Here is a 104,041-nt window from a genome sequence, read left to right on the forward strand (position 1 = left end):
TGCTGGAGGACTAGCCCGGCCAGCTGGGCTCCCAGGAAACGGGGCCCGCCCTCTTTAAGTTAGTTTTGATGGGTAGGATGTTGGTATAGTGACTCAGACTCATTTGGGGCATACCCTGGGCTTTGTTTTCTGGGCAAACTTCCCTGTGATATTGCCCACACAATGGCTCAGTTTCCTAATTCCCTCCCGACTGACAAATGCCCTGAGAACAGAGGCATCTCTGAGTGCCAGGCTCATCTCTTTGTTTAGTGGAAACTTTGAAAAATCCATTTCAATCTTACCCTGACTCGTAAAGCCCTCTATCATTTGGCCTTTGGCTTCTGCTCCCCCAGTCTCTGAACCAGACACCTCATCCTCTGGGCTGACCTTCATACAAGTCTTGTCCTAGAGCTTTGAAAGTACTTTGTTACCTTTGTGCTTGCCTAGAACCCATCCACAAAGTTTGTATTTTTCAAGTCATGACAACAGTTTTTGCAAACAACGTGTTCCTCTGATTATCAGAAACTGCCACTTATCTGTACCCCTTCAGGATCATCACTGTTGTATTATCTATTTCTTATCGTCCTATCATAGGCCTTTGGAAGATATATGCTTCCTCTCATCTGCCATCCTTCTTGGTATAGGAGAGGTCATCACTAAGTATTTGCTTAATGTCCATTTTTAACCTTAGTGAGTGTCAGGTTTACCTTTATTGATCTCAGAGTCCCTTAGATATATTTAGTTTAAAACAATTATATTCTTAATTTGTGAATACATTCAAGCAATTTCCCTCAGAGATAAAGCATTTTATAAAAGAAAGCAAAACCTATTAAGGATGACAAATGACTTACTTTAAAGCAATTTTTTTCAAATTCTCTGGGACAGGAAGGGTAGGGTGTTCTGCTATAACATTTCACACAGATGGTGGTTTGGTTTAGATGTTATGTTTCAAAATTGCTAGTGCCTAAGTTTCTTGAAAAAGCTAGGATAGAAATACAAGCACAATCAGGTTAATTCAACTAACATTTATTAAAAGCTTATGTGGCAACTAAGACCCAACACACCCAAATAAATAAATAAATATTAAAAAAAAAAAGCTTATGTACTGTGTGCCACATGCTGGATACACAAACACAACTGAGACATTATCCCAGTGTAAAGAGTTCCAGATAGAAGACTGGTAGGGGGTAAAGAGGGAAGGACAAAGACGGTAACTTTATAACTACATCTGAACTGGACCTTGCAGGTAGAAAAGCAGAAAATGAACATTCTAGGAACAGCGGAGAACATCAGCAAAGTACAGGTGGTCTTGTGGCACTGTTACTTACGGAACAAGGTGTGTGAAGGGCTGAAGAGCAGCCACGGAACATCGGGACCAGGCAGTGATGTCATAATGACCAGGGGACTGGAGAAAAGGGGAAGAAATTCCAGAGATGGTTTGAACGTAGGCTCAACAGGACGGAAAAATGTCTGAGAGGACTAGTAAATAGTGTTAGATTCTTCATTTTGATAACTAAGTTGGATAGGAATGCAATTAACTATAACAGAAAAAGACATATGGATGGCCAAGAAGCACATGAAAAGATGCTCAACATCACTAATTATGAGAGAAAGGCAGATCAGAACTACAACGAGGTATCACCTCACACCAGTCAGAATGGCCATCATCAAAAAATCTATAAATAATAAATGCTGGAGAGGGTGTGGAGAAAAGGGAACCCTCTTGCACTGTTGGTGGGAATGTAAATTGATACAGCCACTATGGAGAACAGTATGGAGGTTCCTTAAAAAACTAAAAACTGAACTACCATATAACCCAGCAATCCCACTACTGGGCATATACCCTGAGAAAACCATAATTCAGAAAGATACACGCACCCCAATGTTCACTGCAGCACTATTTACAATAGCCAGGTCATGGAAGCAATCCAAATGTCCATCAACAGAGGAATGGATAAAGAAGATGTGGCATACACACACACACATATATACATACATACATACACACAATGGAATATTACTCAGCCATAAAAGGGAACGAAATTGGGTCATTTGTACAGACGTGGATGGACCTAGAGACTGTCATACAGAGTGAAGTAAGCCAGAAAGAGAAAAGCAAATATCATACATTAACGCATATATGTGGAATCTAGAAAAATGGTACGGATGAACCTATTTGCAAAGCAGAAATAGAGACATAGATGTAGAGAACAAACGTGTGGACACCCGCGGGGGAAGAGGGGGTGGGATGAATTGGGAGATTGGGATTGACATATATGCGCCACTGGGTATGAAACAGATAACTAATGGACCTGCTGTAATAGCATGGGGAACTCTACTCGGTGCTCTGTGGTGACCTGGGTGGGACGGGATATGTGTATACATATGGCTGGTTTACTTCGCTGTACAGCAGGAGCTAGCACAACACTGTAAAGCAACTATACCCCAAGAAAAAAAAGTTAAAAAAACCCCACCATATGAAAGATAAAAGAGGGCTTCCCTGGTGGCGCAGTGGTTGAGAGTCCGCCTGCCGATGCAGGGGACACGGGTTCGTGCCCCGGTCCGGGAAGATCCCACATGCCGCGGAGTGGCTGGGCCCGTGAGCCATGGCCGCTGAACCTGTGCGTCTGGAGCCTGTGCTCCGCATCGGGAGAGGCCACAACAGTGAGAGGCCCGCGTACCGCAAAAAAAAAAAAAAAAAAAAAAAAGATAAAAGAAAGAGGCATTTGGGGGGCTGAAAGTGGAGATAAGAAATTTTTCACGTTAAGTTGCCTTTTCTGCAGGATATAGCCAACCACATTAGGGTCTTGCCTGATGATATATATCTACCCACATTAGGTCCTTGATCAACTACACGTATGAGAAGATATTCTCCACCTTACTTCCTTATTTCAGCTTTCCTTATTTGACCCTTTTATTCAGTTCATGTTTAATTTTGCCATGTGTTACGTTAGTATGTAAAGTACTGTGGAATATAGGGAGGGTTTCAACAAAACCACTTACCCACAGTAGCTTAAACCAGTGAAGAAAAGTTATACCTTCTGTCGGAGGTAGAAATTATTTTAAGGATTATAATGAAAGGAGAGAGTGCCATCAAAGTACAAAGAAAGATGAACCCCGCATCTATCTAACCAGCTACTAATCTAGTTGTTTAGGGCTTGCAGAAACAGCTTGTTGGGCTAAGAGAGCTTTACGGTAGTACAGCTGCCCCAGTGAGGAGTACAGCGCTCCTGGGTAAGTAGATCCCCTGTGAAAAGAAAACTTAGAATAGCAGCAGGACATACTGAATCTCTTCCTGCCAGGAATAACTGAGATGTGGAGATATGCCCTTCTGCTTACCTCCTTCTCTCTTCTCATAGCTTCAGGAGTCAGTCATTTATGTAAGCTAGTTGATCTGTTTGTATACTTGGGAAAAGCATGTCCTCATGAATCGTACAACTTGAAGCTCAGGAGCATCAGAGTCATGGTAACTCTGAGCAAGTGCTCCAGTCTCAATTCCATCTTTTCTGAAAATGCCCAGTCTTTTATCAGGACTCAGTTAAAGCATGAAGAACCACTAAAATACACTAGGTTACACTACTAAGCAAAGATCATCTTTAAATAAAAAACCAAGTGGCTTCAGTGACTATCTTCATTCTGTTGTATTCGTTTTGGAAATGAACATGTTACTATTTCCATAATCCTTTCAAGATCACAGTCTTTTATAAAGAGGAACTATTATATAAATTTTCACATTATCATAAACTACAAAAAGGTTTAATATCTATCCAATTTAGCATTGAAGTCTACAGAAAAAGAAATCAATGACAACTGCTTTATTATTAAAAGTTACTGAATTCCATAAAGCACACAATGTAGTTTGTATTCAACTAACAAAAGTTCGATACATGTATTTAAAAATATATAATATATTTATCTGTCAACATTTATATTCTATTTAAAAAGCAGTAGCTTTACATATTGTACAACTTGATTTTATAAAATACATACATCCGCCCTATGCAAATCTTCAAGCATGAGCTTCCATTCCTATTAATAAAATGCACAATCTATATTTCTGAATATTCAGAGAAAAATGGTACCAACTAAAAATAACATATCCATTATGACTTGAACATGCACCTAATTCTTGGCTACTAGATAACTGACCTAATAATCTATTCAAATAACTATGTTCCTGGAGCCTGACAATCAGTTTGCATTATGTAAACAATCTGTGATTAACTACGAAGAGACCTGCATTTCCAGGGTTATCTGACACAATCTACCAAGTTCTTTATTCGTCCTGTTTCAGGTTTTTAATTAGAGAGGCAAGATTATTCAGTAATTTGATGCGTCAGGAAATCTGACAAGTGAAGTCACATCTAACAAGCCACAGCCCAGTGAGTTTTGAAACCGTGCTTTTGCCTTTGAGAAAACAGCTGAGAATTACTGTGGGAGCAAACTTTTCTCAAAACCCTGATGGTGTACGTGCCAAGAAATAGAACAAGAACTATTTCTCCTTTCCCAATCAACTGCGCTCAACTTGCAAAACTCGAGTTCTTTAGGTCTGTGAAGACGTACTGTACTGGCTTCTATTCAGACATTCCTTCCACATATTCAAAATGGCTTCAGATATCACAGTTTTATTAACAACAAACTTTTCATAAGAAAGATATTCATGTAATAATTTTGGAGATTCATCCCCAACCACAGGTCCCAATGCTAACATTTGAGAATTAAAGTCACAATAAACACCTCAATTATCAGGACCATAGTCAGAACCAGAATTTCAACTTGAAGGACAGAGATCTGAGTTTGAAGTACATGTTTAGATTCCACGGGCCTCTAATGATAATGATGTATATAAATCTGTCTTTAATTTATGCTGAGAAAGTAAAAGTCTCCCACAAATTATTATTTTTAAAACATAGCTCCAAGTCTCAAAATGGTTTAGAAACTTAAATGGAAAAACACTTTCACCAAAATAAGTAATTGAATTCATTTGGGCAATAATTAGGCTTTGAGAGAGTCACATCCAAAAAGTAAATGAAATTCCCTCAATATCACTATTTAAGAACTAAGTTACAGCTAACAACAGCTTATTTATCAAGTAGTCAATTATTCAACAAATTTAGCCATCTACTGATGGACTAAGATTAGATATCAGAAATTATTTTATTTGTAGGATAGAATCTTTTTATTAAAATTTTTTTCTGATATAATTTTAATAATCCTCCTTCTCTAGATTTCCTAACCTCAAGAAAGGGAAAGGGAGAGGAAAGGGAAGGAAGGAAAGAAGGGAGGGAAGAGGGGAGAAAATCTGAGAGGTCAGAGGGACACTGAAGACTGATCACTGGTATCTGTGAGGAGGCAGGAAGGAAGAAGAATAAAGGCGGAATAAAAATAAAGACTGTAAAGAGGATTAGGGCCAGGAGGTGCAAATGAAAAGATACCTTGTTCACAGATCTTAATCATGCAAAGGCATTAGCATAACAGAATAGTGCAGTAGCTGATTTTGATAACAATGAATCCTCAGAAAAGACTCATATGGTCAAGCCTCAGCTCTTTTTGAAAATAAACTTATGTACACAATCACAAATCTTAAGCATTCAGCTAAAATATGTACAAAAAACGAAATAAAAGTGAGATTGAGAAATGTAGGCAGCAGTAACCATAAAGGCTTAGAACTAGTGACACTGAATTCTTTATTTAAAAAAAATTTTTCTTAAACACACAGTACCTGCTCTTCTCTTCTATTTTTAGGAAGAAGCTTTAACAAGTTTTTAAATACCTCAATTCTCAAAAACAATAGGCTTTTTAAAAAATAAGAGTTGATTACCAGAAACAAGTAATATGTGGTTACATACCATTTTCATATCATTACTCATTTCAATTCATCTTTGATGCAATCTGGGAACAATTAAGCAGTCGCTAGATACCTGTTTTAGAATCTGAAGAAATGATTATCCACCACAGGAATCTAATGATATATATTTTTGCATATAGTTAAAATTTCTGAAGGGAAAAAGTAGTAAACTATTCTAGTTACTTTATACGAAATATTTATATACCTAGTCAAAACAATAAGTATTAAGATCTTTCTCCAGATGAACTCTATATAAAAGCTATTTTTAGCATTTTCTTCTGGGTTTTTAAAAAAAGCCTTATTTCCCTGCTAGCTAAAAAGGAGGAATTTGTACATTACAAGTAAGTCCTTTAGAGATGAATATTAAATTCCTTAAGAGAACAGCCATAAAATTTATTTTTAAAAATTTATCTTAAAAAACTGAAAACCGTTTCTCTCTTTAAAATCTATGGCATTAATTACCTACTTGACATAATTTTTTTCTTTTTCTTTTTTTTTTTTTGGAAAGGGCACCAAGTTCATGATCTAAACATGCAAAATAAGGAACTGAATGTACTACTGCCGTAACAGAATTTGGCAAACCAGAATGGCCTTAAAATAAATAAATAAATAAATAAAAAAGAAGAGAGTACGTATTGTCCTAAATCTGAAGGTATAATTCTGTAGACCTATGCAGCAGATAGTGCCTCATAGAGGGAATGCAGGGAAGAGGGAAGTACCATGTTCCTATGTACATTTTCTTAGTTATTCTGGCTGACATTCAACAACGCAATACAGAGAAATATTCTTTTTATTATTACAAAGCCGTTAATTGCCCTCTTGAGCAATGACTCAGGTAAACATCTTATGCTTTTGATAATGTAACTTATATTTAAAATTAACTTAATTAAATCTAAGTGCACAGGAGTTTTCAATGATTCCTAAATTCAAGGAAGTAACGCATAAGGTGTTACCAGATTGCAAATTTTGAATGGTCTATATTTCAGGATATTTCATCCTATCTTCTCCTCCTTAAACCATAAAATGTACCAAAATTATTTGGTTTTCCTTTGCTTTCCTCTGTGTCATTTTAATTTATTGTACGGTATCTCTATGTAGAGAGAGAGGTATGTTAAAATACTATTATTTGTATTAAAAAACTCAATTGAGGCTATATATGACCTATTAATCTATACGATAGCATTGTTAACCTTTGACCTGGTATATTAATTCCTTTGGTGAATAAATGTCACAGGTCATTTCTTTATAAAAGGATTTTAGTAAGAGGACCAGCAGTACGGAGAGAGACCCTCACCCCACCCCAGAGAATGATCAAGTGAATCAGTAGTTTAGAGCAGTTACGTAAAATATGAAAAATACATAATTTACAGCTGCAATTTTCATATTAAAAAGCAGTTAAAAACTAAGAGTAGTTCAAAGCATTCCAAAAAACATTTTTTTGTCTTGGTTAAATCGGCCAACTAATAAGACTGATAGAGACTACTGTGAGAATTTGTGTACATCTCTAGTCAAGAACAAAAATGCTTTTAAGTTGAAACACTGGTAGTTGCTAACCAGCAGTATAAACGGTGTCCACAATTTGGTGGCTGGCCATAGTTTAAACTTTTTTTTCAAGTTATTTCTACAGCAGACATATTTTAGAAGTCTACCCACCCCTGAGTTCAACAATTATACTTTTAGAGTGTAAAATTATATGCCCTTAATTAACAACATGTACAAAGCTACAAAATGTCATCTATACAGAGATTAAAAACAATTTTTAAAATATTCTTTGCCAATTATTGATTGGATGGTTTTGCTGGGGTACATATTTCAAACCTTTCAGCCAACTGGCTTTCACTTTTAAGCCCAAATTGATTCATTATATTCACTGCAGGATATGTCAAAAAGAGTGCAACAATAGGCATTAGTAAAAATAACATTGTAGTAGAAACAGATTTTGCATATGTGAAAAGGTAATTTATAAAATACATTAATTGCTTTTTAAAAAGAGAACCTAGTTGCAGTATCTTTAACTTACATGGTACTGAGAGTTGGACCTTTCAAACAATTTTTTTTTCTATAAAAAAATGTTATCTAGCTGTAAGCAGTCTTAAATAACAACAAAACAAAGCAAAACAAAACAAATCCCTCCAGAACAAAACTGTATGGTTGTGTGAAACAAATAAGCAAACATACCATTCTATAGTGTACTTCTGCCTAAATTTTAAAATAAAAATGTCCACACTCTTTTGTTAAAACATTAAGCCTCTGTCAAAAATGTATTTCTTATTTTAGGGTACAGGATTGAAGGACAAGATGATACTTACAAGTAAAGAAAATTTACAAGAAAAAACTTGACAAAAGTTTTTCAATTAAAGTACTGTAACATTCAAACTTGACTTAACATAACAAAAGAAACAAAACTGCAAACAAAAATGTTTATGGATTTTCCAAACACAAATAAATGAAATAGTGTCGAGGCAGCAGGGCTCATGCTGACGGCTAGCGGGAAGTAGCAGAGTGTCATCTGCTGGGGAAAATTGTTAACGTACAAACGACAAGCTCAACTCATGGACTGCAGCAGTTTACTCGTCACTGCCATTTTTCTTACTTCCAAAATAAAGCCCTGATTAAACCATTCATACCCTATATTACTCACACCTTTACTTCAGAGACTGAGGAACTATATACAACAAATGAATTCATTTTCACCATAGGGATAACATATTGTACCTCTCTGCCAATGTCACTTGAAAACTATCCATGTCAAAACAATTTGACAGCAGATATAAACAATTCAATAAATACGCAATGATCTTTCATTACAGTCCTTTAAAGACGCATGTTAATTCATGCTGTTAACCTTAGGTTCACAGTGCATAGAATCCAAATATAAGCAGTTGGGGTGACTTTCAAAGTAATGTTGGATCCCTCACTTTATTTATAATCCCACTCTAACTGATAATGATAAGTTCATTTCATAGGCCCTATCATGCATTAATCATTGGGTGGCAGGAGTTAATGAAAATTTTTCCTGTTACAACGTCCATTGCCGGCAATGAACGTCCCAAAACCGCCAAGGAAGTCATTGTTATTGCACAATACATGAGGACCTGGAACTTTTCCAAAAGCTTAAAAAAATAAAAATAAAAAATGGAATTATATTTGACATTTCCTGACACCTGCATTAATACTGTATGACTAATAAAAGCATGTCAGTTGCCTGGACTGAACCAGCGATCAACATGCGCCCAGAATGCACACGAGTAAAAATGCAGTAAAAGGAAGTAGTCTTCATTGCCTATAGGTCACTTCCAGTCAAAGGTTAAAGTTCAAAGACTGAATGATCAAAGTGCTCATTTTCTCAGTAGGACTATCTTCTGCTAGGAGGATGATAACAGTGGCATCAACAAGTATCATCTTTAAGAAAAGGAGAAAAAAGATAATTAAAATAGTCAAGCATGCATAAGTAAAATCTGCAAGTTAGTCTAATACAGAAATAATTTCAAGTAGCAAGAAGAACATGGTTTACATTTCTGACTTGTCTCCCCCAATCCCTGCAAATAAAAAAGTCCATTTTGTGTTCGAGTATATAGTGACAAGCAAATCAAGCTGTATTCTTTCAGGGAAATGGTAGTTTACACAAATCTTAAAATGGTATTATCAGTATGTTAGTTCTATTTCAAATAATAAATTGATATATGTTAGCACATGATTTACCAATCATAAGAGAATTCTTTTACGGGCAACAATTTATAACTGTAATGAGACAGGAAGTAAACTCCTGACCAACACTGTTATGCTACTTAACACAGAATAATACAAGTTACGTCACTGAAAGAAGGAACTTCACATATGAGCTACAATCTCTAAATCAATCAGTAGTAAATGTTATTAATTTCTCTTCAGAAAATAAATTTTTCAGCAAGTATACATATACACGCAAAGGAGGTCATTTAAAAAAAAACAATCCCACAGGTATAGTAACACCTTCTGATAGCCTCAACACATTTATGTAACACATATAAATTCTGGGGAGTTGATGACTTATTTTACAAAATTTACTTCACAAAACCTATTTGAAGGATTTTGAGGACTGGTTATTCTTCAGAAAGAATCTCTAGAAAGAAGTAAGACTAGTGGCAACTACCCAAAAGTTGTGAAAGCTCTCAAGGAGAAAATTCTAAACAACTGGCCAAAATATTTTACACAAACCATCCCATGTTAGGATTGATATATTGCTAATAAAATTCTCATTCATAAAGACTCAATGAGAGCTAAAAAGCAGTAAATCTGATTTCTATGCTGGGCAAATTAGTGAAACATTCTATGATCCTATACGTTAAGGGTAATCTAAAGGGTGAAACGGACTAAATTTTAAAAATAAACTATCTAAATCATTAGAATCCTTTAAATAAATAAATAAATAAGAACATCTTTAAGAAGAGAACAAGTAGATAGTTTACAGCCTCTAACTGTCACATTAAAGTATCTCTTTCTTAAATGACTGTGGATCTTGGAATAAAGAGGATATATTTGTCATGGATCAGAATAAGCTTAAGAATATGAGGAGGTTCCTTAAAACATCACTTCTCCAATAGAGTATTTTATAACACTAGGGTCTCTTGAAATTAATACTAAAACATTTAAATCTCTAAGCTGAAAGATGGCACTAAACTCTACCTAGTATAGTATGTCAAACTACTGGGGATGAAGTTTAGTAACGTACCACATAACAATGTTTACAATAAGAAAAGTGACAGATAAAATCCAACTTAAACATAAAGTTATCTAGTTAACTAGATAGCTTTTATCTCCAAAGACATATCATCTTTGATAGGTGGAACCATAAATGTATCTTTATCAGATCGTTAACTCTGAAAGTTTTTCAGTATAGTAGGCTGTTGTATGAATGTGCTACCAGCCACCAAAATGATTAGGAGATCTATAAGAAGCCATTCTCCCAATCCCAACCCCCATCCCCATCTTGGGTCAGATGTTAAAAGAAGTTTAGGACTAACACGATACTACTTGCTTTGAATCCTCTATCTTTGGAGAAATAAGCTTATAAGTTCTGAAGATGGATTTCAATTATTTCTGACAGCTGGACCCAAAGGGACTACAACATTACATATCCATGATGCCTATATGTAATAAGGAATCTATGGGTAAAAGTTCAGTATGAAGACAGGTTATGAGCCAAACCCATGTCTACCTTTTCCCTAAATAAGATGGGAATCACTAAGAAGCAAAACACTCGTTTGTTAACAGGAGGAACATAGTTTCCCAGCTATATGAAAAGGATTATTGGATACTAGGACTGGCTTCCAAAAAAAAAAAGTTGGTAGAGTAAATCTATCTTGGATCAAGACAAATACAGGTCTATAAAAGGTGGTGAAAGAACACAATATGTTTAACCTCTTGGCTAAAGTATTTGTGGCAAAATTGTGGCCTGAAAAAAAAAATCTCATAATAAACCACTTAAATTTTTTCTGGAACTACAGAAGAACCTACTAAAATTATACCCTCAAATATAATATATAAAATACCAGTTCCAAAGAGGCGACACCTACCATGGCTAACTTCACTGGGCTTCTGGGAAATGTGAATGAGAGAACTACATTAGAAGGTGGTCATTCAATTTTCCCCAAAGTATAAAAACCATCACATTCTATTGGAAACCATCTCCCTGGATATTCCCAGGGAAAGAAGACTAGAAGAAAAGGAACATAGTAAGAGGTCAATAGATAGGGATGCTACCTCCAAGAAACACAAAAATAAATCTTTACAGTTAAGTTTGTGTCTCAACAGTTTGGGAATGAAAAGTTTTCTTTCGATAAACTGATTCAAGAAAGATTACACAGTAGACAATAGAGTTGTTATCCCGCAGAAACAAAGGGCAAAGACTTAGACTAGAGTGAAAGTTTGGACTCAGGAATTTAGAAAGTGGTTTTGTAACCCTAAAAGGTAGTACAAATAAAAAGGTTCAAAACTAACATAGGTAAACCTATGGCTAGTTATTAGGCAGGGAGAAAAGGAGTTGGTTAATACTAGTCTGAGACAATTTTGGGTTCCTATCTCCTCATTTTCCTACAAGGAAATGTTCCAGCTGAATGGAACCAGAATGTAGTGTATAGTTTTATAAAAAATATTGCTCTACTCCTCCCAAATTACCATCTCATCAGTCTACTGGACATAGTATTGAAACATTATGCCAATTTAGTTCTTATAAGCCTAGTTTTTCTGCAGCCCATACTCAGCAGCCGTCTTAAACTATATTGTTCAATTATCTATCACCTTAAGGAAACTGCTTCAGGAACCACAGATCTGTATTCCCAACTGTGAAAATCAATCATTTATGAAACTAAGTCATATACGTTTAATATTGATCCCAGGAAACTGATGGGTATCATGAATGGACTCTAGTTGGCTATCTCACTGAAGTATTCTTGTGATCTCATAAAAAGATACTTTTCACCTTTTTTAAGAACAATTATGTGTTTTACGATACAGAACTCTGAAGTTCAAGCATTAATTTGTGCACTGAACTGGGTACAGATCTGTTTTCTAAGGAAGATTCTATACCTGAATCATTGGTGAATTCTTCAGCCTTCTGTATGCTGAGATGAGCTGTCTTATTCAAGTACCTATTTTGGTTAGGCCTCTTGACTTTAACCCTATTCTCAGCTCAACTGATTTTCAAAGCATATGGACCCCCACCTTAATCAGCAACACAGAATATCTGCATTCCAGTGCAGGAATGACCTTAATTCCTTAGTGAACAGAAACTATAAGAGAGCTCTGGACAACAGGTTGATAGTCAACTTCAAGTAATTAACAACAAGGAATATGTATTCACATACCAATGACTTTTTACACTTTAACAAGTTATTGCGATCTAGAGAAGAATCTCAAAAGAAATGCAATATAAGGTGTGATGTGTACAAAGACAGTTAACAGTGGGGTAGCATGGCTGGCCTAATTTTCAAGGTGTACTAATAATGTGGAAGATCACAAATTTATGCTCAGAGAGGCTTTCTTTCAAGAATCCAGCAGTGGTATCTGGCAGCTCAATTTTGGTGTGTCAGCTGAGTCCTTCTCTTCTAAAACCAGGAGATCAACTCAATTTCAGATTTGTTGTTCTTCATTAATAATGCCTCCATCCTACATCCTGGAAGCCCCCTCTGAGGTACACAGATGTCACTCACTATCTGAACCAAAACCTCTCTTGCCTCTTTGATTACACCTGACAAACACTCTGACCCATGCTGACCCAAGTATGTCAGTCAGCACCACACAGAGGGGCTGTGGAGCTTGACATGAGGCCTACAATTCTGCTTGGTTTCTAGAAACTGAAATGTTAAGTGTTTCAGTGAGTTCTTCCAACTCCAAGCAAGTCTTTGTTCAGTCTCTGATCTTTTTGTTTAGCATTGCAGGTCACATCAGGGCGCTACTCTGATCTTGTAATCCTTTCAGAATTAGAAGATGGTAAGAAAATAACCAGAGTCTGTATTTCTTGGTAACTGGCATCAGTTATAAGGAGAACATAATCAATGAAGATCTTCTGGAACTAAAGCAGCTAAGCAGAAAAACATAAGCCGAAACTTCAAAAGTTCCAAAACAAAGCTAATGTGCTTCTGCTTAAATGAGTATGATTACCTTTTTTGGTAAGATTTTCCAAATTCAACTATAACACCAAGGTGGGCTATTTTTCATATGTTTATAACTGTTATTGTGAAATGTATAAAGGAGAAGACAATATACACTACACAGCTGCAATGCTTTAGCTTTGTAAAGGTAAAGGAAGAGTGCAAGGAAGAGTCCCTGTACCCAGCCACCTGTATGACAGAGCGGGTGCTCCATCATCTCAAAGTATAACGAACACTACCCTTTGATTTCGTATGACACTCACTCATGGAGTAAAACCTTCCATTTAAGGGAGAATGCAGGAGAGGAATGATTCGGCATATAGGATTCAAGCAGGAGCCAAAAACACAGTGAGATAAGAACGGTCACTGTAAGGCAATGAACTGAGGAGGTTTCAAACAGGATTATCTGTAAACAAAAAAAATGTATCTGTACCTGGGACAGGAAACTAGAAAAGGATAGTCAAGATTCAGTTGAATTACAATCAGGTGCCTTTTTAAAACGGCTAATTTGTATTGAGGGGGATACTTTTAATCTGTTTACTGGGAAAATGAATTCCTATACAAACCCTGTACTATTTTACATTATGTAAGAGGTTAATTTAGTTTGAAAAGCCTCTTTTCTTAGTACTTCTTGGCTAACTTGGGAGATGATCCACCTTTAAACTGTTAAAAGACTTCTACTTTAGTTATAAAAGTATGGCTTTCACAAGCAATAGATAAAAGCCATTAACTATGAAAAATAACTTCTACTATGAAGTATATTTTATTTTAAAGAATTTTTATATTTCCAGTTTTACTATGCAAGTTTTCTTATTCAAAAGCAGGCAATAAGGGACTTCCCTGGTGGTCCAGTGGTTAAAAATCCACCTTCCAATGCAGGGGACGCAGGTTTGATCCCTGGTTGGGGAACTAAGATCCCACATGCCGTGGGGCAACTAAGCCCACACACCACAAATGGAGAGAAGCCCACGTGATGCAATGAAGATCCCGCGCGCCGAAACTAAGACCCGACACAGCCAAAAATAAAAATAAATAAGTAAATAAATATTTTTTTTTTAATAAATATTTTTTTAAAAAAGCAAGCAATAAGAAATTCTGGAAGTATTCTTAAGTAAAGGCCTTCTGATAAGTCTTTTTGACTATAAAAGGCAGCATTAGAGGGCTTAAGAGATGATTATCTTTTTGAAATTTCCCTACGGAAATTTCCCTAAGGAAGGGAAAAATGGGAATATACTAACAATGGGGTGGGACAGAGTGGCAAAGAGAACTGTACTTTCAAAATATACATATTTTAGGGGCTTCCCTGGTGGCGCAGTGGTTGAGAATCTGCCTGCCAATGCAGGGGACGCGGGTTCGAGCCCTGGTCTGGGAGGATCCCACATGCCGCAGAGCAACTAGGCCCGTGAGCCACAACTACTGAGCCTGTGCGTCTGGAGCCTGTGCTCCGCAACAAGAGAGGCTGCGATAGTGAGAGGCCCGCACACCATGACGAAGGGTGGCCCCCACTTGCCACAACTAGAGAAAGCCGTCGCACAGAAATGAAGACCCAACACAGTCATAAATAAATAAATTTAAAAAGAATAACAACCCAAGCCAAGCTGTAGGATGTTATTAAAAAAAAATACATATTTAAAAAATTCCATCACTCTAAGACAATTTCTTCTCAAGTTTAACAAAAAGACTTAAAAGTGGTTTAAAAACACTGTGGAAAAGACAATTGGGGAATTTTTCTATTATTAGTGAGGTTGGGTCTGAAATAGAATGACTACTATCTTGGCAACTTTGACATTTTAAAAAATGTTTGATTTAGTTGTATTTGTCAACATTCTTGCTTGACTAATCTTAATTTTTGATGAATTTAAGAACTTATTATGCAAAGGTAAAGGGGACTGTGACACTCAAGGAATGTTTTTTCTTTTTGAAAAGGTTCTTTGTAAAGGCACAGAGGGAAGAGACAGCTTAGTATTTAGTCCTAAAAGGCAAGACGATGTGCAAGAATGAGAAGCCAGAAATGTAAACTGAAGGAAATGGCCAATTAATTCAAGTAGGATCTTGTTTAGTTTTAGTGGACCTTCAGTATTCAGAAAGAATTCCCATGGGAAACCTGTCCTTTTATATTTAAGAATCCCTGAAACAATAGTTATCAAGTGACCAGCTATATCAGAATTATTGGGGATATCTTAAAAAGTGAAACAAAACCAGCATTCTGGTACAGTAATAAAGTTGATCAGATTCCTTAAAGGAGAGAGTAATCAACAAGGCTTTGGTGAAAGAGTTCCCAAGAAGAGTGGAAGGAGTCCTTCCAGGCAAATAGCACACATGGAAACAACAGAGGATAAGGAATAGAGTGCCTATCATAAATAACGCTCCGTGGAACATTTCATGCATCAAACATTTTTTGTATTAAAGATGATTTTCCAAGGATGGATTCTCAGAAGTTTAGTAACTGAGACAAAAGGTTCAGTCTTGAACTTCAAGCTTGTTAAATATCGCTGAACTGCTAAATAGTGCTGAACTGCTGTGTTTCCTTAAAGGATTACACTAACTTGCTATACCACCAGCAAATATGAAAACAGTTTTTTGTCTTTTGTTTTGTTTTGTTTTTTGCCATGGGGCATGCAGAGATCTTAGTTCCCTGACCAGAGGTCGAACCCGAGTCCCCTGCAGTAGAAGCACGGAACCTTAACCACTGGACCACGGGGGATGTCCCCTGAAAACACTGTTTTAGTCTACCCTTTATTCTCCTCCTCCAACACTGCATTCATTTTATAAAACTCTGCCAATTCAATAAGTTTCAGAATATTAAATTTGTCATTATTTTACTGTGTTGAACTTTTTTGCACGCTTGTAATTAATTTATTCTTAAGCAACTATTATAAATGGTCTTTATTTTTAATCAAGCTACGTCTTTCACAATTTTATTTTTTTAACTTTATATCGACTGTGATTTGAGGTTTTTCCGTGCTTTTTTTTTTTAAATTTATTTATTTTATTTATTTAGTTTTGGCTGCGTTGGGTCTTCGTTGCTGCATGCGGGCTTTCTCTAGTTGCGGCGAGCGGAGACTACTCTTCGTTGCGGTGCGCGGGCTTCTCACTGCGGTGGCTTCTCTTGTTCCAGAACACGGGGTCTAGCCGTGCGGGCTTCAGTAGTTGTGGCACACAGGCTCTAGAGCACAGGCTCAGTAGTTGTGGTGCACGGGCTTAGCTGCTCCACGGCATGTGGGATCTTCCAGACCAGGGCTTGAACCCATATCCCCTGCAATGGCAGGCGGATTCTTAACCACTGCGCCACCAGGGAAGCCCTCCATGCTTTTATATAAGATTTAAATTTTCATGTATCTAAATGTTTAATTTGTGATTCCTTTTAAGTTCAGAAATTCTTTCTTCCTTCCTCCAGAGTTGATACCTAACTTTTTAAAACATACTTTTTCTATCGTTGTATTTTTAAAATGCTTATTAATTCAATCCAAAGGAAATATTTTCTATATGAGGTTAAAAGGATTACTTACTACTAAATAATTTTTCCCCTTCTCATTTATTTGTGACACACTATTTATCACATATTCAAATCTAACGTACAGAAAGGCCTAGAAAAGAGTAATTCTAATTAATTAATTTATTGGTTTATTTTTGGCTGCGTTGGGTCTTTGTTGCTGCGCATGGGCTTCCTCTACTTGTGGTGAGCAGGGGCTACTCTTTGAGGCGGTGCGCGGGCTTCTCACTGAGGTGGCTTCTCTTGTTGCGGACCATGGGCTCTAGGCACGCTGGCTTCAGTAGTTGTGGCACGTGGGCTCAGTAGTTGTGGCTCGCGGGCTCTAGAGCGCAGGCTCAGTAGTTGTGGCACATGGGCTTCACTGCTCCGCGGCATGTGGGATCTTCCCGGACCAGGGCTTGAACCCATGTCTCCTGCGTTGGCAAGTGGATTCTTAACCACTGCGCCACCAGGGAAGCCCGAAAAGAGTAATTCTATTTCAATGTCTATTCTTGCATTATTATCTTTTGGTGTTTGGTAGACATATCCTCCTTCATTATCCTTTAATTCAAAATTCAAACTGCTCTTCTCATCTTTCTTCCAAACCTTAAAAGCACCCACTCTATCATTCTACTGAATTACATTAAACCAATAATTTGTAAAGAATATACATTTTTATAATACTTTAAAAATAATTTTTATAAATAATTTTATGGTTTCTCATGAATGTAAACCTTCTGTTCCTAATTTCAAATACCTCTTTGAGGAAGCAGTAGTCAGCTTAGAAAAGATGCTAGCAGCCTTCAATTATTAAGCTACCATTACCCAACAGAAACAATAGAAATTAAATTATTAAACATAATGTATTCATAAAGCTACAATCAGTAGAACCTCAAATGTTTTCAGGAATAACTATCAGAATAGGAAGAGCTTTCTTTAAGTTAACGGGCCATCTCTAACAATGTGATCCTCCACCCTAACAACAGTACCATAACTAAATGAGTACACAAGGCGTCATAACTTCTATATCAAGTAACAGGTTTCCCAATAGGCTAGTTCTGATTTGACTTAATATTATTAAGGACTTCTGTTCTGCAATACAATGGTAGAGCAGAATGTTAAAGCGATTTTAGATTTTACTTGTATGATGGCCATGATTTTATGCGCCCCATTAAAAATCTAGTCTAACTTATCCATAAAATATCTTAAACTATTTTAAAGATTCATCTCCATATTACAAAAGTACAACATCAGTTATATAATCTCTCTTTTTCCCAAGCAAGCATATATATAATCTTTCAAATCAAAATACTGAGAAGTTATCATTCTAAAATAAAACTGCTTACCATGATACCACCATTTTGTTTTCTTTGGATTCTTGTTACATGTTCGAACATAAAAAGAATTATCTGGTGGTCGTCTCTGAAACCAAAAAGAATTTAAATAGATAAGAAGTTGTAAAACAGGAAAACATGAGGGGGAGATAGTTTTAATAAAAGCTCTAGCAAAAATATTACAGAATGCATAAGAAACAAAATAAATGCAGATGTCATAACTGAAAAAATAATATATTCCAGGCAATGTAACCTCTTGACACTGAACTTGTTAAAAAAAAAAAAAAAGGTGTGCACATGTGGTTTGGGTTAGGTTCCAATGGGATTACTAGACAATGACTATCAACCTAAAGTGGCAGCATTATGTTGTAAAGAATTTTGGTTTCATTTATCTTATCTCCCTAGAAATAATTTAATAATTACTTTTGTGAGCTAATCAAAACTCTACCTAACTAGGTTTGTCTGAGAAACCCTAGCAACTTATAATCCTCCACAAGGGATTATTGTTTTCCTGTAAACAAGTATCATCAAGGAGAGACCAAAGGATTCGGTTTCCAAAATGTATGTAAGAGGCAAAGGGGGGAAAAGACACATTAGCATTTCTGCAATACATACGCCCTGACTAGAACAATATTAGAAGCATACGGCAGCTCTGCAAGGAGTTACATCAGAAATAGCTGTAACTACAACTAACAACACTGAAGACAGGTTATGAAAGAATTTTCTTGAAAACTGTTGGATGTTGATCAGACACAAGAAATATGTGCCTCTCTACAAAGATTTGGAAACATGTCAAATTTGTATTAACGCCACTGAGGGCAGGTTAGTAGATAATATGATAGGTCCAACCAAATAGCAATGGTGAACAGGACTACCTAGGTAGCAGGAAGGAAAACTGACAGTCCCCTTGGCACTTCCTAAAATTCATGTACATAACTATGATCTAACTCTTATGAGATAATAATAACAGTCATTTAACAGAAAGGAAGAGAAGAACATAAGACACTAAACAACTATACCAAGATTACCCTGTTTATACAGTTAGAGAAAATTCCTGAAAAATTATCATGAAATTATATGTCTACTTTAAAGAATAGATGATCTGCTATTGTTTGTCCTGTAAAGTCATAACCTGTGTTCATGTGGAATAAACTGCTACTACTGTAACAAACAATAAACTCATCTATTTATCAGAACCCAATCTTCAAAAAACAAGTTTCTTTTTGTGAAAAAAGAAACTGGAACGAAAGAGTTATGACTAAAAAATGCCTACAGTTAAATTAAAATTTGTATTCAGGGAGTTGACTACTCTCTGAATACAACGGAAAGTGAAATTCACGGAACCATGTCCACCACAGAATAAAATTCACCTGTTTTAATAGAACAGCTTTCGGTAAATATTTAAAAGACTTTTTAAAGCCTATTTGGTGCTAGAGTCCCCTCAGTGCCAAAACACGTTTCCTCTTCTTCTTAGTAATCTAGTACTTAGCACAGTAACAACAGCACATAGCAGGTACTTAATAATGTCTGAATTTTATCATTTTCCACAAAACTAATGCTGCCAGAATTCTGACTTCTAGATTATCGTTTTGGTTGAATAAATTATAATTACATTTATATTATATAATATAGTTTATCAATAATTTAAATGGAATGATTAGTCTTATACCAACTACGCAAGAAACACTAACAGCAGACAACTAGAATGTGAGGGGAAAGATGAGGGTTAGAAAAGGATGAAGGAGTTAGAGAACGTAATAATTTTCTAGCTTTTAACAGGAAATCATTACCTTTAAATGTAAACAAAGCTAGTAATCAAAAGGCACATGTAAGGGCTATGCGCAGACACCACTCGTGTTAATCTTAACTTCTCTTATTAAACCCTAGAGTTACTGCCTCATCTTTCTATAGACATTAAGAGAAGCCCCTTGATTGGAAACTGCTCTGTGCCACACCTGCAGGTTCAGAGCCTGTATGTGCGGTGGAGGTGGAGATAGGGAGAGGAGAAAACATGGAAGCAATAAATGAATGAAACTTGTTTCCAAGCCTTTGGGATTAACAAAAGCACAAGTGTGGCCTAAAATGCAGCTCAGAAAAGCTAACAACAGGGAGGAAACTCAAGTTAACAGGTGATACTAACGTTAGATAACATGTACTCTATTTCATCTATTCTAAGATGTACATTTTTTTCTTAATATTCCTAAATGGGGATACATGTCTTTCAACTAATGGTGTATCACAGTTTAACTGCCAGAAGTTTCATTCTTCCTCTTGTACATAACATTGCATATTAAGGGCTCTTATGCTACAGTTAAAAAATACATATACAATTTAACCCATTATTTCCCATTCTTATTTGAACAAAAAAATTTTCTTTTAAACCTAACACCAAGAAACCTCTTATGGAACTAACATTCCAAGAAACTTACTTTGCAAACAAGTGGCTTAGAGTGTTTCAAAATCTAGATAACCTACCATTTAAAAATGAAATACTATCTAAATGTTTTCTAAATATTAATTTAATAAAAATGACAGTTGAATTTGGAGAAGAAAAAAAACCTGCTAAAATAAATGAATAACCCCACAGCTCCCTAATCTCTAAGGTAAATTCGGTTTTTCCTTTAAAGAGAATACAAAAGGAAACCCCCATGGAGAAGAGATGCTTTAAAACCTCTCAAGCAGGAATGACAAGACACTAACCCTCAAGCAGGAATGACAAGAGGGCCAGAAACACAGAGAGGATTTAGATACTTTAAAAGGGTATTCTAAATTTAACTCACATGGTTTTTCTTTCTGGTCTTTTCCTCCCTTTCTCCATCAGACACAGAATCTGTAGATTAGTAAAGGAGAATAAGAGGAAAAGTCCTGAAAATTCTACTGGTAATCTAGTCCTCCTTCAACCTAGGCTTTATGATAGGAGAGCTCTGGTTCCTGGGAAATCCCCTAAAAGAGACTGATAGGGTGGAAGCCAGCAGAGGGGAGAAGGGAGCCATAATGCTTATTCCTGGGTCTTTCCACTGTGAAATCTAGAAACAATAATTTCTTGTACACTTTTGCCCTGTGCATGCTTACAGAAATAAAATTCAGATTATTTAAGAACATCTGCAGAAATTTCCTGTTTAAGAAATATGAAACAATGTCTGACTTCTATTATCAAATTATTTGCCAATCTATTACTAAAACGTTCCCTATAACTTCATAATAGAAAGCATTAAGTCTCTTCTTCAAATAAATTATATATTAAAATAGCTTCTCTACCCAAACTAAAAGAAGAACTATACCTGGAATAATTCTGAAAAGTCCTACCTTTTCTTTGCAGCTGGAAAGCATGCTAATAATGCTAAGACAAACTGATTGGACTGAGAGCGCTGGGGACCAGTCTTCTGTTAGAATGGATAAACAGATATGACCATTGCTATAAACATGAGGATGAACAGGAATATTTTCACCAGTAAACATGACCTAAGAAAGAACAAAATTCCATTAATACTCAAATATTCTATGTTACCGAAAAATAAAATATTCTCCAGGTAAGTTAATATTTTAAAAACCAAATTAAAAACAAATAAAATCAATGCCAGGAACAAGATAAACAACTGCTTTATTCTTATCAATTCAATAAGTACTGGTTTCACTACTATGAATGACCATGTAGTAGGAAAAGAATCCAGATTACCTATTTTATATTTCAGATATTTTTCACAAATTCCTTTTAAAATTTTATAAATTACCATGTATTTTTAGACTAGTGAAAGACAACTATATTTACAAGAATGGTTTTTCAAACTACTCATTGTTCTCTGCATACACAAATCAAATACACTAAAATTTCAAACGAAAGTATTCAACTTTAGGACAATATGAATTACATGCCATAGGAACACCACTTCCACCTATAACAATGTTATTACCCAAGGTGTTATATGCAAAAGGAAATGACTGCTACATCTTCCACCTCCTCTAAATTCACACTTGCATTATGATGGGCACAAACTGCCACTTACTAATCAGCAAATATCTATGTGCTTATAGATGAAAAAACAAAGGTTGAATGAATCTCCCAATTACTTGCTGTTTTGTCTCTGCCTTTTCTTTTACTCAGTTCTTCTACGTTTTCCCCTTTCTCCATGTTGCCTCAGCACTGATTTGAAAGGTAATATTTCCTTCCTTTGCCCTAATAATTCAATGTCTCAATAATACTGTTTCTTAAACATATCTACCTAAGCATCTGAATAGGCAGGAGAGTAAATTCATACATCCTGAGGAATCTGTAAGCATAGCCCATAATAGGTCAAAGTAAAAGTCTCATATTTAAGAATGCTTAGATATGTTAGTTCATAATAAATTATTTATTTTGATATAAAAATTAATCTGTCAATCTTTTAAGTGAATTTTATACTGCAGTATAATATATAATTTTTATTGTTGCTTAGGAGTAATTCCTATTTCCTGATCTGGCCCTTAAAAAAAAAGAAAATCACCTGGAGAGCTGGTTAAAAATACAAATTCAAGAGCCCCACTTTCCCAGATTCTGATTCACTAGGTATGATGGCATTTTTATAAAACTCATCAAATATAAACCAATAGTTCCCAAACTAGGCTTACAGTAAGTATATCTCAGCCCTGCAAATTACCTCATACTCAGATATAGCGGAATCTTAGTAAGGAGAAACCCTACCTTAAGTGATGACAAACTGATGAAATATATTGCTCTAGGACTAAGCCCTCTTTTTTCCTTTATAGAGCAGAAGACAGCCAGTGAAATAAGGGTGGTCAGAATAAGGTATGCCATATTTTAATATGTGATATGCTATGGGAAATTACCATAAGCTAGGTTTTGCTTTTATTTTTAAATTTCTACCTACATATCTGGTTTTATTACAATTTTACAAATATTTACATTTAACTAAGCACTCTTTCATAGAAGTAGGAGTTCTCAAATATACTGCTAACATATGGTCCTCATTTCCTTGGCTGAAGCTAATATAAGACAGGAAGAGGAATTTTTTTCTCAAAGGAATGACTTCATATATTTGTGTTTCTTTCTTTCTTTTTTTTTTCTTTAAATTTTGGTGATCCACCCTCCATTCCCATGAAAAAAGAGCTAAAGTAAAGCTGAAAATTAAAAGTAAAGTCTTAAAACAAGAGTTATCAAGTGATTTGTCCTGCCCAATTGTAGAAGACCCCCTGAAAGACTTGGGCACAGCTCTGTTTGAAGTACCATTTATCTCAATTATATCCATCAGAATTAGTGCCTTTTTCATCACTTTTTGCTCAAAAAGTGCTGCTCTGCAAAGGGAAATGACTGCTTAAAGCTCTTGCAGCTCCATGAGTCCATCCACGATTATTTTAAAATTAATTTTTTAATAAATGTGAACTACAGTTTATTATATTATATGCATTTGATATTCCCACAATGTGTTGTGGATGTCTAGAGTGGGAGTTTACAAATCTCACAGGATATGCATCTGCTTTGGGGTGTTCTTTTTTTTTTTTTTTTTTTTTTTTTTTGCGGTACGCGGCCCTCTCACTGCTGTGGCCTCTCCCGTTGCGGAGCACAGGCTCCAGACACACAGGCTCAGCGGCCATGGCTCACGGGCCCAGCCGCTCCGCGGCACGTGGGATCTTCCCGGACCGGGGCACGAACCTGTGTCCCCTGCATCGGCAGGCGGACTCTCAACCACTGCGCCACCAGGGAAGCCCTGGGGTGTTCATTTTGCCACAAAATGCCATTTGACTAATAGGATATTTTCATGAAGAACACAGCAGTGCCCATTACTCCCTGGTCACAATTATTTTTAAAGGCTATTTCTTTTCCAGTAAGGTCTTTTTGAAAACAAGTCATGTAGAACAGTGCTCTGGTACCAAAAAAGTAAGAACTGCCAAGTTATTTCCTTTGGCACAAATGAAGCAATGTATCAACAACCATCAAGGAAAATACACAGACAGCCAACCAAAAGGTTATCACGAGATGCTTTGACTAGCCAATTCACAAAGCAGAAGGAAAGCAGTATTCTTTTTGGAGAGAAATGATTATAAACTAAATCATTCGGTCTGAGAGCCAAGAAGTATGCATGAATCAAAAGTAAAGGAGGAGAGAAGAGAAAGAAAGGGGATGGGGAGCAGTGGAAGACACCTACGGCACAAGCAGCAGACATTCTATAAGCAGAGAAGAGAGCCAGAAATCAAGGAGAAAGAAACAGTTTTGAAGTTTGAGGGGACTGAAATAAAAATAAATTAGACCTTACTAATACTTAAAATAAATTAGATCTTAATAATGCTTAAAAAAAAAAAAAAAAAGCAGGGGCTTTTAAACCTGCTGCATTCAGGGCAAATGCAACCAGCCTAAAACTTCTAGCAACCAAAAACAGGGGAACTAACTTGTTGTACATGGTACAGGTAACCCCTAGAACCCAACCTGGCAGATAGAGAATTTTAGAAGTTTGTCTAAACATGGACAGGCTCCATCCAGGATTTCCTGAATTCCGTTCAGGAATTCAGATGAATTCCTGAAATATAAGAAAAAACTTTTTTCAACAGTTTATTCACGTAAAAGACTGGTAAGTAGTCTGCACAGACAGTTTTGATGCAAACTTTGCTATTCTGGTTCTCTGCATGTGAAAGAAGAGTAACCAACGCTGAATTTCTTCAAGACTACACTCTTTTTTAAAAAAAAATAAATTTATTTATTTCTTTTTGGCTGTGTTGGGTCTTTGTTGCCGCACGCAGGCTTTCTCTAGTTGCAGCAAGCCAGGGCTATTCTTTGTTGTGGTGTGTGGGCTTCTCATTGAGGTGGCTTCTCTTGTTGCGGAGCACAGGCTTCAGTAGTTGTGGCACGCGGGCTCATTAGCTGTGTCTCGTGGGCTCTAGAACGCAGGCTCAGTAGTTGTGGCACACGGGCTTAGTTGCTCCAAGGCATGTGGGGTCTTCCTAGACCAGGGCTCGAACCCGTGTCCCCTGCATCGGCAGGCAGATTCTTAACCACTGCGCCCAGGGGAGTCCCAAGACCACACTCTTAACTATCCTTGTTTATTTAATATGCAGTACAAGCCAGAGGAGGGAATGCACATTTCAGGTTTTTTAATACAGCCAAGTAGGCTCTGAAAACTTAAAAGACTTTAAGCTGTTTCCAGAGTTCAAAAACCTTTCTGGGGGGGAATCGCAAATAGCTGATAAACTATCTAAAACAGATATGACAATATAACTGAATACGATGAATTTGAAACCAAAGGGAATAATTTTGCTAATTAATTTTTTAAACAATTTATTCAGATTCAAAGTAGTCACATAGATTGAACAGCGACCGGAGACTGCACACATTCCCCACTGCATAAACCATACTGAGTAAAATGGAATTACAGGTTTTTAATAACAAGCTATTAAATGGAAAAAAAGTCACAATTTTAGAAAGGATGTTAAATCTAATGCCTGTGAACCACATCTGAAGTTCTGAGTCTGCATTAGAAGAAGTCCTCATGTGTCTGTAAATTTCCAAATATCCCCCACCAGTGTGGCTCAAATTCAGGAGCAGGTGAGATGGAGAAAGAACTCTGCTCAGGATCCCTATGATTTTGGAGGTAAGTTCGCACATCCCACATCCAACCTAAAATTTTAAGCAAGCCAACCTCTGGGTAGCCTTTGGGTACTAAAAAGTCTAAACTGAAAGCCACCAACAGTAACAATATAAAGGATGGATATTAGGTAACTGTTTCTAATGTGAAACTCATGGTAATCATACCTGAGGGCTTCCAAAGCCTTCAGGCTCAATACTGTATGACCTCACAGTATTGAGATCTTACCACAATGAAGGCATACTAATGTGTTCAGACTAGTGCTCTGGAAGTGATGAGAAAGTCAGACACCTAATACGGTATATCAAGCTAGGTGAAAATACAATATACACAGAATGAGCAATACAAAACAGGCTATAATTATAAAGCCAATCTACAATATAGATACCAAGGTTTCTACAGGGACAATATGAGGGGATGTTTTCTCTGATTAAAATTGTCAGTAGATGACAATATTTAAAGGGCAACTATAAAAACTGAACATACAGCAGAGAGTTTAATAAACTAAATCAAATACCTAACTATGAATAATATATATGACATAGGTAGTCTAGCATAAATGAATGATAAATATTTGACAAAAGTGACTGGGGATAAGAATTTTAGCATAGTTTTCAATTCAGTTCTCCCCTTTTAGTCATCTAATATGTATCAGCAGCATGAATATTGATAGCTTTCCCAAATCAGGGAGAATCAGACCACGAGCAAAAGGATGAGGACACTATGAATATAAGTTCTGGATCTCTGCAATGAGGGAATTTGAAGCAACACAACAAAAGGGTTCGTGTTAAAGGGGCATGAATAGGAGGGGGAATAGGAGTGAGGGGAAAGTGATTACTCTTTTGCCCCAGTGTTTCTAAAGCTTTATGATCAAGGCAAGTATATTTTTAGCATCTTTAAAATAAGTCCAAAATATTGCCACCTTCCACAACCTCCACTGCTACCCTTCTGGTACAAATCACCATCACCCCTCACCCGGATCACTGCAGTAGGGGTACCCTTGTGCCTCCAGAAGTCAATGTGCCACGTAACAGCCAAGTTTCTCCTTTTAACTTTAAGCAGGAGCCTGTCGTTCCTCTGCTCAGCATCTTCAAGGGCTTCCTACCTCATTGAGAGTAAAAGTCAAAATTCTTACGATGGGCTATAAATGTCCTATCCAATTTCTGATGGACTTTCCAGCCCCAATTCTCTCTCTGACCTAGGCCCTACTCTCCTCTTCTTGATTATACAACACTCCAGGGACCCACCTGGCATGCTCCAGATTCAGGACCATTGCATTTTGTCTTCACCTGCCCTTTCTCTCACCCCTTTGATGTGGCTTATGCACTCACCTCTTTCAGATCTCTGCCCCAATGTCACCTTCTCATGAAATCTTTCCTGATCACTCTACCCAATGCTGCAACACCCTGACTCCTCTTTTCTACGTTTTTTCACCATCTTCCATACTTTATATATTTTGCTTTTTGTTTACTGTCCTTCTCTTTCTACAAGAATGCAAACTCCACATAAGGAGGATTTTTGGAGGGCCACTTTGTTCACCACAGAATTGCCAGCACCTAGGAAAGTGTTTGTCTTATGATACATGCTCAGTAAATACTTACAGAATGAATGAATAAATGTCTATCTCTCCAAATACTAAACAGATTATCAGCTTTTTAAAGTCAGGCCCAATTCCTTTTTAATTTCTGTGCTCTCTGCCATCTCTAAAGTACACAGTTCATGCTCAATACATGTTAAATTAACCAACCATTTACCTGTATCCTAGCATAAGGAAACAGAATACACTATATAGAAAGAATTTTATTTTCTGTATGGCTGTTGGTAAGTGCACATTACTAGAAAACAGTGATGAAAAGGTACTTCATCTCTGCTCCCATTTTAACTGAGAAAGTTTTTTGTTCCTGTTATTGTTTCTTTTAAAGCAAATGATTGGGCCAAACACCGTGTTTTACATAGGTAGCCTTTTCACTGTAAAGTGAGATACATGTGAAATTAATTATAACTAGTAGAAGAAAATAACACAGCCTATAAATTTTATGCATAGTCTTACAGATCTCATTTACAGGCAAAGATCTCACTGACACAAAAGTAATAATTTCACAATGAGATGTTTATTCTACGGATATGTCCTCAAATTCTACTCTTGTAAGTAGTGGTAAATTTAGTACTGCTTATTGCATAGGAAAATGAAAGACTAATTACCTAACAAGAGCCAATGCTTCCACATCTGAACAAATAAAATCTTTGGGGAATGGGGAATTTTACTGCCCTTATCCAGAGCAATACGATGGACCTTTGGAAAGTTTTAGTTATCAGAAAAATCTTGAAATCCATATGTACATCAAGCTTTGATTACTGGACATGTTATAATTATTTTATAATCATACAGATGATGTGATTAATAGAATTTTAAAATAATTTAAAAGTATTACTGGACTCAGAGTGGTCTATTATTTTCTCAATCATGGATATTAGAATATTTTATATATATATAAATATAAATTAACTGATGTTAAAAGGGAATCCTCTTATTCCAAAAGATTGGGAACAACCGCCCTAGGGTTTCCACATCATTCTACGTGTAATCTTTCACTTTCAGAGATAACATTACTTAATGGTTACATTAATAAAGTATGACACAAGTATTACTACACAGTAGAAGGCATGGAGGTAATGTGTGGCTAAAATGCTTCAGGTCAGACTCAACCATAAAGGGACTGGACTGCTAAGCTTGATTTGACTCCACAGGAAATAAGAACCATCACAGGATTTACCAAGAAAGGTGGGGATGGTGGTGGTGGATGTATGTGCGAAAACCAATGAGGTAACTGCACCTTCAAATAAACCTAACAGCACTGTGAAAGGACGGCTAGGAGTGGAAACAACTAGAGGCTATTTTGTAATAGTCCAGATAAAAGCTGAACACTTGGACCACACAGCGCTGACGATAAGGTAAGAAAAATGGTGGACTGCCTTAAGTCTGTGAAAGGATCTGAAAAACTGCATTTAAGAGTGAGGGAAAGGAAATAAATTTAACATGAGAAGATAGGTGGACAGAAACCCAAGAAAAAATTCTTTTTTTATTTTATTTTGTTATTAGAAAAAACTGAGTTTAGCTGTGTTAAATTTGGACATCTGGAGGTGTTCAAGTAGAGATGTCCAACAAGGGTGTGAAATTAAACCTCAGAAAGAGATTGTACACAGAGTTGGAGATCTGGGAGTTAGTGGCTTAAGATGGTTAAAGACTTTAAAAAGTGAGAAGAAAAAGGGAGCGCTGAATAAAGAACCTGGAGGACGGGACTTCCCTGGTGGTCCGGTGGTTAAGAATCCGCCTTCCAACGCAGGGGACATGGGTTCGATCCCTGGTTGGGAACTAAGATCCCACATGCTGTGGGGCAACTAAGCCCACATGCCGCAGCTACTGAGTCCACTCTCGTCACAACTAGAGAGAAGGCCACATGCTGCAACGAAGAGCCCACATGCCACAACTAAGACCCGATGTAGCCAAAGATAAATAATTAATTAATTTTTAAAATAATAATAATAATAATAATGTCAAAAAAAAAAAAGAACCTGGAGGACACCAAAATCAGACCAGCAAGCAGGAGTAAAACCAGGGAAGGAGGATAAAAGGAATATGAGATAAGATGATAGAATTTATTACAATGGTTCTTACGGAAATATTAAAGATGGAATTCAACTGATGGTTAAGTTTGATATTTGATTTAGAATTAAAAACTGAGAGTTTAGAGAACACTTTTCACTTGGTTTCATGTTTACAGAAATATTATTTCCCTCTGATGAAAAATTTGTGAGTTCCCAGAGTAAGCCTTCTCCAATAGTCCCTTAGGCAAAGTTTCTGAGCTGGTGAGTGTATTCTTCCCTCACCTACCTTCAACGAACTTAGGTTGAAGGTGACAAGTGGATACCTCACTGCCTTCAAGCAATAACAGTAAGATGATGCTGATAAGCTGAAAGCCAACAACAGAAAATGAAGATCATTTTCTGGGAAGAAGGAATACATCTGCTTTGGTTTTTGATTACAGTCTACACATGGTTATTATAGAAGCCTAGAGGTCATGACAATACATACGTCTTTGCCTTATTTTTATGATAAAGATAAAAAGGAGCCCCCAACCTCTTAATTTTCTGCTCACATGGAAACTTTAGAACTCAAGGAGTCCGTTTCCATTTAATTCTATGCCTTAAAACAATCATCTCTTTATTTATAGCACAATACAATAACTGACTTCCATCTATACTCTTACATGGCTAAGAGAATTGATTAAGCTGTTTGGTATATTCTATTTAAAGTAGCAATGAAATATGATTTTCCTCAAAAATAGCGTATTTTAGCACCTCACATGTTGAATTTCAAGTTATTTGGGAAATTTCACTATCCACAACACCTCATTACCTAGCAATGCTACACAGAGTTGGGCACCTGTCTTATCATTTTGCTACTAGTAATTCATTACCCATCTTACCAAGCCAGAAATCTGGAATTCATCCTAGAGTCTCCTTTTCTCTAACCTCCAAGGATTAATCATTCACCACAGTTAAGCAGCTCTCAAAATTTTTTCTCTACCCCCATTATCCCTTGTCTAAGTTTTAAGACATTAACTAAATTGACTCTGCCTCAAATTATAATGATCAGATTTGGGGCTGAGGTCTAGATATTTAACATCTTGTAATAATATATTCTGCCCGTGCAATACTAAAAGGCTACAAAAACAGCATGCCAATGCGAAATCAAAGACGTGCTCCTTCCCAAAAAGCACCTGCCTCTTAACGATGTCATTCTATCATCATCTTAGCCAGGAAGACGTGCCTCCAGTTATTCCAAATGCTAAGTTCTCCCACAACCCGTGGGCCTGTGTTAGATTTCCATCCCTTTTTTCTGCTTAACATGAATGGATAAGAAACAGTCTTAAGTTTTCAGAAGTACAAAAGCAGCAAAGCCCTAATCTCAATAAGGTAAAATGTTCATATGATCTTGATTATATTATAAATAAGATAAAGGAACAAATCTATTCACATAATTATAATGAATTTCTTTTATAAGTTTTTACTTAGTCAAAAATCGCTAATTTAGCATTTTGCTATAATCCAAAAATACAATAAAAATTTAAAAAGCAAAACATTTTGTTACCTGAGGAGAGTCAAAAGGATATCGACTACTAAACTTAAATAGAAGTTGAAATTTTTCCCCTTCATATAAGGTACCTGGTGCACCTTCCATATCTACAATCCACCTAGAATAGAAAAAAAAAAAAAATTAAACTTCAGTTATAAAGGATTGGGGTGAGAAGGAGAAAAAAGAACACCGAGTATTCCTCTATGCCAGGCACTGGGACGAGAGTCATTGGTGTATAACAACACACTTCGTCCTCCCAACAGTTCCAGGAGTAGGTATTTATACCCCTGGCCCTGTTTCCTTCTCTGACACTCCAGTTAAAGAGCCAGATCACGGTGAGACAGCTAACAAAGGACAGAGCCAAATTTTAACCCAGGTCCGGAAAAAACAACAAAATAAAACCCAGCTTAGGTGTGCTGACACCAAAGCCTGCACTCTTCCTACTCAATTTATGCTACCTTATTTTTTCAGACTGTCTTTACAATTATGGAAAAGATTTTATAGATAACATCAAACTAATCAATTGCCTTTCTGATATCAATTATTTTAGAAGCTAAGAGAGAAATCAGTATCAGCAATGACTACAGAGGAGTGTAGCTATCAGACCAATTTTCTCATCGGCATTCTAGAGAAGGCTAAACAGGAAAAGGGAAGCTAACTTGACATCGGTACACTTACTCTGATAGCTAGTTAAGGCTCTAGAAGGCCCTTCCTTTGTCTCTCATTATGTTTCAATTGTTTAATAAAACCCCAAATAGATTTCTATGGCATCTATGCAAGCTTACTTTGTTTTCATATATAACAATCATGAATATAAATCTGTTTATAATTATATTCTTATAACAAGAACTATCTTTTGTTCTTTAAAAAAAAAAAGTGCGGGTAGAGGAATAGAGATTATTATGACAAAGATGACGGGGCAGAATTTAGAAGCAAAATGAGTTCCTAATTATACCCATGCCACTTATAATTATTGTATACCTGGTCAATTCCTGTAATCTTATACTTTTCAGGCATAAAAACTTATTATTTTAAATACAGGGAAACAAAAGGAAGATTGAGGATATACTGTTGGGGTTCTGTTGAGCACCTCACATATTATGGACTTAGAAATATGTAAAATAATAAATGTGCCTACTCTCTGAAAGCAATCAGGCTGGAACACATATAAACCCTTAAGAACATGGCCATTCATTTTCACAATGCACGCTAAATACCTTATATGGTAATAAAAGATGCAACCACAGACCCAAGAGGCAATATTTTACAGTAAAATTAGACAGATCTGTCCCTTAATTAGCTGTGGGGCCCTGAGTAAGCTGTTTTACCTCTCCTGTTTTAACTACTGCAATTGTAAAATAGGTATTTTTAAAAATTAACTGCTAGAGTTAAAAAAAAAAGTCACCTCGAAGTGTTGTTGGAAAGATACATCACGTTACATATGCAAAAAACCTAGTACATTCTTGACATCAGAACCAGTACACAGTAAATAAAATATAATGCAAAAGCTGCATTAAAAAAACAAAAACAAAAAACCTATTCTCTTTAAAACTAGGTCCTTCCTCCTAATCAAACGTACAAGCTTTTGCACAGCACAGGAAACCATCAACAAAATGAAAAGACAACCTACAAACTGGGAGAAAATATTTGCAAACAATGCGATGGACGAGGGCTTAATTTCCAAAATATACAAACAGCTTATACAACTAAATATCAAAAAAACAAACAACCCAATCAAAAAATAAGCAGAAGACCTAAACAGCCATTTCTCCAAAGAAGACATACAGATGGCCAACAGGCATATGAAAAGATGCTCCAAATCGCCAATTATTAGAGGAATACAAATCAAAATTACAATGAGGTATCACCTCACACAAGTCAGAATGGACATCATCAAAAAGTCTACAAATAATAAATGCTGGAGAGGGTGTGGAGAAAAGGGAACTCTGCTACACTGTTGGTGGGAATGTAAATTGGTACAGCCGCTAAGGAAAACAGTATGGAGGTTCCTTAAAAAACTAAAAATAGAATGACCATATGATCCAGAAATCTCACTCCTGGGCATACACCCAGACAAAACTGTAATTCAAACTATAGTTCATATTTATGAACTATATATGTTCATAGCACTGTTCACAACAGCCAAACATGGAAACAACGTAAATGTTCATTGACAGATGAATGGATAAAGATGTGGTACATATACACAATGGAATACTACTGAGCCATAAAAAACAACGAAATAAGGCCATTTGCAGCAACATGGATGCAACTAGAGATTATCATACTAAGTCAGTCAGAAAGAGAAAGACAAATACCATATGGTATCACTTACATGTGGAATGTAAACTATGGCACAAATGAACCTATCTACAAAACAGAAACAGACTCATAGAGAACAGACTTGTGGTTGCCAAGGGGGAAGAGGGCGAGAGAGGGATGGACTGGGAGTTTGGGGTTGGTAGATGCAAACTATTACATTTAGAATGGATAAACAACAAGGTCCTAATGTATAGCACAGGGAACTACATTCAATATCTTGTGATAAACCATAATGGAAAAGAATATAAAAAAAAGAATGTATATCTGTGTATAACTGAGTCACTCTGCTGTACAGCAGAGATAGGTACAAAATTGTAAATCTACTATACTTCAAAATATATATATATAAAACCAAAAACAAAAAGATGTACATATATACAATGGAATATTACTCAGCTACGAAGAAGAATGAAATATTGCCATTTGCAGCAACATTGATGGACCTAAAAATTATCATAGTAAGTGAAGTAAGTCAGACAGAGAAAGACAAATATTATATGATACTTCTCATATGTGGAATCTAAAAAAATAATACAAATCAACTTACTTACAAAACAGAAACAGACTCACAGACATAAGAAACAAACTTATGGTTACCAAAGGGGAAAGAGGAGGGGAAGGGATAAATTAGGAGTATGGGATTAATAGATACACACCACTATATATAAAATAGATAAACAACAAGGATTTACTGTGTATAATAGCACAGGGACCTATATTCAGTATCTTATAACCTATAATGGAAAAGAATCTGAAGTTGTACACCTGAAACTAACACAACATTGTAAATCAACTAAAGTTAAATTTAAAACAAACAGGGACTTCCCTGGTGGTCCAGTGGTTAAGACTCCATGCTTCCACTGCAGGGGGCACAGGTTCGATCCCTGGTCAGGGAAGTAAGATCCCGCATGCCACATGGTGCAGCCAAAAAACAAACCAACAACAACAAAAAAACCCCCACCACCAACCAAAAAAACCCCCACCAAACTAGGTCCTTCCTAGCCATGAACATTCCTTTTCAGCCCCACCGCCCACTCCCACCTACTATGCTGGGACAGTCCAAGAAAAAATCACAGGACTTCTCGGTGCCCTTTCGTTCTGTTTATAAGGCAATTCTTAGGACACATAATATACCATAAATTGACATGTGACCTATCCAAGCATAGCTCTTAAGGTCTTAAAGACACCTTGCAATATATGGGAGACATAGGTCAAAGAAGGCATACGTCTCAACATCATGCAGGATAATTTAAAACAACATTTTCCTAATTTAAAAAGTAACATATGTTCACTACAGAAAATTTACATAAGCATAAATAAAACAAAAATCACCCAAAGATAATCACTGTTAAAGTTTTTAGGGTACATTTCATTCTAGTCATTTTGCAGTTTCTATATCAATGGACTCCAAGTCCAGTAGAGCTGCATTAGGTGTACACTTAAATTACATTACATTCAAATCATCAATGTTCACAATTCCAGTCACAAGCACACACGCCCCAGAGTAAGGATGATGAGAGAAGTCTCACTTCTTAACCTCCTGTGAATACCCATTGTTCTGTGATTCTAATGTTTAAAACAGGTATTTTTCACACATTCATGGCTCCTAATCAAAGAAACAGCCATCTATGCCTCTCTGAAGGAAGAACTAGCTTTGTTGGATATATTAATACAGGATATATACCAATACAGCCTCTCTCAAGGGATGTTCAAAGGCAATTATGACTACACAAAATTTCTGCCTTACACGATATGATGGCTGTGGACTGTAACTCAAGGGGTGCCATTTTACTTTACTACATTGAGAAACCATTTCCCAACTTAATTAGTTCTAAGTCAATCTTTCTGTATCTCTGTTCCTTCCTTAGGACAGCGTATAGGTTATTAGGTCAAAGGATATGATACACGTTATTTTTTAAGGTCTACATGCTACCAAACTGTCTTCCAAAAAGCTTAACGTGCTTTCATCATCTTCGTTTACCCATATACCCCATCCCATATAATCCCACTTAAACAACAATTTTTTTTTTCTTTATTTTGGCCACACTGCACGGCTTGCAGGAGTTTAGTTCCCAGACCAGGGACTGAACCTGGGATGTGGTGGTGAGAGTGCCGAGTCCTAACCACTGGACTGTCAGGGAATTCCCCAAGTAATAAATAATTTTTTCAAAATAGGTCAGTAGTTACATCAAAACATTGCTTTTTTGCCCTATCTCTGATTGCTCTGACGTCTATCTTTTGCTTCAGCTTCTGCCGTGGTCTGATTAAAGAAACTAAAGAACTGAATAGGAAAAAGTATATACACAATAGTATTTTAAAATCAGTGTTTATTTCCTGTTAACTATATGCATCTCTTTCAACTAGATTAATATTTGGTTTGGATTTTCCTGGTGGCGCAGTGGTTAGGAATCCGCCTGCTAATGCAGGAGACACGGGTTCAAGCCCTGGTCCAGGAAGATCCCACATGCCACGGAGCAACTAAGCCCCGTGCATCACAACTACTCAGCCCACAAGCCACAAGTACTGAAGCCCGTGCTCTGCAACAAAGATAAGCCACCACAATGAGAAGCCCGCGCACCGCAACGTAGAGTAGCCCCCACTCACCGCAACTAGAGAAAGCCCGCGTGGAGCAACGGAGACCCAATGCAGCCAAAAATAAAATAAATAAACTTATTAAAAAAAAAATTTTGATTTGTAGTTCATCCACTTTGGAGATAATGCTTCAGTGGAAGGGGAGTCCTAAACACTAGACTGCCAGGGAATTCCCAAGATCTAATTTTTATAAGTCTATTTTCATATCCTGGAAGATAGTCCAAAGATAATAAAACTTTTGTGGTTCATTTACAGTAAATTATTTTAAAAGAAAAATTCTTGCCTGACAAACATCTCTAAGTGACAGGTTTATTCTGTAGCAAAGATGCTGTTTATTTTGGTAGTTACACTTTCGGCTGCATTGGGTCTTCACTGCTGCGTGAGCAGGGCTACTCTTTGTTGTGGAGCACAGGCTCTAGGCACTCGGGCTTCAGTAGTTGTGGCACGTGGTTTCAGTAGTTGTGGCGCATGGGCTTAGTTGCTCCTCGGTATGTGGGATCTTCCCGGACCAGGGCTCGAACCCCTGTCCCCTGCACTGGCAGGCAGATTCTTAACCACGGTACCACCAGGGAAGTCCCAGTAGTTATAATTTGTGGTAGAAATATCTATACAAATATTTCAATTTTAAAAACGTAAGATGGTCCTTTAACTTTTTATAAATCATTGTGTTGTGTAGTTCCTCCCCACCCCCCAAAAAATAAAGGTTGAAAGTGGAAACGATTGGTACCTACTTCCTTGAAAACTATAGGGCTAGCTCTTATAGGATATTCTGAGGCAGGTTAACAAAGGTAAAGAGGAAAAAGATGAAAATGGAGTATAATCCACCTGTTTAATGATATAGAACAAAAAACAGTCACTTGTTTAATCATATAGAACAAATGCTTTATACTCTAAATGTGTGCTCCATTTTAAATCCTGTTTGAGATAAATGAAAAGTCAATTGAGAGCCATGAAAAGACATGGAAGAACCTTAAATGAATATTGCTAAGTGAAAGAAGCCAGTCTGAAAAGGTTACACACTGTGTGATTCTAACAATATGACACTCTGGAAAAGGGAAAACTATGGAGACAGTAAAAAGATCACTGGTTGCCAGGCGTTGCTGGGAGGGGACAGAAGGATGAATAGATGAACCACAGAGGATTTTTAGGGCAGTGAAAGTGCTGTATGATACCATGATGATGATACATGTCGCTATACATTTGTCCAAATCCATAGAATGTATCAAGAGTGAACTGTAATGTAAACTACAGACTTTGAGTGATTATGACATGTCAGTGTAGGGTCATCAGTTCTAACAAATGTGCCACTCTGGTGGGGGATGCTGATAAATTAGAGAGGCTATGGCATGTGTGGGAGCAGAGGGTCCATGGAAAATCTCTGTACCTTCCACTCATTTGGCAGTGAATCTAAAACTGCTCAGTCAACTGAGAACCCAGCAACGTTTCAAAGAGATCGTTATAGAGCTAGATACTCTATAGTATCTATAATATGTAGTAATACACACTACATTTTCTTTTTTTTCTTTTTTTGGCTGTGCTGTACAGCACGGGGGATCTTAGTTCCCAGACCAGGGATTGAACCCATGCCCCCTGCAGTGGAATTCTAACCACTGGACCACCAGGGAAGTCCCCCATACTACATTTTCAAACATCAGTATATCCATTCAAACATCAACATACCCTTTCTTCATATTCCTGTTCTTAAAGCTTGGCTCCTGTCTTAAGTACTGACTCAAATGTCAAAGTCAAAGGTAACCAAAATCGTTTCTTCTGAAAATAAATATGTCCCTGTTGTGAGAGCTTTGGTCACTTTTGCTCTTTGGACCCAGAATATCAATAAATATTTGAATTGTTCAGTTTGTCCTACAAGTTGGTCTATAGTAAACTTTTTCTTGTTGGCTTCTACTCCTTTTACATTTTTGGAGTTTTTTTTTAAGGAGAGAGTCAATTGCTTAAAAATTTCCCATTTTAGAACATTTACCCTTGTCTAACAGAACTGTTAGATCAAAGGAGTGGTAAGGATAGACCACACTGAGTTGTGAAATCTTAGGATGATACTCTTGAAAACACTTTAAACTAATTCAAATGCTCATTTTTAACAGAGGGGACCCATATTTCTACTCTTCTTGGCACATACCTGGGAAGAGACTTCTGCTCCACTCCCACGGAAGGAGCTAAATTAGAGAATACTTCTATGTCCTCCTTCTACCCTTCACTTTTTCATCCTCATGGAAAAGTTTCTTATTATTAAATGAGAATGCTAAGAGTCTGACATTCATTTAGCTACCCTTCTGTAAAGAAAGCAACTATGTAGTATGTTCAGGGGACAGGGATAGAGATACCTCTTGACTGTCATTCTCTTCAGAGCCTTAAATGTTTTTGAAAAGTCTGATAAATAACCTCATACCAAACTGCTCTATTACAGGTGAAGAACATTTCATAACAAAGTCAGACCAAAGTTTTTAAACACTGCCTCATTAGCAGGAAACTTTTATAAAATGAAATTGTATATATAAATGCACAGAATAAGATCTGTTTACTGTACTTACCTCTTGGTGGAAGAGAATGGGATGAAATAAGAAAATAATTCTGTATTTTTAAAATGAGTATATATTCATATATTACATTGATAACAAAAGAAAAACAAACAAGTACTTTAAAACTTAAACACTTACTGTGTAATTGAATTCTGAACACTCTTTTCATTTAAAGTCATTCCGGGAGGTGGGTCATTTTGCAAAGCTAACAGTTCTTTCTGTAGTCGTTTCTAGAAAAGAATATCAATAATAACTTGTACATTTTTTCCTTACAACATAATATACTTGTATTCACACAGTCTGAAATCCTTGATTAAACTTCGTCCAAATGCTCACGCCTTTTCCTTTACAAGCCCCTTACATCTTCTATATATTTTACATGCCTAATTCTCAAATTTTTAATTGCCTGTCCTATAACTCACAATCTATTGTCAAAATATTTCTAAATATATTTGTAAACTTAGATGTTGTAAAGTGGTTATGAAGAGCAGCCAGCTACCTATAAAACTTCAAAACTACTCCATTAAAGTTATAAGGTTATAAATGCTTAAAAGTTTTAGCAGGGTTTCCTTTACTGCTTTTCAATTATAAAAACCACAGTTCTCCATAATCCTTAAAGAATGCATCATTTCAGACAGACAGGCTTTCGAGAAGAACTATATTAAGTTAAAAAGTCTTTTGAAAAAGTTTAAAATAATTTAAATTTACAGCCGCTGTTTATTTTCTTAAAATAGGATCATTCACATATAATTTAATCTTTCAACACCAGAATATAACATACCAGGGCCTGAGATACATAAAGTTATTTTTTCACATACTAGATGCCCCAAAATGGCTATGTATTCGCATTCTTGTTTGTACAGCTTTTATTGTTCAGTTCTTCCCTTGTTATCATCAGTGGACATTCTTTTTCAGTATACAATAATGCAAAACAAAAACCACAGCAGCCCATAATTTACAGGTTTAAAAACAAAATAACCAATGTTATTAGAAGTGCACGTAACATTATAAAAATTCTTAATGAACATCTTTTCTTGGATTAAAGCACACAAGCATGAATTTCTGTTCAGAACTCCAAACAACTCTCTACTTAAAAGCTAGTTTCTGATTTTTCTAGACAATGAAATATTACTATCAATACAGCAATGTTTCTAGATCTTTTCAATTCATAACGCCTTTAAATAAGCTTACCACCATCTAACAACACTACAGAAAACTCCTCCCTTCTTTGCTGAGAATCAATGGCTCTTTAAATTGCCAAAAGTGAAAACTTTTCCTCAGATGGTGCAATATCATAACTGCTAGTAACATGGAAAATAAGATACCAACTAATTGCAACTTCTGACCTCAGCTGCCTTCTAAAATGCAAAATTACAAATTGAAAATTAGTTTAGAAAAATTTTAATTATCCAAAATATAGAAATAAAGCTGCATAAACAATTTGTTTTAAATAAAGGAGGATTATATTTATGATAAGTGTCTATGTTAGAAGAGGGTTTTTGATTTATTCTACTTCTGTCAACAAATAGGGGTTCTGTGATCAAGTAAATTTTCAGAAACACTGGGCTCAACAACAAAAAGAAAAAAGGATTTTTTTTAAAGCAGGAATTCTCAGAGACTTCTGATATACGAACTTGCACAATGATTCTCTAAGGGGAGGAAGACAACATGCAGGCTTCCAAAAGTACTGGAATCCTCTCAGTGTAGGGCATCTTGGAAAAGTCTCCTTTCAATGACTACATTTTGGGAAACACTGCTGTGGAAATCCTCCAGATCTTGAAAACTTTACTAAGACAAGGAAGACAGCCCTTGTTATTGAATTAAGATATAAAGGAAGGTCGATTTGCATAGCTACCAACTGAAACAGGATATAAAGGCAAGTTAAGAAGAATCGTGTTGGTGTAATTATTCCTTGGTCTCCTGAAGATAACGGTGAAGAGCACTGTGGAAAAAGAAAAAGTTTTCCCCACCCTGACACTACTTATTATAGGTCCACAAAGAAAGGGGCCTGTGGTATAGCCAAACTCCAAGACAATCTCCAAGTAACTGCCTCCTGGTATTCACATCCTAGTGTAGTTCCCTCCCACACTGTACCAGAGTTGGTGTGTGTAACCGATAGAATACAGCAGAAATGATGGTATATCACTCCCAAGATGAGGTTATGAAAGATTATGATTTACATCTGGGTCATTCTCTCTAGAATCACTTGCCATATTGTGAACAGTCCAATTCAGAGGCCTACGCGGTAAGGTTAGGGCCACCTGCCAATAACCATGGATGATTTGGAAGAATCTCCAACCTGGAATCTCCAATTCCAGCCAAGATTTCAGATGACCACAGCTGGGGCCAGTATACTGCCTGCAAACTCAAGCCAGAATCCAGCTCTCTGCTTCAAGACCCTTTGAATTACATGGGATTATAAATGCTTGTTCTTTCAAATCACTAAATTTGGGGGTAATGTGTCACACAGCGAAAGATGATTAATACAGAACCTCTGCTCCAACCTCTCCCCATTAGAAGGGGCTATCATCCACTTCGTCATTTCAATTTCAGTATCACAGGTCAGAATCCAAGACATTCACTGGAGCATGTTTTTTAATTGAGGGGTGGAGTCACTACATTAAAAAGACAATTCATGCCAGTCCCTTACTGTCTCTGCTATCAGGCAATAAACTACCTTGCACATCCACATCCTCTGCAATAAAGAGACAGAGCAGGATGAACATTTGGGGGGTTAATGAGTACTTACTAAGCACACTAATAAAACGAATGATTTACCAGTGTACTAATAAAACTTACCGGGAAAAAAAAAGTAAGAGTAGAAGGTCAAACAGTGTGTCTGGCAGGCTCACAGAAACAGGGAATTCACTCTTAGGGATCCTTCCCGGAACAATAATCATTAAAGAGGGCAGGAAGTGTCTTTAAGTAAGCAAACAGGTCCCTCAAGGGTCCTCTGGCTCTTCTAAGAAACTGGTTCTAAGAACCCTGAATATGAACACAGAAGCTAAAAAAGGAGGACTTAAAGAGTTCAATGTAAAAATAAAGGAAAATTCATACTCACTTGAGAATGTGAAGAACTAGCGTAACTGTTTAGAGATAACACCATGTGTTTAGAGATCATACCTTGTAGCATCTATCAACAGAAAGCTATCATCACATGAGGAAGCATTCACCTCCTAACTTTGAAGACAAAGCGTTAGCAAAAGTAGATGAGAAACACGTGCATTAGAACACTAGCAAAAGCAGTGATACCACCAGATTATTAGACCATCAGGGCAACATTGGCTGCTTTCCTAGACAGTGGTGAAAATGAGAGCCTAGAATTGAGATAACTGGAAAATAACGTGCAGAAGGTAACTAAGTAAAGAAGCAGAACTACTTACAAACTACTGGGAGCTAAGGGGGCTGAAAAATTAACAGTTCCAAAGGTTCATAGCCAAATACTACCCTGTCTGTCCCTAAATCGGAGAGGTATGGGAAAATTAATTACATATATTACAAACGTACCATGGTTCTCTGAATCTTAGACAATCAATCATAAGATGCACTATTATTTTATGTAATACTAGGAAAGGAAAACTGCTACCAATTAAACAATTACACACCACTGATTAGACATATCTTGATTTCAGATATGTTAAAGTAGGGGAAAAATTGTGCATTAAAAAATGTATGATATATGTTATTAATAAAAGTGTGATTTTCCTGGGGACTTCCCTGGTGGCACAGTGGTTAAGACTCCGCGCTCCCAATGCAGGGGGCCCAGGTTCGATCCCTGGTCAGGGAACTAGATCCCACATGCATGCCACAACTAAGAGTTCGCATGCCACAACTAAGGAGCTGGCGAGCTGCAACTAAGGAGCCTGCCTGTTGCAACTAAGACCTGATGCAACCAAATAAACAAATAAAATAAATATTTTTTTTAAAAAGTGGCTAGAGTAGATAACCCACTTAAAAAAAAAAAGCTTGATTTTCCTAACTCTTTAAGTACTAGAACCACCTGAAAAATAAAAATTAATTTTCTGAGTAAATTTAATATGCCTAAAATGATTGTTCTCTCAATATTTAACACGTACCCGGCGATACATGATCTCAATCAATAAATATGCACTTTATTCCCAGACTGTGTACAGCAGTACATCTGTCTTCCAAGGCAAAAAGGCCAGGCCCAGAATCTAAATGTTTTAAAGCATCCCAAATCTAGAGTAAACCTAAAAATTCTATCTAGCCCTCATCTTGCATTGGCTCAAGTCTGGAAAACGCACAGGAATTTGAGCTCTTCTAAGAGATCCAAGTGGGTTTATATACTCAGTAAAAAAGATCCTGATATACCTAAATACCATGAAAAAAAAAGATTTAACACTTTCAGAACTGGCTTGGCTTTTCAGTGGCTCTATAGTCCAGCCAGACCTCCCTTTCTCTCCTTCCTCATGAATGCAAATGAATCTAAGTGATATGAATCCACTGAAATTTACTACTTTTGGGGGTAAGAAAACCACTGACAAATTTTGCAGTTAACTATTATCAACAAGATGTTGAATGGCATTCCTGTACGTCATCATACGATGGCTGAGAATCTCTAGACTACAACAACATCCTAGGATGTGTGACCCTGCACTTAAGAGTGACACAAGTTCAGTGCCTAAAACTTTTTCCCACTTCAGTACACATGAGGGATTATTCTTGAGATTTCCTCTTCCCTATGACTGGTGCTTACTATAGGGGTCGAGGAGAGTATTTATGTAACATGAAAAGGCTGCCCAGGAGCTTAACGTTTCCTCTTCTCCACTACCACTTCTCCAAGAATCACTAGAGTAGCTGCTTCACAGCAAAGGTCGAGTGTGGGGACACAAAAAGGCCAACAGAATAAAACAGACACATATATTATTACTCTTAGCCTTCTGAGATTTAAAGTCCTCGGAAAGCTCAAGATACAGTTTGGTTTTTTTTGTGGTACGCGGGCCTCTCACTGTTGTGGCCTCTCCCGTTGCAGTGCACAGGCTCCGGATGCGCAGGCTCAGCGGCCACGGCTCACGGGCCCAGCCGCTCCGCGGCATGTGGGATCTTCCCGGACCGGGACACGAACCCGTGTCCCCTGCATCAGCAGGCGGACTCTTAACCACTGCGCCACCAGGGAAGCCCAAGATACAGTTTTTATACAAAAGAGTAAAAGCAATTTAAAGATCACTTTAAAAACTGTAACCACTATGGGAATTCCCTGGCGGTCCAGTGGTTGCACTCCACACTTCCACTGCAGGGGGCACAGGTCTGATCCCTGGTCAGGGGACCAAGATCCCGCATGCCGTGTGGGACAGCCAAAAAAGAAAAAAAACAAAAACAAAAACACGTAATCTCTATGTTCTAATCAGCCCTGTTCCATTTCCCCCAACTGATAATATCAATGCCTGTCCCAACATAGACCCATAATGTTAAACCAAGTTTGAATGTGTTGGCATGATCAGGAAATGAGATAAAATGAAGACTAACACTTTTAAATATCCAAAAAATTTTAAATCAACATGGTAAAACTCTGAACTCTAATACAGATCCCTGACATTATGTGTATTGTACATAATTTAGTCTGTTAATAATGATTACTCGCAATTATACTCCATTAAAGATGTAAAAAAAAGGTTTTTTTAAAAAATAATGATTACTCTATTGTGACATCCTCAGACAACAGTGAGGTCTACAAGCCCACATGATCCTTCAGTATATAGTTCTGATAGCTTGATAGCCCCAGTTTTCACTTTTTTAACTGTCATCTGCTCTTTGACTATCAATAACTTGTCATAATATCTAACCTCTAGTCACTGACATTCTCTTTCTTTCTCCTCTTTTCTTTCTCTTTTATTTGCTGTTTCCCCCTCCTTAGCCCCACCATACATTACCAAGCAAAAGGGTTTACTTATTCTGGTGAATATATCACATTATTTTCGTGTAACAAATCCTAACCAATCTTCAGTGCTGGCATTTAACACTGGCTAACACTTATTGCTTCATTTGCTCTTAAACCATACTATACTCCCCCACTGAAATTAACCGGAGAAATTAGGTACAATTTTTCCAAGTCCTCATAAAATGAAAAGCACAGCCCAGTAACAGGTCCACAGACCACACTATGTGCAGCACAGTGCTAAAACATGGTGTGTCATCCCAGTGATGCCATCTTTACCTCTTCGGCTTCCGATCATTTTCATCAATGCTCATGCTTATATATTCGTTCAAGTTTTGCTTTTTCAGACAGCTGAGGATGATGGGTATAACTGTATAAAAAAGTACTACTACAGTTGTATGACAGAGAACATTAGTGTTTAATGAAGAATACCACGCTCAATGAAATGCTCTTAATAAAAAAAAGAAAAATAGACTAAGTATTTTGTAAAAAATTTTTTTAATTTATTTTAATTTTTGGCTGCATTGGGTCTTCGCTGCTGCACGTGGGCTTTCTCTAGTTGCAGTGAGCGGGGCACAGGCTTCTTTGTTGCGGGGTGCAGGCTTCTCATTGTGGTGGCTTCTCTTGTTGCAGAGCACAGGCTCTAGGCGCACGGGCTTCAGTAGTTGTGGCACACGGGCTTCAGTAGTTGTGGCTCGCAGGCTCTAGAGCGCAGGCTCAGTAGTTGTGGCACATGGGCTTAGTTGCTCCGGGGCACGTGGGATCTTCTCGGACCAGGGCTCAAACCCATGTCCCCTGCATTGGCAGGCGGATTCTTAACCACTGTGCCACCAGGGAAGCCCCTAGACTAAGTATTTTAAATAGCATCCTAGAAAGCTCATTCATATATAAAACAGTTCAGCTTCTAAATAATGTATCTGTGTAAGTATCATCCCACACTAATATATGTTGAAACCAAGCCACAAAATAGTTAAATGATACTCTTATGGTTATGAATCAAAACCAGGAGAGAATATATCCCTCTTAGATACTAATAATGGCAGTACATCAATGGACAAACTGACAAGATTCCTGGCCCTGTAAAGCTTAAACTCTAGTGAGGGAAGGGAGTTAATAAATAATAACAAAAACAAATAAGTGTATGGTATATTAAAATGTGATGAAAAATGGAGCAAGTTAAGGAGTTGGAGAGTTAGGCCTCACATCTTGCAAAATTTTATTTAAAACTGACACTTTGAGAAACTATTCTAAAGGGTAGAAATCCTTATTTAGGGTAGGAAGAAATATAAACAAGAGTGGGGAAAACATTAAAAATGTAGAGCTATACAACAATGATTGCTAATGCAACTGTACATAAAATGTCCAACATGTTTTCTCTAATTTCATCTAACGATCAACTAAAGGTGGAAGGTTAACAATAGGAGGACGTGATAGAAAAAATAATAAGAATACCATATACATTAACATCATTTCACTAATAAATTACTACTTTCCCCCCAACAACATTAAACAATTACAACATTTTTCTTCTTTCAGGGTGAGATGACACGGCACTGAAATGATTTTACCTTATTTTAAAATAAGGTAGAATTTGATTCATGCAAATTAAGAAAAAAATACTTTTTTCCTAAGTATACTTCTATAGCCCTTAATTCTAACATTTATTTATTGAAACTTTTCCCCCTTTTAGGAAATGGAAAGCCTTCAACAAATCAAGGCGTTCATTCTTATTTTAAGCTAACATTTTGGGGAATTCCCCGGTGTCCCAGTGGTTAGGACTCGGCACTTTCACTGCCGGGGGCCTGGCAGTGACCTGGATCAGTGGTTAGGGAACTAAGATCCTACAACCTGCTCAGCATGGCCAAAAGAATAAAAAATTTAAAATTAAACTAACATTTTCAAAAATCAGACTGGGATGCAAAAAAATGACAAGACTAAATGAGTCCTGTCTGTGAAGAGCCACAGTCTAAAAAGAGAGACAAATATGTAAATAATCTCTACATGCTTTCAGGGTACAGCAGTGTTCAAAAAGAGAGTGATCAAAGGGGAGAAAAACCAGGACCGTGGTATACTGAAAGCTAAAGGAAGAATGCCTTTACAGACTAAGCAAAATTTTATTTCCAGCACAATGTAGATACTCTGAATAATTCCACAGAAAACAAAAACAAAGCGAACACACGAACTTTGAAATATTCAAAGGATCAGGGTTGGATTTCACTTTGGGGTTTTCTGCGAAACCCAAGGGGGGTACCAAACCCAAGGGGGACAAGACCAAAAAGTGAGGAATCTCTCGGAAGACCTGCATAAAACTATGACCCCTCAGTGTAATAGTGAATAAGATAAACGGCACAGAAAGAGATAACAATGAAATTTACCTGCTTAGAACTTAGCAATGGGTATAGGAAGGAAAAAACATCTCCCATGAAATGTCAAAATCTCAAGCAGACACCCACATGGGTCTGAGTCTGAATTCCTGCTGAGAACCTTAGGCAAGAATTTAATCAAGTGGTTAAGGAAGAAATGCCCCAGGCAACTCACAGAAGCAAAAAAAAAAAAATCCTGGGGAATATAATTTCTATCCACTGAGGCAACAATTTGTCTTTTCAGAATCTAGAAAAATACTTAAAAAAGTAGTAAGAACCAAATGAGAAATTATTCAGAAGACAATAGCATAAAATACCTGATGCAATAAAAATCTATCTTCCTAGCTGGAAAAGCACCAGATCCCCAATTAATTTACTTAATAATCTTGTAGCATTTATATAACTGTGAGCAACCTAAGGCAGAGATTATGGTCTACTTATTTTGTAATCCTAGCATTCAAAACTGTGCCTGACAAATGTTTTTCCTCGGTAAATGCTTTTTTAAAAAATTAATAAGGGTCTTCCCTGGTGGCGCAGTGGTTGAGAGTCCGCCTGCCGATGCAGGGGACATGGGTTCGTGCCCCGGTCCGGGAAGATCCCACATGCCGCGGAGCGGCTGGGCCCGTGAGCCATGGCCGCTGAGCCTGCGCGTCCGGAGCCTGTGCTCCGCAACGGGAGAGGCCACAACAGTGAGAGGCCCGTGTACCACAAAAAAAAAAAATTAATAAGGATGTTGACTGCTTCACTGTATGCAAAATCCAGAAACAATATATGTGTCTAACAATAATTATACAAATTATGGCATATGGAAATGAGGCTACACAGCTATTAAGAATGATGTGGATCTCTGTGTACTAACAACAACAGAAGAATCCCAAAACATACTGAAATGGGAAAAAAAAAAAGCCTCAAAAATACATATAATTCCTTTATATTAAAACAAAAGCAAGAGATTTATAGAAACGTCATATAAACGCACATGGGAGAGACGGAAGCACATCCAGCTATTTTATAGTAGTTCCCTCCTAGCAGCATAAATGGAGGAGAAAGAGGACACCCCTGTTTACACTATATACTGTCATATTATGACTCTTTTACAACAAGAATGTAGAAGTATATTCCTTATATAATTAGATTTAAAGGCTCAATGGATGAAGAAAACATATCCACATAAAAACATGAACACAAATGTTCAAAACAGCATTAATCATAACAGAAAAAAATAGAGGCTACCCAAATGTCTATTAACTGATGAACAGGTAAACAAAATCTGTTGTATTCATACAATGGAATGTTATTTGGCCATAAAAAAAAAAGAATGAAGTACTGATACATGCTGCAACATGGAGTAACCTCAGAAACATTATGGTAAGTAAAAGTGGTGAGTCACAGAAGACCACATATAGGTTGATACCATTTACATGAAATGCCCAGAAGAGGCAAATCTATAGACATAAAAATTAGACTGGTGTCTGCCAGCAGATGGGAAGAAAATGGAGAGTGAATGTTTATGGGTACAAGGTTTTCTTCTGGGGATGATGAAAATTTTCTATTAGATAATGGGGACAGTTGTACAACTGGGTAAATATACTAAAAAAAAAATCACTGATTGTACACTTTAAGTGGATGAATTCTATGGCATGTGAAATGTATCTAAATAAAAAAAAAAAAAACCTTTTTAAACTCAGTGGATAGGTTAAACACAGGTGAAGAGAGAATTAACACCTAGGAAGATGTCTGAAGAATTTTTCCAGGATATAACAGAGAAACAGAGGTGAAAACATGAGACAAAGAGAATACAAGAGAATAGGAGGCAACATTTGAAGAGATAATGCATGAGAATTCCCCAGAATTGTTCAAGACATCAATCCTCAAGTCCAAGTCCAGGATGAATTCCAAACAGCATAAATAAAAAGAATCCCAAACTCACACATATCACTGTGAAAGTACAGAACACCAACTGAAAAAGAGCTAATCTTAAAACTAGAGATAGAAGATTACCTACAAAGATACGTAAAATTAGAATGATGGTTATCATTTTAAAAGCAATAATTGAAGTCAGATAATACTATGATTTAGAAAACAAGTGGAATTTTATCTTTCATCTAAGTGAAAATAATTGACAATTTTAACTCCTACACCTAGCAAAACTAGATACAGTTTCAAGAACACAGGTGAAAAGAAGGTATTTTCAGATAGAACAGAGTTTACCACCAACAGTGAGCAGCTAAACAATAAATCTTAATTTCCTTCTGGAAAATAATCCTAAATGACAGGTGAAAGATGCAAGAAGACATAGGAAGCAAAAATACGTAAATATGTAAGTAAATCTAAACAATGACTGTATAAAACAACACAGGCTCACAATTCCTTATGTAAAAATTCCTGGGGCCAGATGTTTCAAAATTAAGAATTTTCTGGATTTTATAAAAATAATAACGCACCCCACCAAACTAATTAGTATTTAGCACTGAAATATGTGAATGTTTATAGCATATGAAATTTTAAAAAACACTACGCAATCTCATACCCACTCATTTCAGGTTTCACAAGAAAAATTTGTAATCAACTTCCAAAAAGTTTTGATTTCTAAGCCATTTTAAATTTATTTATTTTTTCCACTTTATTTTTTTTAAAGTACTTTTTGTTTTTTTAATTCGGGTATAGTTGTTTTACAAAGTTGTGTTAGTTTCTACTGTACAGTGGAATTCCCTGTGCTATAGCAGGTTCTCATTAGTTATCTATTTTATACATATTAGTGTATATATGTCAATCCCAATCTCCAATTTCATCCCACCTCCCTCTTCCCCCCTTGGTGTCCGTATGTTTGTTCTCTACCTCTGTCTCTACTTCTGTCTTGCAAACTGGTTCATCTGTACCATTTTTCTAGATTCCACATATATGTGTTAATATATATTTGTTTTTCTCTTTCTGACTTACTTCACTCTGTATGACAGTTTCTAGGTCCATCCACGTCTCTACAAATGACCTGATTTCATTCCTTTTTATGGCTGAGTAATATCCCATTGTATATATGTACCACATCTTCTTTATCCATTCATCTGTCGATTGGCATTTAGCTTGCTTCCATGTCCTGGCTATTGTAAATAGTGCTGCAATGAACACTGGGGTGCATGTGCCTTTTTTTTTTTTTTTTGCGGTACACGGGCCTCTCACTGCTGTGGCCTCTCCTGTTGCGGAGCACAGGCTCCGAATGCGCAGGCTCAGTGGCCATGGCTCACGGGCCCAGCCGCTCCGCGGCATGTGGGATCTTCCCGGAGCGGGGCACGAACCCGTGTCCCCTGCGTCGGCAGGCAGACTCCCAACCACTGCGCCACCAGGGAAGCCCCCTATTTTTAGTTTTTTTTAAGGAACCTCCATACTGTTCTCCATAGTGGCTGTATCAATTTACATTCCCACCAACAGTGCAAGAGGGTTCCCTTTTCTCCACACCCTCTCCAGCATTTATTGTTTGTAGATTTTCTGATGATGTTCATTCTAACTGGTGTGAAGTGATACCTCACTGTAGTTTTGATTTGCATTTCTCTAATAATTAGTGATGTTGAGCATCTTTTCATGTGCTTCTTGGCCATCTGTATGTCTTCTTTGGAGAAACGTCTATTTAGGTCTTCCACCCATTTTTTAATTGGGTTGTTTGGTTTTTTGATATTGAGCTGCATAAGCTGTGTATATATTTTGGAGATTAATCCTTTGTCCGTTGATTCATTTGTGAATATTTTCTTCCATTTTGAAGGTTGTCTTTTCATCTTATGGTCTCCTTTGCTGTGCAAAAGCTTTATTATTTATTTATTTGGCTGTGTTGGGTCTTCATTTCTGTGCGAGGGCTTTCTCTAGTTGTGGCAAGCGGGGGCCACTCTTCATCGCAGTGTGCAGGCCTCTCACCATTGCGGCCTCTCTTGTTGCGGAGCACAGGCTCCAGACGCGCAGGCTCAGTAGTTGTGGCTCACGGGCCTAGTTGCTCTGCGGCATGTGGGATCTTCCCAGACCAGGGCTCGAACCCGTGTCCCCTGCATTAGCAGGCAGATTCTCAACCACTGCGCCACCAGGGAAGCCCTGCAAAAGCTTTTTAAATTTTATTAGGTCCCATTTGTTTATTTTTGTTTTTATTTTCATTACTCTAGGAGGTGGGTCAAAAAAGATCTTGCTGTGATTTATGTCAGTGTTCTTCCTATGCTTTTTTTAAAAAAAATATTTATGTACTTATTTATTTGGCTGCGCCAGGTCTTAGTTGCCACGTGCAGGATCTTTAGTTGCAGTATGCGGGCTCTTAGTTGTGGTATGCAGGATCTAGTTCTCCGACCAGGGTTTGAATCTGGGCCCCCTGCACTGGGATCACGGAGTCTTAACCACAGAACCACCAGGGAAGTCCTCTCTCTTTTTTTAAATTGAAGTATAGTTGATGTAAAATATTATATAAGTTACAGGTGCACAATATAGTGATTCACAATTTTTAAAGGTTATACTCCATTTATAGTTATTATAAAATATTGGCTATATTCCCTATGTTGTACAATATAACCTTGTAGCTTTTTTTATATGTAATAGTTTGTGCCTCTTATCTCACCCCTGCCCCCTTTCCTCTCCCCACTGGTAACCACTGATTTGTTCTCTATATCTATGAGTCTAAGCCTTTTTTTAGATTTTGGATTTGCAATGAAGTATATTAGCCAGAAATGCCTAATGTGTAAGATTAGGGCAATCAACATATAAACTGGTAGGCACGTGATGGGAGTTAAACCCTTCCAAGGTGATTTTATATTTTGAAAAGAGTGCAAACATACTGATAAAACTTTAGATTTTGATAACTATGTATTTAAATTAGCTATCACAATTCCTGCAAATTAATTTTTAAAAAAAGACAAACTGAACAGAAAAATTGGTGAGAAACTAGAACACATGATTGACAGAAAGCATCTTAATGACCAATAAATATAGGAAAAAAGGGTCAACCTCAGTGGGGAACAGAAAAATGCAAATTAAAGCCATATTACAATAATGACATATATCTACCAAAATGGCTAACATTAAAAACTGACAAGACCAAGTTGACAAGTATATATGTTCAAGAAATGGAAATCTCATACACGGCTGAAGTGTAAATTGGCAAACGATTTGGTGCTACTTTGTAAACCTGAATATAATAAACATATGCTCTGACCCACCAATTTCATTCTAAGGTATATACCCAACATACATATGTTCGACAAAACACACGTAGAAGAATATTTATAGGAGCATTATTCATGACAGGCCCAAACCAGAAATAACTCAAATGCCTGTCAACAGTAAATTGGGTAGATAATCTGTGATATATTCATACACTGCAATAAAGATGAATTTGTTCTACACAGAACATGGATCCCATAAACTAATGTTGAGCAAAAGAAATCAAACAAAAAACAAAACATTTAAAAAAACCTGTGTCATATAATTTCATTTACATAAAGCTCACAAACAGGCAAAAGCAACCTATGGCATTAGCAGTCAAGACAGTGGTTACCTTTGGGAAAAGGAAGCAGTCATCAGGAGTGGTCATAAGACAGGCTCCTGGGGTATTATGAGTATTATTCTATTTCATGTGGTGGTTACAAGGATGCATTCACTTTGTGAATATGTGAACTCTATATTTAGATTTGCGTACTTTTCTGTATATTACACATACTTTAGTAAAAACGTTTATTAAACTGTCCTAAACTTGACTGTGGTGACAGTTGCCCAACTCTGAATAATAAAAGCCATTAGCCTGTATACTTTGAATGATCATGGTATGTGCATTATTTCTTAATAAGACTTAACAAAAACAAAAAATGTTTATTAAACAAAAAAATAAATGAAAGAAAAACTAAATACAGAAAATGTTAATTGTTGAATCTTAATAAAGACTAGAGATGTTGTACTTTTTTCTACTTTTCCTCATGATTAAAATTTTCGTAACTAAAAGTATGAAATAAAAACTAGAATGATAACAGCAAAATAAATGCAAAAATAACTACGGTAACCTGTAAAAGAATAGGAGTGTATAAGTTCCAGATGTGGAGAGGTGGAAAAAGCAAAATGAGAAAAAGGAAGAAGAAATCAATCCATACTAAGACACAGATACAAAAAAAGGATAAATGAAAATCATACAAAATGAAAAAAATTCCATTATAATACAAAATGAAAAAAATTCCATTATATCAGTTAGTCAGCAAAAAAATGAAAGTTCTTTAATTAAAAGATAAATGGATGGTGACAATATACAGTTTATGTGATTTTTAAAAGATAAGGGCACCGAAAGGTTCAAAATCAAAGGACAGAAAAGATACCAGGCCAAATAAAGTTGACAAAGTTACACTAATATCAAGTAAAACCGACTTTAAGACCAAAAATACAGAGATTTTAAAAAAACAAACTATATAATGATAAAAGGTTCAGTTCATCAAAAGCATAGAACTTGTATACACCCCGCTAATATGTATAAAATAGATAGCTAATAAGAACCTGCTACGTAAAAAAATAAATTTAAACGATAAAAAAAAACTTGTATATACCCAACTTACCTTTGAAAATAGACAAGCAAAGGAAAATTAACAAATCTACCTTCATAGTAGGAAATTTTATTAAGATTTCTCAAAGTAATGGATAGATCAAGCAGACAAAAAAGCCCGTAAACTATTTGTCAGACTCCCCTGTCTTCCATTCTGCCAACAGAAGGTACTGCGGGGAAAAAAAGTAGAAGAAAAATGCCATTCCCCCTCCCATTTTATTCCTGGTTCTGAAACACCTCCAACAGAAGGTGTCTCCTACTGAAGTCAAGAGCTGGCAGCTGTAGATTCCAGAAAAATCAGCAAAAGTTGAGCTCCTGGGTTCTTGCTGAGTTGCAGGAGTGTGTATGGTTCTACCAAGTAGCAGTAACTTGTACCAGTGCTCCAGCAGCTTAGTAGCAAGTGCAGGCTCTTTGGTTCCAGCCATAGGTAGTAACAACTCCCAGATCCTTAGACAACCTAGACAACCTCCCTCTTCCTCTCAAACCCTCTCTACCCTTTTTGCTGCTCTAGTCCTAACCATACCCTTGTAACCTATTACCTGTATGAAATCTCTCTCTGCCTAAAAGTATCTAGAGCATTTACTATTTTCCTACCTGCTCACTGATGAATAGAGCATTTTAAAAATACTGCCACTAACTAGAGAAAAAAATCTTTTCAAGCACTTACAAAGCATTTATAAAAACTGGTGTGAAGCCATAGAGTCTACCTCAACAAATTTCAAAGAACTGTGATACAAATCGCATCCTCTGACCACAATGCAGTAAATTAGAAATCAACAGCAAAAAGAACTGGAAAAAACCCACATACATTTGGAAATTTTAAAACACACCTTCGAACAACTCAATGATCAAAGAAGAAGGAAACTAGAACATATTCAGAAATGAATTATCATGGGAATTCTCTGGCGGTCCAGTGGTTTGAACTCCATGCTCTCACTGGCAAGGGCCCAGGTTCAATCCCTGGTGGAGGAACTAAGATCCCACAGCCCCACAGCACAGCCAAAACAAAAAAAAAAAAAAAAAGGAATTATCACAAAAATATTACCTATCAAAAGGTGTGGAATATAGCTAAAAGTGTACTTAACAAAGTATATATTAAGAATTTTAAATGTTTACTTTAGAGCAATAGCTCTTAAACTTTTTGGTCTCAGGAGCCTTTTACACTTACAAATTTTTGAGTAACCCAAAAAGCTTTTGCTTATAGGGGGAAAATATAGATATACTGCTATTTACTGCGATAGAAATTACAACTGTGAAAATTTAAATGTTGTTAATTTATTTAAAAATAAATTCATCATTTATTAACAGACACTGTTTTATGAAAATAACTGTTTCCAATACAAAATGTATTATATATGAAGACTGGCATTATCACAGCAATCAGATAAGAAAAAGAAACAAAAGAAATCCAAATTGGAAAGGAAGAAGTAAAACCATTACTGTTTAGAGATGACATGATACTAAACATAGAAAACCCTATAGAGAGGCCACCAAAAAAACTATTCAAATTAGTAAGTTAATTTAGTAAAGTTGAAGGATACAAAAGTAATATACAGAAATCTGCTGTTTCTATACATGAACAAGAAACTATCAGAAAGTAAAATTAAGAAAACATTCCCATTTACAATTGTATCAAAAATTAAATACCTAGAAAGAAATCTAACTGAGGAGGTTAAAGACCTTTACTCGGAAAACTATACTGATGAAAGAAAGTGAAGACGACACAAACAAATGTAAAAATACACCATTCTCATGGATTGGAAGCATTAATATTTCTAAAATGACCATACTCCCTAAAGAAATCTACAGATTCAATGCAACCCCTATCAAAATACCAATGTATTTTTCACAGAACTAGAACAAATCTAAAATCTGTATGGAAACACTAAACTCCAAATAGCCAAAACAAACTTGAGAAAGAAAAATAAAGCTGGAGGCAACACACTTGCTGATTTCAACTTATACTACTAGGATACAGGAATCAAAACAATATGGTACTGACACAAAAAAAGACACATAAGTCAATAGAACAGAAAAGAGAGCCCAGAAAGAAACTCACACTTACATGGTCAATTAATCTGCAAGGAAGGATGTAAGAATACACAATGGGGAAAAGACAACCTCTTCAATAAACAGTGTTGGGAAAATTGGACAGCTACATGCAAAAGAATCAAAATGGACTACTATCTCATGCCAGGCACAAAAATAAACTATAAATGGATTAAAGACTTAAATGTAAGACCTGAAACCAAAAGACTTGTAGAATAAAACTTAACGAGTACACTCTTTGACATCAGTCTTAGTAATATTTTGGGGGATGTTGCTGCAGTCAAGGGAAACAAAAGCAAAAAAAAATAAATAAGAAATGGGTCTACATCAAACTAAATATGAAGCTTTTGCACAGCAAAGGAAACTGACAACAAAGCAAAAAGGCTGCCTACTGAATGGGAGAAGATATTTGCAAACAATGTTATCTGATAAGGGATTAATATCCAAAATATACAAAGAACTCATACAACTCAACATCAAAAAAACAAACAGCCTGATTTAAAAATGGGCAGAGGGGGACTTCCCTGGTGGCACAGTGGTTAAGAATCCACCTGCCAATGCAGGGGACACAGGTTCGAGCCCTGGTCTAGGAAGATCCCACATGCCGTGGAGCAACTAAGCCCATGCTCCACAACTAACAAGCCTGTGCTCTACAGCCCGTGCTCCACAACAAGAGAAGCCACCGCAATGAGAAGCCCGCACACCACAACAAGAGTAGCTCCCGCTCGCCACAACTAGAGAAAGCCTGCACGCAGCAACAAAGACCCAACACAACCAAAAACTAAATTAATTAATTTTTAAAAAATGGGTAGAGGACCTAAACAGACATTTTTCCAAAAAAGACATACAGATGTCCAACAGACACATTAAAAGATGATCAACATCACTAATCATCAGGGAAATGCAAATCAAAATCACAATGAGGTATCACCTCACACCTGTCAGAATGGCTATTATCAAAAAGACAAGAAATAACAAATGTTGGGGAGGGTTTGAAGAAAAGGGAACCCTCATGCAGTGTTGGTGGGAATGTAAATTGGTGCAGCCACTATGGAAAACAGCATGGTGACTCCTCAAAAAACTAAAAATAGAACTATCATATGATCCAGCAACTCCACTTATGGGTATTTTCCCGAAGAAAACAAAAAGAGTAATTTGAAAAGATATATGTATCCTTATGTTCACTGCAGCATTATTTACAATAGCCAAGACATGGAAGCAACCTATGTGTCCATCGAAAAGTGAAAAGATAAAGATGTGGTATATATACACAACAGAATACTACTCAGCCATAAAAAAGAATGAAATCTTGCCATCTGTGACAACATGGATGGACTTCGAGGGTATTATGTAAAGTGAAACAAGTCAGACAGAGGAAGACAAACACTATATGACTTCACTTATATGTGGAATTTAAAAAGCAAAACAAATGAACAGGCAAAAAGAAACAAACAGATTCATAGATATAGAGAACAAACAGGTGGCTGCCAGACAGGAGGTGGGTGGGGGAACGAGAAATAGGTGAAGGAGATTAAGAGGTACAAACTTCCAGTTACAAAATAAATGAGTCAGAGCAATGAAATGTACAACATTGGGAATATAGTCAATAATACTGTAATAACTGTATGGTGACAAATGGTAATTAGACTCACCATTATCATTCTGTAGTGTATAGAAATATTAAATGTTGTGCTAACATAGTATTGTAGGTCAATTATACTTCAATAAAAAATAAAATGAGAAGCATAAGCTCTTAAAAATAAAGGTAAACATATGATATACAAACATATGTAAACATACTCTGATCAGGAAAGGCAAAGTTAAGTGAAATATAAAACTCCTTTCAATTATTCATTTTTTTTAAAGTAGCTTTATCTTACATTTTTGCTAATTTCTTTTAACATCTGGATTTTTTCAAAAATGACATCTAGATTTGAAAGGCAGAAGGATTAGCCCTGGTAGGCATCAAGATTTCATCATACACACACCATTGTAAAGCAATTATACCCCAATAAAGATGTTAAAAAAAAAAAAAGATTTCATCATAAACTCAAATATGGACACATACAGGCCAAATGGGACAGACGAGATAACCCAGATGATGCAGACCCACACATACTTGGAAACTTGACTGTTGACCAAATAGGAAAGCTTCTTAGTAAATGGGGCTAAGACAAATTGTGTATCCATTAAAAGAAAAAAAAAGAAGAAATTGGATGCCTAACTCAACCCATAAGGGATTAAAGATTTAAATGTGAAAGACTAAACTGCAAGACTTTTAGAAGACAACAGTTTAGGACAAAATTTTAGAAAAATTTCATGAGCTCACAGTAGAAAAGGATTTCTTAAAACAGAGAAAGTACAAACCAAAAAGGAAAAAGACTGATAAATTCTCTTTGCAGTTCATCAAGACACTGAAAGTGAAAAATCAACTCAAACTGAGAAAAGAATTTAGTCATACAAAAGAACTCCTGGGCTTCCCCGGTGGCCCAGTGGTTGAGAGTCCGCCTGCCAATGCAGGGGGCACGAGTTCGTGCCCCGGTCCGGGAAGATCCCACATGCCGCGGAGCGGCTAGGCCCGTGAGCCATGGCCGCTGAGCCTGTGCGTCCAGAGCCTGTGCTCCGCAACGGGAGAGGCCATGACAGTGAGAGGCCCGCGTACTGCCAAAAACAAAACAAAACAAGACAAAAAAAGAACTCCTATAAAAATCAATAAAGGATAACCAAACTGAAAAACAGTCAATAGGCATTCCATAGAAGAAACACAAATGGCCCATAAACAAATAAAAACGATATCTGACCTCTTTATCAATCAAGGAAATGTGAAATAGAAATGCAATGAGATGTCTTTCACAAAAATTAAGTCAGACAATACTAAGTAATGGGGAGTATGTGGTATCCCTGGAACTCCGGTACTACCAGCATGAACATAAACTTATTTAACCGCTTTTGACATTAGCTGGTAAAACTGAACAAAGACATAGTACAACCCCGCAAGTCCACTCCTAGATACATATACATACCCCAGAGAAAATCATGCACATGTGCATCAGGAAAGATGTGTTACAATATTTAAAGCAGCTATGTTCACAATAAATTAGGAGTAAAATAAACCATTATAAAAGACTTTGTAGGGCTTCCCTGGTGGCGCAGTGGTTGAGAGTCTGCCTGCCAACGCAGGGGACACGGGTTCGTGCCCCGGTCCGGGAAGATCCCACATGCTGCGGAGCGGCTGGGCCCGTGAGCCATGGCCGCTGAGCCTGTGCGTCCGGAGCCTGTGCTCCGCAACAGGAGAGGCCACAACAGTGAGAGGCCTGCGTACCGCAAAAAAAAAAAAAAAGACTTTGTAACATGGAATAGTACTTAGTCTAAAAAATGTACTGTTACATCCATCAAGATGGATTAATCTTAAAAGGTTAAACAAGTCAGAAAAAAGTAAAGAAAAATAGGGGATGATAAACAAAATCCAGGAGAGCAATTTACTCTGAGAAGGAATGAGGTACAATTAAAAGAGGTACATAGAGGTGGCTTCAAAAGGAATGGTAACTTTTATCTCTTAAGCTAGATGAATATTAATATTCTTTATTATTTTATTAATATTCCTTAAAATAGTCACTTATGATTTTTAAATTCTTTTTTATGCATCATACCCTTTTTTTTTTAAGGCCACTTCAAAAAGCTTGGTTGTGAAAGGACGGAGAAGAAACTTTAGCATAAGTAAATATTTATGAGACGAATCAAAAAAAAAGAGGAAAGGGGAGTGATAACTGATATGTGAAATATCTGTGAGGAGATGTTTAGGATTAGGGACTGATTTACAAGGGAATTGTTTTTTCAATGTTAAATGCCATGTTTATAAGGAAAAGATAGAAACCAAACTATTTAAAAATTAACCCCTTAATCTCATCATCCATTGATCTTCTCAGGGTAGTGATTTTTCTTTTTACTAATCTGTAGTTTTCCAACATTTCAACAATGAACATACATAAAAATTTAATAAAATGAATGATAACTGACAACAGTGTGGCAGATGTACTGGAGGAGTTAAGACAGAATGAAGGCCAGGAAGCCATACTGAAAACTACTTAAAAAATAAAGAGGTGAGACATTACTAGTGAACAATCAAGATACAAAAGACTGGATTCAATAGTAAATGATGGGGGGAGTAAGAAAGAAAAAAATGAGAATGACTCCAGGATGTTAGCTTGAGTAATGGTGGTACTATTAATCTGAAACAAATACAGGAGGAGGACTAGGTAGAGTCAGCCAGTCTCTGTCTATGTGGCGTTGGAGGCAGCTGAGATTTGGACCTGTGGATTCAAGCTTCTCGTGAATATTCAGATAGACAAAAATAACTGAATCAACCAGAGGTGAAGCCTGGCCTTCTATTTTATTTTTATTTGTTTATTTACTTATTTGGTTGCGCCAGGTCTTAGCTGCAGCAGGCAGGCTCCTTAGTTGCAGTGTGCATGTAGATCTAGTTCCCTGACCAGGATCGAACCCGGGGGCCCCTGTACTGGGAGCATGGAGTCTTATCTGCTGCGCCACCAGGGAAGTCCCCTGGCCTTTTAAAACTCTAGGCTGGGTATGCTCTCTACCATGAACCTAATGGATCCATCATGTGTACTTTTTAAACTACCTCAGCTCCAGGAGGCAATGAGTTCACAACCTGAACTTCTCAAGCTAGTTCAGAAGTTATCTGTCCAGTGTTTTGGAAATTAACATTCCAAATACAATATCAAACCCGAACTTCTCAAGCTAGTTCAGAAGTTATCTGTCCAGTGTTTTGGAAATTAATGCTCCAAATAAAATATCAAACCCGAATTTCTCAAGCTAGTTCAGAAGTTATCTGTCCGGTGTTTTGGAAATTAATGCTCCAAATAAATTATTTAAGTTACCCAGAAACCTTGACTCTGAATGAAATAAAATACAGTTCTGAGTCTACTGTTCTGCCCTTGTGATCACTACATTTCATGCTATAGGTAAAAAGCAGTAATTAGCACTAAGCCTGATAAGAGTTGAGGTCTCATTTTAGCTAACCTTTTCTGACACTGGAAGAATATTTAAATGCGGTGGATTTTTTCCTTGTAAAGGTACAATTACAAATTTTTTATTATACCTTCCAGATTTGGTTACGCTGGGCTACATTGAGAGGCTTTAATAAGTATTAATAAAGTTGCTGAAACAACAATGTCATAAAGCATAAAACATGCTATGTAGTGGAAAATGTAGACTACAGCCAGGGTTTGGCACACATCAAGCCTTAAATAAATATGCTGAGTGCAAAGTTTGGTTTGACCCACAAATCAAACTGCAGATCTATCACAAAAGACAAGAATTAGGATTTAGGATAATAGGATCTGTCACTTATTTGTTAAAAATGTAAGTAAAATTCAAGCCTTAGGAATATAAGCGCATGGGAATTCCCAAGCAATCCAACGGTTAGGACTCCACGCTTCCACTGTCAGGGGCCCAGGTTCAATCCCTGGTGGGGGAACTAAGACCCTGCAAGCCACGTGGTGCAGCGCCCCAAAAAAGAAAGAATACAAGTGCTATAAAGGATATATTCAATTGGCAAACTCAACACCTGCTTTCCAGGAGTGTATAATATGTGTGACTTTGGATAAATAATAATCTATAGCTTAATTTCTACATAATTAAATATCTATCTCAGATTGTTAGAATGAGACGGGTCAGCAAATTTAACAATATTTTGAAATTTTTAAAAATATTTTGAAGCTCATGAAAATATGTATCAACTTCATTTGTTTAGAGGAATTTTTTTTTTTTTTAAACCTGGGACCTTGGCAGTGAAAGCAAAGGGTCCTAACCATTGGACTACCAAGGAATTCCCTGGGGTAATATTTTAAATAATAAACTTTGGCTTTCTTTCAGCTCAAATCTATAAACTGTGTCACAAATATTCTCCAAAATTCATTAATGAAAAGCTTCCTTCTAAGTAAAAATGCTAAATATGCAAACTGCCAACTTGTTTCCCTATTTTTAGCCAATAACTAAAAGAAAAATAAATAAAAATCACACCACCCCTAAAGTCAATCTCTGGTCCTTCACTTAACTCCCAGAGAAAGAAAATTCTCTCCCCTTCTTGAAACCCTCCCACCTCTCTCTCTGGATCTCATGCCTTATCAACTCATCCAGGATATTGTTCTCAGGGTTAATAATCTGGTTTCTAATAACTTCATTCTTTCCCAGTCCATAACCCCTTCCCCTCAGTCATCATTTGGGTCTCTCCTAGCTTTAAAACAGTCATCATTTATCTTCTCTGTCCATTCCTTCCTTTCCTTTCACTGTCCAACTCCATGAATTCGGTCAACACCCATTGCCTCTACTTCCCCTCTAATACATTCACTTAAACTTCAATCCCTGCAAGCTTCTCAGAGTTCAAGCCACTTGCTCATTAAACCTACTGGAGGTCTAATTTCACAGACTTATCACTTACAATCTTCCATGTGAAGACCTTTCCCCCTTTGATTCTATTGTACCAAACTTGGCTCTCTTCCTATTTCTGCGATACTAATCACATTTTACTCCCAAGGCCCTCTTTTTGTAGGCACCCCCAGAGCAAAGTTTTCTGGCATTTTTGGTGTGCTCCTTCACAACTTTCAATTCACTATCAAGTATTTCGAGAGCCAGAAAATACCAATTCTATGACTTAGTAACAGCATTCTTGAAAACTTACCCTAAAGAATAACACAAAACTGGGTGTGGGGGGAGAGGGAGCAGCACACATGCAGCTTACAATGGTAAAAAAGTGGAAACAGGAATACTGCTAATTAGATCATGACATACTGTTAGAACAAGTACTGATGCTCAACACTCTATACCAAAAGGCAGCTTCCACAACTTTTATCTTTAAAGTTTTGTGACTTAAAAAGATTTTATAAGGTTCTTCTTAAGCTGTAAAAATAGATGGATCTTAGTTACATAGATTTATCCTTCCTCTAGATTTAGTCTCAAAGGAACACACATCTGGTTACTGTTAGAATACTCTTCTAACAAATATGTATTCTTAAAGATGTACTGCATTTGTACTGCAAATTTTACTATTCCACGTTCAACATTTTTCAGTGAACATAAAACCTGGTTTTGCAATGGCACTCATCTTGGATAAATAAAATTGATACTATAAATAATTTGAGAACATTTTTATTCTGTCAGGCAGATTTATCTGAAAAGTACAAATTACAAATACTTTAAATTAGGGAGGCCACTTCTTGAATTGCAGGTACACCTTAAGTATCATAAACCTACGCAAGTTACCTAACTTCTGGGCCCATTTTTTCATTAAAAAAAAAAAAGATTAACTTAAATTATCTAAAGTTCTTTTTTTAAAATAAATTTATTTATTTATTTTTGGCTGCGTTGGGTCTTTGTCGCTGCGCACGGGCTTTTCTCTAGATGCGGCGAGCGGGGGCTACTGTCTTCCTTGCAGTGCACGGGCTTCTCATTGCAGTGACTTCTCTTGTTGCAGAGCACAGGCTCTAGGCACGCAGGCCTCAGTAGTTGTGGCTCGCAGGCTTAGTTTCTCCATGGCATGCGGGACCTTCCCGGACCAGGGCTTGAACCCGTGTCCCCTGCATTGGCAGGCGGATTCTTAACCACTGCACCACCAGGGAAGTCCCTCTCTAGAGTTCTTTTAGTTCAAAAATTCCACAACCCAGGTTCTACTTAATTTTCACAAGTTAAAGCTTCCTCCACATACTGTCAGCCTAATTCAGTCATATATACCTATAATTACTTTTCTGTAATTTTACAAGTGATATACATATTCTCATTATGGTTCTAAGCACTTCTCAATATTATCTCATAAATCTTGTATGATATTATAATAACCTCATCTAATGTGAGTAGTGTTTTTTATATATATTCATATCCCTACATAACTATAATGGTTTAAAAATGTTCCAAAAAACTATAAAGCTGTTTTTAGCACAAACTTTTTGTTAACCAAATGAACAAATTACCACTATAAAACCAAATATGTTCATAACTCATGTTATCATTACCTTGTATCTTATCTAAGGCAAATAAATTTCCAGTTTTAATTAAAAATAGTATTGGGGAAAAGCTAGTCAGTATAAAATATTTTCCAGGGCTTCCCTGGTGGCGCAGTGGTTGAGAGTCCGCCTGCCGATGCAGGGGACACAGGTTCGTGCCCCGGTCCGGGAAGATCCCACATGCCGTGGAGCAGCTAAGCCCGTGCGTGCGCTACAACTACTGAGCCTGCACTCTAGAGCCCAGGAGCCACAACTACTGAGCCCACATGCCACAATTACAGAAGCCCATGCGCCTAGAGCCCGTGCTCCACAATAAGAGAAACGACCGCAATGAGAAGCCTACGCATCACAACGAAGAGTAGCCCCCACTCACCACAACTAGAGAAAGTCCGTGTGCAGTAACGAAGACCCAACGTAGCCAAAAATAAATAAATAAAATAATTTATAAAATGAACTACTAACCTTAACATTCCAGGTTAGTTACCTCACAAAACCCAAATATCCATCTAATGAAAAGACAGCTTCGGCAACTTTGTTACATTCAACGTATATAGCCATTTGTTTTTCCTCAGTATGTGTATGCTCGGTTATGCTATGCTGTGATTTTAGGGATTTCCTCCACCAACATTTTCTCTTGATAATGTAGATGGAAACTTTTATAATACTAGTTAGACTCATTAACTTTAGAAAGTAAGAAAAAAGAATCACATTTAATGCTGACGGGAAGATTTTTTAACATAAGGAATACAGCAATACGCTTAAGAACTGGTGTTTAAGGTAGACAGCAGAATATCTCATGTGTATATAAGTGACCAAAATAAAACTGATTTTCTTCAGAAGTTTCAATTTGTGTTTTATAAAAGACAATAACAATGTTATTAAAAAGCTACACAGGGGCTTCCCTGGTGGCGCAATGGTTAAGAATCTGCCTGCCAATGCAGGGGACATGGGTTCGAGCCCTGGTCCAGGAAGATCCCACATGCCGCAGAGCAACTAAGCCCGTGCGCCACAACTACTGAGCCTGCGCTCTAGAGCCCTCGAGCCACAACTACTGAAGCCCACACGCTTAGAGCCTGTGCTCCGCAACAAGAGTAGCCACCGCAGTGAGAAGCCCACGCACCGCAACGAAGAGTAGCCCCCACTCACCGCAACTAGAGAAAGCTCGCACACAGCAACGAAGACCCAATGCAGCCAAAAATAAATAAATAAATTTATTTAAAATAAATAAGTTTATTTTTAAAAAAAAGCTACACAGTATAAACACCACTATTTTATTTTATTTTATTTTATTTTATTTTTGCGCTACGCGGGCCTCTCACTGTTGTGGCCTCTCCCGTTGTGGAGCACAGGCTTTGGACGCGCAGGCTCAGCGGCCATGGCTCACGGGCCCAGCCGCTCCGCGGCACGTGGGATCTTCCCGGACCGGGGCACGAACCCGTGTCCCCTGCATCGGCAGGCGGACTCTCAACCACTGCACCACCAGGGAAGCCCTAAACACCACTATTTTAAATAAAGATCAATTCAAATCTCTAAGTCTTCTTTAAAACAATTTTTGCTTACAAATTACACATTGTCAAAAATAGCAACAGTATGATTCTGAGATTCTCAGAAAGAATACCTTTAGTATGTTTCTTTCACTCTATGCAAACTCAGAAGTCAACAACTTCTTTAACATTAATATGTAAAATCTCTAGAAATACAAGGCCATTAGGATTTAATTTTTTTTTTAAAAACCAACAACTCGTTTTTTTCAGACAGCAACGTAAAACTCAGTTTATTAAAACAATAAAGAGAATATAAAATGTATTTATACCAAGTTTCATTCTAATAAAGAATGAAGAAATATGAAAGTATAAATGATTGACTTATAAAATCACGAGCTTCCCTGGTGGCGCAGTGGTTGGGAGTCCGCCTGCCAATGCAGGGGACACGGGTTCGTGCCCAGGTCTGGGAGGATCCCACACACCATGGAGCGGCTGGGCCCATGAGCCATGGCCGCTGAGCCTGCGTGTCCGGAGCCTGTGCTCCGCAATGGAAGAGGCCACAACAGTGAGAGGCCTGCGTACCGCCAAAAAAAAAAAAAAAAAAAAATCAATTTTGGCATCCTACATTGTCAGTTTAAGAAATTATCAATTTACCTTTCAATTGTTTTTTTCAATTACAAAAACAAGGGCTGCTGAATTTTTAATAATTTAGTCTTAATTTTTGCCAGTTTATGAGGATCTAAAATAAGATAATAAAAAACATTAATGGGGGAGCTCCCTGGTGGCCTAGTGGTTAGGATTCCGGGCTTTCACTGTGGTGGTCCGGGTTCAATCCCACAAGCCAGAAAAAAAAAAAAATTCAATGTATCTTAAATAGAAAAATCTGGTTTCAGTCACAATCAGATACAACAGTCAATTTTAGAATAGGTGCTGAGAAAAAAAGGAAGAAGTAACACCTATTCACACCACTTTTGCTATTCAGGATCACAGATAATCCTTTCCAAGCCATCACCATTAACTTGTCTTAGTTTCCTCTGGTACTTCAATCACTGTCATCAAATTTATGAAAACTAGAGGCTTGCAAGGATTAAGCCAGACATCTATATCCTTGTAAGGGTTGTTTTTTATGCTTTTTGGTAGAAGTATTCCAAATTGACCAATTTCTTCCATTATAATTTAAATTGAAAAAATCTGAAGTAAAGCTCTGTCACTTTGAAAAAACTGTCACTACCACAGATAAAGAACAAAGAGTGCTTGTTGCTCACCACCCAGTTCTACAAGAGTTAAGTAGTAACCCACTGCAGTTGCCCACCAACAGTACAACGTGAGAGGAACTCAGAGTGAAAAACAGGATAAGGAACTCTGAGCTTTGGATAAACAGGCCCTTACATATAGATGCATATCTCAGGAAGAATTTCAATGATCCCAGATGCTTGTATCTTCCCCATACACAGAAAAGCACTAAAATCATTCACTTGAGATATCTGTTCTCGGTGATTAACAGTAATCTTTTACCAAGATGTATGCTTGACTGCATGTATTTCCTAGCCAAAAATCATATATAAATTGGCTTCTCCCCTGCCTCTTTCGAGCAGTTTCCTCAGAGCTAACTGAGTGGCTATGTCCTGGGCTATAGTCCTCAGTGAGACCATGAATAAAATTTAAACTCATAACTCTTATGTTTTATGGCTTTCTTTAAGTCAATACTATGTTTATGGGTAATAACGCTTATCAGTAAGCCCAGTCTACACTTCACAGACCATCAACAGATGTTCTGTCCTCTGCTACATCTGAAAGAATCAATCACAAACTCCCTATACCAAAACCCCTCCACCCAATAAAACCTCATACCTCCTCCTCCCACATGCACAAACAGATCCACACCCAGACACACCCTAGGAATAAAACATTTAGAAAAGGAATACAATTTCAGGAATGAGAAGTATCCTGAGACACAACATATTTGGACTTAGGGAGAGAGCAATCACATAATTTTAGTCTCAATGAAGCAAGACCTAAAATTATTTGCTGTCAAAATAAGCGTTGTAGACTCGAAGCTTAAGGAAAAAACCTACCATAAGGAAAAAAAAGAAAGAAGACTTCCATTGAAGCATTATGTCCAAAGTGAAAGAATTACAAACCAAATATTAATCTAGTTGAAAGAGATGTATATAATTAACAGGAAATGAACATTAATTTTAAAATACTATATACTTTTTCCTATTCGATTCAATTCTTTAGTTTCTTTAATCGGGCCAGGGCAGAAGCTGAAGCAAAAGACAGACATCAAAGGAATCAGAGATAGGGCAAAAAAAGCAATGTTTTGATATCACTTCTGACCTATTTTGAAAAAAGTATTTACTTGAGTTGCTGTTCTATTTATTTACTCAGAAAACACCTGAGTGCTTACTACTAGTAGCACACTGCCCTTAGTGACTTAAAAATCTAATAAAGTACCTTTATAGTAAGTACAGGCAGAAGTGAAAAATCCTATGAAAGAGGTAAAAGGTGCTGTGAGGGCACACAAGGTAAGAAAAAGTGTATACAGCTGTGAGACTGAGGCTAAGTTTGGTGGATTCATGATGCCAGATATAAAGACTTAAAGAACTAATGGGGATTTCGAGTAAAATCTGAATTCAAAAAGTACAGGGACTTCCCTGGTGGCACAGTGGTTGGGAGTCCGCCTGCCAATGCAGGGGACACGGGTTCGACCCCTGGACCGGGAAGATCCCACATGCCGTGGAGCAACTAAGCCCGTGCACCACAACTACTGGGCCTGCGCTCTAGAGCCTGCGTGCCACACCTACTGAGACTTCATGCCACAACCACTAAAGCCCGAGCACCTGGAGCCCATGCTCCGCAACAAGAGAAGCCACCACCATGAGAAGCCCGCACACCCCAACGAAGAGTAGACCCCGCTTGCGGCAACTAGAGAAAGCCTGCGCGCAGCAACGAAGACCCAACACAGCCAAAAGTTTTAAAAAATAAATAAACAAGAAGACAGACAAAGAGTAGAAGGACTAACTAGGTAAGTTAGCTAGATAAGTTTAAAAAAAAATCTCAGAAACAATGAAAAGACAAGACTGAGAACTGTGAAAATACCAGAATTCAAAGTGGAAGCTCACTATTAAAAAGTGAGTAAAAAGATTAAGTATTCATAACAGGAAAAGGCTACTGACAGAATCTACAAATTTGCAGCAATGTCCAGTTCAGCCTAAAGACAGGAAAGATAGACCCAGGACCCAGAATCATAAACAGCCTGATTCTCAGTGATTTTAACAGACTGACAAAAAGCTCTCAGCATAGGCCTAAAATGGGAGCTGCATGGGGTAACAACAATAACGGCCAAAAGACTAAAAGCAAGACTAACATTCCAAGGGCTATTCACATTTTAATACAGGCCTCCTAAGATTATTTAAAACAATCAAAAACAACCAAACCAAACTAAAACAAAAAAACTCTTAAGACTGAAATTATTCATATTCAACTCCAAAGATTTCTGATATAAAATTTGTAAGTTTGTCTAGGTAGACAACTGGCACAGAAGAATCACTAAGCTCATAACTAAGCCTAGAAGACCACCCAGCAGCAGCATATTAATGTACTTTGTTTACTAATCCTCCTCCACAGAGAACTCTCAGGGCAGATACGTTCTTTGTATAAAATGGCCACCAAACAAGAGATTTCACAAAAATTGAAAAGGCAGTCAACATTTGCTCTGATATGTACAGAAAATGGATGTTCTTTGATAGAACTGTGATCATGTAAACAGCCAGAAACGTAAACATTTTAATAGTCTCAAATTTGGTTTTTAAAAAGATCTCTCCAGAAGTATCAACTTTGAAATGTCTACCATCTCCTGAAACGTAAATCTGGAGATTTATTATATCTTATCCAATTTACATAATTTGCACAGCTAAATTCTCCCATTGTAGCTGAGTTCTCAACTTTGGTTGCAAATCAGACTTAGCAAGGAGCTGAGAAAAATTCCAATACCCAAGATGCTGCCAGACCAATTAATCAATCTCGGGGGATAGCTGTTGTTTTTAAAGCTCACCAGGTGTCTTCAATATAATGCCAACATTGAAAACCACTAACTTGGATTGTGTGGGTAACTCAAGAAAAAAACTGGGGGACGGTACTTATCTACAGTAGAAAATGGAAAAAGGCAAACAAGGAACCTGAATGTAGTAACATTACATTTTGCCAGTTTTAACCTGGCTTCAGTACATTTCAAATCAAAGGTGGACTGAAATTTAAATCAAAATACAGTCAACTCTCATTATTCACAGTAGTTACATTCTGTAAAGTCACAGCAAATACTTAATTTGCAAACAGTGAAACACTGTTCCTAGGGGAAATACAGGGTTAGGTTTCTGTGATCCTCCACTCACATTCATACATTCAACCTTAATTTGTGTGCGTTCCTGTTTGGAGTTCTTAATATATATTGTTTATTCAGTAACACTGAACCCAAGGGCAACAGTACATGCCTGAATGAAGGTTATCTAACACACATATTTTCTACACAAGACACATCAGTCTTCTTGCAACTAGGAACACCGAATAGTACTCCAGTACTATGCTTGGGGGCCACTTTAAACAGTGAAATCACTAAAAGCAACATGTGAAAGGAAGTGGCACTAAACAGATCCAAGAAAGGACACTTGTTTATTGTATGACAGCTGCAAAGTTGCCCTGTTTTACCTGAGCTGCAACATGCACGTCAGCAACTCAAATCTTCCCACTCTGCACATGTGTACAAATCACCACAAAACCACCATGAAATCGATTTTAGGGTTACAAATAAATTTTACAAGTAGGTGGATTCACAAATACAGAATTCATGAATAATGTGGACAGACTGTAGAAATATCAAATCAAGTAGCTCAAACTAACTGTTATAAAGATAGGAATTTGAGGTTTCCAGCAACATAAAGAGCAAAGATGGCACCAATATGCCCAGCTACATAATTTTCTCCACTAAAATCCTTAAATTGGTTTTCCTATTTAAGGAAATATAACAATTTTTCTCATATCAAATCTATATACTAAAAAAACTATATATCAATTTGCTCAATATAGCTTCCTTTCATGCAGTACAAAAGTAATCATTTTATCAACTAGCTCTAATCACAAAACACAGCAATGATTTAAAGGTACGATGGTTGGACTAGATGACCTCTAAAATGCCCAATGGCTCAATGCTTTTTGCAAGTCTATAAACCAAAGTTCGTGTGTCTATTTCAATTATAATAAAAGCCGATATATGAATACATAAATATTCTCAGTAATAGTTTATCAGGATTATAATCACATTTTTTAGTAGTAGGGCTGCAATATAAATTCTTATCTGAAAAAGAGCTAAAAGCTCCACTCACCAAGAGAAATAAGTTGAATCCAGCAGGATATTATCAAACCTGATGGACTCTCATCTTGGACCTATACAACTTCAAAAAGAAAACAACCTGCCATATTAATGCTATAAAAGCTAAATATGCCTCAGACCATATACAAAAGTTAACTCAAAATGAATCAGACATAAATGTAAGAGCTAAAACTATAACACTCTCAGAAGAAGAGAGGTATAATAAAGTATGTCTTCATGACTTTGAATTAAGTAATGATTTCTTAGATATGAAAACAAAAGTACAAATGACCAAAGAATAAACTGGACTCCATCATAATTAAAAATACTTGTGCTTTAAAGGATACCATGAAGAATGTGCAAACACAGCTCACATAGGAGAATATCTGCAAATCTCATGTCTGATAAATTCAGAATATATAAAGAACTCTTACAACTCAACAATAAAAGGATAACTTATCTTTTTAAATGGCAAAGGATTTAAATAGACATTTCTCCAAGAAATGTACCAATAAGCACAAGAAAAGATGTCCAACATTAGTCATTAGGGAAATGCAAATCAAAACCACAATGAGATACCACTTCACGCCCACTAAGATGGCTATAATTTTTAAAATGGACAACAAATATTAGCCAGAATATGTAGATACTGGGACCTCTGCATACTGCTCGTGGGAATGTAAAATAGTGTAGCTGCCACGGAAACATCTGGCAGTTTCTTAAAAAATTAAACATAAGAGTTACCAAATGACTCAGCAATTCCACTCCTAGGTATATACCTAAGACAAGTAAAACATGTCCATACAAAAACATGTTCATAAATACCCATAGCAGCATTATTCAAAAAAAAGAAAAGCAGAAATAATACAGTCAATTAACAGATGGGAACAGGAAACAAACCAAATGTCAATTAACTGACGGATAAACAAACTGTGGTATGTATAACCATAAAATGGACTATTACTCAGCCTAAAAATGAATGAAGTACTGATACAAGCTACAATATAGACGAACCTCAAAAACATTATGCTGAGTGAAAGAAGCCAGTCCCAAAGACCACATATTGTATGATTCCATTTATATGAAATGCCCCAAATAGACACATCTATAAAGATAGAAAACAAATTAGGGATTTCCAAGGGTGGAGGTGGGGACGTGGGGGACAGGATAACATGATACACTGGGAACAGACTGACTGCTAATGGGTATGGGGTTTCTTTTGGGGGTGACTTTGTGAGTATATTCTTTTAGTGACAATGGCTGTGAATGTATTTTGAAAACCACTGAATTTTATACTTTTAAAAAAAGGTTGTTTTATGATATGTGAGTTATATTTCAATTAAAAAAAGAAAAAAATTGGGACTTCCCTGGCGGTCCAGTGGTTGGGACTCTGCTCTTCCACTGCAGGGGGCATGGGTTCCACCCCTGGTCAGGGAACTAAGATCCAGCATGCCATGTGGCGCGGCCAAAAAAAAATAAAAAAACTGAACATGCCATGTAAAACTGATGTAAGAGGCTCAAAATTTTACTTGGCTAACTCTCAAATTCTGAAGAAGATTGGCAAAGAATACATGCTAATTAGAAATCATACTTCCTCTCTCCTTCCTGTGGTGTGTAAATACAAGGAGAGGCTTCATATAAAGGAAATTTGTTTTTTTCCATTGGTAGCCAACACAGGACCAGGAATCAAAATTTTTTTAAAGTGAGTACTTGATAGAGGTAGTTTAAAATAAGAGGTCTATAGAATTACAAGATATAACTCACAAACAATTCCAAAGGTCTATAACATGAAGTAATTTGTAATTTTACCCCATAGGATGGGTTAAAAAAAGGTTACACAGATATTAAATGGCAAAGCTAGAATTCAAACCAAGTTTATCTGAATCCAAAAGCTGTGCTTATTCCATTGACATTTACTGAGGCCCTACTACATGCCAGGCACTGGGGTATGTCCAGGAGAAATAGTATATTAATTAACAATATGTTAGGGATATGAAGATGAAATTTAGCAGGGAAAGGGGCACTGCAAGTGCCACAGTGGAAGGACTGTTTTGTACTGGGTGATCAAGGAAGGCTTCTCTGAGAAAACTACATTTGAACAAAGATCTGAGATTAAAAAAAAGGAAGTGAGCCATCAGATATGTGGAGAAGAGCACTCCAAGCAGAGGAAATAACAGGGGCAAAGATAGCAAGGAGGCCCATAAGGCTGTAGAGAAGTGAGGAGGGTGGGGCAATGGTCATTAACAGGGATTTTGGATTATATTCTGAGTACAACAGGGAAGCCACAGTAAGGATGTGAGTGAAGTGACATTTGACTTTTGTTTTGAAAGAATCTGATGAGTTGAGAAAAGACTGTAAGGGAACAAGGGCAGAAGCAGAGAAACCAGTTAGGAAGCTGTTGATATAATACAGATGACAGATGATGATGATGATTTACATCAGGTAATGATGCAGAAGAGCGGAGAGTTGGATTCTGGATTTATTCTGAAGGTAGAGCTGGATAGAATTTGCTGATGGTTTGACTACGGAGTGGGATGAAACCAAGGTTTCTGACTGAACAACTGGAAGAACGAAGTTGCCATGTACCACATGGGGAATACTATAGAAAGAACAAGTTTGGGAAGGGAAACCAAGAAAGGAGTTTTACAAATGTTTACCTCTCTGTTAATCTACTTTTGTCTTAACCACTTCACTACACTGATTTTTGTGTAACACAACTGTTATGTAGTGAAACAGAACCTGAATCCAGGTCTTTTGATTCCAGATCCTGAGCACGTTTTTCTAATGAAGTTTTACAAAAGCAACTGAATGAAACTACAGTTTTTCTCAGAATAAAGTAACTCAAAGGTATGCACCATTTGTTGGTACTCCAAAAACTGCATTCCCAAATAAAGGCTATCAAACAAAAACATTCTTAAAACACCTGACAAACATGATAATGTATTATGTAGGTAAAATAATGAAGCAGACAATAATATAAAGATGCAATAAAATTCATCTAACAAATGCTCAATTTAGATAAATACTATGCAGAAGTATATTTTCAGAAAAATGCCAGATCACCCCTTTAAAAATTCTCCTTAATAAAGATTATCTTTGAACAGTAAAGATTTGCCATTATAATTTTACTCAGTGCACAAGTATATGCATAAAGAATCTTTGTAAAAATTTTGATAAAGTGACTTTATATTTTAAAGTATAAGGAATATTTTCCTCTCATTTTCTTAACTATAGAAGCTATAAAATATTTTTTAGTAAATGCTAAATTCTTGACTGAAGATTTAAATAATTATCCAAATGATTTCTCAACAATACCAAACTTGTTAATGTTCATTACCTCCAACTTAACAGCATCAGTAGATTTTAGAGCTTGGTTTCCAATTCAGCTTCACTACTCAGTTGCTATGAAATTTTGGGTAAGTCACTTCCCAAGTAAGTGATTACTTATCAAAAGTCACTCTTTCTCTCTAATAGAATGAAATGGGATTATCTGACTTCCCATTTTACAAGGTTGGAATAAGAATCCAGAGAGGAAGAAAATGAAAATACTTTCAAAAACAAAGTTATGGCAAACACATGTATCAAGAAAATAATCAAACTTTGGGGGGAATACACATGTAATTATAAATATGAATTTTGTTATTCCTTTATAGGTATTCAACCTTACTATAAGAAAATTGCTTACTAGATTTCTCTAAGAGGTGGGTCAGAAAGGATCCTGCTGTGATTTATGTCTTAGAGTGTTCTGCCTATGTTTTCCTCTAAGAGTTTTATAGTGTCTGGCCTTACATTTAGGTCTTTAATCCATTTTGAGTTTATTTTTGTATACAGTGTTAGGGAGTGTTCTAATTTCATTCTTTTACATGTAGCTGTCCAGTTTTCCCAGCACCACTTACTGAAGAGGCTGTCTTTTCTCCATTGTATATTCTTGCCTCCTTTATCAAAGATAAGGTGACCGTATGTGCATGGGTTATCTCTGGGCTTTCTATCCTGTTCCACTGATCTATATTTCTATTTCTGTGCCAGTACCATACTGTCTAGATTACTGTAGCTTTGTTGTATAGTCTGAAGTCAGGGAGCCTGATTCCTCCAGCTCCGTTTTCTTTCTCAAGATTGCTTTGGCTATTCGGGATCGTTTGTGTTTCCAAACAAATTGTGAAATTTTTTGGATTTCTCTAAAATAGAACTAAATTAATGCAGAATTTGCTATGTCAAGTAACTGACAAGCATTTACTGTAGTCACTATGTGCACATTTAAGGAACAGTGAGAAAGGATTTTTTTTTCCTATTCTAATAGAATCTATGGCCCAGAGGAGTGGAAGAGACCTAAAAAGTTAAATGAAAGACCCAAACCAACACTTTAGGACAAAAATAGAAGGCATCTTGTAAAGTAGTAATTGATTAATAGCAAAAAGAAAAATACCACAATGACTGCTTTGAGAATTAAGATGATGACCCCAACTTTATGCTTTTGTTCACAATGTAGTCTACTATCTACTTATGTTTCTCATTCACACAGAACACCGTCAATTCTACTCTATGCTGTTCCCCTTTTCCTTCAGCACTTGCTCCAACAGCTCTCTGTCAGCCCCATTCCTAGCCAGAGTACCTAGCCAACCTTCTCAGATACTGTAATTCTAGCTATACACCCCAAGTCTCCAGTGCTCAGTAAGCCTCAGGATCCATGATGACAGTCAGTTTTCTAACTTTTAATTATGCTGTAACCCTTCATAATGATGTCAACAGTCATATGAAATCTAATTGTCAAGGTAACATGACAACAATAATGTCAGCAAGAGGCCACACTCTACCTCTCTCAATCACTACACCAATTATTTGAGTAAACAGCAATGCAGAGTTGTGAATAATCCAAAATAATTTATTATTTCTAACTCATCTAAGAAAAAACACACATTCATAATCCATCTCCTGTTACTAAATCTCAATCTCCTTCCATCTAGTCAAGTCAACAGTCAATAGTCTGAGACCCAATTAAGTAAGAGAGAGGAAGATAACGCAGAAAATCTGCAAGAGTAATTCAACTGACCATTTCTTTCAATTATATCACTATTTCTGGAATTGACAAATATCAACTACTATACACTGACTTTCTAAGATCTTAAGACATAAGGTAAAAGTAGTTCATTACATCAGTAAATCTAGATGGTTAAATTAGAAAAGTATACCAGGTATACTTAAAAACTTCTAACATAAAGGCTGAATCAAACAGCTAAATTCTAAAATCAGAAATATCCAGGAGGCAATATTAATTATTTTATGAAATGAGCCAATAGGGAAAAAAAAGATTATGTACAAAATGAAAAAAGAAACATAACACAAAAAATACTGTTTTATGGTTTAGCTGAAAACAGAATACCCTAATATTGCTACACTTTTAAGAAATGTTTTGAATCACATAAAAATTCACTTTAATAATGCTTTTGTAGTTTGGGGATAGAAAGTTTGTACCAAATTATCTAAGTCCCGAAAATGCTAAATCTAAAAATTTGTTATCGACAACTTTCCACATAATATTTTAAGAATTCTAGAATCATCAAAATTAAACGTAAATCTATTTCTTTACTCTAACTCCTGCCAATTTTAAGTATCACCATGAACCCACCATTCTCAAAGAATGGTTTCTTAAAACATAATCTAATCATATCTTACTTGGTGATTTGTGACTTTGTTCTAGGAAGAAAAAAGAAAAAGAAAAAAATGGGAAAGAACATCTCAAAGGGCTCATATAAATCTGAAAACCACAATCTTCAACTATATATTGAAGAACAACTCCAGCAAAACTACAGAGCAGAGCTTCCCCAGCATTACAGGTGTACCAGAATACTGATCCTCATCCCCAGTGTTTCACTCTGAACTGCTTGGCCAGGTGCTTCTAGCCTCCAACAATCTCACCCACCCTGGTGTGCAATTCAAAACGTATTTTCTGTGTGTGCCACAGCCTAAAAAAAGGCTGAGAGGCACTGATAGAGTATACTGCAGTAGTTACAACATCAACTTTAAAATACATACTCTCCGAAAAGAATCTAAAAAAGGATATATATAAATGTATAACTGAATCATTGTGCTGTACACCTGAAATTAACACACTGTAAATAAACTATACTTCAATAAAATTTTTTTTAAAAAGATAAAACAACAACATACTCTCCAAAGAAGAAATTCAAAGTCTACCTTTACTTGATATCCTGATGATCCTAAAGGCTAATTTGTTTTATTCATTTATTTATTTTTATCAATGTAAGTAATCAAGTCTTATGTTACATTTGTATAATATGCATGTTTTTAAAATACAGTTCCTCTTACAGCTTAAGTAACCTCCTCATCAGCAATAATATCCTGGTGCGGGTTAAGATAAAGAAATCTACTGAAAACTTTTTTAGGTAAGGACATGGTTAGAGCAGCATTCATGTATAGCTTATTTTTTCCTAAGCACTCAAACTAAAATCCAAAAAATATTTCCTAACCTCCTTCCACAATTTTTCTCCATAGCACTATCACCTTCTAATATAATAGCGATTAACTTAAATATTTTCTTCTTATCCATTACCCCTAACCAGACTATTACATTCACAAGGGCAGAAATCTTGCCTGCTTTTGTTCACTGCTGTATCCCCAGCACCTAGATGAATACCAGACACATAGTGGGCCCTCAAAAAAATAACTGATGAGTGAATGAACAAATTTCATAATTTAGCTGTAGTTTTATGTATAATTTATTTGTTTTGAGGAGTTAAATTTTGCCATTAAGATGGTCAGGAAAAAATTTTGTTCTAAGACACAGAATAACCACACAGAAAGTGTTGTGTTTCAAAAAGCTCAGTTTATCTATATTAAAATATTTTTCAAGATACTACCAGAAAAGGAGGTGAAGAAAAGGGAACCCTTGTACAATGTTGGTGGGAATGTACACTGGTGCAGCCACTATGAAAAATAGCATTGAGGGTCCTCAGAAAACAGAAATTAGAACTACTATTTGATCCAGCAATTCCACTCCTGGGTATATATCAGAAGAAAACGAAAACACTAATGTAAAAGATACATGCACTCTAATGTTCAAAGCAGCACTATTTACAATTGTTAAGATATGGAAGCAATCTAAGTATCCATCAACAGATGAACATATAAATAAGATGTTGGCGTGCGCACATGCACACACACACACACAAATAATGAAATATTACTCAGCTGTAAAAAAGAATGAAACTTTGCCATTTGCAACAACATAGATGGACTTGGAGAGTATTATGCTCAGTGAAATAAAATCAGTCAGAGAAAGAAATACTGTACAGTATCACTTACATGTGGAATCTAAAAAGTAAATCTAGTGAATATAACAAAAAAGAAACAGACTCACAGATATAAAGAACTAGTGGTTAACACTGGAGAGGGAAAGGGAGAGGAGCAAGATAGGGAGACAGGGTTAACACGTACAAACTACTATGTATAAAATAAGCTACAAGGATATATTGTACAGCACAGGGAGTATAGCCAATATTTCCTAATAACTATAAATGGAGTATAATCTTTAAAATTGTGAATCATTATATTGTATGTCTGAAACATAAACTATTGTATATCAACTATGCTTCGATTAAAAAAATTTTTAATAAAAAAGATACTACCAGAAAATCTGTATCAGGTATTTTTAAAATACAAATAAAAGGAAGAATTTAGTTTTAATTAAAATAGGAAACATCAGTTTTCCATTCCTCTAATCAGAAGACATAAAGGAATAAAGGATGAAAAGACAGTCAGAGGTAGTACTTGGGATGCAGAAAAACGCAGTATTGCACTGCCTAGTATTGTTTCCATTGCTTAAGCCGCCATGTAAAATTCAAGACTGTCAACACTGTTTTGTACCGACTCAAGTTTTTTTCTCTTAAAAACTGAAATCTGTCTTCTCCAGACACTAAAAGTCTAAATCTAATCAGCAAATTAGTTATCCCTATAATCCTCCTGCCAAATATAATCACAAGTATAGTGGATTTTAATCTTTCAATACAAATAATCTTAAATTGGTCATATAGCTGATCTACTGTTCAACAGTGTTCTACAGTTCCTTTTTTGGCCCAAATGATGAAACTTCTCTAACGTCTCTGGGGAGATTAGGGTAAAGTATAATGTTTCCTGAAATTGTTCTTGTTTTTTCTCTGGATTACTTCATGACATCTCTTCAACTAGGAACGTTATATACAGTTTTCTTTTTCTATTCTGCAGGGAAGTCCAGAGGGAGAAGCAAAAGTAAAAAGAGTCTTGAATGGAGAGGCTGAAAGGGGACAGACAACACAAAAGCAAAGAAGTAAATGCGAAGCAAATACGTGCACAGAAGAGGAAGAAGATTCAGAAAAGAGAAGAGATGAAAGAAAAGCACTTTTCTCTCCTAAAAAGAGGAAAAAAGGGACAGGGAAACGTGCTTATTCTTCTAGAAACAAAAGCATAAAATCCTTCCAAGAAAAACGTGGTCTCTTTCTTTAAGATGTTGTTAAAACTCTAAAAAGCGCTCAGATGACACTCCAAACGGGAGTTCTGCCTTCTCTTCCTATGTTTTGACAGAGCTAGTCTTCATCTGTAAATTAAATGCAAGCTATAGATAATGCAGAGTTAATCTCTACAAAACTGCAACTGTGGATGCCATCTTTGCCTGAAAAAAAATCAAACTCCTTGGATTTGGTAAAAAGGAGCCTATTAAGTTGGAAAACCAGAAAACCACGCATTGCCAAGTCAGGTAAATACAACACGGGTTAATAAAACACCTCCTACCAAACTAAGGTTCCACTAAAGATCTGGCAAAGAGGGGTAAAAGGCTGTAGCCTAACCGCGACCGCAAGGGTGGGGCACCGTAGGAAATAAAAAGATTTGAGGGCGAGCTATCTATCCCGGGAGGTATGGGGAGCTGGTGACTTGTCTCTCGGGGAGACTGCATATTAGGCGGCAAATGACTTTGATGGGCTAACTGCAGCTTCGGGGAGAGTGAGAAAATGGGCTGCTGGACGTATGTTCGTTGAGAGTGCGGAGGCTGAAAGAGGAAAGTACCCCTGGGGCAAAGGACTAAGAGTCAAAAGGGGAGTCGAGGGGCCGAGCAGGCCAGGGAGGCCGGGCGTGGGAGGCCTGAACAGAGGCCGCGAAACGCCTCTGCAGCCAGCCGCCTTCTCCGGGAACGCCTTTTCAGCTCCCCACACTCAGCCCCTCTCAGGGCCGCCCCTGCCCCGGCGACAACGGCGACAGCAGCTGTTTCCGCCCAGCCGGGGACCGCGGAGGAAAAGACATCCCTGGGGCGGGGGTCAGGCCAGCGGGAGCCGTCCGGGTGAGCTGGAGATGATTCCGAGACCACTGCCCCTGAGCGAACATCAAACTTCGCCCTTTCCTCCCCTTAGCCTTCTTTATCCCCCAACTTCCCGGCCGGCTGGTGTCCGCTTCGACCGACCGAGAAACCCCCTTCTTCTCGCCGCCTCTCACCCCTCCCAACGCCCGGACGCTGGGGAAGGACCGGCTACCGGGGCCGCTCCGGAGCCGGCCCAGGTGCCCAGAGTCCCAGACACCCCCCCGGCCGAAACGCTCGGATCCTCCCTGTGGCTCCGGAGCCCGCCCAGATGCTGCAAACTCCTCTTACCTGCATTGACGCCATGATAGAACCATCCCCCCCAAGACCGGCGAGGCCAGAGACGCAGGGGGCGGAGCTGCCGTGCTTGCGTCACGCCGCGGGGGCCCAGCATCCCGGGCGCGGGGGGCGGGGCCTCCAATGGGAAGGGGAGTGCGCGAGGGGATTGGCTGGCGCAGTAGGCGTCCGGAGGGGGAGGCGCGGACCCGGCCGCGGTGAATGGCGGTGTCGGTACGTTCGGTCACATCCAGCTCCCCAGCCTCCACTAAGATCCCCACTCGCTACCCCGATCGCTTAGGAAACGCTACTCGGGTTTTGACCCGAGCCACGATTGTTCTCTTTTTTCTGTCTATACCTCGAGATCCTGATGTCCAGATCCGTGGGTTTTGGGTTTTTTTTTCTGTTTTGTTTTGTTTTTCCAACCACAGGTGTATGGTTTACAGATTTTTTTCCATTCGGATGCTTCTTCCACATTACCATGCCCACTTTCACAGCTTTGGGACAAGATAAAACTTGCCGCAGGGCTACTTTCTGGTCTTTACGGACCTGGAAGTCTTCTCATATTCCTAATTTGGGGAAGAGAGACACAGATTTCCTTGCACAACGGGATGAGAATTGAGGGCAGAACAGCACTTTGATATTTTAAAGGCAAGGGTAGACTTGTGGAACTGAAACTTGCCTGAAGGGGAAGAGAACATTTGGAAGTTTTTCTTTTGTTTGTGTGCAATTTCTGCCCCGTTACCCTAGCCCCTCTGTTTGAAACTTCACGTGTATAAATAATAGTTATAGTGTTACGGCACTGACACTTGGTTAGAGATTTGACCCTAGACATGAAATTGTTTTTAATGTATCAGTGTCACGCTATAATATACACATACCTTCTGTCACATCCAGATTTCTCTTCAGCCTGTTTTGTAGTGGGCAGTTTTGTGGTCGTTCCACCTAGGGATGTATATGAGTAGGGAGAGCTGAGTACACAGAATTTATTCTGGGAGTGCACCAGTTCTGCCAACATTTATCAGAAGCTACATAGAACTGAAGATGTTATTGGTTTATAAAAGGAAAATGGAAGCCAAATGCTTGCACTTCCTGTTCTGTTTTTTTTTTTTTTAAATGTAGGTGGCTGATACATGAGTAGAAGGCTTTTAGTTTACCAGAATGAAAGCTTAAAAATCTGTCATTTTATTAACTTGGAGTTCTTTTAAGAAATTTATGTAAGATTTAAATATAAGAGCAATGTAAGATATCATCCTTCCCACTCTTTAGATCATTATGTTCTCTGTGAAATTCTCTAAGGTAAAATGTGTTCAAAAAAGGAAAAAAGATCCTTAAAATACCCTACTTATTCTATGGTATAATACTAAACACCCTATTCTTCATCGCTAGAGAGGAATTTATATTGGTATACTTTTCTTCCTCTGAGACTTCCACCCGATTGCCAGAAATGGGCTGGTTTTCCCTTTGTTGTGCAAAATGACTGTGTCCTTGAGGAATGTTTGCAGGCTTCCGGCAACCAAGGATGATCCAGAAACATATCAGGTGTCAGCCCAGTTGTGTTGCCTACATTTCAACTGAGTAAAACTCATATCATGAAAGAGGAAAGCTTTTCCAGATATATTTTCTTCTGGAGATCTTTATCCCTATGATCTCAGAAAATCGATTGTTTTACCATCTAAGGTTCCCTTTGTTTAAAAGCCAATTCTTCCTAAGGTATGTGTCTTTAGATGACCCCACAAACAAAGCATTATGACATCATCAGAATCAACAACCTGCCATGACAAATACTAATAAGGAAGAAAGGGTTACAGGAATCCTAATACTCCTCACAGTAAAATCAACATCTGGTCCCTTGGATTTTATATGTGTTAAAGAGGATCTTCATAGGAGGGAAAAGTCAGTACCAGTCATATCTTTCCAGGAAATAGTAAATAGTACATAATTACCTCACTACCTTCTTCATTCTTTCATTGATATATAAAAGATCCTCATGTACTCAGGAGCTAAAACAGTCACTTTCAGATGGGGCGGGAGCATATAATTATCTCCAGGAAGCATGAAATGTTTATATCTAAAACAATTGATTATACAGTGTTTGAGGACTAGGCTCACATCTCATTTCTTCAGTTTTTGTTTTGTTTTGTTTGTTTTTTACACATCTCATTTCTTTACAGAGTGGAGCTTCCTATCAGATAGGCAAAAGACAAAATGCCTGACAATTCCAAAAGTAGGAGAGGAAGTGGAGCTCTCATAAACTCTATACGCGGACTTCCCTGGTGGCGCAGTGGTTAAGAATCCACCTGCCAGTTCAGGGGACACAGGTTCGAGCCCTGGTCCAGGAAGATCCCACATGCAGTGGAGCAACTAAGCCTGTGCGCCACAACTACGGAGCCTGCACCCTAGAGCCCGCAAGCCACAACTACTGAGCCCGCACGCCACAACTACTGAAGCCCGCAAGCCTAGAGCCTATGCTCTGCAACAAGAGAAGCCACCGCAATGAGAACCCCACGCAACGCAATGAAGAGTAGCCCCCGTTCGCCTCAACTAGAGAAAGCCCGTGAGCAGCAACAAAGACCCAACATAGCCAAAAAATAAAAACAATAAAAGTTCTCTCTTAAAAAATAAAGATATCTTGGAGACAACTGGAGAAATTTAAGCAGAAAATAGGTATCAGATAATATTAAGGAATAATAGCTGTCTTTGTTAGATTTGATAATGATATTCATTTTTTAATTTCCATAGCAATTAGAAATGACCATCAGGTTCAAGGAAGTGATTCTCCTTCACCTCACAAACTACCCCCACCTCCATCTCCCTGGAAGAGAAAAACCAGGACGTACACAAGCTGTGTATGTGCCTGAGGTCTTCCCTGCCAAGGAAAAGGCAGAGCCTGTGACACAGGGGACTAAAAGCAGCTGGACTTTCTGGCAGAAAAGAAGAAATATGGGAAACCAAATAGTCTAATTTCTTAAAGGACCCACAAAGGGATCAATGGGCAAATCCTGCAATATTGATAATGTCATGTGATTTATGAATGCTTGAGTTCTAGTGATTCAGTAGACCGGTGAGTTAGGAGCAGTCCTATGAGAATATGCTTGTTGGAGGATGAAGAGGCAGAGCTGACGAGTCCTTACTTGAGTCTGTGTCTCCCCAGAGTGGTTTATTCTTAGTCTCCCACTGGCTGATCTCATCAGAGAAACAGAGGCAGTTTAGCAACCAGCAGCTTGGTTATTGGATTGGAAAAGGCAACAGGCCAGGAATCCAAGGCTTGTATTCTTATCCCAGCTCTGTCATTAGCAAGCTTGGTCAAGGCTCTTAATGTCTCTGGGTTTATTTCCTTATCAATAAAATGAGTAAATCAGACTGTAAAATCTCCAAGTTTTCTTTCCAGATGTCAAATTCCACGCACCTATCAGAGGGAATCAAAATTTGAAATGATGTGTTTAAAATACTATATTTAGGGCTTCCCTGGTGGCGCAGTGGTTGAGAGTCTGCCTGCCGATGCAGGGGACATGGGTTCGTGCCCCGGTCCGGGAAGATCCCACATGCTGCGGAGCGGCTGGGCCCGTGAGCCATGGCCGCTGAGCCTGCGCGTCCGGAGAGGCCACAACAGTGAGAGGCCCGTGGACCGCAAAAAAAAAAAAAAAATACTATGTTTAAAAGTCTAAGATAAAATGCAATAGACATGATGTACTATTTTGAGTTTTAAAAAAAATCACTTTCACCATTGTAAAGCAATTATACCCCAATAAAGATGTTAAAAAAAAAAAATCACTTTTATAAGTATAATAAGGAACTTGGTTTCATTGTAATTTTTGTAGAAATACTGGGGTGCTTTAGTTAACAATTTAAAAATGCTAATGTAATCCAACTGAGCTGTAAATGGGATTTCAAAAAGTATCAGGGGAATTCCCTGGCGGTTCAGTGGTTAGGACTCCGTGCTTTCACTGCTTTGGGCCCAGGTTCAATCCCTGGTCGAGGAACTAAGATCCCACACACCGCAGGGGCGCACACACACAAAAAAAAGTATCGAAAACTCCAAATTCATGATTTAGAGTGATACTTTAAAAAAAGCATATCTACAAAAATGTATTATTTTTATAATTTTGAATCTAAACTAGTCATTTCATGTGGATCTCCTAAGAAGAGACAATGAAAATTAACAAAATAACAGATGGTTTGTATATGTGACCTATTCTGCGTGGCTTACTTTACACGTCAAAAATGATTGATTTATATACATATCTGGTTTGTAGATAAGATTGTGACTCAGGAGAACTTTGTCTTCACTTTCTCAGCTTTCCTTTTCCTCCCTGTCAAGAATTCTTTCACCCAGGTCTGCAGACCTTGAGCACAGTCCTTGCTTGCTTCTCCCCTAGACCTCTTAGAAAGTTATCCTTTTGCGGGAAAAGAGGAACCCTTTAAAAACCGAATGAAAACCATGGACCCACTCCACAGAAAAATGCTCATACTCATAAAATATTGTATTTTAGGGGGTTACCTGACCCTCAGAAGTCCATCCATTGGTGGAAGTTTGTAAACCTCAAGGTAAGAACACCTCTACTGAAGAGGTGATGATGGATACCCTTTGCCCTTTTCAAAACCTGTCTATCTTTTATGGAGACACAATTTCATAGCACTTGTTTTCTTTTTTTCACTTGTTTATTTTCCGGTCCTTCTGAAAAGCAGTGTGCTATGTGAACAGCTCTGGATTGGGAACCAGAAGAGTTGATTATTTACCTTGATTCTTCCCAGGGGTGACACTAAACTTACTTAACAACGGATGTGGCACAGGTACCAACTGTGCAGAACAGAAGTTGCTCAGTGCTGGAGCAAGGGCCTGGTTGCTCCCTGCCCCAAGGGCCAGGTACCTGTAGTTAGATCATGGGTAGCTGTGGGGGGCATTCCGAGGCCACAGAAGGAGATTCTTTTGGGGGTCTGCGGGCAATGGCTATTTACTAACCACCATAAAAGTATTTCAGTGTTTTCTTTTGGGAGTGATAGAAATGTTCTAAAAATTATGGTGATGATTGACCAACTGTATAAATTTACCGAAAATTATTGAGTAATTATTATGGGTGACGTTTATGGTATGTGAATTATACCCTAATAAAGCTGTTTAAAAACAGAGAAGAGCATTTCAATATTTTAACAAAACAGCCATAACAGTAAGTCCCAGCTGGCCTTCAGACTGGCTTTCCCATTAATGATATAAGATCAGAGGCTGGTCAGGTGTCTCCCTGGGTCTAGATTTTTAATCTGTAAAATGGAGAGTCAATGGTTTCTTCAAAGCTTTCCAGATAAATTCTTTTCCTTGTCAAAAAATCCCATAATTGTGTTATCATAATTTATACTGTCCTTCTTTATCTACTTATAAAGCCATCATTGCCCAAACACATATTTACCCTTCCTCTACTGTTTAAGGAGGGATAGCAGCCCTAGTGATTTTGTCCCTGCCAGACAGTTCTTTCTTATCCTATGACTTTACCTCCTGCCTACCTTTCCCATCCTTTGTGTGTGTGTGTGTGTGTGTGTGTGTGTATGTGTGCGTGTGTGCCTCTTTTTCGCCTATCTCCACTTAACACGTATTGGAAAAGGCACTAGACTTGGAATCAGAGGGCTAGACTTTGAATCCCAACTCTGCTACTTCTTAGTTCTGTGACCTGGAGTTGGTCATTTAAATTCCTCTGAACCGGGCTTCTGTGGTGGTGCAGTGGTTGGGAATCCACCTGCCAATGCAGGGGTCGTGGGTTCGAGCCCTGGTCTGGGAAGATCCCACATGCCGCGGAGCAGCTGAGCCCGTGCGCCACAACTGCTGAGCCCATGAGCCTAGAGCCCGTGCTCCACAACGGGAGAAGCCACTGCAATGAGAGGCCCACTCACCACAGGGAGGAGTGGCCCCCGCTCTCCGCAACTGGAGAAAGCCCGTGCGCAGCAGCGAGGACCCAACGCAGCCAAAAATAAAATAAATTAAAAACAAAATAAATTTCTCTGAACCTTAGTTTCATCATCTGTAAAATGGGGATGAAAATGCCAACATGTGGTTGGTGGTGGAGTCCAGATGCAATCATAGATGTGAAGGAGCTTGGTGAATGGCACATCACCACATGGATGAGAGGTGATGCCTAGTTATTCTTCTGAAATACTCTGTTCTCTCTGCAGTGGACGGATGAGATACTGGCTAAGGAGTGGAGTGTATGGCAGCAATTGAGAAATAGCCATGTCAAGATCCCCAAATTTCACACCAGCTTGTGAATATAGAAGAGACTGGACACTGCTCTGAACTGAAATTGCCAAACACAAATATTCAAGGTTGAAATCTTGTATCTCCCGCCCCCACCACTGCCCTTCTCCACATGGCATCCTCCCAGATCTGCCCTTATTAATGACGATCAAGAGAACAGCTACCTTGGATTGAATATTTATATGTGCCACACAGGCACTGTGAGAGGCACTTGTATTTCCTGTATTATTTAGTCTTTAAAACAATTCCCATTTTATAGGCTAGGAAACAGGCTTAGAGAGACTAGGTAGTTTGCCAGAGTCACCCAGCTTCTGAATAGAAGAGTCAGAATCTTACCTTGGAAACTCTAACTCCATTAGTCTACAGATCGAGTTCATTAACTAGTATGCCATATTGTCCTTCCAAATCCATTCTCTTAATGACCCATGTAAGTGAGGTTTTAAAATAAAAGTAACCCTTGGGCTTCCCTGGTGGCGCAGTGGTTGAGAGTCCACCTGCCGATGCAGGGGACATGGGTTCGTGCCCCGGTCCGGGAGGATCCCACATGCCGCGGAGTGGCTGGGCCCGTGAGCCATGGCCGCTGAGCCTGCGCGTCCGGAGCCTGTGCTCCGCAACGGGAGAGGCCACAACAGTGAGAGGCCCGCGTACCGCAAAAAAAAAAAAGTAACTTTGCAGTGGAGAAACCTGACGAACACTACTTCAGTCATGTGATCAAGGTCAACCTCGGCAATGATAAGTCATGTTGAGTGTATGTACCCTTGATAAGATGTGATGCAAATGACACTTTACCTCTGTGGTCTCCCCCCCACCCCCGAAATCACATAACCCCTGTCTAATCATGAGAAAAAAACATCAGGCAAATCTTAAATAAGGATATTCTACAAAAGACCTGATCAGTACTCCTCAAATCTGTCAATGTCCCAGTACTCCTAAAATCTGTTGATGTTGAAATTAAGGACAGTTTGAGAGAAACTGTCACAGCCTAAGTAGGAACCTAAGAAGACAGGATGCTAAATATAATGGGATTTAGGAATAGAAAAAGGAGATTAGGTTAAAATGCAGAAAATCAGACTTAAGTATAGGTTTTAATTATTAATAGTGTATCAATATTTGTTCATTGATTGTAACAAATGAACCATACTAATATAAGATGTTAATGTGAGAAATTAAATGAGGAATATAGGGAATTTTTGTACTGTCATCACAATTTTTTTATTGAGATATAGTTGATGTACAGTATTATATAAGTTACAGGTGTACATTTAAAAAAAATGGAAACCTGTTCTTAAATCAAATTTTTAAGAAATATCTTAAATCATTGATGGAAGGAGGTGAGAGACAAGAGGCAGCCAAGATCTGGCCATGGAAGGCTTTGTTGGCTGGCAAGGTTGGACTTTATCTTAGAAACCATTTGGTGGGACTTCCCTGGTGGCGCAGTGGATAGGACTCCACGCTCCCGATGCAGGGGGCCCGGGTTCAATCCCTGGTCAGGGAACTAGATCCCACATGCATGCAGTAACTAAGAGTTCGCATGCCACAACTAAGGAGCCCACATGCCTCAACTAAGGAGCCTGCCTGCCACAACTAAGACCCCACGCAACTAAATAAGTAAATATTAAAAAAAAAAAGAAGAAGAAAGAAATCATTTGGCAAATTAGAGTTATTTTCAGATGGGAGGTGGTGAGGCCAGATTTATATTTTGAAATGACTGTTCTGAACAGATTTGATCAGGTCAGATCAGAAAAGAAAAATCAGAAAAGGAGGCTATTGCAAGGGCCTGACAGATGGAGGATGAGGGCTTGGACTAGGGAACGTAGAAAAAGGACTCTTGAGATATTTAGGAAGGGGAACAGACAGGACTGAGATTTGTTGCATATGGGGGACAAGGAAGGAGTTGAATGCAAGGTTTCTGATTTGAAAGTAAAGGAGTTGGTACAGACAGAAGACATGAAAATAGAAGGGAAAGAAAAAATGATTCCATTTTGGACATATTTGAGGATTTAAAGTTTCCCATAGGTCATCTGTCATGCCTTTTAAAAATGAAACTTGTAAAATCTATCTCAAATGAATTCTAGGAAATCCTGGGAACAGAGGCTCAGCTGATGTGGAGGGCCCTTTTTCTGTCCGTCTCTGTGGTGTTCAAGATGGCCTCTAGTCTCCAGACTCATATCCAACCTACCAGCTCAGTAACCCCAGTGGATTATTCTAACAGCAAAGATCTGGGAGGGGGGTCCAATTGGCTTAGCTCTAATCAGCTTCATCTCTCAACCAATCAGTGATCTGATTGATCAGGCCTGGGCTGTAGCATGGGTGGGAGTGGAGCCAGCCCCACTCAAATCACATGAAATGAGACCTCCCATAAGAAAGAAGCTTCTTACACTAGAGTGAGGGGAGATAAGAGATGCAAGAGAGACAAAAAGTACAGATGTCCACTACTACATCTCAACTGGAATATATTCAGCAGACATTCTACACCACAGGCTTAAGCTGGGAGAGGATGGGGGGAGCTTTCTTTTAAGTGAAGTTTTGGATTATGATGTAATACTAGATGTCCTGAAATTTTTTTTTTTTTTTTCGGTACGTGGGCCTCTCACTGTTGTGGCCTCTCCCATTGCAGAGCACAGGCTCCGGACGCGCATGCCCAGCGGCCATGGCTCACGGGCCCGGCTGCTCCGCGGCATGTGGGATCTTCCCGGACCGGGGCACGAACCCGCGTCCCCTGCATCGGCAGGCGGACTCTCAACCACTGCGCCACCAGGGGAGCCCGTGGCCTGAAATTTTTAATGACTGATAAGAAACTGTTCTTTTTTTAAAAGAAACTGTTCTTCTGACAGAGGGACTGCAGATATTCTGGAACCTTCCTGAGATTTCATCCAAGGCAAGGAAAACCCACGGAGCAGGTTTTAAAGGACAATGGGAGACAGCACCACATGGAGTCCAGCTCATTCAGTAAAATGATTACATTTGAAACCATGAAAATAAAGAGATCACTCCAAGAGAGAGTTTAGGGGAGAAAAAAAAACATAATGCTGAGGTCAGTGGCTAAAGGAACACCAACATTTAAGAGAAATGTTGCCTAGAAGTCAAAAGGGTCTTGAGGAGGGAGTAAGTAATCAATAATGTAAATTCATTCAAGATTTGTAAAACAAACACACACAAACAAAAACTGAATTGGCAATGTGGAGTACGTCAATGCTCTTCAACAGATTACTTTTTGTTGTAGTGAACTGTGGAACGAACTGGTAAGTGAAGATAAAGACGCATCAAAGGCTTGGACTTCGCTGGTGGTGCAGTAGTTAAGAATCTGCCTGCCAACGCAGGGGACACGGGTTCGATCCCTGGTCCAGGAAGATCCCACATGCCGTGGAGCAACTAAGCCTGCGAGTTGCAACTACTGAGCCCTCGTGCCACAACTACTGAAGCCCACGCGCCTAGAGCCCGCACTCCGCAACAAAGAGAAGCCACTGCAATGAGAGGCCCGTGCACCGCAACAAAGAGTAGCCCCTGCTCACCGCAGCTAGGGAAAGCCAGTGTGCAGCAATGAAGACCCAACGCAGACAATAAATAAATAAATTTATATTTTTTAAAAAAAGAGACATCAAAGGCTTGGAGGAGATGAGAAAAAGGGAGATAAGACTGCACTAGTGACAAATGCAAGGTCAAGAGTAGGGAGAAGTTTTGTTTCTTGTTTGTTTTCAGAAAGTGATTTGAGCATTATCATAAGCTAAAAGGAGTCAGTAGAGGAGGATATTTGAAAATGTTAGGCATTTAAAGAGGGAAGGCTGTGTGGGTCACATACCTTTGGTTTGATGTGGAGAAAGATTCCTATTAGCTTCTTTTTTTTTTTTTTTTTGTGGTACGCGGGCCTCTCACTGTTGTGGCCTCTCCCGTTGCGGAGCACAGGCTCCGGACGCGCAGGCTCAGCGGCCATGGCTCACGGGCCCAGCCACTCCGCGGCATGTGGGATCTTCCCGGACCGGGGCACGAACCCGTGTCCCCTGCATTGGCAGGCGGACTCTCAACCACTGCACCACCAGGGAAGCCCCCTATTAGCTTCTTAAATCATAATACGCACAATGAAGACCCAATGCAGCCAAAAACACAGAGAGAGAATCAATGATAGAATTAGAAGATCACTGTTTTACAACCACCAATGTAGTAACTGATTCAGGCAAAGAGCATCATTGGACACAAATTCTATTAGGTGAAATGTTGTTGCGGAACAGGATAATCACAAAGTATCAACCCTCAGATTCCTTGTCAATTTTAAAGGGGAAAGCTTATCTTTATTAACAGAGGAATCTGGCAGACAGTGTCTGAACCAAGTGATGAAACCAATGTTGAGACAAACTAAAATTATGTGCCTCCTGGTGGGATTTGGCGGTAATATAGCATTATGCATTTAGTATTCTTTGACTAAAATTTTAACCTGAATCTAATCATGAAGGAACAATCAGTCAAATCCAGACTGTGAGACATTCTAGAACACAATTGGCCTGGGCTCTTCAAAAATGTCAGTGTGACCAAAAAAATTAAAAAGTGGAGGATGGCTCTGGAATTAAAGAAAAATAAAAAGACAAAACAATTAAAGGCAATAAATAATCTTCAATAAATGCTAGATTTAAAATTTATTAGAACAGTTTGGGAAATTTTACTGTTATCGAATCAGTTGAATTAACTTGTCCTCACTGTATTGTGTTATGTTGGGGAATAACCTAGTCCTTGGGAGAAATATGTTCAAGTATTTATGGGTGAAGTGTCAGGATTTCTGCAACTTTCAGAAAATTGCAAATTTCACACACACACGTATATGTATTCTATATAATGAGAGAGCTATAGACATATAGAGAAATATATAGATAATTTTTTTTTTTTTTTTTTGGGCTGCGCCTCATGACATGCAGGATCTTAGTTCCACCACTAGGGATCAAAACCGTGCCCCCTACAGTGGAAGCGTGGAGTCTTAACCACTGGACTGCCAGGGAAGTCCCATATAGATAATTTTGATAGTTAACTTGATGTGTCAATTCAGCTAGGCTATAGTACCGAGTTATTTAATCAAACACTAATCAAGGTATTGCTGTGACAGTACAGTTGGCTCTCCATATCCGCAGATGTGAAACCTGCAGGTAGAGAGGGCCGACAGCATCCATATTGTGCTATGCTATTTTATTTTATTTTATTTTATTATTTTATTATTTTTGGCTGCGTTGGGTCTTTGCTGCTGTGAGTGGGCTTTCTCTAGTTGCGGTGATCGGGAGCTACTCTTCGTTGCGGTGCGTGGGCTTCTCATTGCGGTGGCTTCTCTTGTTGTGGAGCACGGGCTCTAGGTGCACAGGCTTCAGTAATTGCGGCATGTGAGCTCAGTAGTTGTAGCTCTCGGGCTCTAGAGCACAGGCTCTGTAGTTGTGGTGCACGGGCTTAGTTGCTCTGCAGCATGTGGGAACTTCCCAGACCAGGGATCGAACCCGTGTCCCCTGCAGGGACAGGTGGATTCTTAACCACTGTGCCACCAGGGAAGTCCCTGTACTATGCTATTTTATATAAGCAATTTGAGCATTGGAGGATTTTTGTATCCGCAGGGGCTTCTGGGTCATCTGGAGCCAATTTCCTGGGAAAAGGAGGGACAACTGTACTTTGTAGATGAGTACATCTAGAATTCAGTTGACTTTATTTTTTAAAAATATTTGTTTATTTATTTATGTAGGTTGCACCGGGTCTTAGTTGCGGCGCTCGGGATCTTCATTTCAGAATGCAGGATCTTTTAGTTGCAGCATTCAGGATCTAGTTCCCCGACCAGGGATCAAACCCAGGACCCCTGCATTGGGAGCAGCGTGGAGTCTTACCCACTGGACCACCAGGGAAGTCCCGCATGAGACAATTTCTTAAACTAAATCTTGTTTTATATATTTCTATCTATCTACCTATCTATAGAGAGAGGGAAGGAAGGAGAGAAAAAGAACTTTATATCTATATAGAGCTACAGATTGATAGAAAGATAGATATGGATATATCCTATTGGCTTTGTTTCTCTGGAGAATCCTGACTGATAAAATAATAGATATAGATATAGATAAAGCAAATGTGGCAAATGTTAACAACTGCTAAATCTAGGTAAAGGGCATATGGATGTTTATTGTACTATTAACTTTTCTCAACATTTGAAAGTTTTTATCATAAAAATTGATGGAAAGATTAAAAGTGTGTTTTAATGAAAATTTTGAAAAGGTAATACAGCTCAATCAGCGCAGAGACATAGCCTAATAAAAATACTGGAATTTAAACATAAAGAGTGGTGATCGTACAGCACAGGGAATACAGTCAATATTTTATAATAACTATAAATGCAGTATAATCTATAAAAATTTTGAATCACAGTGTTTCATGCCTGAAACTAAGATAATATTGTAAGTCAATTATACTTCAAAAAAAAGAAAAAAGAAAAACTGTAAATATTGCCTTAAAAAAATCAAGAAGAACAAATCAGTTTATCATCAGAATCCTCCACTTTAGTATTAGCAAACAGTGAATTAGTGTCTTAAAAATCCTTGGGGGGCTTCCCTGGTGGCGCAGTGGTTGAGAGTCAGCCTGCCGATGCAGGGGACACGGGTTCGTGCCCCGGTCCGGGGGGATCCCACATGCCGCGGAGCGGCTGGGACCGTGAGCCATGGCCGCTGAGCCTGCGCGTCCGGAGCCTGTGCTCCGCAACGGGAGAGGCCACGACAGTGAGAGGCCTGCGTACCGCAAAAAAAAAAAAAAATCCTTGGGTAAGGGAAAATGTGGTCCTAAATTTTAGAATCATTTAAGCAAAAGCTCATGGAAGTGGGAGCTCAGTAGTTGTGGCTCACGGGCTTAGCTGCTCCACGGCATGTGGGATCTTCCCAGACCAGGGATTAGACCCGTGTCCCCTGCATTGGCAGGCAGATTCTCAACCACTGCGCCATCAGAGAAGCCCTGGTTATCTGTTTTAAATATAGCAGTGTGTACATGTCAATCCCAATCTCCCAATCTATCCCTCCCGCTCCCCGACCCTTTCCCCCTGGTAACTATAAGTTCATTCTCTAAGTCTGTGAGTCCGTTTTTTATTTTTTTTTAATTTGCCCTGCCTCGCAGTTTGTGGGATCTTTGTTCCCTGACCAGGGGTTGAACCCGGGCCCTCAGCAGTGAAAGTGCGCAGTCCTAACCCCTGACTGCTGGGAATTCCCGTTTCCGGTTTGTAAATAAGTTCATTTGTATCATTTTTTTTTTTAGATTCCGCACATAAGCAATATCATATGATATTTGTCTTTGTCTGACTTACTTCACTTAGTATGATAATCTCCAGGTCCATCCATGTTGCTACAAATGGCATTAATTTTATTCTCTTTAATGGCTGAATAATATTCCATTGTATATATGTACTACATCTTCTTTACCCATTCATCTATTGATGAATATTTAGGTTGCTTCCATGTTTTGGCTATCATAAACAGCGCTGCAATGAACATTGGGGTGCATGTATCCTTTCAATGTTTTTCTCTGGATATTTGCCCAGGAGTGGGATTACTGGATCATATGGTAGCGCTATTTTTACTTTCTTAAGGAACCTCCATATTGTTCTCCATAGTGGTTGTACCAATTTACATTCCCACAAAGAGTGTAGGAGGGTTCCCTTTCTCCATACCCTCTCCAGCATTTATTGTCTGTAGACTTTTTGATGATGGCCATTCTGACTGGTGTGAGGTGATATCTCATGGTAGTTTGATTTGCATTTATCTAACAATTAGCGATGTTGAGCATCTTTTCACGTACCTCTTTGCCATCTGTATGTCCTCTTTGGAGAAATGCCTACTTAGGTTTCCGTGCATTTTTTAAAATTAATTTTTATTAGAGTATAGTTGCTTCTACCTATTTTTTGATTGGGTTGTTTTTTTGATATTGAGCCACATGAGCTATTTGTAAATTTTGTAGATTAATCCCTTGTTGGTTGCATCATTTGCAAATATTTTCTCCCATTCTGTGGGTTGTCTTTCCGTTTTGTTTATTGGTTTCCTTTGCTGTGCAAAAGCTTTTCAGTTAATTAGGTCTCATTCATTTATTTGTTTTTATTGCTTTTCAGTTTAATTAGGTCTCATTCATTTATTTTTGTCTTTATTGCCATTACTCTAGGAGATGCATTGAAAAAGATATTGCTGTGATTTATGTCAAACAGTGTTTGCTGCCTATGTTTTCCTCTAAGAGTTTTACAGTACCCGGTCTTACATTTAGGTCTCTAATCCATTTTGAGTTTATTTTTGTGTATAGTGTTAAAGAATGTTCTAATTTCATTTTTTTATGTGTAGCTGTCCAGTTTTCCCAGAACTACATATATATAATTTTTTTTTTTGCCCGCTCCGCTCAGCATGCAGGATCTTTGTACCCCAACCAGGGATCGAACCCTCACCCCCTGCAGTGGAAGTGCGGAGTCTTAACCAGTGGACCACCAGGGGAGTCCCCTCCCAGCACCATTTATTGAAGAGGCTGTCTTTTCTCCATTATATAGTCTTGCCTCCTTTGTCGTAGATTAATTGAGCATCAGGTGCGTGGGTGAGAATATCTAAATAAAGGCAATACAACTACACCTCCACTAGAATGGCTAAAATAAAAAAGTCAATACTGAGTGTTGGTTGGTAAGAATGGTTGGTAAGAGTGGAGTAACCGGAATTCTCATACACTGCTGGTGAAAGCATAAATTGGTACGACCACCTTAGGAAACCGTTAGCTGAAAACGTATAACACCAAGCATAGGCATTCCCTATGAATCTGCAAATTGACTTCTGGCTTTTACACAAAGTGTGTATATATGAGCCCTAAAAACCATGTACAAAAAAGTTCATAGCAGTATTTTTTGTAACGGCTCAAAACTGGAGACAACCTGAATGTCCATCAACAGTGGAATGGATAAATAAGCCTATACTGTGTTGCATGTCAATTATATCTCAGTAAAACTGGGAAAAATAAGCACTAGCCCCTCTTTTCTTGAAGAGGAGCAACTGTCTTGCCAATTACTGAATTAAAAAAAAAATCTGGGCTTCCCTGGTGGCGCAGTGGTTGAGAGTCCGCCTGCCGATGCAGGGGACACAGGTTCGTGCCCTGGTCCGGGAAGATCCCACATGCCGCGGAGCGGCCGGGCCCGTGAGGCACGGCCGCTGAGCCTGCGCGTCCGGAGCCTGTGCTCGACAACGGGAGAGGCCACAACAGTGAGAGGCCCGCGTTCCGGGAAAAAAAAAAAAAAAATCTGAGTTCTCTAAATAATATCAGTTTCTTGTCTAGTTCTCTTTTGATCCCCTCAAGGGCTAATTATAAAGTTAACCCTCCAAAAGACCTAAATAAAATAGTGGTGGAAAAAGGAGATGGTGGGAAAAACAAAAAAGGAAGGTAGTTAACACATATAAATGTACACAGGGCATAGCAGGGAAGAATATAAAGGAAAAGTTGTAATTGTTATTTCTACAACGGGTAGTAAGGTCAAAGCAGGTTTTTATGATTTTCCTCTTCCATTACTGTTTCCTTTGCCTTCAGCCAGTAAACTTCCTGGCTGGAGTTTTTTACCCAGTAGCGTGACTTAAACTTTTATTCCTGAGGGATCTAAACTCCTGGTGATCTTGTCTTTATGGAGTTGGCAGTAATCTTCCATTAACTTTGATGCTGAATCCTGCGAGTCCCCAGGGATCCATTTGTATTCTTACTCTGAAACAACAGCAGGTGAGGTGAGAATTACCTCTCCCCAGAAGGTATCTCCAGGTATAAGGGAGTCCCTGCTTCTTACCAAAAGATGGTGGCAGATTGATTTAACTGTTGAGGAGGGTCATGAGGGGTTCAATATGATCCCTGTTCAGTTTTTTAGGTTACCACCCTTTTCTCAATCAATATCTTAAATTTTACATGGTAGACATATAACCACCAGACACTAACTGAACTGACATTTTAATTCGGCTTATTGGATCAATCTTCAAGTTTGGTTTTAAAATGATCAGAAAGCTATCTGTGGTTAAATAACAGAATACTAGAAATTTCCTAGAATTCTACCGTGCCTTGAAATCTGTGGGATTTGAGGTTGTCCTCTTTCTTTAAGCCATCCAGTACCATTAAAAGCAACCACTCCAGGGAATTCCCTGGTGGTCCAGTGTTTAGGATTCCATGCTACCACTGCAGGGGGCACGGGTTTGATCCCTGGTCAGAGAACTAAGATCCTGCAAGCCACACGCGTGGCCAAAAAAATAAAAAAGAAAAGCAACCATTCCACTTCTCAGGCTATAAATTCACACCGTTAATTCTTTTTTGTTTTCTTTAATTGAAAACAGGGTTTAGTCATTTTAACTGATAATTGGAGTACAGGCTAGTGGTAAGATAAAATCAGAAACTGAGTTTAGTACATTTTGCTTTTGTTCAGAACAAAATATCAACTGATGAGTTTTTAATTTTTCCTGAAATTATTTCCATTAGATTTTTAAAAATTATTTATTAAATTTTTATTGGAGTGTAGTTGATTTACAATGTTGTGTTAGTTTCAGGTGTACAGCAAAGTGAATCAGTTATATACATATATCCACTCTTTTTTTTTTAGATTCTTTTCCCATATAGGCCATTATAGAGTATTGAGTAGAGTTCCCTGTGCTATACAACAGCTTCTTATTAGTTATCTATTTTATATATAGTAGTGTGTATATGTCAGTCCCAATCTCTCAATTTATCCCTCTCCCCCTTATCCCCGGTAACCGTAAATTTGTATTCTACATCCGTGACTCTACTTCTGTTTTGCAAATAAGTTCATTTTTACCCCTTTTTTTAAGATTCCGCATATAAGCGATATCACATGATATTTGTCTTTCTGTGTCTGACATACTTCACTCAGTATGACAATCTCTAGGTCTATCCATGTTGCTGCAAATGGCTTTATTTTGTTCTTTTTGTGGCTGAGTAATATTCCACTGTATTTATATACCACATTTTCTTTATCCATTCCTCTGCTGATGGACTTTTAGGTTGCTTCCATGTCCTTGCTATTGTTAATAGTGCTGCAATGAACATTGGGGCATGCATCTTTTTTTTTAAATTTTTTTGGAGTACAGTTGCTTTACAATGTTGTGTTAGTTTCTACTGTACAGCAAAGTGAATCAGCTATACATGTATATATATATCCCCTCTTTTTTGGATTTCCTTCCCATTTAGGTCACCACAGAGCACTGAGTAGAGCTCCCTGTGCTATATGGTAGGTCCTCATTAGTTATCTATTTTATACATACTATCAATAGTGTATATATCTCAATCCCAAGCTCCCAATTCATCCCACCCCCACTTTTCCCCTTGGTATCCATACGTTTGTTCTCTATGTCTGTGTCTCTATTTCTCCTTTGTAAATAAGATCGTCTATACCAATTTTTTCAGATTCCACATATATGCGTTAATATACGATATTTGTTTTTCTCTTTCTGACTTACTTCACTCTGTATGACAGTCTCTAGGTCCATCTGCGTCTCTACAAATGACCCAATTTTGTTCCTTTTTATGGCTGAGTAATATTCCATTGTATATATGTACCACATCTTCTTTATCTATTCCTCTGCTGATGGATATTTAGGTGGCTTCCATGTACTGGCTATTGTGAATAGTGCTGCAATGAACATTGGGGTACATGTACCTTTTTGAATTCTGGTTTTCTCTGGATATGTGCCCAGTAATGGGATTGCTGAGTCACATGGTAGATCTATTTTTAGTTTTTTATCCTTTTGTCATAGATTAGGTGACCATATGTGTGTGGGTTTATCTCTGGGCTTCCTATCCTATTCTATTGATCTATATTTCAGTTTTTGTGCCAGTACCATACTGTTTTGATTACTGTAGCTCTGTAGTATAGTCTGAAGTCAGGGAGTCTGATTCCTCCAGCTCCGTTTTTCTTTCTCAACATTGCTTTGGCTATTCTGGGGTCTTTTGTGTTTCACACCATTCATTCTTGATTTCTTCCATTTTATTCTTTCATAGGTGCATTGAAATCATCCAAAGCCCTGTCCTCAACAGGCAAGAAATAACTTGAATAGCTATTTAACTTTCCTGAGCTGTTTGATTTCAGATCCCCATTTATGAATATTGTGGAATTGCCACCACTTTGGGCCCTACCTGGGCAAAGTAATCACAATTAGATTCCTCCATTTTCTGGAGGGTTTGCTGCCTGCAACCTACCCTTAATATCAATTTCTGTAGGAGTTATAATTCTCAACAGAAAGCCTAGGTAGAAAAGAGAAGGCAATTATTGGAAGGATGTGGAGGGTTCCTTGGTCATGTTCCTGTGCCCTGGCAGTCAGGAGGCAGGGAAGAAGTCTCTGTCTTTTTTTAAAATTTATTATTTATTTGGTTGTGCTGGGTCTTAGTTGCGACAGGTGGGCTTCTTAGTTGTGGCACATGGGCTCCTTAGTTGTGGCATGCAAACTCTTAGTTGTGCCATGCATGTGGTATCTAGTTCCCTGACCAGGGATCGAACCTGGGCTCCCTGCATTGCGAGCACAGAGTCTTAGCCACTGCGCCTCCAGGGAAGTCCCCAAGAAGTCTCTTGATTTCTGTAGCAGGGTGTGGGGATGCCCCCTTCACCTGAATTTAGATAATGGTATTTCCCAAACCCAGGATGGGGATTTCTATGCTGTGCAGCCAAAAGAAAAGAAAAGAAAAGATTCTACAAATGTCCACTACATTTTCTACTTCTCTCTTTTAGATTTAAGAATCTTTCAGTTGAGACTTTTGGGATTTTCCTGTGAGATTCTATATTGCCTGCAGATATTTTTGTCTCCTCTTTTCCAGTATTTATATTTACATAAAAAAAATTTACAGCAATGTCTGGATATTTCCAAGAAATGCTAAATAGTGTATTGATAGCAAGTATTCTCATGTTTTTTTTTATTTTGAGGTATAGTTGACATGTAACATTATATTATTTTCAGGTGTAAAACAGAATGATTTGATATTTGTGTATATTGCAATATGATCACCACAATAAGTCTAGTTAACATCTGTCACTATACACAGAAAAATCTTTTTTCTTCTGATGAGTTTTAAGATTAACTCTCTTAGCAACTTTCAAATGTGTAATATAATATTACTAACTACAGTCACCATGCTGTACATACATCCCCATGACTTATTTTATAATTGGAAGTTTGTATCTTTTTCGATTCTTTTGAGGTACGCGGGCCTCTCACTGTTGTGGCCTCTCCCGTTGCGGAGCGCAGGCTCCGGATGCGCAGGCTCAGCGGCCATGGCTCATAGGCCCAGCCGCTCCGCGTCTTGTGGGATCTTCCCGCACCGGGAGCACGAACCCGTGTCCCCTGCATTGGCAGGCGGACTCCCAACCACTGCGCCACCAGGGAAACCCCGTAAGTTTGTATCTTTTGACCTTCTTCACCCATTTTGCTCACCCCTCACCCCCCACCTCTAGCAACCACCAATCTGCTTTCTGTATCTGTGAGCTTGGGTTTTTGTTTTCACATATAAGTGAGATTGTATGGTATTTGTCTTTCTCTGACTTATGTAAGTTAGCTTAATGCTCTCAAGGTCAATCCATATTGTTGCAAATGGCAAGATTTTCTTCTTTTTAAAGGCTGAATAATATTCCATTGTATTTATATACCACAATTTCTTTATCCATTCATTCTTTGGTGGACATAGGTTGTTTTCATATCTTGGCTATTGTAAATAATGCTGCAATGAACAGGGGGGGTGGTGCATATATCTTTTTGAGTTAGTGTTTTTGGTTTTGTTTTTGGATAAATACCCAGAAGTGGAATTGCTGGATCATACAGTAGTGGTATTTTTAATTTTTGAAGAACCTCCATACTGTTTTCCATAGTGGCTGCATCATTTTACATTCCCACCAACAGTGCATGAGGGTTCTCTTTTCTCCACATCCTCACCCACACTTGTTAAGTGGTCCTCATTTTCAATGAGAGCACCTTTGATAAATGTTTTTTGTTAAGAATGATAACTTTAGCTTAATGTTGCTTTAAAATAATAAATGAAACATTCTACTCGTAGTGTATTAGTTTAAAATTAGGAGTGGAAATGATAGTTTGCCAAATTATTTTTAAACCTCTATTGAAATGATCCTACATTTTTTTCAGTAAATTTATATCAATAAAATTTCTTACCTTAAACAATCCTTGTTTACTTAGAATAAACCACATTTAGTTATGGTATAGTATACTTTGACTACAGTCTGGATTTGATTTGCTAGTATTTTATTTAGGATTGTTGTCTCTATATACCTGTGGTATAGGCCTATAGGATTTTCTTTTTTTAAGTCTGTTATCTCAGAATTTGATATCAGTATTATACTAACTTTGTAACAGGAATTTAGAAATTTGCTATCTTTGTGAATCATGCTCCGTGAAGATTAAAAAAAATAATCTAGTCTTACGTTTCTTTGGGAGAAATATCTTGACAACTACTTCACTTTCCTTTCATGGTTATTGATGTATTCAGATTTTGTCTTGGTTTAATTTTCATAATTTCTATTTTCCTAGAAAATCACTCAATCACAATTTAAAAATTTGGTATAAATAATAATCTCTTATAATTTAAGGGCTTTTCTCTGTTTTGGGGTATTAACTTTCTCATAACAAATGTTGAGTATTATTTTCTATCTCATCCATATATTTTTGCTTCCTCATTTTTCTCTTGATATGTCCCATGTTTTTCTACTGCTCTGAACCAGCTCTTCTATTTATAAATGTCCTTGTAATTTACTAATTCCTATTTTCTAATTGTTTTTGCTATTTTTGTTAATTCTTTCATCCTGATTTTGTTGGCATTAGTTTCAAACATTTTGAATTTAATGCTTAGTTTGTGTTCTCATTCTCTCATATATAATAAAGGCTATGAATTTGCTTAGGATGGATAGCTGCACCTCATAAAATGTTACTCTATCCTTTCTTTAAAGAGTAGTCTTCAATCATAACTTTCTTCTCTGTGGCTATTTATTTTTTTATTTTTTTGCGGTACGCAGGCCGCTCACTGTTGTGGCCTCTCGCGTTGCGGAGCACAGGCTCCGGACACGCAGGCTCAGCGGCCATGGCTCATGGGCCCAGCCGCTCCGCGGCATGTGGGATCTTCCCGGACCGGGGCACGAACCTGTGTCCCCTGCATCGGCAGGCGGACTCTCAACCACTGTGCCACCAGGGAAGCCCTGTGGCTATTTATTTTGATGTTTAAAAACTTCCAACGGGTACTTTTGAGTATATACCTAGGCCTATACCATGATGGGTCACATGGTTTGACGTTTTGAAGAGCCACCAAACTATTTTCTACAGTAGCTGCACCATTTCACATCTCCACCTGCAAGGTTGAGTTGTAATTTTTACACATCCTGGTCAATATGTTAATGTCCATCTTTTTTATTATAGCTATCTACGGGGTGTGAAATATCATATTGTGGTTTTGATTATCATTTCCCTAATGCCTCACGACTTGGGCAAATTTTCAGGTATTGTTCGTCATTTGTACATCTTCTTTGGAGAAGTGTTTGTTCAGAGACTGCTATTATTTTTCCTGGGAGAACACCAAGAATCTAGTGCAGCAACAACAATCTTGAACCCAGCTTTCCTGCCTTCGCATTCAGTATTCTCCCCTGCAAATGGCAGACTAGATGATGTGCAGACATCTGCAGTTAGGCTCAGACAAAGATTTTATTTCAACGTTAGTTAAGACATAAAACTTAAGGATCCAGTGGAATATGATTGAGGTACTGCCTTTCCACACCAATGAGCTTGTTTCAAGTCAACATTTATTGAACACCTACCATGTTTAAAGCACCCTGCTAGGGACTGGGAGAGACAATGAGATCAACACCCCCTCACAATATGAAATAATTCCCTTCTTTATTCCTGTTTTCTTACAAGCTAATTTTTAGAAGATAAGGCAAAAATTGCCATTAGGAAAAGAAGAAAAACAGTTCCATTTAAGAACAATCACATAACTTAAATTGTGGTTTCATTAGCTCTTGGCTTTTTATGACTTTACTATTGCCATTCCACCAGTCAAAGTAACTTCATAGACTCAGCTCTTTAGGAATGTAAGTTTTCATTGGAGAGTTCCTTCAGTATTTAAGGGCGGAATGGTACTTTATCAGGTAGATCATACTCTTCCCGGTAACAGAAAAACTGTCTTTTTTTGGGGGGGGGGGCGGGGGCGGGGAACATGCAGCCCGGCTTGCAAGATCCCAGTTCCACGTCCACGGATTGAACTTGGGCCCCGCAGTGAAAGTGCAGAGCCCTAACCACTGGACTGCCAGGGAATTCCCCAAACTGTCTGTTAATATGATGTTGCAGAGAAACCAAACTGCTGGAGGCACAAGGCTTAAACCTTGTCTACTCTGAACAAAGTAACACAGATGATGTTTTACACCGTAAGGTAGCAATTTTATAAAACCCATTTGAATCACAACTCTGATGCAACTTTCTTAAATTTGGTTTTGTGACATGTCATGCTCCTGGCATGACTACTGGCTACATGAGAAAGCTACTCTAATTCCTTTAATTATAAATCTTCTTCCTGACCTGGCCTGGCCACTCATCTTTATTCAGCAGGTTTGGATCAAAAACATTCATTGACTGTTGCACAACATTCAAAGAAAAGCATCTCCCACCACTGAGGCTATTCAAAAGAACGTTTATTATAAGCTCTGAAGTCAGTTCCAGAAACATTTTTGAGCAACAATCGCCCTACTAAGGATGATGTTCATTTGGATAGAAATGTTATGTACTTTAAAAGGCATTTATTACTTTATAAGCCCATCTCATGCATTAACTCCCTATCCCAATTCCACCATTTCAATATTCTGTATATTATTTATTTCAGTACTCTTAACAAACATCTTTTCTAGATGTACCATTCATAGGGTGTTTCTAGAATCTAAGCACCATGTTTGTTCTAATTCGAACTATGATCTGGATCTAGAATCTCACCATAAATTAGCTTGTGACCTTGGATTACCGTAACTTTTTGTCTTGGATCCTCATTAAAACAAAAAACAAATATCAAAAAGGAACATATTGGCTGATTCAAATGGTGGCTGTAAGAAACTAAGGAAACATGCATTTTCAAAAACAGCTGAGTGAAATTATGGAAAAACAAAAATTTTCTTTGATGGTCTGAAGAAAATGTACTTTACAATTCAAAATTATACTTGAGATGGATGCACAGATCCTTGACGTTTTCTAGAGCAGAAATGACACTATACTGATTCAAAAGGAAAATATATTTGATAAGTTTGCATCAACATTTAATACGCCTATAGTTAAAATTCTACTGATGTATTTAAAAAATCCTAACAGTTGATCTGGGCCAGTTGGTATGCATAGGCAGAATTAATCACAAGCTTTACTTCATGATGTAAAAGGCGGCTCAAATTAAAATATTTTAGACAATTCTGGTTGAATAAAAAAACATGAAATTTGAATTTTTCTTATAAGCTGTCATCTTATACATGCTTCTCTAAATAATGAAGCAATAGATGCTATCACAAATAAGGGTGTTAGCGTATAAATATATACCTAAATAAATGTAACATTTTTGTATTAAAAATGATGCTAAGCATCTAGTACTATAAAGAGGGGGAAACAAGCCTAATACTGATGCAACTGTGTCCTATATTAGAATAATAACATAAACACAAAACTTATAGAACAATATGGTGATTAAGACCATGAGTTCTATCTCAAAGCAACATTAAAATTTTCCCAGTTTCAAAGCTTTTGCACAGCAAAGGAAACCATAAACAAAACCAAAAGACAACCCTCAGAATGGGAGAAAATATTTGCAAATGAAGCAACTGACAAAGGATTAATCTCCAAAATTTATAAGCAGCTCATGCAGCTCAATAACAAAAAAACAAACAACCCAATCCAAAAATGGGCAGAAGACCTTAGACATTTCTCCAAAGAAGATATACAGACTGCCAACAAACACATGAAAGAATGCTCAACTTCATTAATCATTAGAGAAATGCAAATCAAAACTACAATGAGATAT

At 37.8% G+C, this 104,041-nt stretch overlaps 2 protein-coding genes and 1 long non-coding RNA gene across 9 annotated transcripts; 1 reads left to right on the forward strand and 2 right to left on the reverse strand.

The window, feature by feature from the left end:
* Positions 1-3,779: 3,779 nt before the first annotated feature.
* Positions 3,780-79,883, reverse strand: UBE2W (ubiquitin conjugating enzyme E2 W). Of its 3 annotated transcripts, XM_049700381.1 has the most exons (7): positions 79,780-79,867; positions 38,562-38,653; positions 30,988-31,090; positions 21,571-21,726; positions 21,045-21,094; positions 18,277-18,352; positions 3,780-9,229 (listed from the first exon to the last, which is right to left on the reverse strand). In XM_049700381.1, exons 1-7 carry the CDS (start codon positions 79,792-79,794, stop codon positions 9,128-9,130), a joined length of 594 nt encoding a protein of 197 aa, XP_049556338.1. In that variant the 5' UTR covers positions 79,795-79,867; the 3' UTR covers positions 3,780-9,127. The 3 variants fall into 3 exon arrangements, with proteins under 3 accessions (XP_049556338.1, XP_004280614.1, XP_049556339.1); XM_004280566.3 differs by lacking the exon at positions 21,045-21,094 and having other exon boundaries at positions 79,780-79,883; XM_049700382.1 differs by lacking the exons at positions 38,562-38,653; positions 79,780-79,867 and adding an exon at positions 29,728-29,806.
* On the reverse strand, positions 43,361-64,564 carry LOC125961625 (uncharacterized). The gene is made up of 2 exons (XR_007472560.1): positions 60,098-64,564; positions 43,361-59,947 (listed from the first exon to the last, which is right to left on the reverse strand). It is a non-coding gene; the product is annotated as an uncharacterized LOC125961625 (long non-coding RNA).
* On the forward strand, positions 79,054-83,127 carry LOC117196892 (translation initiation factor IF-2-like). 5 transcript variants are annotated; one of them, XR_004477310.2, is made up of 3 exons: positions 79,054-79,998; positions 81,191-81,477; positions 81,939-83,127. XR_004477310.2 is itself a non-coding variant. In XM_049700380.1 (2 exons), the coding sequence occupies exons 1-2, from the start codon at positions 79,164-79,166 to the stop codon at positions 81,242-81,244; spliced, it is 579 nt and encodes a 192-aa protein (XP_049556337.1). In that variant the 5' UTR covers positions 79,054-79,163; the 3' UTR covers positions 81,245-83,127. The 5 variants fall into 5 exon arrangements, 1 of the variants encoding a protein (XP_049556337.1); XR_007472559.1 differs by having other exon boundaries at positions 79,054-79,688; positions 81,191-81,306; XR_007472557.1 differs by having other exon boundaries at positions 81,191-83,127.
* Positions 83,128-104,041: the final 20,914 nt, after the last annotated feature.

This window comes from Orcinus orca, chromosome 17 (genome assembly GCF_937001465.1).
Source record: "Orcinus orca chromosome 17, mOrcOrc1.1, whole genome shotgun sequence".
In the NCBI taxonomy this organism is placed as follows: domain Eukaryota; kingdom Metazoa; phylum Chordata; class Mammalia; order Artiodactyla; family Delphinidae; genus Orcinus; species Orcinus orca.

Excerpts from the sequence above, each read along its gene's own strand:
- LOC117196892 (XM_049700380.1), top strand. The coding sequence starts at position 79,164 with ATGTTCGTTGAGAGTGCGGAGGCTGAAAGAGGAAAGTACCCCTGGGGC. Across the intron at positions 79,689-81,190 it reads CCGCTCCGGAGCCGGCCCAG|ACTTCCACCCGATTGCCAGA; the intron begins GTGCCCAGAGTC and ends TCTTCCTCTGAG.
- UBE2W (XM_049700381.1), bottom strand. Across the intron at positions 21,727-30,987 it reads ATCCTTTTGACTCTCCTCAG|GTCATGTTTACTGGTGAAAA; the intron begins GTAACAAAATGT and ends GTTCTTTCTTAG. Across the intron at positions 18,353-21,044 it reads AGACCAGAAAGAAAAACCAT|AGACGACCACCAGATAATTC; the intron begins GTGAGTTAAATT and ends TTTTGGTTTCAG.